We start from the raw sequence: 144,179 nt of genomic DNA on the forward strand, positions 1-144,179 counted from the left end.
AGCCTCGCTGACACTCAGTTTCCTCCTCTGTACAGTGGACATAGCAGTACTTCACCAGGCTGCTGTAAGGATTACACTAAGATGATGGTTCTGTGCTTGGCACAGACTCTGGGACATGGGGCATGGTCAGTAAATGGTAGGTGGTGTTCTGCTGTTTGGTGTGGAGCAGTATATTACAAATCTGGAGTGGATTTTGAAAGAAGTCTTATTGCCCCAACTGTGTTATTCTGTCAGTATTTTGATCAGATTGATTGGTTAAGTTGTGAACGTTTGTATTTTTTTCTCTTTTAACTTTTATAATGTGGGCTACTTTTGTTACCCTGAATTCTAAAGTAAACACACACACACACACTTTTAACTAAGTCAGTGAACATAGAAAGGATAACCCAGGGTGGGTGGGGAAAGACAACAAAGGGTGTTTTGGCTGTGGTGTTTCTGTAGTAATTTATCACAATTTATTTTGTTTAAGGAAAAATTAACAAGTTTTGGTATTTTGTAAGTTCTGGTAACTTGTTCAGTGAAACTTTTGCATAAGTATGTTTTTTTCCCTTCAAAATTTACCGTGTAATTTATGTGTGAAAAATTCTGATAATATGTGTATTTTTAACTTTAGGGAACAGCTTGTATGTATTTCAAGCGTTTTTACCTTAATAACTCAGTAATGGAGTATCACCCCCGGATAATAATGTGAGTATAAGCCTGTCTAATTTATTGATTTTCATTTAAGAAGACCTGCATACTATTTGTGTGCACGTGTGTGTGTAAAAATGACTTACTAATAAAGGGTCATTTAGATGTGCGTTGTGTTCTGAACTTAAAATCCCTCTTTGTACTCCTTGTATATTCATAATACTTCCCTCCCTATAATAGTCATGGCATCTGAACTTCAACTTGTCCAAATTCAAATTCTGTTTTTCTCAAACTAGCTTCCCTAATGTCTCTTTTCTGTCAGTGGCACGTTTCCTCTCCCAGTTGTTCTGAGAAGCATTTGTGGTACCTCCTCTCTCTCCCTCTACGTCCAGTCACTTTACAAGTCCTGTAGCTCCATATTCATTTCTGTTGAACAAAGGTCTCTTGTGTTTCTGCTCTCTGCTGAGCACTGTGCTTATCATTAAAGATAAAGATGAAGTTAGTGAGAGACTCATCAAAGAGCTTGCTGCTAATCACATTGTCCCTATTTAGTTTCTCTTTTTCATTCCCATTTCTACCAATCTAGGTCAGGCCCTCGTTACTTCCAGTCTTGATTTTTGTGGTGATTTTATTACTAGTTTCTCACTGTGAAATGTATGTAGTAGCCATGAGAGTTTCATAGGTCTGTTTCTGAGGTAATAATTCTCTATTCAAACGCCCTTGGAGACTTCCACTGGTGGCCTTCCACAAAGTGTTCCTTTAACCTAGCTTTCTTCCCGTGCTCGTAAGCTACATATGCATGTGCTGTTGTATTTTTCCTCTTCCATCTACATTTCATGATACAAAGTACTCTTATTCCTCAGTTATTTTGTTTTTCCATATATTTAGGTTGAACTATATGAAACTGCCATTAAGTCAATAGTGGTTGAATGTTGTAGCAATATTATATGGTTCAACCTAATTTTATAGTCTCCTAATGGATAAAAAGTCTGAACAGGAAACTCTTTTTTTAAAAAATAATTTTCCTGTGATGTTTAGCTTAATCACTTGTGAATATTAGGCAATTTTAGAAAGTACTTTTAGTAATAAAATATTTAGCTATTTCTCAAAGTAAATGCATATCCCTCTCCCCTCCCCTTATTTTCTCCTCTAGGCTTACTTGTGCATTTTTAGCCTGCAAAGTAGATGAATTCAATGTCTCTAGTCCACAGTTTGTTGGAAATCTGAGGGAGAGTCCTCTTGGACAGGAGAAGGCACTTGAACAGATTCTGGAATACGAACTACTTCTTATACAGCAGCTTAATTTCCACCTTATTGTCCACAATCCTTATAGGCCGTTTGAGGGCTTCCTCATTGATATAAAGGTAATCTTGTTGGTATAAAGTAAACTAGTAGAGTATACTCATTTGCTATTGTTCTTTAACCAAAAGAGTCAAGAATTTTATTCTAACCTGTCATCATCGTAATTGTTAGAACATGGGCTAAATTAAAATATTGTTTGGCTTGAACCTCGAGCGCAGTGGTTCTCCAGCTTCAGTGTGCGTCAGTCACCCGGAGGGCCTGTTAGCTCGGACTGTTGGGCTGCAGAGCTTCTGATCTAGCACATCTGTAAATACCGGTCCAGGGACTATAATGAGAGTCATTGTGAGTTTACAGCAATGCTTTTAAAGACTTAAGAGAACTCTTCTCACTTTGAAGTATACTATCATGGATCTGATTTTAAAAACCATAAAAAATTCTTAATTTTAAATAGAAGATTGCTAAGTGACTTGTGTTTTTTATGCATTGTGAACTTGAATCAATATGTAGGCATCAAAAATATAAGTAAATAAACATTAACAAAAGTGACTTAAGTTGTTTTGGTCCTGAAAGAGGATTTGGATAGTATGAGTAAAATCAAACAGAAGTCAGAAACTGGTTGATTTATCTCAATTGAGCAGCAAAATTTCGGTACCTTCTATATGCCAAATGTCATGCTTGAAGATTTAGCCAGGAACAGCCTCAACTTTCATAGGCCTTACAATCTGATGGGAAAGACAATCATCATATATTCAGGGCATTAAGTATTACAGAGGAGGAAACAGAGGGTACGTTAGAAGGAGATAGCAGGTTGAGAGGAAGAGAAGACAGTTCTAGGAAGGTGTCATTTAGAGTGAAATTCAGAGCAAGAGTAGGAATTAGTTAGTGGAAGAGCATCTGAGTCAGAGAGACTTCTTTGGCCAAAGGCTCAGATTCAAGATACCGTGGTGCACTAAAGAACCTAAACAGAGCTTAGAGATAGAGGGGGGAGCCTGCCACGGAGTGCTGCCTGAGTGGAAGTCAAAGTCTAGACTGTGGAGGTGATATTAAGGCCTTTGAATAGAGCGATGGGAAGCCAGTGAAGGGTTTATGTCTGGAAAGTGGCATAATTAGGTTTGTAGCTTAAAAAAATCATGTTGGTGAGCCCATGCATCAGTCTGCATCAGATGTTTATTGCACATCTGTATGTGTGAGGCATAACGTGGAGAATGGATGAGAATGAATGAAGGGATACCAGTTAAGATGCTGTTAAAGTAGTCTAGGCAAAAGATGGTGGCTGGTTTGACTCATGTAGTGGCAGTGGGTACAGAGGGTTTCCTGGACTTCAGAGATAGTAGGCAGAATCAGTAGAGCTTGAGCATTGATTGCATATAGAGAATGAAGACAGGAGAAACCCTCAGGTTTCTAGCTTGAACACATAGGTCGATGGTACACTTACTGATACAAGAAACGCTGGCACAGGAGAGATTTGTTTGTGGTGGAGGAGTGGGGAGTTGATGAATTTGTTTTGAGACATCATGAATTTCCCTTGCCTGCAAGACATCCAGGGTGGGTAGTCATCTGTGGGTGGAAGTCTGAGAACATGGCTAGGGTGGAGGGAGAGATTTGGGTGCCATTGCCTCAGGAAAATTTAAAGGACCATTTGGCCATGAGGTCAATTAAAAGAGTAGTTAGATACAGAAAGCTAGTAAGGAGATTGAAGAATCTCTAGAGAGGTAGGACTTTTTGGAGAAGTAAAAGAAAGTAGAATACTTTTAGAAAATGAGCACAGGCAACTCTCTAATCCTGCTCAGAATTCAGGCATAGTAGAAGTAGATGGGTAATGTTTGCTGGATTTGGTGCCAGAAAGGTCATTTGTGATTTTGGTGAAATTAGTCTCCTTGGAATGTGGAGGAAGAAAGCAGATTGGAGTCGGTTGAGGAACAATAAATAGAAGGATGAGAAAACGAATATATATAACTTGGATTCAGCAGCTTGTGTTTGAAGTGAAAAAAGATAGGATGATTGAGAAGATAGAGGAACTGCTGGAAATGAAGGGATGGTTTTTTGTTTTTGGCAGAAACTAATGCAGGGAGCTGGCAGTGGGAGAAAGCTTAAAGGAAAAAATGGAAAATAGGTAGCTCAGGTTTCTCTTTGGAGTGAAGTAGAAGGGGCAGGTGTGAGATTTGAAGCAAGATAGAAGAATTGGCCTTAGAATAAGAATAGCTCCTTTTAATGGGGAAAGAGGAAAGCATGGGTGATGGTAGTGTTGTGCCTGGGGATCTGGTGGTGGCAGGAAATAGAGTGTCTTTCTTTGTCAAGAGCAGAGATAATTTTTGGAGAGTGATGGAATTCCTGAGAATTATCAGACATTGAGACAGGTGGCAGTGTTTAACATAGTCACTGAAAAATGGGAGAACAAATATTCTGCGGAACATTATCATAGCTAGGCAGTGTTGAGAGCCCTGCTGAGGTCAGTGAACTTGAATTTTTAGTAATGTTACCAGACTTCTTGGTTGTATTGTTTTCTCTAGCAGCACCCAGAAATCTGGGTATAGTTGCAAAGCAGAAGGTTGGTTGAATTCACCCACTCTTGAAGTTTGGCAGAAATGTGTTAGTAGCATTTCAGGGCAGGGAGTTCAGGAGGGAAATGTGGACCAGTGGACACTGGTGAGTAGGACCAAGTAGAGGGATAAGAGACTAAAGGCTCCGAGGAGGAAGTCAAAGAACAGCTGTGAAGTAATTGAACAAATGTATTAGGAAAAGGAGCACTGTGGTCAGAGTGGAATGTCTGAATTTGTCATTTCAGAGGTCAGGCATTTTGGATAATGATAATGATAAAGTGTGACTGTACAGTTGATTCTGGATAGTTTTTTCAGAGTATACAAAAGATTTCTAACTGCACTGGGACTTGAATTTGGATATCTGAAGTAAATCAGGGTTTAGGATTTAGGGTTCATCTTAAAGGATAAGAAGAATTGTCAGAAAATGTGGGATCTTCTATATTTCTTGGGTGTATTCTAAAAATAATTCTGTAATCAAACCAAGATTCATTTCCACTTCTTCACAAAAGTAAACTTTAAATTTCAAATCAAAATGAGATGGTGCTTTGTTCCTAAATGTGGCCTTACATCTGAATCCGCTGGATTGCCTGGGAAGCGTTTACCTGGGAATATGTATTTCTTAGGTCGACTTCAGACCCGATCAAATCTCTGAGAGCCTCCTTTCTCTTTCCTCCTCAGGTGGAAAAGGACGAGGAGAGCAATTAACTTAATGGGAATAGTGCCAAGTAACTATACTGGGAACGTTAGATGTATTACCTTGACGCATATATTTCTTACTATGGGTTGTGTTCAAAAAAGTTTGAAAGCCACTGTGTAAAAGACAGATTCCTAAAACATGCAGAATTTAATGACTGCACTTTTGGTATGTTGTAATTCTGAGTACAAAACAATCTTACATGGAAAGATTGTTTGTTGTTGCTGGAGTGTAGAAAAGGAGTTACTTTTATAGCATCCTGTGTTAAGCACTTTCTGGTTATATAAATATTTTTGAACTGTTATTACTCCACTAAACCCTCAGAAGTGATAACATTTACAAACTTACTTTCTAGACTCGCTATCCCATGTTGGAGAATCCAGAGATGCTGAGGAAAACAGCTGATGACTTTCTTAACAGAGTTGCATTGACGGATGCTTACCTTTTGTACACACCTTCCCAGATTGCCCTGACTGCCGTTCTATCTAGTGCATCCAGAGCAGGAATTTCTATGGAAAGGTATTAATTTGTGTTTTAACTTGGATCAGAGTCCTAGTGTCGAGTTTTTCAGTAAGGTTCACTTTGTGGCTATAGTCCTTTATGTCTCCTCTGGTTGGGAGGGTTGGTCAGGGCAACTGAGGGAAGAAATGAAATCACCTTTTAAGGGAATCTTTAACAATTGAGTAAGATATCTTTGAGCTAAGAGGATGCTTTTATGACTAAAGTGGCAGTAAATTAGTTGCTCCTTGAAAGACTGATATAGCTATCAGTATATGGCAAATTTGGAAGTTTTATGAACTCGTAAGCAACATGAGTGCAGCAAATGTGTCCGCCTTGTTATATCTTTATTCTCCTCCTGGGGAGCATGTGTGGCGCATGGAATTCAGTAAATATTTGTGGAACAAATAATGCTTTAGGAAATGTCCAAATGAGCTGGAATTGAGCTGTAAATAGTAATAGCTGATAAATAAATGCACAGTGAGAACCAGGCTCTGAAAGAATTCACTTCATGTGAATTAAATTCACTTGATTCTTACAACAATATCTTGTGCACAGATTAGTTAAATATCCTCATAGTCATTTATAACTAACTCAAGCACAGGCTAGCAGCAAATTAGACTTTTTAAGACTTTACATTTAATTTCTCTATTACCTTTGAAGTTCTGCTTGATTTCATTCTTAGAAATAGCTGAGGAAGAAAGATGATAAAATTTTCTAAACTTAAACTCTTCTATATGTTTGTAATCCCTCATCCATAATTTCAGAATCTGTTGATAGGGTGGCAGCAAACAGGAACAGATGTAATTTAGTCTTTATTTGACTTAATGGGAATATTTATGTTTCCTTGCAAAAATATTGATATTACTGATTACAGGATACTGCCCCAGACATCACTGGAGTGTTTCATGTTTCATGGTATATGTACCAAATTACCTTTCTAAGACATGTACAATTCCAAATTTCAAAACAAATCCAAGAGAAGGGATTTGTGGGCTTGTATTTTGTTTAATTTATGGTATTCCTCTTCTCTACAATCACAGCTCACCAACTGTATATAAATATATACATTAATATCACAGTGATCTATACCTCCATTTATTTACTAAGCATTATTTACTGTACTACACTTTAGGTATATAAGAATGAACAAGCTATAAATCCTGGCTCTAGTTAGGAAAGATAGCCCTGCTAGTAATTGATATCAATGGAGTTTAGGTGTGGAGCCTCCATTCTCTAAGGGAAGAAAGCCTCTCTTCTACAATTCAAATAACCAAATGTTTGATTAATCTGGTTAAGTGTTGTATCTTATGTACAGTGTGTATACAAATTCTCCAGTGGTGAGATTTTTCTTAAGTAAATAGGGATGAAGCATCCTACGGTCCAAATTAGGGTTTATTTCATTTTAGAAGTTTAGTTATAATTTCAGATAGGTGAAATTGAAATTGTGGTACCTTGAGCTCACTGCAAATTAAATAATCTTTTGTAGCATTCCCAGGAACTGTAGACATTTGGGTGGGTTTTTTTCCTTTGGGGAAGTGCTTTTAAATCATTTTTAAGTTTTGATTTACTTTGCAGACTTTTGGAATACATGGAAATTACGTTTATTCCTGAAATAAAAAAGGGAAAGCCCTTGTACTGTTGTTACATTCTGGGTGATCCTTTGGATTACTCATAGGATGTTCTGTTGTTGTTAGTTCCAGGTTTTCTTCTTTTTCATTGGATTAAGAGCTTTCTTTCTCATCTTCTAGTTTGACTTCCTAGATATTCTTGCTTGCCTATGGATTTTTTTTAAAAAAATCAAAATATTAAATTTCTAATTCAGGATTGAGATTGAGAGTTGCTAACTTAAAAGTTTCGTGGAGGTAGAGAGTCTGGTCAGCTAACTTTTAGAATCAAATGTATCTATCACTCTTATGCTTAAGTGGAAAGAAAAAGAAGTATAAAGCAAAAAATGCCAAAAGTGTGAGGAATTTTAGGGAGAAAAGGGAAAGGAAAAAACTAATCGTTAATTTTGAATTATGGTTAACCAGAAATGCAGTAGTTGTTAAGGGAGTTATTGATTTCCATATCTAAAATAATTCCCACAATAGATAATCAAGATGTACTATCAAACTTCTCAGAACTTTTTAATGTGATTTAAATAACCTGGATAGTTTAAAGACATCCTTCTGTTTTTGTAACTATTTACAAGTACTTGTTGAAAGAGAAAAATTAACATTTTTTTGCATTCATGTTTGAAAGAAAGAGAATCTATTCACTTGGGCTTTTATTAATTACAGATCAAGTTCAGGTACATAAAACCTCAGAATAACTAAAAATTTAAATATAGAAATTATTTTTTTCATACTAGTATTACTGGTTCTGAGAAAAACAGGTAATTGGGCTTTATATCACATTTATGGAAAAGTATTAACACCTTTGATTTGGACTGGATGCAAGTAAGATGTAATAGATTTGTAAAGAATGGAGTGATATTCTTACTGGTTTGAATACCTGTTAGACCTAAGAACAACTATAGTTAACGGGGACTTGATATTAAGGGGAGAGAGAATCCTTTCCAGTGCCAGGTTCCAGCTCTCCTACTTCCTAGCTTTATGATGTAGGGCAGATTACAAGTTCATGACTTGTCTCTCCCTGTGACTCAGATTCCTCATCTGTAAAATGAGGTTAGACTCAATAGGGTTTATATATTATACACTTAATATTAAAAGTCTTGACTATTGGGGCTGGCCCCGTGGTCGAGTGGTTAAGTTCGCGCACTCTGCTGCAGGCGGCCCAGTGTTTCGTTGGTTCGAATCCTGGGGACGCGGACATGGCACAGCTCATCAAACCACGCTGAGGCAGCGTCCCACATACCACAACTAGAAGGACCCACAACGAAGAATATACAACTATGTACCGGAGGGGCTTTGGGGAGAAAAAGGAAAAAATAAAATCTTTAAAAAAAAAAAAAAAAAAGTCTTGACTATTACTGTTATTTTCATGCCATTTTCCCCCTGAAAGCTTTATGTTACAGAATTTAATTAACTTTTTTTCTTCTTCCCCCTGAGGAAGATTAGCCCTGAGCCAACATCTGTGCCAGTCTCCCTCTATTTTGTATGTGGGTCACCGCCACAGCATGGCTGACAAATGGTGTAGGTCCACACCCAGGATCCAAATTCGAGAACCCAGGCTGCTGACATGGAGTGCACTGAACCTTAACTGCTATGCCGTGGTACCGGCCCCATAAACATCTTTTAGTCTAAGTTGTAGTAAATTATTGAGACTATAAGAGTTAGAGATTATATTTTGTAGAGTTCAAAGTATTGTTATTTAATACTTTTAAAATAATTTAAAAAGTGACCTTGATAATGAAATGAACATGGAGGAAAATAACTTATGATGTCATGTTTTCTTAACATGCTGTGTGTGTGTTCAGTGAATTAAAACTCTCTTCCTTTTTTTCCAGTTATTTATCAGAAAGTCTGATGCTGAAAGAGAATAGAACTTGCTTGTCACAGTTACTAGATATAATGAAAAGTAAGTAAAACAAAACACTTTACAAAATATTTTATTACAAAGCTACTTTCTAAGTGAATATCATTTTGGTATTTAACTTGAGATAACATAGATTATTGTTTAGATTTACTTTCGTTAAATTATTATATCATGGAGACTTGGTGGAGAACACACACAAGGTACGTGGAAGGAAGTAGTTTTCACACAATGTATTAGGAAGGTGAACATACCATCAGAATCAGGAAAGTCAAAGAATCAAACTGGGACCCTTTTAAAGTATACACAAATGTATGCCAAGCACTGAAAAACATCCACAGGGAACTAAACTAAAGATAACACCTAAATTTGGAACTTCTGTTTTGTAAATAAATCAGCTTTAACTAGTTAATACATGTTATTTGCTAGTCATTTTGTTAACTTATATTACCAAAGCAGTGGTTCTCACCTGGGTGTGATTTTTTGCAAAGTCTGGAGAATTGTCAGCTGTCACAACTTGGCGGGGGAGGGGGTGGCTTCTGCTGGCATCTAGTGAATGGAGGTAAAAATGCTGCTAAACATCGTACAATTCATAGTTTAGCCCCTTGGTTGACTGAAAAATGGCTCCCCAAAAGATATCAGGAAACTAATAGCCCCTCACAACCAAGCTCAAACTGTCACTAGTGCCCATGTCAAGAAACCCTGCGTTAAGAGTTCAACAGACCCCCCCACTTAGTTGATTGGCTATATTTGCCAGCCCTCTCCATTCTTTTTTTTTTTTTTGAGGAAGATTGACCCTGAGCTAACATCTGTTGCCAATCCTCCTTTTATTATCTTGAGGAAGATTGTTGCTGAGCTAACATCTGTGCCCATCTTCCTCTGTTTTATGTGGCATGCTGCCACAGTGTGGCTTGACAAGCGATCCTAGGTCCACACCCAGGATCTGAACCCACAACCCTGGGCCACTGAAGCCCAGCACATGAACTTAAACACTACACCACCGGGCTGGCCCCAGGCCCTCTGCTTTCTTCGTTCTTGCCCATGTCACATTGAATCCTCATGGCTACTAGACTACCCTTGAGGGTTAAAAGTCAATTGTGCTTGTCCCCAAAACTGTTTTGCCAATTGTCCTTGTTAATTAAGTTTGTAGTTTAAGTCAATACTGAATAAACCAATAAAATATGAGATTGAAAATCTTGATCTTAGAAGATAATAGTAAATGGGTATACTTTCTGTATGTTTTATAGTTTAAAAGTTAAGATGCTTCAGGGCATATGGGTAAATTTCTGGATTCTCTGCATGAAATGGTCTTGAGGGCTTCCGTCTTTTTTTTTTTTTAAAGATTTTATTTTTCTTTTTCTCCCCAAAGCCCCCCCCCAATAGTTGTGTCTTTTTAGTTGTGGGTCCTTCTAGTTGTGGCATGTGGGATGCCGCCTCAGCATAGCTTGATGAGTGGTGCCATGTCCGTGCCCAGGATTCGAACCGGCAAAACCCTGGGCCACTGAAGCGGAGCACGAGAACTTAACCACTCGGCCATGGGGCAGCCCCAGAGGGCTTCCCTCTTTAGTTGAGAACGGTGGGTTTGTAATTGATGAATCATAAAACCGTATGTCTTCAGTTATACCACTAGAGGGTTCACTTCCAAAGCTAACAGTGATTCGGCCATAGATTTATGATCATGGAATTTAGTAAGTAGAAGGGGCCCTAAAGATAACCCACTATGCTCATTTTATAGGTGACAGTTTTATTACTGATTTCTTCTTAGTACCTTTATTTTAATATGAAGTAAGAACAGCCCTTGATAAAATACTCAGACCTTTACCAATATTAAGGTATCTTATTTAGGTTATCTTATGAGGTATCTTATTAAGGTTCCTTATTTTGGAACAAAAGATATCCTAAGGGTCTTGAGTCACAAGTATAAATTCAGTTGAAAACACTGCTTTATTTGCATTATGAAATAAGTCAGCAGCATAGTCACCCATTTGGAGCACGTGGCTGGCTAACAATAAGCCCTGGATCTCTTATCATTCTCCTAATAAACCTTGGGATTTATATTCTTGATTTCTTGTGGTTGAATAGCAGACCAGGTAGAGGATGTTTCTGCAGTTAGAAAGTCACTGCTGTATTAGTTTGCTTTTAGCCTAAAGAGGACATTTTTGTTTTCTTGGTGATGCTTCATTGTATAGGTTCTGCATTTTGTTAAAGCAAAGGATCATGGACACATTTTTACTAGGCATCTTCCCTTTATCATCTTATGTAATAATGGTTTCCTTTGTAAACGAGAAGTACACTTTTGGTCCACAATTTCTAAGGTGGAATGTTGTGAATATGGTTGGTGGTGGGGAACAAAGCATGTTCACTAAATCATGTAGAGATTTAAAAAAAGCCTTAAAACTGAGCAAAAAGTGACCATGGGAGGATTTGAAAAAAATAGTGACTAAATTGTAGGGCATGCTTATCTTTATGCTGTACATGACATGGGCTAAGCAGCATATAGCTATAATTACTTGGACTAGAAGTATGGTGTTCATTGGATTTTTATGCAAAACAATATAATTCTGATAATAATCATCACATCAATTCAAGACTGTTTTTTTCCCCCATAACAAGATGTTAAAATATTATTCAGCTTATGAGAACAAGGCTTTTTATTATCTAGTATCAATCCTTTTTTTAATCTCCATATAGGCATGAGAAACTTGGTAAAAAAATATGAACCACCCAGACCTGAAGAAGTTGCTATTCTAAAACAGAAGTTAGAGAGATGTCACTCTGCTGAGCTTGCGCTTAATGTAATTACGTAAGTAGATGTGACAGTGTTATTCAAAAATAGATGTAATTTTTATCCCATTTGGCTGGTCCTTAAAATAAATCATTTAATTGGTAAATGTTTGCATATCTGGTAAAAATGGACTTACCCATTAAATCAGGTTTTTTTATTGAGTGGATATTTCTTACAGGATTAAATGAGATAAATAGTTTGGTTTTCATAGTACAGGTCTGCTGGTGCTGTGACTAATGTGTTCTTTGGCTCACAGGCCCTGTCCTGTTACTCCTCATAGGATCCCATGGGGCAGAGTCTTCCTAGGGGATCTCTGAACCTCTTCTTGCCCTTTTAATCTTTGGGTTCTTTCTGGGTCTGATAGCTCCTCTAAGGAACAAGTATACTGTTCCAGGCTTTTTTCTTTTAGCTAGAGTACAGAAACTTGACATACTGTCTTTCAGTGGTAAACGTTATATTGAAGACAGAACTAGTAGGAAAATGTGCTGTTAAGAAATCCTCTTGCTGCCGTAAGGAGCACCCATAATGTCTCACTGATTTGTAGGCTTAATGTGGAAATCATCATATGCAGGCTCTTTATGCTTTGCAAATTGAAGGATCTGCTTACACCTAATCTTTTAAGTGTTTAAACATTTGGGGACCTAGGCAAGTAACAGGAATGGTAAAACTATTATTTTCTGTGGAATGCGTTCTGATTTAAAAGTTGTTCTACCTTATTTATTAAAATTTAGTGGGAGTGAGCTCTATCGTCTTACAGTTAAGGTGCCTTTTAGATGTTTTTGATCCCTATAATTGGTGAATATATGCTACTGGATAATGTCTGAGAAGCCAGAACAACATTCCAAGGCCTTCAGAGCAGGTACACATGACTCAAATTCTTTACCTATACAGTTACAGTAGGGGAATATCCAAGGACTTAAGTGTGCGAAGATGGGACTGTTGTATTCATAGCTGTAACTGCAAAGCATGGCGTAGCACAGAACTTAAAATTGGTGGATTTCACTCCTGGGTTTCAGTAGTAACCAACCGGAATGAAGGAGTAGTTACAGAGGAGTAAAGAAATACTGACTTTAATGAATAAAAGTATTAATAGCACTGATTATGTTCTTTTCACTTTGACTTTGAAATGGACTTAGACCAGGGCTTGGCCAACTATGGCCCATGAGCCAAATCTAGGCTACTACCTGTTTTTAGAAATAGTTTTATAGGAACATAGCCACGCCCATTAGTCTGCATATTATCTATGGTTATTTCACACTACAGCAGAAGAGTTGGGTAGTTGTGACAAACTGTATGGCCTATAAGGCCTAAAATATTTACTATCTGGCCCTTTAAAGAAAAAGTTCAGCAATCTCTAGATCAGACAATTGAACTATTAATCCTGCCCTTCAAGCTGGCTAATTGAATAGACCATAATCCAAAATTCCTAATTGCCACAGTTTGTATCTTACTCCAAGTTCCCATCTGTTTTGTACTGTGCCAACCAAATTCTACATGAGTACTTGAGGGTGCTTCTCAAACTGTCTGTAAGGGGCTGCTGTTTTTTTTAAATTCATTACAGACCTATACTTTTTCAAAACAATAAAAAAAAATTACTAGAAAAATGAAATTAAGACATAAAAGCTTGAATTTTATTATATTGAAGTCATAAAATTAATTATAAAATTGCTGTAAAGGTTTCTAAACACATACTCAATTTCTGTACTTCTCTGACTGCATCCTGGAAATGGTTCATAGACCACACTTTTATAAGCACTACTTTAGGATAAAATATTTGTTTTCCTTGGTCTTTGTAATTCTTTTATCTTGCTTTTTCATCACGAGTAATAACTATATTGTCATTATTAAAGTCAGTCAGTCAGGTAAACCAAAGTCCTCTTTGACCAAAACCCAAACCCCAGTTGTGATCTCAGAGGGAACTTAGTTTTGCTGTTTACCTCTGCCAGCCTTTTCTCTGCATATGAATGTGTGTGTGTGAACTGTTTTTTTCTTTTCATTAATGTTTTCATATTGTACATTTACTAGTATCATTCTTTAACTTTTGCCAGTCAAGGTGAAAAAATACTATTCCGTTGCTATTTTACTTTGCATTTCGTTACTCTGAGGCACTGATGTTTCTGTGTTGAACAGTCATTTGTATTCTTCTGTACTGCTTGCTTAGAATCCTTGCCCAATTTTCTGGTGTTATTTTCCTGATTTTAGTTCTTGATATATTTTTTTTTTTAAAGATTTTTTTATTTTTTCCTTTTTCTCCCCAAAGTCCCCCAGTACATAGTTGTATATTCTTCGTTGTGGGTCCTTCTAGTTGTAGCATGTGGGACGCCGCCCCAGCGTGGCCCGATGAGCAGTGCCATGTCCGCGCCCAGGACTCGAACCAACGAAACACTGGGCCGCCTGCAGTGGAGCGCACAGACCTAACCACTCGGCCACGGGGCCAGCCCCTTCATATATTTTATATACTCATCTTTTTATATATCATATAGCTATTTTCTTCTGTTTCTTTCTCTTTGTATATATAGAAAATTTGTCTTTTGCTTTATGCTTTTATATCTGAATACATTTTTCTTGCCCTAAATTAATCTGTATTTTATTTTCCTTTTCTTCAGCTGTTAAACTATTTAGAATTGTTTGTGAATGCTGAGGTAGAAATCTAATAGTATTTTTTTTCAAATAAATAACCTGTTGTACCAGCCATTTTTTAGTATTTCATAATTCCCTAGTTATTTTAAATATTCATTCTTTACAGATTAAATTCCTATATATACATAGTTGTTTTTTGCCTATTTGCTCTCATCATTGCTCTGTTTCTTTGCTAATGCCACACTTTTAATTACCATAGCTCTTATATATAGTGTGTTTTTTTTAATAAAATTTTTTTCCTTTTTCTCCCCAAAGACCCCCAGTACATAGTTGTATATTCTTCATTGTGGGTCCTTCTAGTTGTGGCATGTGGGATGCTGCCTCAGTGTGGTTTGATGAGCAGTGCCATGTCTGCGCCCAGGATTCGAACCAACGAAACACTGGGCCGCCTGCAGCGGAGCGTGCGAACTTAACCAGTCGGCCACGGGGCCAGCCCCTACATAGTGTGTTTTGATGATAATTGGGACAAGGTTCCCACACTGTTCTTTTTCAGGTTCTTTTTGCTGTCTTCACGTAACCTTTCCCAGGTCAAAGGATTTTAATTAGAATTGCATTAAATTTAAAGATTAACTCGAAAGATTATTCTTCTTTCCATTTATCCAGGCTTTGTTCTTCAGTAGATATATTTCATATAGTCTTGCTAGTTTATTTTGTAGTTTCTGTTGCCAGTATTAGATTCTTATTGATGGTTGCTCAATTATAGGAAGAAGAGGAAAGGCTATGAAGATGATGATTACATCTCAAAGAAATCCAAACATGAGGAGGTATGTTCTCTAAAGATAAATTCTAAGTTACTCTTGTTGTACGTTCTGGTGTGACCATACTCTGACGATTTTATTCCAGAATCGAAGCATTGTAGATAGAGAGGTGTGGGTTTTTAAAAGCCTTCATTTTTTTTTACATCCTCCTTTATGTACATTGTTCATTATTACGGGGATTTTTCTCCTTTCTGTCTCAGCCTGTTCTGAAGCAGTATGATAGTTAATTGATGAAGAATCCTTCCTCTGGTCATAGAAGGCAGCAGGAATATACATACATGCTAAATTTTTGCTCCATTTTTTACTCTCCACGGATTGTTCTACCCTTTCAAAAAAAACTGTACCTGGCAATCCGGATATAACTAAATAATCAGAGGCAGAGGGTCACAACTCTGCAGCCTTTATTTCTGTCATTGAAGTAATCTGGTAATATCAAGCCATATTACTATAAGATCAAGCTATTACAAATTCTCCTGGTTTATTTTCCGTCTGTGATCAACCAGCATAGTAAAAGAACATTTTCCTAAAGGGAGGCAAGGAGGTGAGCAGTATAGGTCATGTTTCCGTGTAATGTTGTCCTTAACTACATTTTCTTTCCTTCTTAGGAAGAATGGACCGACGATGACCTGGTAGATTCTCTCTAACCGTCTCAAATTGACTTGTCAATGCTAACTCATCAACAGCAGGGGGAAGCATATCTGGCTTTGTAAAATGAAATAATGTAAAAGCATCTAAATATATTAAATTTTTCTATTTATGTTATGTAAATATTTTTCCTTTCGGGGTAGCTTTTTGTGAAATAAAACGTTTCCAAAGAAGCCAGAATAGCACCTGGTTTGGATAATCTTGCGCCATTGTGACTAATATAAATTAGTTTTTCTGTATAGCCAAATTAAAGGTGTAATTTATCTATATTGTTGTTTATTGCCTATATTGTTTTAAAAAAATGGGATAAGCAAACCTATCCTTCTTTTAAAAATGCACCACAAAAAACAGCTTTAAACGCGGTTAGTAGTCAGCTTTAAATGTGCTGAGGAATGTTTTTTGCCCTCTGGAAATCTTTATAAATGGCTCCTCAACCTCCATCCTGATAAACCTAGCTATCTGCGTGTTACTACTGAACTAGAGTGTACTTCACCTGTTAGGTGGTACTGAAAGCTAGTCACCCACGGTAAGGAATCTTTGTTTTCCTCAGTGAGTTATCTAGCGTTTCCAAAGGGGTTTTTAACAAAAAGAAGAAATCAAATTATCAAATGTACAGTCTTGAGTAGTTGTCTAGATAAAAATCTTAAGTTGCAATAGGTAAGTAGGTAGTAGCAAATTGTATATTCAGTTTTATAATTAACTTGTTCATTCACCTAAGTGAATCCAGATATAAAAATAGAAAAGCACAAATGATGGCACCGGATTTCTTGGGTTTATAGCATTTGTTCAGTTATTTAACTGTGATCTTATTATTCAGTTTCGAAGTTGGAACCAAACTATGGATGTCTGTCAAATTTTTTCTGGCAAACTGTGTTGAAGAAATTCTGAGAAACTCAACTGCTCTGAATCTAACTAAGTTTTATGGATACACACCTCTCCTCACTATCAGTGCATCCCAGGCTGTCCTTTCCAGAAGAGAGTAGGTACCATTTTAATTATATCTTAGTATTTGACGGCAACATTTGCTATAGGCATATTCTCTCTAATAATTCTTTACAGTTTACGTTTGAGTTTTTTGGTTTATTTTGAGTCTGCTCATTGTGGAACGAGAGGAATAAAATTCTTGGAGTGCAGGTTTACGGAAGCAGACTAGACGAAGCCGAAGCCGACAGTCCTCCTCCAGTGCGGTCCAGGTTAGGGAGCCATGCTGTTAGGCTCTAGACAGAACTGCAGGCTGTTCACAGTTGAGCTGCTTTCTCTTTTAGGTCAATAAACTTTGGCATCAGAGCAAGGTCCATATTTATCTTTGAAAATTTTCTTACCCAGCCCCATTAAAAAGCATTTTAGTTTTATTTCATCATTGACCAGCTAGTTACTACAAGGCCTACAAAGGTAAATGACAAGTTACCTATTCCAGCTTAAGAGACAGATACGCCATTAAAATAGACCAAGTAGGGTGTCTTTAGGTTTGTGTTGTTTTAAAAACGAAAGGCAGAAGAGGGAGCAGCATTTCAGATTGAGGAATGGCAGATAGGTCAGTACGGCTGAAGACTGAATGAAGTGTGATTACTGGGAGAGAACCAAATGGCCTCACTCTAGAAGTTGGACCTTTTTGCATATTATTGAAATGTTTTCAAAGATGTGACAGTCTATATCCCTGCTGGTCTATCCTGTAACGCAAGACCAAGTGGGATACCACTGTGGTAGTCTAGCTGAAAAGCAGGAGAGATGGAAGAGAGGAAAGGAGTGTGATTCAGAGACAAGAAGGGAAGAAATGGAAGTGAGCTGACATCAAGGAAAAGGAGCACAGGGTGTGGTGAGTGTTTTGCTGTCACTGTTCAGCTGTGACTGCAGCTGCATCAGAGCTAGCTGCCTTCACAGAAATCACAGCCTTTTACAGCTTACAATTATACTATGCAGATAGCTTTTAAACCCTCGACTAGGTAACATTTTGTTTTTTCCTATATTTTGAACGGCAGAGGGATAGAATAAACTGTTGCTCTTGGAATCCAGACCTTTAGAAAATTTTTCTTTACTGTGGAAATAGTTTTCCCATTACCTCCTTTAGCTCCTGTCTTGCTCACTTTGACTACGGATGATATTCTGCCACGTTTTTTGTGTGCCTTCTCTCCCCTTATGAGAAGGAAGGAATTGTTGCTTAACAAATATATAATGAATACATTAATGGAATCCTTCAAAAGAGACAGTTGGCCAAAAAAAAAAAAAAAAATCTGAAGTTTCAGCCTCTCCCTGGGCCTTGCTCTGTCTGGTTCTAAATTTGAACTGCCCCTAAAAGGGGAAGAAAATACTGAACTTAAATGCTTAGCTGTATTTAGACAAAAGTAATCAGTTATTCAAGATATCCCTTGGTTTTATTTTAACTTAACCCTTGTGAATACTTCACAAAAATACACATATAGAAGCAAATAAAACTATACAGTCAAACTAAATATCCAGCAGATAAACAAGTAGTCAGAAGTTCAAAGATGGATAGCTGTTAAGTGACTGGTTTGCAAAATCAACTTGGAATTAATGAATGAATACTTTCAACAAAAGCATTGTAGGGTATTTTTTAACACAAAGAAATTGGTAATCTAGAAAATGGCTGAATGGGTAACATGCATTGATCAATACAATGACCAATAATATTTATTGAATTCAAACTATTTACTGTTGTAAACATTTAACAAAAGCATTATGAGATCTAAATACAGTCTTTGACAATTCCAACAAAATAAGTGTATGTTTAAAAAATAAAGCTGATGAGCAATAGATCCATTCTATATATTTTCTTTCAACAGTTCCAGCAAGAAATAGCACACAGTATTTTAAAAAAGTATACAGCAAAGATTGTTCCTATTATAATGGCAAACTCTGGAAACTGTAAATACAAATGAAGTCATTGAACAGTCAAATGGTCATATTCCTAATCAGGAAGAAGTTACAGTAAGAACAGTCTGGAATCCAGTTATACTCAATTGTCAACAGAGAATGCTTTTTCTTGTCAGTTGATTTCATAGTTCTTTTTCCAAGAGACAGCAAAACTTTGGCAATTGGATGTATTGAAAATATATTTTCAAAGTTCAAGATACAGTCATAGCATTTTGTGTGAAAGGTGATCTGTACACCAAGGCTCAGAGGTTGGTAAAGATTGATTCCATTTGTGGAAAAAGTGCAAATATCCTGCACAGATAGCTTACAAAGCTGCTGGCAGTTATTCACCAGCAGAATCTTGAGTTCTGTTTGCATAGCTCACACATCACTGGAATGTGGAAAGGTGTGCTATTTTTTGGCAAGAGCAAAGGAGACATTATACTGATGTGAATTGCCATGTTGAATCCATGCAGAACACTTGGGCAAAGGCTGCTACCTGACATCATTGGTTTTTGTATACTGGTTTTGTTTTTGTTGAAGCAGTTCTGTTATAGCCAGAAGCTTTTTCAATACATGCTAGATAAGGAAAAACAGTATGAAAATAATTAGTTAAGTAAATGAAAGCTCAGTCAGAAATTTCAAGGATGGGAACTTGTATTTGATAAATGCCCCGTCTACTCAAAGGAATTCATAAAATAACATTACCATTCTACTCAAAGCATAAAATTATGAAAGTTCCTATTCAGCCCTTGACTGAATATCTTTGGTCATAATAGAATTTTTGTACCCTGAAGTGAATAGAAATTCACTTGTTTGGCGTTCTCAGATCTACTTATGCTAGAACAATCCAGGATGGAACATCTTGCCAGAAGACAGATTTATCATTATAAATGACACATCTTAGGCCCTATAAGATCACAAAAGCGCAATTAACTTGCAGCCAAGTGAATGCTTTAAAGAATCAGGGAAGAAATGTGACTACCTTGGGCCTAAAATTAAACCAAACAGCTCCTTTACCTTTCTTTAAAAGTCTTATTTGGGCCAAATTCTCCGATAAGAATTTTATTTTTAGTTTAATATTTAAAGCAAGTCATATAATAAACCCAGCCTCAGTGTAGCAAGAAGACATTATACATGCCTTGAGCACATTAAGTAGGCCCATGGTGCATATTTGCTTAAGTTTTCTAAAGTGATCGAAACCTTAATGAGCCAGACAATCTAAACTTGATTTTAGTATCTCCTGTTGAAAAGAACTCAGAATTGCCAAACTCAATGCTTTAATCTCTTCTACAAGGTTCCCTGCCAAATGGTTGGCCAGTGTAGTGACAGTAGTCAGGAAGAGCTTATTAAAAATGTCAAGTTCCAAGGCCACACTCCAGAATCTCTGGATCTGGAGCTTGAAATATTTTTATTAAAATTCCTGAATAATTCTCATGTGTTTGACAGCTTGCAAATCATCTGGCCACAGACTCACTGTGTCGGGGAGAGAGAGAGAAACAGAAAGAAAAAACCACATCACTACTGACTTATCATTAGCTCATCTGCCATCTTCACACATGCCACTAGAGTGTATGAGCACCACCATTTCTTAGCAAAACATTAACATTAATTTAGTCTCAACACCAAGATTTGACATTTTGCGGTATCAAAAATACATATCTTAGTCTGTGCCTGTTATCCCTGTTTGTCACAATCTTTTTGGATTATGATTCAGATTCTTAAAAATTTAATGTAACTGATAAAATAAAAATGACTATAATTCAGCTATTTATTATTTCTCAGAGTCTTATGCTGACATTCTGCTTAAGTGCTAATGAAACACTGTTAACGAAGGCTGTCGAAAACCTACCTGCTGTGCACCACGCTCATTACTGAGCGTTCGCAGTTCATCTGAATGGGCCACGCAAATCTCATGCAGTGCTGCTAAATCACGGGACAGGTCAGTTCTAGAATGCTCTGTAGTGTCGGGAAGTTCGGGCACATTCTTTAAGGGAATCAAAAAACTGCATTTAGAAATACAAATCTTTATAGTCTCTTCTGAAAATATCCTAATTAGTTATAGTAGATAGACTTTTTAACATATAATATTCTCTTAAACGTCTCTTGAAATTCTAAGGACACACTGAAATGTAATATGCAGTGCTAATTCTGATAAAACATAGATTTTGTGACCTCAGCATTCACATCAAAACCAGGTTCCATTTTCTTCCATAGCATGTGCATTCCATTGTGCAGTATTACTGCTATTCCAAATAAATGGGTTTCCTAAACTTGATAAAGAGTGTTTTTTTTTCTAGATCTGGAACATATGGCAAATAAACAATGTAAGCATTAACTGCTAATCTGGATTAAATGTAACCTAAATTTAAAATTCCTCCACTCCTTCAGACTGAATTTCATTATTAACCTACTATAGTTTGTCCAAATGGACCAGCATGTACAAGTAAGAGCCACTTTATGAAAGTGTGATGAGACTCTGTCAGGGCTGTAATTATCTGTGGACTGTGCCCAAACACCTGCTAACGTGTGGAAATGATCGGTATTCAATATGATATCTTCACATAGGTTTCATAAAGTAACGTAGTCACTGTAATAAGTTGATATACTTTATTAGCACCCAGTGATGTTATTTAGAGCATTAACATGTGCTCAGATCACCAGTAGTTTTGAATAAATCTATTCCTCTCCCTAGTGGTGCCAATACCTTCCTAAAAACTGCACATTCCTAAAAATTGGAAAAGACATAGTTTTCTATGGTATAAAGAAATATGATTCATTCTTAATTCATTAATTGCTGCAGTTATTCACTTATTCATTCCGAGAATGAAGGAGCACAGAGATGGAAGACACTACAGTATTTGCCTTCAGACAGCTCACAGTCTAGTAGAGAAGACACAGATTATAGCAACACAGAGTTCTATAGCCAGCATACACCTAGCTAAATTCACAGATGTATGCTCCCTTTCTGGTCTCTATATATATGAACCAAACTACTAATTTATTTATTTAGTTTTATATCAATTCAATATCTGAAAATCTATAACAATCAAGAAAACTTAACTTTACTAAGAAATCCAGTCTTAGAAATTATTTAAAAATTGCCTATTTTAAATTTTATAATCACTATTTTATTTATAAGGCATAGGTAATCCCACTCAACGAAGTATGTTATTCCTAGAAAAGCCATAAGAACACTCGTTCTCCAACCCATTTACTTATTTAACCTGGTCAGAACTGTAGATCATCCATCTTGTTTGACATTCCAGAAAGTAGCAGCAAAGTAAAAGTAGCTAAAGTGGCAAAAGAATGTCACAGCTGTGAGATGAACAGCTGAGAGGATAATGAAAGATGAGATAGAAACTAAAAACTGACACAAGTCCAAAAGCCACAATAGTGTATGCTTGGTGCCAACTATTTAGCATAAGAGTAAATGGTTATAATAATTTGTTTAGGAAGGTAGACAAAAATATGTAGCTTTTTCTTTTTTTTTTTAAATTCTAGATAGAAAATCTTTCTAAAGGTTGTTGCTTAAATGAGCTTACTCAGTTATACTAAATATAGTTCTCAAAGTACTTGAAAGATTATATACATACCCCAAGTTCATCTAAAAACATGATCATACGATGTTTGTTACTTTTGATGAATGGATTGACACCTTCCATATAGGGCTCCTAAAAATGTAAAAATGAAAAGTTTACTATATACATCAAGAACAAACATTATTGTCTGATCCTTAAAAAACCATACATGTAGCAAGAATTCTTACAAATCTAATTATGTCTGTCAACAGCAAAACATGTTTACAAGAATTAATCATACAATAACAGTATTTTCCTTCTAATATAAACAAGCAGCTCTACTAAGGAATTGGAGTAATTTTAATGAAAAAATAAATTCTGGATGAAAACAAATCAAAACACATAGCCTAGCAGACACAAATTGCTATATGTAATTCATTCAAAAATTATTACTGGGAAACTTATTTGCCACGCACCAAGACAAACATGAGGCCAACCCAGAGGTGAGAATCTCACAGAGAAGATAGGAAACTGAAATCCAGTGTGATGAGGACTGCAATACGAAAATACATCCCTCATAACCTGCCTCAGGATTCAGGTAAATTCAAAAGTTAAGCCATACATATAAACTGCTCTTCATATGAAAATCTTAACCCTGTTTAAAAATATGCTGTGTTGTAATACAGTAAAGGGTCAGTATTAACACAAGCTCTCTCAAAATCAGTGAGAAACTGAGTAAGATGAGATAAAGACCTAAATAGTCAATGCCAACAAAATACACGTGAAAAGTCGTTCAGTCTCTCCAAGAGGAATGAAATAACGAACTAGAAAGTAATATTACGCCTTTCAGATCAGCAAAAATTAAAAAGAATAATATTCATTGAGTTTTCGCAAGGCTGTAGGGAGCAAAAAGTCTTAGTAATTTTACTCCAAAGTTAAAGGAAATAAATGGATGAGTTTGATATTTGTTACAGCAATATTTATAACAGTGACAAACTGGAAGCCATCTAAATATCCAACAGAGGACTACTTAACATCTACATGATGGCATACTACATAGTCATTCAGAATAATAAAATAGTTATATATTTCCAGGTACGGCAAGAAGTTTGTCACATGTTGACAAAAGCAGGTGTGTGATAGTATGATCCCTACCAGGATATTAAGAGTCATCATCCTTAGGTAGTGGGATCACATACAGGTGTTTAAAAACTAGTCCAAGTTTTAATATTTACAGTGAATAGTTTATTGTGAAATAAATATTAAAATGGTTGGGGTGCATTTAAAAATACGCTCATTGATTTTCTGTATTTAAAAGTGGTAGAATTTGAGTATACTGGAAATTGAAAAAATACTTTTCCATAATACCTACAATGGTGGTTTAAAAAATTCCATTATTAAAATGTAAAATCTAAACATTTTAAAAATGTGAACATACCAACAAAAACCTAAATTCTCTTTATGAAACATCCACTGTTAAAAATTTACTTAAGCTATGTTTTACGGCTTTATCATGTCGATGTTTCATTCCTTGTGACATTTTAAAGTATCAAAATGTTTTTACCTTAGCTCCAAATTCCACAAGATTTGCTAAGTTCTGCACAGATTTAGCCACTAATATCAGAGTTCTTGCAGCAATAGGAGACGGGGAATCTGTAAGAGAATTGGGCACAGCTAATGACACCAACTCCAAAGATACTTCCAAGTAAGCCATGATAAATTTAGCACTTTAATATTCTTTACTGTTAAAAGTACTAACATTCTTCTATTCAGAACTCATAATGTTTTTTGGAAAATGTATAATTCAAAAGAACTTGAGTTAAAGGGGTAAAAATTGAATATACTTATCAGTGCTTCTAGGTTTGTGAAAAGGGTTCTATAAGACTCAGCAATTCCCAACCGGTTGATAATATTTCAAAATACCTCAAAGCTTTATCTTTATTGCTAAAAAGACTGTTACACTGCACACACTTCGAGACAATGCACAAAGATAATTTCAACCCACTCAGGTTAGCAATTTGCAATCTGAGCAACCTTCACTGACTACAAATACTTCATTTAAAGCTCAACAACAAAGATAAAGTTTGAGACCTCTGCTTTATTTTGAGAAGAAAAACAATTTAATAAACTTTTAAAATATTTTAAAGATTAGTCAGGAAACATTTCCCTATAAAATACAGATACTAGAACATAAATGAAGAGTATTTATGGCTATTAAATATAAGCGCTGAAACTTAAGATAATTATTTAACAGTAAAAATCTGTGGGTAGTCTGCCTGACTGACTGGTTTAGATTTTACTTTGTATCTTAAGCTGGTAAACTATAAATAGTATTGCCTAGTGGTTCGGAGGCCAACATTTAGATAAATAAATCTCTCCAGAAGAATTCTAAAACCTAGCCCCATAGATTTAACTGTCTTAGCAGCAATAGAAGATAATTACAGAGATGTGATGGCTATAAAGGGAAAACTTAAGTATTCCAAAATATTTATTTATACAACTTTGAGCTTCAAATTAAGAAAAAGTGGTTCAGGTTCCGCTTTAACATTCTGTTACTGATGGCTCATTATTACATTCATAGTCACAAATATCACTCTTACCTTTCTTTGAAAAAAGCCTACAACACTGGAAAGTCATTCCATAATGGACATACATGGGTGATAAGTAAAACCACATCTGGTTTATTGGAGTTTAAAATGGCCAATTAACACAACTGGTGACAAGAAATCTCTAATCTCTAAAGAGGCAATTTTCATAAGTATTCACAGAGCATTACTGCAACTGTAGCTATAATTTTAATTTGATCTTAAAATTCAACTAGCAGGGGCAGTGACAGGGTCTAGAGAGGGCTTAAAGCTCTTCTTCCCAACCTGCAAAAGCCAAGTTGCAAACTGGAAAAAGTCATCATAAAAGAGTTTGAGAACAGTAGGAATGGAAAAAAGTAACGTGTGCCTAATCATGCCATCTTAGACTTCAGGTATCAGATGGAAAGAGGGTAAGAAACAAAATGGAAAGAAAAGGTAAAGTAGCAAAAAGAAGAAAGAAGAAAAAGGTGCTTTGGAATGTTTTATGCCAAGTCTTAGAATTGGATAATAAAAAAAAAGGAAAAATGAGTAACCTTACTAAAATAGTATGAAACTTCATTCTAATTTTTTAAATTTCAAAATATATCAAAAGCTGATTACCTGAGATGATATTAAACATCCGTGGATTCAGGATGGCAGGACAGATAAGTCGAAGAAAAACAAAACCACTGAATGGGAGGGAAATTTTTCTTTAGAAAACTACTACATAAGTGTTACATTAAAATAATAAATATAAACAAAATTTTTATACTCGTAGAACCATGAACTTTAAACTAAGGTAGGGAAGCCCAAATATGGCTTCAAGAAAATAATAAGCTAAAGTATCATACTTTAAGAACATACTTATTTGCATTAAAATATATTATTCATTTCCCAAAGGTGGAATTTTAGCTTTACCTTGGCAGGATTTAAGTTATATCTGTATAGTTTACTGTCTTGTCTATTATTTATTTATTCTAAGCTAGTAGCGCCTTTTCTGCTTACTTTGAGGATGTAGTGTGCTTAGGAACACTAAGAAGTTCTGAAATTCTAGAGGACTACAGATAAAGCTTCCTACAGACGCACAGTCCCCTAAGGTCTGAGACTTCCCTGCTCTCACTTCTCTTTCTTTCTTTAAACAGAACACCCAGTAAAGGCAGTTATAAATCAATTATATTAATTTTGTTGATGACTCATATAAAAATAAGAATCCACTGTACTAGGGAAAAAGTGACTTCTTGATAAATGAAAACATATACAACAGAAAGCTGAAAGCTTTCATGGCAATAAAGAAAAAGACGCTAGGCTTTCTAAAGTTAGAAAAAGTTTTCAAATTATAAAGTGATAATAGCAAAAAACAAAAATCAGTATAAAAACACATGGCTTAACAACGTTGTCATATATGATAAATACCTGCTAATGTTACCCAGGGAACAATTATAATGTAAAACTGTGAGCTTCTATGGCAATTCCTAGTCTGCCTCCTTAAGTTACTGGTAGAGAGTATGTGTCATCATGTACATTATTCTCTAATTTCTTTTTAAGAGGAATCCATACTAATAATTGACCTCTCACTTGCTCCTTGTAAAGATGAGCATTATTCCCAAAATAGTTGATCAAATTCTTTCTAGAGATTAAACTAATCGTGCAGTCTCTGTTGTCTGCTAGAGTGGATGACCCAACTTCTCAGCGTTTACCTTCCAACATGACAGTGTGCTAACTTTTGGACTCTTAGAAAATGAATATGTTATTTCTCCAACAGCATTTATTGCAATTATAATATACAACAATTATTCAGTCTAAATTTCAATCTTTTAAATTAATTTATGAAGAATCTTGCTTGAAAACATTTAGATGCTTAAATAGACCTTTGAATCTGAAATAGAACCTGGCAATGTTCAAACATACAAGAATTTCGGTGTGCACATCTACTTTTTGAGAGTTTTGAGAGGTCTTTTTAAATTTAAGAGGGATACTAGGTACCTACACATATATTTAAAAGCTCTAGGGACAAAAATCATCAACTTGGGCATAGCTACCCAGTAAAACACTGTAGTATCAAACAATCCACATAGCAGAATTTCCTGCTGTATTTGCTTAACAATTATACTTGTTTGAAACCTACAGTTTATAGAATAGTTTTAATTTACATTACACTGATAACTGTGATAAAACATTATATGCTTGTAATTTTCTATTCCTCTCAATCACTACTAAAGCCAAGAAATACAGAATCTACAATTCTTAAATGTTTGTCATATCATTACTAACCAAGAGAGATTTTACCTTTAAAAAGAGTAGAAGCTTTTTTACAAAATTTAGGTTGGAGGCAGGATTAACATGTTTTCAAAACTAATTTTATGATATTCGTGTCTTTATTGGTTGCCTAATTTTTTTCCATGGGATATAACATGACTGGCAGTATATATCCTACATAATAAATTATTTTATTATTAACTGCCATATTCTCTGGTGTTTTTGCACTAAATTTCCAATTGTCTTGAAGGAGTTGGGGTGTGTTTAACAAAAGCCTGTAGTACTGGTAAGGATATTAGATTGGGTCCTAGAAGGTTTGCCTTTCGTTCTGCCTTAGCCACCAACTTTCTAGACAACCTTAAGCAAACTATTTAACCTCTACGGATTTGCTTCCTCCTCGGAAAAATCAGTTAAAATAATAATAATGAAGTCCCCTTATATAAGCTACAAAATTCTGTGACTTGCCAAAGCTATTCCTCCTAATTATTGCACAATGCGCACACTGAAACAGCTTCAGAACCAGAGGCTCTGCTTGGAGATTAGCCCAGAGGGACAGACTATATTAGAAACTGATTAATCAATATGTAAACGGTTCAATTATTGCTCTTCTTTCTTAGCACCAAATCAATCTCTCTTTCCCTCTTCTTCTCTTCTTGTATGTATGTATATAGCATGTAGGTGTGTATCAAGAGTACTATATCAAGTTACCTACAGATTTTATTGCTTATATAACTTTTAACTTCACTCTGTAAGATAAAAAATCCCAAATAGTAAATAGACTGTAAATGAATGTTCAGGTTTTTAGGAAATGCATAGTGCCTTCCAAACAACAAACATAGTAAGTGAAAGTTTAGGAGCCATCTGAACCCAGAAAATATTCAACAGGGCTCTGACATAAAAATAAAAGAGAAAGGTCTTGAATTAGTACTGTTAGTCTCAAATTTTCACATATTTCTACCCCCTTGACTGTCAGTACATGCTGTATACAATGATGTAACAAATGAACTGATGAGCCTTACCTAACAACTCTTGTTCTCATGGTAGTATTTGTAGGCCACTTGTGCTGAACAGATTTCTGTAAACACCCATAAATATATCTCAGTGTCCTGCCAAAATAACACAATCATCTCAATCGAGAAAGAAGGGACACTACTGATCTCAGTGCAGCCAAAAGCTTAATTCACCAAATACACAACATTTTAATGCAACTGGCCTTTTCCCCCCAAAAAGTACTTTGCTAAAAGTAATGAGAGACACATTTAGCAAGGGATAAGGAAAACTTAAATAAATTTTCATCAGCAATTCATTTAGCCAATCCTTCACATTAAACAATCTTACCATTTTGAGACTGCTTAGAGACAGATTTTGACTTAACAACTTCTATGTGAATAAGTGAGTTTACGAACTCTGGGAGCCACTAAGCAGATATTGAGTACTTATCCGGTGGACATTTTAAGGAAGACAGTCAAGTAGAGACTGGACAGATACATGTTTTATATGATCTCCTCAAATCTGGACTGTGAGCCTCTATTCATTCCCCAAGTTACTATGTAAAGCAGACACTGGCCTGTATTAAAAAACATGATTTGTTTTATTTTAACGTAACTATTTCACTATGGTTTCTTCAAATCATTCTCCTTAAACACAATTCATCTTATAAAGATTAACTTTTTCAGAATATTACATCGGACAGTGAAAAAGCTTACACGTTTTAGAAATACAGATTTTTCAAAATGCAGATATACAATTTCTTGTCAAATTAAAATTTCACCACTTACGGTGGAAGTATTTCTGAAGCCATGAATATTTTCTCCACAAGCTCTGAAAGTATGTTCAATAGGTGTGCTAAATTAGTGTTCACATCTTCATTTTTTTCTAACTTTGATGGACTTAACTAAGAGAAGGAATAAATCAATATAAATGCACCTTGGCAATGATAAATGCAAATGCAAGGTAATCAAACAGTTCTAGTTTTTAAGGTTTTCTATTTTTCATTCTGCATTAGTCTTTCTAGGGGGTGGGTGTAAATGGGAATTTTTAAGTAGTTTGCTCTATGGAACTCCTCCTAATGGGTTTGTTACCATCAATTCTCAAGTACTCAACTGAAGAGCAAGAAGTGACTATTCAACAATTTTCAGTTGCTTTGGGATTAATACCAGTACGTAAAGTTCTATTCATTTACCACACTTTACCATAGATTTTTACAGGCACACAAAATTGGATTAGACTTTATTTTAGATATAGTATTCTCAACTAGAAGACAAAAAAAATTCACAAATATACCTGGAGTATTTAAATGTGAAGAAAGATCACCATATTATTATAATAAAAGCTATGTTAATTCTATTTATTTCAGGGAAAAAACTGATATTGAAAAGCTTTTCTGAATAAGATTTATTTAATGACTAATAAAATACCAAATGCCTTAAGCAGAATCATGAACCTTTCTCAAAACTTTTCCAGCAATCCTTAAAATCTGAGCGTTCTGATCTAGAATCAGTGGAGGAGATTTATCCGGGAAGTCTCAGTTCCCCAGCCTGGATCCCACGTCCAGAGACTCTGCAGACCTGCTGCTCTGCTGGGTCCTTTACAGGTCCGTCCACTATGGGGCCACCTCAGGTTTTCAACACTAAATCATCGATTTCTACCCTTTAATTAGTAAAAATTGACAACTCGGTGCAGAATTAACATTTAACAGCTCCCCCAGTGTACATTATCAAAAGCAATTCCTTATTTTATTAATTTTGTATCAGATCTAAAAAATATATTTAGTATCTTCCTTCTGTAGTTGCTCTACCTTCCAAATAAAATGCGACAGCAGCCATATAAATGAGATTCCATTCTTTATCTTAATGGTTTATTATGAATTTATACTAAAGCCTTAATAATGAATCCTAAGAGGATGTTTTTATTTGCTTTTGAGGGGATTATCTCATATCCCTGCCCCTGCTCCCCACCAAAAACCTTCAAGGACAAACCTAGAAGTTATTATGAAATGCCACATAGAACTTACCTAGGTTATACAACAGAAGTCTCTAGCAAAAACTTCAATTTATGTTATGCACACCTTCTGAAAGTAGCATATACTTTTTATCATTAGTACAGTAGGAGAAATAAAATACCTTCATGAATTTCTGGTGCAATTTGAAGTTTTTAATCCCCAAATAAAGTACATCTTTTTTAAAAAGTCTGTTTTGCATAACATTTTTCTAAAGGTATTACAAAAGATATAACTGCTCTGACGAATAATTTTAGAAAGCTAATATATTTTCCTTAAAATGTAATTAGCTATAAAGTATTACCTATTAAAATGTGCTCTTCGCTGAAATACTTAAAAACATTCAATTCTTACCTCACAAGACTGCTTGCTTTCCATTATCTTTAAGATAGAGTCTTTCAAAGCATGATGAACAAACTGTGTAGCAGTGGCTTTCATATACTGCTCCATCAAGGTGCTTGCGAGCGTTGTGGCTCGAAATAGGGTAGTGGCTTCATCTACATAAATATTAAAAGATTATTTTTAAAGGACTGTACTAATGTGAACCAAACTGGAAATTAAATGAATTCATTTTTTCCTTAACAATTACAGCCATTTAAGTATGCTTATTTGCATGCAGCAGTGAAGTACTGATTATAATGACATCTATATTTCTGCAGACTTAACTCTTCAAAAGACTTTATTACTTCATTAGATCATCATCATGATTAGAGATTAACACTGTCATGTTCATATGAAAAAACAAAGGCTTCGAATGGTTATATGATTTAAGGCCTAAAACTAGGACCAGAATCCAGCTTTGCTCTCCGCTGAGCCCATGCTTTGAAAAATCTGAATTGATTTCCAAATAAGAATATAACATAAAATCCCAGTATAAATTATTAGCCTAAAATATGGCTAATTAATGACTGTTTAATAAAATCCTAAGAAATACAAATATTATCAGAAAAGACAATTTCAGTGTAAAATATGCACCATGACTTTATCTTTCCTGACAAATCTATATATTTTTACATTTTCTATGTTTAGGAGTAAATAGTTCTAGATTTTACAGTTTATTTGGGGAACAGAAGCAAGCCCTGTAACTAAGTCGAAGTCCTGGAAATGGGTTATTCTGATATATTTGTAAGCCCTTAAAAAGCACTATATGTGCCCAGCCATCCTGCCTGAGAACTACCTATTATAGAAGCTGGAAATAACACGCAGCTGACACCAACTTTTATGCAACGAATTAGTAATGAGAACATGCTAAGTATACAAACTATTCTTAACAATCAAGCACTGTGAGCCATTGCTCTGGACATAGAAGTCACTTTCTTATGGCTTCTAAACTAATTTGCCACGACAAAAACCTGTATCGGAAGTTCTAACCCCCCCCCCCATATTAGCCAGCATAAAAATCAAAACTGACATTCCAACTGTAATTTTTAATGAAGGAAAAACAGAATAACTTATTGTGCAAAATTATTTAACTATTTAATATAGTCTAAGAAAGAGTCCATATGTACTTGATATATAAAACCTAATTGTTAACCCAGTTTTTAAAAGTATCACACTAACACATCCATACTATACCTTCCATGCTTATTTCTCTGTCATTTAGTGTACATAACAACAATGATTCAAGCTTTTCATGAAGAAAAATCCTCAGTAGGATGCTAGCCAGTAGTGTTCGGTCCTGTCCACATACGTGTGATAAAGCATAGACTACATGAAGCTCCTTTTGCAGCATAAGCTAAAAATGACATCAAGACAGATTATTGAAAGTACACAGCATTTGGCATTCTCAGTGAGACTGACAGGAAATATGTTCTTATATTTAGGAATATATTCTATGGAATAAATTTATTAAAAATAGAATGAGTTTGTAGCCTATGTATTTATAATCTCTTAAGACCAACATCATACTACCACAAAGCTTTTCAACCTCTGCCTGTCAGTGAGCCACTAGGCGATGAAATTACTATATTTAACTTAGTGGATCTTTTATTAAATATTAAATATTTCTGTTAGTGCCATCAAAACTAATTAGACGGGAAAATAACTTAATACCTCTTTAAATTCACTGTATTCTTCTTCTGGCATGATTTTTTCCATAGAATACCGTGCTCGGACACGCAGGGATCCTGGTTCAATACCTTTTAATGGTATATGGGAGCTGAGCAAAAACCATTCATCTGTGGCATGCCCTTTCTGCAACCGGCTCAACTGGCAGCGCATAAATACTTTGATAGAAAAACATCAAATGATTACTGTCTAAAAAGACGACAGTATAATTAGTCACAAGCAAATTTTCCTGATGTTCTGTCTTCTCTATAGTGTTAAATGCTTTTTATTAAAGGAGTTTTCAGTGATATCACAAATTCAATACTTAATGCTTTGCTTCATTAATTCACTGAATGCCTACTATGTGCCACACTCTGTGACAGACAGGGATATGAAATACAGATGTGATTAGGACATGGTCTTTGACTTGCATGATGGTCACGGTCTAGGCAAGAAATCAATTATTCAGTGTGATAAGTGCTGTTAAGAGTGGTTAACGCTACTGGAGAACAGAGAAATAATATGTAATTCAGCCTTTGGAGGTTAAAAATCCATTCCAGGGGCTGGCACAGCGGTTAAGTTCGGATATTTCACTTAGGCGGCCTGGGTTTGCCAGTTGGGATCCTGGGTGTGGACCTATGCACCGCTTATCAAGCGGTGCTGTGGCAGGCGTCCCACATATAAAGTAGAGGAAGATGGGCACAGATGTTAGCTCAGGGCCAATCTTCCTCAGCAAAAAGAGGAGGATTGGCGGCAGGTGTTAGCTCAGGGCTAATCTTCCTCCAAAAAAAAAAAAATCCATTCCAAACAGGTAACCCTTAAGCTGACTTGTAACAGGTTCTGGAAGTATAGCTAAGTAGAAAAGAAGGGGGCGGAGGGGAGAGCAGTCCAAATAGAAGGGATTGTGGATGCTTTTAAAATCCATGGATAATTTAAGAGCCATAAGACAGCTGGTACAGCTGAAGAGAAGGATATACAAAAGATGACACAGTGAGAGCAAGTGGGGGTGGAGTGGATGAGGAAAGGGCCTTTCTTCTGTGTCATTACTAGGGGGTTTGGATTTTATCTTAAAAGTAATGGGGAACCACTAAAAAATGTTAAGCACTTAAACAGTACAGAAATTACAGAATAAACATAGAGGAAAACTTAGGCTTTGATCTGTCCGTTAGCACTGTTACCACTTCCTCCCCTGAGCCTGACTTTTAAGACGGTATTAACCTACTTCACTCTGATATGAGCCACTGGATCCCACCACCACCTGTTTCAGTGAGAGGCTGGGAAGAGATGCGCCGCTGAGAACGAGAACTGGGAGGGTCTGACTACCAGAAAAGAATAACTAGTGTACTGTGGTTTAAAGACTTTTTTTTTTAATTGAGTGCTTTTTTTCACTTACAAGCAAAATATAGGAAAGTAGGAAAAACGTAAAAGGGAGAAAGGAGATATAGGGGAAGCACCACGAAAAGATGACCACTGCTGCTGTTTTCTTCAGCCCGTTCACTGAGGAGCAGAGGGTGAACAGACATGTAATTTCATCTTAAGGTCCTGAGCTAAAGTTTGTACCATTTAGCAATTCTGGCCTTTTTTTCTTTCTTAGACATTTCTTTCACAACAATCGATACTTTTAGAGGTACAAAAAGAAACTCTCAAATTATACTACTTGCACTTCTATGTATTTTTTAATTTTCATTTTAGACTACATTTCATTATGAATTTAAAAACTATATAAAACATGCTTTTTTACTTTAGAAAGAAATTTCTGTATTAACTTACAGATATCAGGATCTTTGCTTTTCTTTGTTTTATTACTAAGAGTTATTTCAAATCTGTTGATGTCAGGAGGAAGATCACTAAAGGAGCAAGGAGAAAAGGCATTAACAACGTCCTGGCATCCAGCTGTCTCATTCCTTTACTTCTAGTATCAAATAAGCCCCTATTTCTGCTGCTAAACACCTGGAATAGGCTGGATTTAAAACTAGACTCAAAACACTTTTTATTATTTGCTATACAAGAATACAGACAAGCAAAATTATACTTTCCCTACCATCTTTAACCTCCTCGAGTAAATCCTGGAAACATTTTCGTTATGTGTGTTAGTAAATGTTTTTGGACTTTCTAGTAATACTAATTCATGTTAATAACTAGGTGAAAAACCAAGGACATAGCACTTTACTAATAAAAGTGAATAAATACAATAGAGAAAAAAATGTATGTACTATTAAAATGCCTGAACTTGGTACCTTGTTCTGACATTTTAGATACAGAGACCAAAAAAGTGGAAAGAGAATGCAATATGGTAAAGAAAAACGATTTCGTGTAATGATAAAAGCAGACTTACTCGAAGACAAACTCTTCCGACCACACAGGGTTTTGTCCTTCCCGCGCATGAGTTTTGGCTACCTGGACACTATTCAGGTAGATGTTACAATATGGATTAGTAAAGTGTTTTACTGGGAGTTTGTGGGCTTCTTCAATATGTAACACAAGACTGCTGACCTGAAGGAAACACAAAAATAGTTACCCCAGAGTTCAAGAATTATGCATTAGGTTTCAGAGGCAATTACCATAAAATAAAAACCCAAAATAGTGACTTATTTTTCCTTTTTGGCAAAAATATGACCTTCAATTATATTTTCCCTTTTATGTGACATATAAAATACAACATTCACATACTTAATTCTTCCTACTTAAAAAAATGCAATTTTGGGGCTGGCCCCGTGGCCGAGTGGTTAGGTTTGCGCGCTCCGCTGCAGGCGGCCCAGTGTTTCGTTGGTTCAAATCCTGGGCACGGACTTGGCACTGCTCATCAAACCACGCTGAGGCAGCGACCCACATGCCACAACTAGAAGGACCCACAACGAAGAACATACAACTATGTACCAGGGGGCTTTGGGGAGAAAAAGGAAAAAATAAAATCTTAAAAAAAAAAATGCAATTTTGTTTTACAACTTATTCCTCCAATTATATTCTCACAGAAATAATGAAATACGCTTTTTCTATTATAAAACAATGGTTCAGAGGAAGTGAAGCTGAGAAGAGGATTTACTTATTAATATAAGTAAACAACTATCATCCACCCAAATCAAAATCCGGTATGTTACATAATGCTCATCTGGAAGATTTTATTTCTATAAAAAGTTTCACAGCTAGAAAATATTTTTAAAACACCCATTCTACATTCTCATTTTACGGAAAAGGATACAGATCCAAAGAAGTTATCTGTCAGTTTTGACGCCAAAACTAAGACCATGTACCTTCTAGCATCAGGGCTTCTTTCCCCCTTGCCACCCCTGCTAGTGGGCTGTGAACAAGTCAGCCTCTCTGAGCCTTGCATTCCTCAAATATAAAATTAGGATAAAGTCTCCACTGCAAATTGTTGTAAAGATTAGAAATAATATGTGTAAAGCACACAGCAAAATACCTGACACATAGAAAGGGCTCGAGATGTTAGCTATGGTTATATCATTTTATACCTACAAAGGATAACTTCATGGCTACAGTTTCACACAAGACACAATTTGTAAAAATTCAATCTGATTTCCCACAGCTTAAAAAATTGTAAACTGTTTTGAGAACACATAATGATTATGTGCATAATTAAATGTCCCTGGGGAAAGGATCAGACTTTCAGCTGCAGGGAATATAATTTGTAGTCACCTAAATATTAACAATTTATCTACTTCCAACAGAACAATATATTAAATTCTCTAAGCTGACTGGAAATTCCCATAAATAAAGCAAGAATCACTCTGGTAAATAAATATTGTACTAAACTTTCCTTAAAACTCCAAGAATGCTGGGGCCAGCCCCATGGCATAGTGGTTAAGTTCAGTGCACTCCACTTTGGCTGCCCAGGCTTGTGGGTCCAGATCCCAGGCAGGGACCTGCACCACTCGTCAGCCATTGTGAGGCAGGGACCCACATACAAAACAGAGGAAGACTGGCACAGATGTTAGCTCAGGGCTAATCTTCCTCAAGCAAAAAAAGAGGAAGACTGACAACAGATGTTGGCTCAGGGCGAATCCTCCACAAAAAAACCCTCCAAGAATGTTAAAATTCCCTTTTTCCAATTACCTGGAGAGAACTATAAAGAAAAAAAGCAAAGAAATAGAGGGTGTAAAGTCGACTTTACATACCTAGAAAGAGAGACTGTCTAGCTTAACTCTCCATAAATCAACATGTAGGACATGTTAAGGTTTTAAATAAGATAGGAGATGACCTCAGAGTTACGCAACAGGTTTCAAAAGCAGTTACTATAAAATGAAAAACCAAAAAGTTTATTGGAATTAGTACACTCTGAAGTCAAATGATCTTTTTACTAAGTACCTTTAGGTTCCACTTTTTTGAAATAGGCCAAAATAATTTTTTGAAGAAAAAAAAAAGTGCCCAACAGAATAGTTTCTATTGTTATTGGTTCGGTATTGTTATTTTAAGCGGAAGAAAAAAAACAATCATTGGTATATATTCAAAAGATGGCATTATGGACTAAATACCCCAGCAGGTATATAAAGAACATTCTCTTTCATAAAGAAATAACCATTTCTCCTGCTATTGAAGAAGTGGAAGCAAGGCTATAAAATGCCTGAAAAGATTAACCTCTCAAGAACTCTACAGTGTTTGAAATGTTGCCTAAAATCGTTCCCACAGAAATAAAAATACAGCAAAGTGATAAAGCAAAATGTGACAATAACAAATCAAAAAAAATTAAGTTTCACCTGACGCAGGCGTTTATTAGATGTCCCTGGACTACTTTTCCGTAAATTGCAAAATGCCTGTAGACCTTTCATCCAATCCTACAAAAAAAATAACACCATTTCAAAGAAATATACTATGCGATAGTCCATTCAGTTTCCAATCATCAATGTTTTTTAAATTCAATAGTTCTTTCCTTCCCTTGACTGCCACTTCTATAGAGTATGCTGCACGTTGATATATCTGTGCCACAATAAAGTAAAACAATGCCCAAAACAATTATAATAATTCTGTAACAAATTGTATTTCTGTTGAAACTCTAAATTAATGTTAAGTACACCAATGAGTGGCCATTAATTAGCCAAAAAGTAAAATTTCTGTACAGTTAAGCTGTCACGCTCGGTACTCTAAGGCAGAATTTAACTTGATGCATTTTGTCAAAGGACGGCTGACTGCAAAACCAACTGATAATGTGATGATTGATTTCATTCTAATCCTCACCTCAGATCATCATATAGGCAGAAATGTAGAAAGGGATCTGGGCTATTTGTAAGCCTTTCAAATATAATATTAGATTTAAAAAAATATTTCAGCCTAATATTTAAATTAAATTGCAGCTGTATTTCAAAATGTTTAACTATCTAGTGCTCTGGAGAAAGGAGAGAATAGTTTTAGGTTTATCAAAAATAAATCTAAATATTTCACTTTGGCTTATGTGTTTCTAGAAAATTCTGTACTACTGCTGTACTCTATCATGTCTTTAGTTTGTTGGCTATTTCAATGAATCTGAACTCTGTCAGTGTTTAGAAAACATCTTTATAATAGAGCAAATTAAGACCAAAGCAATTACTATGAGCTTTTGGAAATAGAAGAGAGTAACCAGAGATCCCACAGGCCATCAAAGTAACAAAAACTAGAAATACCAGTGGTATTTTTGGACTTTAAGTAGTATATGGAAATGGAGAATATGGAAAGAGTATATAAAAATACAATTAAAAAATGTTCTATTTATACAGCTAAGTGAGGCATGCAAAACATACTGAAATGTCATCAAGGTATGTAACATACCTTTATTTAGAAAGAGGGAACATGGTAAAATAGCTGGAAGATATCATACTGAAGTTTAAATTTCTTCTGAATTTATAACATTTTACAAAAATGTCTGTTACTGAAATGTTTTCAGCCCTACTTTTTGCATCTAAAAATTAGGGATACATACCCACAGAACAAAGTTTTATGTGTGTTATATGTTAATAATGAGTATTTGAGATATTCTGCAAACATTTAAAACTTGACATTCAATTATGAGCCATCAAACATAGTGGCTCATTCATCAAGTTTATTCTAGAGTCTAAGATATTTTCCTAATTTATGAGTCAGGGGCCCAAATCAGGATCTAGTTTTAAAAGCATCTGCGTCATATCCAGGGTTGGCAAATTATCTTCTATTTCAACAAACTCGCATTCTTTGACCTCTTAACCACCTTCAGGTTCCTTCCATATAGTACAGACAGAAGAAACACTGCCCTATTTCTACAATACCACTAAACACTAAATACCAGAAGCATGATGGGTCAAAGAAATCAAAATATTTTTAAAAGGAGATTTTTAAAAACATTATTTCTTCACAGCGTTACTTACAATTTAATAAAAGTTTTAAGAAGAACATTGTACATGATAAATGGCCACTGCTGAAAGTAGACATTTTCTCTAAACTTAAGAGAAAAACAGAAATTCCTAAAATATTTTCCCTTTTGATGACTGAACTTCTGTTTTTAGACATGGAGTTCAACCAGCGAAGAGTAACAACGCTTGTTAGCAAAACTAACTGGCTTACCTTTTGATTGCACTGAGAATGTCTCTTACCCTCCTGCAGAGAGGAGTCTAAATGAGCATTCTCAGTTGGACTCAACACCATAGAGGATTTAAAGGTCAATTTAAAACGGAGTTTTCATTCCTAATGACCCTTCACTGCGTTTTTCTGCATTTCTTTCAAAAAATTTTTTTACACATACAAGTTCTCATTCCTTAAAATAAAAAGATGATTAGATTTCAGGTATCCTTTTTATTGCTTTGTCTTAAATGCAACAGTTTTCTATTCTAGTTAAACACAAAACATGGCTAAATAAAGGTTATCAAGGTTTACAGTAGTTGAAGAAACAATTAACTTACCTCTGCTTGTTCAGGGGTTTCTCCTGCAAAGTAAAAGATGTAATGTTCTTCACTGAAGTGCTGAACGACTATCTGAAAACAGTTTGGCCTTTAAAATACAAACAAAAAAGTTATTAGGAAGCTTAACGAATGATATTAAAACACTAATACCAACTTTTTAAAAAATCACAATATATAATTCTATAATTTATATAAAATTAACATTAATTCTCAGAGAAATAATAGTCCATTGTACCAGTCCATTACTAGAAAGAAAATATCAGCTGAAAACATTTTTGTCTGCACTATTTGAAACGTTATCAACCTTTCAAAGTTAAAAAGGTTTTTAAGTACCGTGTAAATTAATTTTAAAAGACATTAGAAATAGACAAGTTACAAAGAAATTGAAGGAGAAATGCTAGAAGGGCACACAGCCAATCTAAACACTTTTTTTTTTTTTTGAGGAAGATTAGCCTTGAGCTAGCTACTGCCAACCCTCCTCTTTTTGCTGAGGAAGACTGGCCCTGAGCTAACATCCATGCCCATCTTCCTCTACTTTATATGTGGGACGCCTGCCACAGCATGGCTTGACAAGCGGTGCCACGTCTGCACCTGGGATCCGAACCGGCAAAGCCCAGGCCGCTGAAGTGGAACGTGTGCACTTAACCGCTGTGCCACTGGGCTGGCCACTAAACACTTTTTAAAGCAAATAAAATGTTCTGAGCTCATTGCCTCAAGATGATACATAACATACATTCATACGCACTGGAAACAAACTAGACATGTTCTTAGACCAAAAATGTTCTTAGTGCTTATCTCTCAGTAGACTGTGGGTGATTTTAATTTTCTTCTTTATAATTTTGTGTATTTTCAAATTTTTTACAACTGACCATTTTTCCTCATCTGTTAAAATGGAAACAACATCTACTCATACATATGCTTATTCTGAGGATTAAATGACCTACCAGGGGTATATAGTAAATATCAGTTTTTGCCCTCCTATAGTATGCGCTGTACTATAATTCATTTGACACGTAAGTACAATATTAGATAGCAGGGTTTTTTTTGAAGATTTGATGGTGCTGTCTTTCCTCCTAGACTTGAAAATGCTTATAAAATGTTTAATAAGGGCCTTCATGTATTTGAAACTCAATAAATGTTTCTATTTCTTACTTTAACCAAAGATTATATCTTATACTTTAGTGTTAGAAGGCCATAGCAGAACACCCAGAGTATAAGCTTAACATTTATTAAAGATAAAAAAAAAACCTTTTCACGCTTTACAAATGCCATAAAATAATGGAAAATGTAAACTGAAAACTGATTCTGAAAGTGGCTTATATCAGACTAACCCTCCTGGCTGGATAAAATATAAACGAAACAAAACAAAAAACAACTGTTTGAAGTCACTGGATAACAACCAAAGCAGCTAAGACTTGAGGGGCCAAGATGATAGTGAAGTGAGCCTGAAATTCCCCATGGCTTTTCCTTTCAAGGCATTTGCCAAGTCCTAAACTGCGCAGGGCAGGAAGTTGAGAAGCTGAGAAGCGAAGGCAGAAAGCAGCATCTAAGAGGCTGCAAAGATAACCAGCACATTCAGCAGTTTCATCGTGCTAGGAAAGACAAATGAGTTCAGGGCCTTTAAAAGAGAAAGCTTGCAGTTGAGACCCCTGAAGGGCTATGCCTTCAGAATAAGGGCCAAGCAGAAACAGAACAGCCTTGACCAACACCTGAGCCACAGGGGATCAAGATGAAGCACCCCTACTCTAACTTATCTGGCAGAAGAACAACCCTTTCTGGAGGGAATAACATTACCCACAGCTTCCACAGGTTTTTATACACAGCGCCCACCATTCAGTAAACTTAAGCAGACGTTAACAGGAATCAAGATCAAATGACTGAAAAGCCAAAAGGAAAAAACAGACAAAGGAGAAAGACCTACATATAGTCCAGATATTGAGTTGAGATACAACTTGCAAATTACTGCAATAAAAATGTTTAAGGAAACAGATAACAAAATAGAGAATTTTCCCACAAAACTACATCTATAAAAGCAGAATCAAATGGAAATTTTAAATTGAAAACTGTAATAAATAAAATTAAGACCTCAACAAATGCATTTAACTGCAGAAGAGTAGATCAGTGAACTGAAGGACAAACCAAAAGAAAATATCTAGCCTGAGGCACAGGGAGGAACAAATTATGAAAAACATAGAAAACTAAATAATAGACACATGGGACACGGTAAAAGGTATAACATGCAACATGAATCCTAGAAGATGGAAGAGAATACGGCAAAAGAACTGTTTAAAGGGACATCAACCAAGAATTTTTCAAAATTGACAAAAGACATCATGTCCCAGATTGAAGCAGCTCTACAAATATTACGATAATTTTTTTTTAATTTCACAGTTGGAACATTATGGTTTAACTGCTGAAAATCTAAGATAAGGAAAAAAATCTCAAAACTTCCAGAGAAAGATGAAATATAGTATACCTTGAAGAGAAAGAAAGATACATTATCTCTAAAAGAGAAACAATCAGAATGACAAAATGTTGGAAGGCAGAAAACAATCTTTAAAATGCTGAAAGAAAAACTGCCAGCCTAAAATTTAATATCCAGCAAAAACATCCTTCATAAGTGAAGACACAACAATAAATCCTGCCAAAGTGAAAGATTCAGCCTATGAAAAGACAGAGGCGTAGAAATCCCACATAAATGTTCACTACAATGACAAGTCTGTATCACTGAAATGGCTTTCAATTTGTGCTTCTCAAATGGTTAACACTTAAAGCAGTATTAAAAGCAAGAAGTTTAATGTAAAGAAATTGAGTGCTTAGAGATCTCTTACATATACTGAAAATAATCTGAAAGAATTGTACAGCTGTGCAACCAAAGCGGTGCAGGAAAAGAGGCAAATGAGCAGTGCTATCCAGCATTCCTGCCCCACGGGCTAAGCACGCCGCCAGCACCCCACTGTAGAAGGCTGCTGGTAACTTCCACATGAGACTTCATCCACACGCCAAAGTCAGTCAGTGTGTTGGGTTGTAGGCTTACAACAAAGCAAGAAATGCTCAATGCCTTATATATACTTGATAACACAACAAAGAAGATAACAGCATTCATCCAGTTTCCCCTTTTGTGCTCTGATATTTTGCATTCTATGACACATAATTTGACATCGACCTATTTTCTACCAGTTCTATTATCTGGTAGTGATGTCTTTTCACTTCCTTAAAATATACTTTGCCGATGCTGTTTTCCTTGGCATTCAGTCTTTCTCAGTGCTTCCCAACTATTTCACAGTAAGGCACACAAAAATATAGGTGATGGTAAACGGGCAGACTTTGGGAAAAACTCAGTTTTTTAAAATAAAAGACTTGTGCTTGCTTCCCATGGACATAACTTTTTCATATCAGGTTTACACTGGGTATTATTAAATACAATTCATGACCAAGACTTTTAAAATGCCTTCAAATTCCTGAAAGTCACCTTCAACAAGAAACTCTACATAAGAAGCAAGCTGTGATCTTGTAGTAAATGGTCAATGTGCATTTACTGTTTTCTCACTACCTGACAAACTCCTTTCTTGATATTAACCAGAAGAGGAATAATTCAGTCTCTTTAAATTGTACTTCAAAGATCTGATCTTTAACTCTAGCAGTTCTTTTCTTTAATTGGCAAGTGTAATGTTCACCTCTCTTTTGACAGTGCAAACAGGTTTTCAATCCAGTTGCACCTGTTCATATACAGTATGTCAAAATAATGGTAAAAGCTTTTCCCTAAACTTACACAGATCCTGCTTTATTACTCTTAATAATTCTTTCAGATTCATCTTATTCAAGTTATAATAAGTATTACTAGTGAATCATTTTTAACCTCACTTTTCCAAAGTTGAATTTCTGCTTTGAATCCATAAACTGTCAGAACACATTAATATCTTTTTGTGTTGTACTTGTAATTTTAAGGAAGTTCACTCATTCTTCAATAAATCTGCAAAGTGAGAATCATTCACCAAAAAGTTTTTTCTTGTAGATAACGAACTTTAACAAAACTCTTCTTTTGGACAGCTTATGTACTTGGGTATCAAACAGCAGGTGGCGTTCTGATCCCATTTCCTCCCATAAAACCGGAAACACATGCAGCTGAAATAGCTTGCATTTTATTAGTCTCCATTTTATAATATTATTTAATGTAGAATTCAGGTCTAGACAAACTGTCTCATACTATTTGAAAGTGGTATCTCTTCTATCTCTTTTGATTTTTTGGCCTCAAACATAGAGTGGACAATTTCCATGCAGACCGGTAGAACAAGCAATTCTGCAACTTTATGTGAAACATTCTGGCTTTAGCTTTAGCTGTTAACTGCACGTTCTCCCAACAAGCTTTCCAAGTGTAACTGATACTGTAGGAACAGATCTATGAGAAGAGGGCTGGGGGAGAGGGGGAAGAAACTGTTTTATTTGCAGCTTTACAGTTCTTTAGTGGTATGGTGCCAGCACAATGTGCTTGACACCAATGATTTACTCAATAACTTTTATGCAAATAAAATATTTTTGCTGAGGAAGAGAAGAATTACTGGATTTAGCTATCTAAATTCAATACATTTCTTATTAAGCCGCCTAGTTAATAGGTTGAATTTTTTAAATTACTGCTACTGTTTTTATCTTCTGAATTTAATGACTTTCTAGCTTTAATCATTAAATTATCCTTTCTGGTGGAAAAAGTAAATATCTGTACATTGAAGCTGCTCCGAAAGAAGAAACAATGAAAGAAATAACTAAGTTAATTATATTTACTTCAAGAACTCTCATATATTTTACAATAATGAAAACAATTTTAACTTTTCTTAATTAAAAAATGTAAAAAGCAAAATGAAACAGTTTTACATATGAACACAAAAAGTAACTTCATTGATGATCAACAAAAAACTGTGAATAAAGTAATATTCAGAGGAACTGGGTGATTTAAGAAGAAAGTCAGAGGGAAGTACTGAGGTATGGCCACTATAGGGAGCTTTCTGTCTACAAGTGTTATGTACCAATTCTTTTGCCATAATAATGAATTAGAACAGTTAACAGAAGCAATCATATAATTTCAAGTTGTATAATATTTGAAATGTGAAACATTTGTTTTAATATTTTTATTCTGATAACACTTTACAACAACCAATATCTCAAGAGACACCTATCACACATTTATGGCACACTGGTTCGGAAGCTGCTCTATCTAAATGAATTCAGACCCATCCTCTAAGACTCAGCTAAAGAACCACCTATTTCATATTACTTATCTCAATAAGCTTATCCCCAAAATCTCTTCCCTCTTGCAACTGCTCATAGCACTAATAAATTACATTTGGCAGTGAATAGTGTGGTTGTCTCCCCAGCATCCATGTCACCCACCCCCAGAGTATAGAAGCCTCACTATTTGGCTGGGATCATCTCCAGCAGCAGGGCTGGGCACCCAGTGGCCTCACTTTATGAAAATAATCTCATTCCTTTGCTACTTCAGGTAAGTCAAGACCAGAGACTCATTCAGAGGTGGCTCTATAGCATATTCTCAGGATTTTCAATAGTGACTGGGGGAATGCTTACTTCTCCTTTCTCTGAAACTGTATGCCACCGTGCTACCATGAAGGAAACTGGTTTGTGAGTACGAATCCAGCACACACAAAGGAAGGCAGAACAGAAAGAGGAAAAGGAGCTAGATATCTGATCCAACCACGCCTGCAGGCCAAGATTCCCATATTGTGGGAAATATGGAAATATGGTGGGAAAAAAAGTCTTAAGAAATCCTATCTTAGCCAAACTTTTTTTGCTTGTTTTTTTAAATAGCTGCTTTTATGAGATATTAAAGTGCTCAAAAAAAAAAAAAAGAGTATCAAGGTCAAATGAATTCACAAAATACTTTGTATTATACTCCCCTCTTAGTGATTCACAATGCAAACCACTGGATGAGACTCCAAAAAGCCCTCCTGTAAGGAAAACTATTTGTTCAGTTCAGCATTTCCCAAACCTATTTGATCATTTAAAAAAAACTAATTATCTATTAAAATTACAAATGACACTAATGTGATCTCCTAAACACAGTTTGGAAAAAAGAAATGACAGGGCTGTATGCTCTACAGGTATTTCTCTTGAAGTTTTCCCAACTTAAATAGGATAAAACTAGATTTGCCTGGTAGAAAGCCACCCTGCAGCAGAAAAACCAGTTGTTAAAAACATTTGTTTTAATTGCTTTGTGTTTTGTAAATCATAACTATACGTAATAAAGTGGTAAGTATACCTAAAAAGACTCTAAAGTGCCTTACTGATAAAACCAATGGTGAAAGGTAAAGAAAGGCCATTCTTCCTGAGCAAAAAACTAGATGCAATTAAGAGCGGGATTTGCCTTGTGAGATTCAGGATTTAGCTTATACATTTCTATTTATTTATTTTTCAAAAAACTATGAAATTAATGTAAGAAAAAATGTTTTCATTTCAATTCCGAAATATTCTCCTCTTTCCTACTGAAATAATTGTTTTTATATTATGATTGTTTCTGAATTTCAAATTTCTTAGGAACATGCCTATCAAGTTAATAGTACAACTGAGTGTACCCAATACTGTCAGGTACAGGGCAGGGAAGAAACATGCTACACACAGATCAAGTCTTACTACTGGAAATGTCATCCCAAAGACTTCTATGTAATACAGTGTAGTAGAATTTTATGCATAGGTTAGTCTAAAATCAAATCTGACATTTTCAGATGATTTTAGGGCTGTCAAAATTAGTTTGCTATGCTTTGAAATGATCACTATTTAGTATTAAAAGAATTCAAAAAAAATAGGAAAACAATTTCTTACCTGCCAAAGAGACTATCATGAACAACATAGACAGAACATACACTAAGATCTATTAATCCTTTTGGTTTTGTAGCTCGTTTTTCACTTTCAAAATAAATAAGTTGGGCATCACTGCCCTCTAAGATAAAATATAAATTTTTCCACCGTTTTCCTTTGCCTGTTAAAAACAAAATTGTTTTCCCTTAGCCAGATAATGAACTGTGAAGTAACATATATTAAAATCATAAAAATTATCATTGCTGAAAATAAATATTTTAACTTTTATTCCAAAGTTTAAATAACACACCACTCCTTACAAAATGAGAATATGCCTGATTTATCTGCAGAAAAATGACTTTTGTTACACTGCTTGTTTTAATGAATCACAGAGTAAATGACAAGGGCACCTTAACTACATCTTCGGAGATTTCATTATGATTAATCTTTAAAATTCTTGCTTAAGAGTAATTCTTTTCCAATCATAAGAAAAAAAACTCTTCCACTAACCACATGCCCCCTCCAATCCCTTAACATTTCTTAACGTCACATTGAGGCAAATCTATAAAATAGAAACATCAATACCGTGAATGTGCCAAGTGCCATAAGCAGTAACTTAAAAAAAAAAAAGTATAAGGCAGAGAGGGGGTCAAGACTTACTGGGAAGTATGTAGCTTATCTCCTAAACCTCTGCGTGGAAATAGACACTTAACACACCCGGGCTCTAGACTGTAAAGGATGCCTACACAAAAGCTCTAAACAAGGGTCAGCTACTAATAATTCACATCAAAACAGCTTACTAAATACATACCTCAATGACAAGCTTTGTATCCAATATTTACAACGCACCTAGGAAATGTTAATGGTAAAATACTGAAACTCATCTTCAGTCTTAAAAGTTTACACTTACCCTTTTTTAGAAGATAACCTTTTTTAACAATATTTTTATAAAAGGCATCCTTTGTTTTACGACGAATTGTATTATAGATTTCCTTGCCATCCACTGTATCATTGAGTACTTGTTCTTGATCCTGAATTTTAAAAATATTAAAATTATTTCATGAATTCTTGATGGAAATGAAGTAAAATCTAGTGAACTACCAATTAAAAACCAGATGGTATGTCTATCTAGACATTAAAAAAATGCTTTTAATACTAAAAAATCTAAAACCGTGCAACACATATATTAAGAGATCTTTTGCTTCCCAGAGAAATTCTCAAAAAGGTTCCCTTACCATTTCTCAAGAACATGGGCAACTAATCAGCTGTTTTCAAAAATACAGTCAGTTTTGTTGTGTTTACAGCAAATAACATTGTTTTGAAAACATGAATTTGTCCCAACATAACTGATAAATGAGGGAGCCAATTTAAGCAGAAAGGAAATTCACATTTGCTTACGCCCAATTACATCCACGAGAAAGACTAGGTGAATGCAGAAAACCGCACCCAGCTCAAGTGAGATGCGTGGGAACACACACACACACACTCGACTACCCACGAGCCCCTTCAGTTCTCCATGTGGTATGTGCCATACCCCGCTATCCACAGCTGGTGTTACAACTCTGACTGATTTCAGATAATCCACCTTCCACCACTTCATAATATTCACAATCCTTCTGATGGCCTCTTTCACAGGTAAACTTCAAGTCTTTTTCAAGGTAAAGTGCCATATTTATTGCAGTATTTAAATACTTCTTAACCATTTAGCATGTATAAAAACTACGCTACATTTTTATTAGGTTCTTGTCTTTACGTGTCACTGATGAAGTTTTTAGTGTTGTGCCCCTAACCCCACTTTTCTGAAACCCTGTGGTTTTTATTGCATGATTTTATGCAACATCTTGACTTTTAGGAAGGAATGTGTCTTAACTGCTAAATCCCCACAAATAACAAAAGGAATTATGACATCAGGAAGAACATAAAGAGAAGAGCGCCTTTAGAATGACCTTTCCAAAATAAAGCAATCTTCAGTATTGCCATCGGGCTCCAACGGACTCAGTTTTAGTTTTTCAGTTTCTTTTCTGAGCAGTTCTTATTATTCGCGAGGATTAATATTTTATCACTTTGTTTCTTTAGAGATTTCACAGGGCTAGCTGATCCTTTTATAAAATCTACGATATGGGATTTTCGTGAATCTTATTTTTCCTATATCCTGAAACACTCTGCTGCTTTATCATCCTAGGAAGCATTTCATCATCACTCAACAATTATTCCCAAGTACGCTAAAGCACAGCAGTTGGCAAACCATGGCACACGTGCCAAATCCAGCCCACTGCCTGTTTTTGGATATAAAGTTTTACTGGAACATAGCCACGCTCATTCCTTTACATATTGTCTGTGGTTGCTTTCACCTACAAAGGCAGGGTTTAGTAGTTGCGACAGAGACTGAATGGCCCACAAAACCTAAAATATCTATTATCTAGCTCTTTACAGAAAAGTTTGCTAACCCTCAGCCTAGAGGACGATGCAGCAGTGAAATAAAGTATCTCTACTGCACCACCCTTTGCCTTTTTTACCGTGTTGCCAACTATCAGCATTTTTCAAAAAAGTATGAAACACCATCTTTGTTGTCTTTTTACTAGCTTCCATTGAAGACAGCTGAAAATTCAGAACTCTGAATTTTCTGCTCATAATAGCAAAGAGAAAAACTGACACAGGAAGATGTTTGACAAGCATGAAAAGAATCAGAAGATGAAGGCAAAGAAACAGCAGCGCTCTAAGCTCCACTGTGATGATAAAAGTGATTTCGATAAGCAAAATCTCAGATGATAATTCTTCGAAGATCCTTGATAAATTTTCTCAAACTCAAGAATTGCTGAGTGAATGATATATTTCTAGAGGAAAAAAACGAAATATGGTATTCTCATCTAGTTAGTAATTCAGTAGGAAGGACATCATGCAATATTTTGTGACAAGAATCTAGATTATCTTGTTTTGCTAAAAGGAAAGAGGGTTCTTTAAATTTTATGTATGTTTATGCACCAAGATTTACTTAATATGATTTCTAAGTGGACAAAAGGAACTTTGTATCCAAAGGTTACTGAGAGGAAACATATAATGTAGAAATAAAAAAACTCACCATATTGATCATTCTAATTGATGTTTATCAATCTAAACATAAATGAATTTTATACTTACGGACCAAAGAAGACTATACTTTCCAACACAATTATGAACCATCAAAATTTTCAAAACTATTGCATTTGATAATGCAAGTAGGAGAACAACAAGAAAGAATCATAAACTAGAACCCAGTAGAGATATATTTAAAATCTGGAATCAGTATTGCATTTTGACAGTGAAAGTGTGAGAAGAAGAATCAGAGTAAATTATATATTCTAGTAATAATAGTAAATAATAGTAAAAATAAAAATAGTAAAAGAAAGAACTTACTAGAGATTGATCTGAAATCTGGTATTAGGATTTACAAAATGGCCATGTTCCAGGTCCATGCAAGCCAGTGGATGACCGACCAGTTAGTTGCATTCAAAAGACACTGCCCATTTCAGGTATGTAGTAACTCTTCATAACCAAGGCAATATGGAACAAAAATTTGGGTTTGCTACCTTGAAATTCTTATTACATTTTCTAACAAAGTTGTTTTTGGACTATCTCTTTATTCCTACTTCTACAAATTATTCTTAAAATGACTTAAGAATATAAAAATTTAAAAAGGACACATTGGGCCCAGATGATACTGATGACTACCTTCCTGGTTACATAGATTTGTACTTAGTCTTTATTTCAATAGTGATACTATTTAGTATTAGCAGTAAAATGAGGCCTATTTGTAGACTGTTATTTAAAACATAATACTACACTAATATTTGGACTTAAATATCTGATTTCAAGATAATCTATATAGGTCTCTTCTACCTTATATTAAGGTAGGGGCTGATGTACTGATCTACAACTCCTAAAGGATTCCAATGTATTACAAGACACTATGAGCAAGGGCACAGGTCACCCTCCAAGTTCTAGAAAATCACTGCATGATAGGAGGGAAGGCTTGTTGATCTATCCTTTACACAGTTTTGGAGAAGGGATTCTTATATACTCCTCCTCAAGGGAAGTAGATAATCTGATGGTGAGAGTCTGACAGCCACGGAAGCAAGCTTTTGCAGAGAAGTTAGGTATGCAGGCTCCTGAAGCCAGACTTCGGTTGCAAATTCTGCCTGTCACTTCACTGCTAGGAAAACTCCAGATTAACTCAATAAATGTTTGTTGAGTGCAAGGCACTGTTCTAGTTCCTGAGATACTTCAGTGAACAAATCAAAGATCCTTACTGTCAAGGAACTTATATTCTAATGAGGGAAAGAGATAACACACATAACAAGTAAGTAAACCGTATTGTACGTTAACAGATGGTAAGTGCTTTAAAAGTAGGGCAAGTAACAGTATTAAAGATAAGGTGCATGGGTAAGTCACATTGTGAAACTAATTTTTGAGCAAAACTTGAAAGAAGAGAGTGAGGCAAGTGGCTATTTGCGGGAAAATCATTTTGAGCAGAATGAACAGCTAGAGCAAAGATCCTGATGCTGGAAAGATCCTGGCATATTTTTAAAAATATGCAAAGAAGCCAGTATGAGTGGAGACAAGTGAGAGAGAAGGATGGCATAAAGAAATGAGTTCAGAGGACCAATGCGATGCCCTTCTAGGGGCCTTGTGCCACTATAAGGACTTTGGTTTTTACTCTGAATGAAATGAAGAACATCTGCAAGCACTAAACAGAGGAGTGACGTGATCTGACTCACATTTTAAACGGATCCCTCTGACTGTTATGCGGTATTAAGGGGGCAAAGGTAGAAACAGGGAGATGAAGTCAGATTCTGGTGATGGTCATATTCTAGATCCATTTTGAAGGCAGAGTCTGCAAGACGTTTCAGACAGTTTGGATATAGAGTAGAGGAGAGAAAGAGAAGAGTCAAGGCTGACTTGATGCCTTAAGTAGTTTATTTAACTTCTCTGGTCTCCGCTTCCCTATCTGTAAAATGGGCATAATGACAGTATCAACCTCATCAAATTGATGAAAATTTTAATTAATTAATGCATATAAGAAACAGTACCTGAAACATAGTGCTCAAAAAATGTTGGCTATTTTTATTGTGGGTGCACTGTCTCAAAAGGCTCCTCCTTCTCTTCTAATATCTGTCTTAAGCAGTGTTAGCTCCACAAAGTAAGCAGAGCTAGCTGGGACTCTGCTCCTTCTGTTCCAGCACCTCACCCCGAGTCGAGGTATGCATGGTCACCTCAGGGGAAGTGAACTATTTCTGCTAGCTAATCAGTTTTTCAATTAACAGAAGGAGGTTACCAGCCTTTGTGTTCTTTACTAGGTAGAATCCTGCTGGGAAGGATAGGTAAGCGTTACGATTCCCAAACTTCTACTGTAACCTACTTTTACTCCAGCCCCAAAATAATAGACTTCACAAAGCATTTAATGGTTTTTATGTAATAATCAAGTTGCTTTGTAATCAGCATCAGTTATTTCTGAAGTATTCAACGCATTATAGGCACTTCTGCAAATGACAACAATTTGAGGTTTGTTCAGTTATGACACAGTAACACGAGTGGGCCACGCTGTATATTGGAAGTAATTCTATTTTTTTTTCTTTTAAGATTGGCACCTGAGCTAATAACTGTTGCCAATCTTTCTTTTTCTCCTGCTTTTTCTCCCCAAATCCCCCCAGTACATAGTTGTATATTTTAGTTGTGGGTCCTTCTATTTGTGGCATGTAGGATACCACCTCAACGTGGCCTGACTAGCGGTGCCGTGTCCGCACCCAGGATCCAAACCAGCAAAACCCTGAGCCGCCGAAGCAGAGTGCGTGAACTTAACCACTCGGCCACAGGGCCAGCCCCGGAAGTGTTCTTGAAACCTTAAAACTTAAGTACAAAAGTTTACTAGACGTCATATGCTATTTACTTTTTAAATAACAAAAAATTAAATTAGAAAATTCTAAGCACAAATTCAGGATGGGAAAAATGTATGGCTTAATTGTAGACAAAATAAAATTTGTGGACTTATGAAACAAATTAAAACTATCATTAATTCAAACAGCCAATGTGAATCAGACTTCAAGGTATACAAGGGGACTGAGTGGCAGGATCTGCCGTCCAGAGATAAAGGCACCTCTGAGTCCTAAGAAAAAGACCCCGAGCAGTGGTTTCTAAGAAAGCACCTACCACACCATGCGGTTAGGGGAAAAAAAAGGGTCAGTTTTATATATACAGTAATCAGAATAGTGAACAGCCAAGGTCTGCCAGAACTGTCAACAAAAGTGGTACATCAAGGCTGCCTAGTTTATTAGGAAGGTGTCAAGCAGGACATGAAACTTGAAATGGATCTTAAATTAGCGGTATTTAGATAGAGAGGAAGAGACTGACACGGAGATAACAGCAAGCACAATGGGATTAGGCCACACTAGTGATAATACAGAGAGGTTGAAATGCTTTCCTAGTGGAAAGCAGACAACCATTCATTCAATTAATACTGACTGAATACCTAACGCCAGGCACTATTCTAGGCAGTGGGAATATAACACAAAACCCCTCTTTCACGGCCCTCACATTTGACCAGAAAAGCATGAGGAAATGAAGCAAGATAGATTAAAATATGATCAGATGATGATTCTTTAGTTTATATTAGGCATCAGAATAATGATCCCCACACACACCGCCCCCACAGCTGTAATGACTGAGTAGTAGGCACAACCACCTGTAACTAACTTGTTAGGAGGAGGAAAACTTGAGAAGCCAGAGATGCTATAAATTGCTACCCAAGTTTAGGTGGGTAACCCAAAACCCCTCAGTCCTTCTTTACGTCCCTGGAATGTCACTACCTCCATTTTCCACCTAGGAAAACTCTTAATCACTCTTTTCAAGTATCTTTTTCTAAGCCCTGCTATAACCTTCCCCAGCACACTTCAGAAAGTATGAGAAGAAAGAAACAGGCTAATCAATCACCTCATGCACTAAGCAACTAAATTCAACACCCATCATTCAAGACCCACCTTTCCTCCTATGTTCTAGATTTTAGTCATTCTTGCCTTCTCTAGGACTTTGTTCATCAAGTACTGCCAACACCGCATCCCTCACCCACTACTGTCACCCTCCTCTTTACTACTGGCTTTTCCCAGAGTCTACAGACACGCTCAAAACTCTCTCAACATTAAACTATAGGCAAATAAAAAGTTTAAACCCCTCTTGGCCCAACATCATCTTCTAGCTACCATTTTTTCCCTTTTCTTTACTCCCCAAGCTCACCTAGATAAGCCTGACTGTGATTTATCCTTGCTGTCTCCACTTTTGCCTCAAACTCACTCCTTGACCCAGTACAACTTGGCTTCTGCCCCCACCACTGCATGTATTCTCAAAAAGCCACCAAGAACTTCCTAATTATCCAGACCCAACATAAATAAAAAATAAGCAATCTCTTACAATTCATTTCCTGAAATAATCTGAATAATCTGCAGTTTTAAATTTTACCCGATTTTAAATACATGAATGTGTGCAGAAACATACCACGAAAAATGCATTTAAAATAAAATTTAATTATTGCAGAAGGAAAAACAACACTAACCTGCAATGGTACAGCTTCCTTAAGATAATACCCTTCAACAATTTGTTCTTTTCGATAGTGATCTATGATGTCCCCAATGCTGTTAAAATAAAAATTACCAACATTGACATAATTTATCTCATTAAAAATTGCAAATCTTGAAAATACATGCAAACCCTGTTAGAAAGAATTATCTATTTACAAGTTTTTTCCAAAGCATATAACCCAAATATACAAAAACAAGAATGTTTCCAATATTCATTTACAGGTCAGAATACCTGAGTCAGAGATTCCAATTTTCCATAGACATAGTCAAAAAGTCACTGTAAGTGACGAAAGGATTAAAAGTTCACTTTTTTTACAAGAGTATTTCTGAGAGACTGAGAAAGAAGAACTTAAAGAGAAATGGCATTTATTAACAAGTGGTGAGTTCAAGTAAACTTAAAAATTTTTATCATCAAAATGTCTACATATTCTGCTTTTATAATAATCAGATGGAGTTCAGTCATAAAACATAAAAACAGCAGGCAAAAGCAAAAGCAAATTAAAAAAAAACCAGATAGACAGATCAGGAGCTAATCTTACATGCAGGATTACTGCTATAGCAGGAAAGGCTTATTGATGATTTTGGTAAAAAGTGCTAAAAATATTTTTAATATTTGGGAAACATTATAAATAAAACAAAACTGAAAATAAAATGACTATATAATGTATTTTAACACAAATTTTTGCATGACATAATGAGTTTTTTTAACATAAAAGTGTTTCTCTATAATCAGTAGGCCATTTTATTGTCTTGAATATTTAAACCCTAGAATTTTAAACTTTAATACACTGAAGGAATGGATATTTTAGGGACAGCTCAGAAACATTTCTCAATACAGATCTTATTTAACCTAAACCACTTGATTTTTCCATGTTCTTCCTATTGATATAATAATTAGAATATATAGAGATAGATAATTGAATATAGATGTCACTTGTTTTTTTCACAGCTCTTCCTACTTGATAGAATAATCAGAACAGATATATATCTTTTATCTTTGGAGATATATGCGTATATATACATATATGTGTGTGTGTATATGTATACACGTATATATATGCACACACCTCTCTCTCTCTCGAAAGATAAAGTATCTTTGCTATACCAGAAAATTAATTTAAACCAAATATAAATAATGTTAAAAAGCAAAATAAAGACTTGAAAAGATAATTAAAAAATGAATATGAATGAAGAGAAACTAAATACCAGAGGCAGCATTTAACACAAGGAGGAGATAGATGGTGGTTGAGACAAGTAAAAAGGTATTATCGTAAAAGGACAAGGAAGATTGCAAGTTTTTAAAGGAAAAATGTAATACCACACATAAATCTAAAAATGTAAAAAGAAAAATGAAAATCAGAAAAGAATATATTTGAAGATAGCTAGATACCACCACAGAGATAACGATGTGTTTCAAAGCAAAAAGCATCAAATCTATGAAAAAACAGTAAATATTGAAGGTTTCTGGCTCAGTAACTGCAAAATGCAATCAATCGTGTGGTAGCGCCTCAATGTAATTCTTGTCCATGAGCTGAAAGAACAGTATACTGTTGTGGAGTGCACTTCAGATTGCCCAGGAGAAAACTTGAAAGTGTGTGGCAACCAATCAGATATATTTTTACCAAGGAGCTGGACTTTTAAGGTTTTTAAAAAATTACTCTTTAATTTATAGTCTACCCAGACACACCTACAGGAACGGTCAAGGAAGACACAACAGACCAAAATTTCCTACACATTCCATAAACGTTCTAGCCATGAAATCAGAGACCTATGTTTCAGAAAACTAAACTAAGTCCACTATAGATTTGTTTGTAAAATAAATGTGAGTTTCCAGAGATACTGTGTCCTATACTTTCATTTCAGTAATTTACTTAATAAATAAAACCAAGTCTTTCCCTTCTTGAACCCTAGATAAATGTTAGTAATCTTCAAGGTCTGACCAAAATCCTCCCTCTCCCTTTTCACCGCCATCTGAACAACACTCTTCCCACCGATTCTCCTATGTGTATTTGGTACATCCCTAAATTTATGACAGCCAGCCAACCATCTTTCCTAACAGACCTGAACACTCCTAATGTAGGAACAGTATCTTTTTCTTCAATGTATAGGTGCAGGATCAGTATAATAAATTTCACAAAGTAGATTAGTCAATAAACGTTTGATGAATTATACCCACTGTTAAACGCCTCTCCTACTTTTCTAAACTTTTGAACATAGGAAGTTTAAAGTTATGTCTCAACAAAGCAGTTTCTAAATGAAACAGAAATAACTGCTACCACTCTAATGAAGACTAACGTAGGGCTAATGGGGAGATGCGACAGCGGAGTATGGCTCTGTTACTTAGATTTCTTGGATAATCCAACTTAATACTAACATATCTACACAATAAATGATAATCATAAAGGTGTATCTTCCTGGGAATTACTTCATTACTGACACTAATGCTGAAATGGAACATATACTTCCAAAACAATTATAAAAACTGCCACTATCCAGGCATCAGATTCACATAATTCTGGCTTTCCTTAAAAACATTTTTTTTAGTATTAAAACTAGAAACAACAATACTCCTGAATTTTATAAGATAAACATACCCATAGGGAATAAAAAGTCAAAAAGTCAAAGATTTGGGGGAACGAACATGAACACTAAATTAACATGCTTAAATTTTTTTAAAGTCAGACTAATAATTTTGCAATAATTTGGAAAGAAATATACATCAAATACTTCTTCCTATTTCATTCTGGTCTTCATCAACAAAAAAGACTACCTTTTTATGTTTTACAGACTGCCTCCATTATGTAGGAAGAACTTTCATCTTTGCAGAATGTGTATCATACGGAAGTTTAAGTCAATAAAACAAACTTTCCCCACCACTTAACGGAGATACATTCTGAGAAATGCATCATGGGGCAATTTCGTCGTTGTGTGAACATCATACAGGGCACTTAGACAACCCTAGATGGTATAGCCTACTACCCACCTAGGCCATATATGGTACTAACCTTATGGAACCACCATCATATATGCGGTCCATCATAGACTGAAAACATCATTATGTGGTATATGACTGCTAATTATTTTATCTTTTAAACAAAGTCTCCCGGTAGACATTTATCAATTCAATTAAGAATATGATGTTTTCAATTTATAGTTTTATATATTCCAAGTCCCTGGAAAACTAAACAATGGGAAAAATTAATTTACCTTGACAAAGAGCTCAAATTGCAGCTAGCTAGATTTTCAGTGAGGATGCTTAGACCAGACTGTAATGCACAAAGTACTCAAGCAGCTTATATATGACGTGTGCAAAAGGATCCAACTGTCTATAGACTCATATCTTCCATCTCACGTCTTATAAGTGTCCACTGAACTTCTGGCAAGCAGTTAGAACTTGGTTTTGGTTTTCTGTCTTCCAGATTAACCAGCTGCTGGATCTCTATACACCCAAAGGTCAAGCTGGAACTGAGAGAACTTCTAAATGGGATGGAGAATGCTGCTGTGGTATTAGGGGATTAAATGAGGCAAACGCCAGCATTTTCATTTATGCAAGCTTCCAAAAGAGGAAAACAATGCTAGCCTAGAGTTATCCGGTACAGGAAAACCTTTACATTCAGAAATAAAACGAAAGATTACTTTCTATTATACAGAAAGAAATAGCTGACATTATATCATATCGTTTTTCTAATTAACTTATCTTCCTAAATCAAGTGGCTCAAGTCCATTCTGGGTTTTGGTACAAGCAAAGAGTTTACTCAGAATTTTAAAGGTGAGTAGTAGGAACCAATAATTACAAATAAGAAATATCAACTTGAGAACAACCCAATTAAATGGTGACATTTGTAGTAAGTGTCAGGTTACTCCAAGAACCTTTTCTTGCTATTAAAATGTCTCACTGATAAAAGAATGTAATGTATTTTCTTTTTCTTAGATTAGATGTTTTGCTGCCCTTGAAGATAATATATGGATTTAGCGAATAGCTTGTGCATAATCAAAAAAAATTAACATAAATTATTTTGGAAGGAAAAGTTACAAGTTATCAATTTATATTCATGTTTGACATTATCAAAGAATTCTTGGACATGACTACTACTAAATTACATTAGAAGTATTTTATATAATTTTGGATCTGATATACTAATAGATCAAGATTTCAACTACTTTTGCCAAAAGTAAAAGATAAAAATTTCTCACAACTTACCTGTTATAATATCGGCCTCCCATCATAAACTGATTGTTTGGTGTTGGACATATTTTAAATCGCTGAATATTTTCATTGGTCCGAAAATAAAGTGAATAGTCACCAGGAGTATTATCTGAGGGCCTCACAAGAAAACTGCAGACTTGGCCAACTGTAAAAATTAAGCTGTTAGTTTTATTCCCTAATTATCAAATAAAAAAGAAAAAGTGTTAAGTAGTATAATTACAAAGTACATTCAAAAGTCATAAACATAGGTAAATTTTCACCAGGAACTCGTGTTACAATAAAGACAATTTTAAGACAGGGTTTTTTTCTTTTGTGTTTTCTGGTTTATGAGCCACAACCACCTATGATGTTGCTTGTCTTTATTATATATAATATTGGGCAGACGTTTGTAGCAGTGACTTCTGGTTAATAATGTCTATACCTGTCATAACTTGGAAAGAATAATCTAACCACAGGTTAGATTACTCTAACCACAGCCATGGGATACTGGCTCAGACTGCTATATTCTGTTTGCAAATCCCCTTAATAGGAAGAGTCTAAAAAAGTTAAAGTGAATTTTGCTTAGAAATACTCTGTACTTAATGCTTCTGATTACACAGTAAAAAGTAGTAACTGTAATAAAATAGTACCAAAAACTTACAAAGGTAGAGTGAAAACAACTGAAATATTTGTGTATCTTATCAAAATCAGTACGCATGCACTATACTTCATTCAATAGGTATGATCCTGAAAAGTCACGTAGAAGCAAATTATCATATATTAAATATTTTCATATTGATTTTAGAGAAGTCTTTTTGCTATCTTCAATTGGCAGTGACTCTTAACACTAAGATACTTTGCCTTTTCTCTGTTTAAGTCCTAATGACATAGAAAAGATCAGAACTTGATTGCTTTTAGGAAAGTACAATGAACACGTTGAGTATTAGATGTAATTTTTATGTAAATTACTAATAGTTCCAATCATCTAGCCAAGGCACTTAGTACCAAGTAATTTCATGTTCAGTACAAAGAGTAGGAATTACTGTAAAATGGTGCATGCAAGTACCTATGTGTACTTCTCAGGGAAGAAAATCACCAGATTCTTCAAAGTGCACATGACCCAAAGAAAATAAAAACTAATGTAAGGAAATTAAGTTTAGTTCCTTTTCAGCTTTACTTGCCTAAAACCAGAGTGAGTGCCTCAAGTATTTGGTGGTGCAAGTTCGAAAATATAAACTTACATTCAAAATTCAGCAAATCTACTAAAATACATATTTTAGTCCCACTTTGAAAGCCGATAGCATGTCATTTTGGTTGAGCATTTGGTCACTATTATTACCATATAGCATTCTCATGTTCTTTAATTTATGTTTAACCTACTCAACCTACATCTTCACAATAAAACTGAACATTTTTAAAACTACCTCAAATCTTTCAAAAGAGCAAAGTATTAATTACATTAAAATGCAATGCCTTGGGGCTTAAGACAGTATCTGAGATACCATCTTTAATAAGCAGTAGTTTATTCACCATATACAGAAACTATTGAACTCCGGTTCTTTTTAAAGAACTAAGACTTCTAAATTACAAATTACGGCTTAAACTTGTCTCAGACCCTCATAAGGCATGGTTTACTGAAGAGATATTTGGCAGTTAAGTTAATTCAGTCTTAAATATTTAGTTAGGATACATGATGACAGGATGGTTTTTCTTTTAAATAATAAACCCATCATACAAAAATCAGGTTTTACTTTGCATATACTATAACCACAAAGTTCTGGGAAATGTCAAAATTAATATATTTTAAATACGGTCCAACTTTATAATTCCACAAGTGCACAAAGATAAATGCAAGAACATCTGCTGCAGCTGAACAGCAAAAAAATGAAAACATTCCTCTATAGGAGGATAACAAATTATGGTATTTATACAAGGGAAAGCTTAGGTCATTAAGAATAATGAAAATTCATATATGCAGATATGGAATGATCTCCCAAAATATATCCTAACATGAAAAAGGTGTGTTGCATGTTCCTGGGAGTGCATGTGTGCAGAAGTGAGGAAGTGAGATACACACACAGAAAACTTCTAGAAACAGAGAAAAAACTCTCATCTAGTGAAGAGGACAGGGGTCTGGGGCAGAAACAAAACACACTTCGATGAATTTTACACTTATGTTTTCTACTAAAAATATGAAAAAACAAAAAAACACCAGTGTCTCTGCACTGGACAAGAAATTACAATACGCATAAATATCAAATGAACGCTAAAGGGAAAATATATGATAAATGATTGGTTCTTTTATTGTTCTTTTTAAATAAAGACATTAGAAAAGGCAAGTAAATATACAAGTACCTGTCATTAGTAAATTATAAGCTTCTTGTTTGGAAATTTTCCCATGGAACCATCTTAAAAAGAGAACAAATTAAATATGTAAATCAAAAGTATTTTTTGCTGTTATAGGATCAAAACTAAACAACCAACAAAATATAAGTTTAATTCAAGCTGACATAATGAGATAAATGTAATGCAACTGATCAAATTATCTCATTCCTTTTACATTTGTTACAACACTTTCTCAACGTATAATTTCAACAAAATATAGAAAAATTAACGACTATCTAGTATGAACTATAATTTCCATATTAATTACCAGTACAAAAACAGCAATGATTTTAATTCTGATAATGACATACTGTTATATACCCACATCATAGCTAGCATTCTCTTTTCTTTTTATTGAGAGGGAAGAGTGGTACAAGTACAGCCCACTATAGAACTGCCCAGAAAAAATATAGTGAATTAATTTTTCTCATATTTCTCTCAAAGTAAATTTTCCTATAATATGTGATAAGTTCTCTCTTCAAATAAAATCAACATGGCTGATACATACTTTACTGAAAGTCAGAAAATATGATTGAATGATGAGAAAGAGTAGAAACCAACATCAAGAACTGAAAGAAAAGAATGACTTAGTATTCCTATCTCTACTTGAGCTTATGGCCTAGCAAATGAGATTGCTGAAGTACTTCATATTCTGTATACTTAAAATAAGCCTTTATAAATTATTATAAATGCCATTACAGTCAAGATCCACTGCATATAATAATGATTTAAATTTTACCCTAAAATAAAATGACATAGCTGATTTAAAAATTAATTACTAGTAATTAAATTACATAAAACCTCCTTTCATTGACCTAAAGGACTATTATCTATCTTGCTGATTGACACATGTTAATGCCAAGCTGACAACCCCAGATCACCTCTCTACCACTTTGCCATCTATTTTTAGGGTCTACAATTACTTTATTTTATTTTTTTGGTGAGGAAGATTGGCCCTGAGCTAACATATGTTGGCAATCTTCCTCTTTTTGCTTGAAGAATATTGTCCCTGAGCTAACATCTGTGCCAGTCTTACTCTACTTTGTATGTGGGATACTGCCACAGCATGGCTTGATGAGCAGTGTGCTAGGTCCACACCTGAGATCTGAACCCGTGAACCCCGGGCCACTGAAGCTGAGTATGTGAACTTAACCGTCATGCCACCGGGCCAGCCCCTACAACTATTTTTAATAGTGGCTTAAAGAACAAGTTGGAAAGTAAAAATACTACAAGACTAAACCTACAAGTGCTCTAAAGCCCAATGTTCCAAGTTTAAAGGCTGTTCACATGGTTTTAAATCATCCACAATACCACTGGTCAAAGTATAAAATATAACTGTTTTACCTTTTCAAATGAATGAAATCTTAAACTTTTAAATTCTCTCCTTAACTCTATTCTAACCATTAACTCCCTAATTCAGATTTCCTGGGGCTCCCAATGCAAATTACGAATAATATAAAGCAAGTATACAGTAACTGGAGCAATACAGGCTGCCTTAAAAGGTGGTGAGGTTCCATGTTGCATTTTAATAGTCTAAATTACGACCATTTACTATAAATGCTACAACAGGATTTCTGTATTCTGGGGGAGAGTTGATTAGATGACTTAGAAGGCCAATTGTGTATTTTTACAGCTAGAATAAAAGAAAAAAGGGGAATTCAAAGGGGGTGGCAACAAATGGGGTTTAGAGAACAAACTGACAATATCGTTTCTGAAAGGATTAGATCTGAGTTTTCTCATTCAGACATTTATTACCTATGTGTAAAATGTATATATTTCAAGCACAGGGTTTCCACCAATGATAGAAATGAGTCTCTTCTCTTAGGAAGTCCCCATTCTAATAAGAAAAAGGGACACAAATATTGTATAAATATAAAAGCAATGTAGAAAATATGATAAAATGCAGTGATAAGTATACACTGAGGGCATTTCTGGAATAACAGACAAGGGCACGAATTCGGTAGAGTGTGTCAGGGAAAACATAAAGGAAGATTTCTTGGAAAGAATGATAAATGAGTTAAGCCTTTAAGTAAGAATAGGAATTAACGAAACACAATGGAGGGGAATTCTGGCCTAGGAAGTAGCTTGAGCAAAGGAGAAAAACAGTACTATTGCAGCATGTGAAGATCTGCAAACTGGCGAGTAGAGTATAAAACTAGAAATGACAAGAGATAGGACCAAGGGAAGACACAAGAGCTAGATGAGATGATCTTTCTAGGCTCTGCTAAGATAAAGATGGCAGAGAACCACTGAAGAATTTTAAATGAAAAAGTGATAGTTAGATAATGCATTTTAGGTAGATGATTCTGGCTACTGGAGAAAAGGATTTGAGGAGACTAAGGCATCAAGGGAGACCAACATGGAGCTTACTGCTACACCCAGCCCTGGTGAGAGATGAAAAGGGCCTGAACTAGAATACAGTTGCTTAAGATTGAGAAGTAGCCATACATTCGAGAAACATTTTAGAAGATAAAATGATCAGGACTTGGTACCCGTGTCATGGAAATAGGGAGCCAGAAAGAAACACAACTGAAGTTACACTGACTGTTTAGCCTCAAAGGGTACTTGTGGATGTCACAGACGACACTTTACTGCCAGTTTCCATCTTAGGAAATGAGAGGGAGCTGACAAATACAGAAAAGAAACCAACGATGCAAATTTAGCTTATGCTAAATACCAAATGAGTAGAAAATTATAAGTTCAGAAAATGGAACGATCACAATGATATTAAAGATTTCACAGTGAAAGTGGGATTTATACTTTACACTATGAGAAAAGTGGATGTAGCTTCAAATATTTACTGGTACATTTTCTTCTTTTCTTTTTAAATCTATGGTATTATTTTAAATAGGGAGAAAAATACAAATTTCTAGCTTCTCTGGAAAAATCAAGATTTCACAAACACTAGACTCCCATTCTTGCACACATCAGTTGGACAGGGCAGTCACTTTCCTGGAGGCAATTACTTTCTAGTTTTCAACTTCCTGCAGTCTTCCCTAATACAAAGAGTTAATGTTAGCTGCCATTTAATCCCCACGCTTGCAGGGTTGTTTTCTTACAGTAAGGAAATAGTTCCATGTACCTCGGTCTCTATCCAAGAAGGAAAATAAGAAAGATCAAGATTATTGTAATTTGAGAAAAATAGGAACAGACACACCTGACTCACTTCACTTGCTTACATTATCTGTATGCCTCCGCCAAGCATTAAGCAGAATTTGTAACTCCCGACACAGGTAGTGGGGAGACTTCAAACTAACACAGTTAACAAGGTACAGTCTCACTCACGGAGCCTATTTTGCAGCTACATAGAACAACAAGGAAAATGAACTCAGAAAATAACTCATACGTTCCACTTAAGGAAGGGTGGGAAACTAAATAAGGTGACAGAAAGTGGAGTACTCAGTTTATGGTTCTATGTTCTAATGGTTAGAACAAAGAATAAGAAAACACTTGAGAGGTAAGACAAATTCCATCCATAAATGCTGACAGGATGGTAAGGGAAAAATGTGCGACTGAAAAGATATTAGAAGATGAACAGTCTATTAAAATACTATGAGTACAACAGAATTGGGATTAAGAGTTAAGGTCTTTAAAAGAAAACTTATATACAAATAAATGTCACAAGGGATAAGGACAACAAAACAGATCTTCAAGAACCATAATAAAATGAGAGCAAGGCTGAAATATCAGATGGAGTGATTTCCCATAAGAAGTTATTGGGTACAGCTAATAACTTCTGGAGTCTAAGAGAAGAATGTGGCAAGCAGTAAGTGTTGTAACACCTGGTCTTTGAATGAGCTCTCATAAGATACTTAAAATCAGCCTGAAAAGATTATGAAAACAAAGTACTTGCAGAATCTTATTAATATGACAACTATGATCTTAGGGAAAAGTTCTCTGACTAAAAAAACCAAAAAACTGAACCATAAAATATATAAAAGATGTGGTGATGTAAACAAGAAAGATGATGAATAAATCAACAAGGAAGTAGAGAAAAATGCGAGGAATTGTGCATTCATAATGTTATTAATGTAATGTTTATCAGAAAGTCTTCAGTTTCGTGATATAAGAGTTGTATATATAGGTATGAGCCTCCTTCATTGTTTAAAAGAAAGACTTTATCACTAGGTCCTTAAGAAAATATTTAGATAGCAACTCCTGAGCCAAATAAAAAAAAAATTTAAGTCAGCCCCAAAAGTATCAATTTTCTTTGAAATATTGTTTGGCCAAAGTTTTCCAATTAGTAGGTTTACAATATATATATTTTTGCTTTTAATAATTAACACAAACTCACATTTTGCCTTCATGAGGATCTTCTTCCCGGCCCTAAAGGGGAAGACATTAAGACAATATTTTATATAATTAACTATTGATCTTTATTAAAGTTAATCAAAAACATCTTCTACCATGTTTCCACCCTGCCCTTCATATTTATTTATGAGTATACAAGAAAAGGTGTTTCTGTTCAAGAAATGTCTTTCCAAACCCTCTCCCTTACTACTCTTCTCCCCTTGTTGCGATTACTCTCATTCAGGCCCTTTGCCTCCCTTTTCTTAAACGATTACAGTAGCCCAGCTAGGACAGCCCTCTGCGGCCCATCCCACCCCACCACTCCAATCTGGGTATCTTCATGGGTCTCAAGTGCAACTTTGCCCTGCATTAAGAAACATCAAACCAAACAAAAACAAATTTTAAAAACCTAACAGTACTTCTCTACTGTCTAGAAACTCTTCAGTTTAAAATCAAAATCCTTTACCATACGACTCAGGTCTAAGTTTACTGACTCATACAACCAATTCTCTTTGGCTATCTATACCATGGTCACACAAAACTTCCTACTTCCTAATCTACATTCTCCCACCACTGTAGCTTGTTCTTTTTGACTCAAAATGTCCTTTCCACTCACTGCTTCTGACCTATTAGTTAAAACCTAAACCATGTAGGCAGGATTTCCCTCAAATAACTACCTCCTCAGGGAGACTGAGTTCCTAAAAGGTAAATACAAACTTTATTTTGAATAGAAAAAGGCATCATCCTTCTTTCATCATCTTTTAAACTATACCTTACTCTATTCAATATTTCTATCGTTTAAGACACACTAGTGTTATTCATTCCATTACAGAGGCTGTAAGCATCTTAAGATCTTAGCCATTCTTTGTTAACACCCACCACCACCACAACCACTAGCACAATGCTGGGCATATAATTTTCACTGAACATCTGTTGAACTACAGTCCTAGTACCCAGCACAGTACCTGGCACCAAGTTTTCATTGAATAATGAAGGAAAAAATAGAAAAATTGTCTAACTACGCATGGATTTACTTCTCTCAACTTGGTCCTTACTCACCAAATACCTAACCAAACTAAAATCAAACATTCACTGAATGCCTACTATATTACAAAGCAGTATGCTAAAAAAATTACATAAAAACAAAACGCATTATCCTGACACAAAAGGAGTTAATCTCTATAAAAGAGGTTTACACAATAAATTCATTTCATACAATGTAATGGAATGTAGAATTAACAAGGTGCTATAGAAACACAAGAGGAAACAACCTAGCCTAAGACAGACAGAAAACCTCTGTGAAAGAAGGGGCGACCATCTGAGCTGAACCAACAAAGATAAATCACATTTTACAAGGTAGTCCAGCAGGACAGGAGTGTCAAGGAAGAGGAAGAAGTATAGGCACGAGACATTCATTCATTCAACAAACATTTACTGAATGTCTATGAATGTCAGACACTATTCTAGGCAACAGTGACACGTCCTTGAATCAGAGACAAAGATCCTCACAGAGCTAACAGCTAGAGTTATGACATAAAAGTATAAATGTGCTCAGAGAGCAGTAAGTAGAATTTCAGAGTGGGAAATTCCTTAAATCCAACCACCATCCAGATGCCTGAAATCTAGACAATCTCAAAATGGCTTTTCAAGCTACAGGGAATCACTAGGTGCCAATGAAGATCATTATGAAAAATTATTCTAAATATTGAGGTAAAAACTGTTTGTAACTCTAACTTGGAACCATTCCACTACTAATACAAAGGATGACTGTATTTATTTCCAGCAGCCACATCACTTTGTTCGCTCATTCTGAGCTGTTAACTTGTGCTCTTTTTTCTTTTTTTTTCCTTTTATTGATGTTAGGTCATGTCTCCTTATCTTAAATTGGGATATTTTTTTTCTGCACTCATTGGATAACTTTTGGTTTTCCTTACTAAAGTCTGCCTTGTTAAATTTGACACAGAATTCCAAGAGCTCAAGAAAAGTTCAACTTATACCATAATTCCTTTAAATACTTAGAATAATGGGGGGAGGGGTTTACAGCAGGGAGAAGAAAATTCAACATAAAAGTTTTAACTAAGAAATTTTGTAGTACAACCAACACAGATAAGTCAGATTCTTCAGTTTGAATACTTCTTGCTTATATGGAATAAATCTCTCTCCTACTATACAATACAGAATACTAATCCAGGAATTAGGAGTTCTAACCCCAGCTCTTGCACTAAGTAACTATGTGACTATAAGTATGCAATGTATCATACCATTTCCTCAACTCCACCCACTTTTCTTCAGTGTGTTTTACTTCTATATATCAAGATCTGGCTGCCAGAATAGGCAGACAAGAGAATTAACAGCAGAGAAAACTATTCTCCACTGCCATCTTCCTGGAGCAATCATCAGAGCACAGGTGTCAGCATATTGGCAGGTTCGTGGCATATTAAAGACAATAGCTCTGAGGATTGTAAAAAATACAGAACCATTCCATCCTGCTGAACAAATCTGAAAGGGAAGGGTGAATTCCAAGATTGTAATATAATGTTCAATAATGTTTCAGTGATGCTGAATATTGTCTCTGCGATGCAAATGTTGCTTAAAGGCTGACCCGCTATCTAAAAACGCCATAATTTATACTGTGTGATAAGATGACTGATAACGTAATATGTGATGACAATGAAAACAAGGGGAATACTCAAAACGTAAAACCATGTGATAATATACGTGTAATATAACTAACTTTTCCCAATGTTACTAGAAAATTTGGGAGACAAGGAATTTGAAACAAATATGTGCAACCATTTGAGATTCCATGATCAGTTCAACATAACATCATTTATGAGGAAGAGTAAGAAAACAAAAAGGGATACAGATAAGCACAGATGCTAATACATTTAAAAATAATTTTTTTTTTCTGCTGAATGGGATTAATCAGCCCTGAGCTAACATCTGTGGCCAATCTTCCTCTACTTTCTATGCGGGTTGCCGGCACAGCATGGCTGACGAATGGTTAGGTCTGCACCTGGGATCCAAACCTGTGAACCCAGGCTGCCAAAGCATTCAAACTTAACCACTACACCACGGGGCTAGTCCTGCTAATACTTTTTTTTTTTTTGAGGAAGATTAGCCATGAGCTAACATCTGCTGCCAATCCTCTGCTTTTTGCTGAGGAAGATTGGCCCTGAGCTAACATCTGTGCCCATCTTCCTCCACTGTACATGTGGGACGCCTGCCACAGCATGGCTTGACCAGCAGTTCATAGGTCCACACTTGGGATCCAAACTGGTGAACGCTGGGCTGCCACATTACAGCGTGCAAACTTAACCACTGCACCACCAGGGTGGCTTCCCTGCTAATACATTTTTAATTCTTAGAAACTCATGAAATCTGAAAATTGGCAGCTACAAATTAAAACAGGCTAGTTTGGTTATGCTCTTTACAAATAAATAGTATTTACTAACAGTAAATGCATTTTGGTGAAAATTCTTTATACTTATGAACTGAGGTTTTTCATAAAAGAAATATATTCATAGCTAATTTCTCTGATTACGGACAAGTTCCAAAATTTTACACAATATTTAGAATTCTGAGAGTGAGAAGAAAGAAAAAAACTTACCACCTCTTCCACTAGGTCTTCAACAATAAGGCCTTGTTCATCTGTTCTTAGATTTGTAACCCACATCCATCCATCTTCTAATTCGTTATGAACAATGAACATATCTCCTTTTAAGAAACTGAAAATAGCAATTATGAAGTTACTAAAATTAAATAAAAATTTTAAACACAGAAATTTAAGTAATCATGTACCACACAGATAATATGATACTGTAAAATGCAAAGGATTAAAGTCAAATATCCTAGATTTTTGTCTTGTTTCTGGCATTATCTACATGTAAAATTTTGAAGACACTTAAAAATCTGAATCTTAATTTCCTTATATGCAAAATAGGCTTAATAATGATACCTGCACTATCTATATCACTGTATTATTGTTAGATTCAAATTGGGATTTTCGTAAACAGTAATTGTACATGTATTACAGGTTTTGGGGTATAACTCCAAGAAAACTGAACTTAAAAATTTCAGTTTCAGTGTTATTACTCTCTCAGCTGTGGGTTAGATATAAAATTGTAAACATAAAATAAGTATAATTAATTCATTATGCATATACAAGATACAGTTACTTTAGAAAAAGTTTATTTTAAATAAGCACAATTAGCCTTCTCAGGCAGATGCTTATGAGAATTAACATTTTTTCTCATTAGAGTTTATTTAATTTACTCCGACATCCACGATTCAACACATAACATTCTTTCTCTGAAAGCGGCAACAGGAATATATTATGAGAACACATGCATGCTTTTCTGTTATCAGTTTCTTAGTAGAGGGATGCACACACGACCTAGTTTCTTTTTATTGGAATGCAGATGTTTTCAACCTCCACATAATCACAGGAGAAATAAGCTGTTGATAATAAGTTGTTGATGTATGTCACCAATATGAAACCATCAGCAATTCCTTGAACTTTTCCTTTCAGGTTTGAAGAAACGCCTCAAGCTTTCAAGAATGACTGACTGCTACTGTTGACCCTACATCTATATCCATATCTATTATATTTTTTTATCAATTTTCCTTTCAGTCTTAATATTCACAGACCAACGTTTTATTAAGTAAACCTCTTCTCATACCTTTGAAAACTTTGTTTTTCTCCAAAATATCTCAAGTCTCACTGTTTCTTGGACAAGTTCAAGAATAGAAAACTTGTACCCAACACTTTAGCTGCACTCTATTTGAACAAACACAGAATACTGCATTCTATCTTTATTCTACAACCCTTGATAAGAATGACCAATATTTCACTAGCTGAATGGCAAGAGACTTACCACTTAACCAAATAAATTATTCCTTTCTAGAACCAACTACCTAAATAAGTAAAGAAAACAATCATGAATGAGTAAAAAGGGAGTACGTATGGACAATAAGTAAAAAAGAAGTGGGAAATGTTTCATTTCAAATAAATTTCATTTCTTGATCAAAAGCAGTTGTAAGAGGTTTTTTTTTTAATTTCGACTTCTGTTATGCTGTTATTATCTTCTGTGCACATTTCTGTTGCTCTACTACTAATTTTTTAGGGCATAAAAAACAAAAAAATTCAAAATAAAAAGCTTACTAGAACAAACAACATAATCATAAGATTCATTCTGTATTATTTTGCATTTTTCCCAAAAAGAAGTTAAAGTGCTTTATTAAATCTCATTAACGTTCAGATGTTTTTACCTGAAAGAAAAAACTTCACAGGTATATACAAATTTCAAAAAGACTAATAACTTCAAACACATTTATATCATCAAATCAAAATTTATACATTTTAATTCTTGTTTAAATTTTCATCTTAAATTTATCTTAAAACTAGATCAGTAGTTCTCAGTTTTGGGGGTGTCTCTCAGGACCCCTTTATACTCTTAAAAACTGATATCCTAGGGGGCTGGCCCCGTGGCCGAGTGGTTAAGTTCGCGCGCTCCACTGCAGGCGGCCCAGTGTTTCGTTAGTTCGAATCCTGGGCGCGGACATGGCACTGCTCATCAAACTGCGCTGAGGCAGCGTCCCACATGCCACAACTAGAAGGACCCACAACGAAGAATACACAACTATGTACCGGGGGGCTTTGGGGAGAAAAAGGAAAAAATAAAATCTTTAAAAAAAAAAACAAAAAACTGATATCCTAAAAGGCCTTTATTTATATGGATTACATTTATTTATATTTACCATATTAGAATTTAAAATATAAATGTTTTTAAATATTTACTAATCCCTTTAAAAATAATTATATACCCCATTACATAATAACAAAGAATATGAAAATAATTAAAATTGTTACAAGTTCAGTGAGAATATTGTCGTACATTTTTGCAAATCTCAGTGTCTGGCTTAACTAAAAACTGCTGGATTCTCCTATCTGTATCTGCATTCAATGTGTTGCTATTTTTTTTGCTTAAAAGCAAATGAAGAAAATCTGACTTCACACAAATATGCAGTTGTGAAAAAGATATGAGTATTTTAACAGCCTTTCAGATAGAGATATTCTATGATATTACACCAAAAACTCAGCAAGTAGTACTTTCTTGAAGGTTAGTTGTAACGTAGAATCTAAAGCTATGTATCAATGAATTTTCTGCACACATTCCAGTAAGATCTACTGGTCTATCTTGCACTTTGACTGGATCCTTTACCCGTGCATAATTTTGTAACATTATGCATTAATCACTAAAAACAAATTATATATAAATCAAACTATATAAAAATAAAAACAAAATATTATCATGTTCTATAGTTCTATACCATTAATAACACTTAAAATTATTCACCCGTGATGTAAAATAGAAGTTTAATCATCATTTGAGTACCATTTACCGTTAGGACATAAATATCACGTAGCAAGAAAAATTTAAAAAGAGTATAGAATATAGCAGAACTCTCCTTACTTTGTTAGAGATAGCCTAATAAAAGCTAAGATATTTCTCCTATCATCTTCACTGTGGCCACTCATCCAAATCCAGCGTGGACTGACAAGCCAACACAGAAGTACAGGAACAATGGACTCAACATGAAAAGCACTTTTGCCTTGCTGCCTGCTATTTCCTCAACTCCAAAACCCTCTTAGTCCAAAAGCAATAAATTTTCAAAGTCTTTCACATGCCTGTCTCAAATGCCTATAAATGAAAATATATTATAAAATACCTTATTTCATCAGTGTCTGGTACTTTTGTGTAAGGGAGAATGGCTCGAACACGTCTTCTATCTTCTACTGGCTAGAAACCATAAAAAATTGATTTACTAAATATAAATAACCTTTTTATGTCAAAATAAAATCAGGTATGTCCACACAAAGTTAAAGCCAATAAAAATCCAAATTATAAACTCCACAGGATCATTCAAACTATTTTTTAGTGAGACTCTAAACATCCGAAGCCTAGAAATGTTTGTCTTTTTATACAAATTCTTTTAACAGTAGTACCCAATATATTTTTTCCAAGTAATGTGAGTTATCATTTAATCTTAAATAAACTACACAGAACATACAAATTAACCTTTCTCTGATGATGTAGAAGGCTTTTCAGAACCTTGCAGCAGCTTCAGCAGTAGCACTATGATATCAGTAATTACTCCTCATTCATTCAACAATATGTTTTAGGCTATCACCATACAGTATTATATAAAATAACTTAAATACAAAATAAAAATTACTTTTTATTGTTTTTTAAAGAAGTGGTCAGTTTTGCTCTGACACTACAATCAGAATTAAAATTTAATACAACATATACCTCTTGAATTATACCAGAATAAACATCACAGGAAATTGAACAAGAGCTAACCCCATCAGTAGAGCGAAACAATGAAGTTTTGAAAGATATTTTATTCAAGTTTTACTTACCTCTGGTGGTGCAACTGGATAAAGCAATTTTTCTCCTTTAAGCAAACAGGAAACATGACTGTAATAACCTATTAGGTCTGACAGTGAAGAAAAACGTCTTCCACCAATGTAGTAATCTCCACACATAGCAATAATCCTATTGGTACAGGAAAAAAAAATACAGCATTAACAAACACCTTTAGAGTCAGTTTTGAAGACCAATTTCCATAGGCATTATAAACCATAATTTTCATACTCTTTTCCTTTAACTGCATCCCTGTATTAAAATACCACTTATTAATACCATCAGCATTTGTAAGTTACTTGAGATTTCTTTTAAAAATACATATGTATGCATTTGATATGAATACATATCTGACTTATAAACTTCAATTACATAATTCATTAAAATGTTCGTAGGCTCGGATATCTCTTCCCACTTTCCATATTTAAGACTAAATACTATTTTAACAAATTTTCTCTGGCCAAAAGTACCTTACAGATCTCTTGAAATATTTACAGAGTGTAATAATAATTTCACATTCTACATGTGGTATAATAGCATTCTTAAAGCTTATTTTCAAATCTAAAGATCAAAAATATACAAACATTTTTATCAGTTAATGTTATAGACACTAGATGATTTTTTTCAATGTCTCTCATAAAAATGAAATTGAATACAATATACGTAAATATACGTGCACACGCAGACTTTGATACCTGTACTTGAAAATCTGCATGCCTGTTTAATTGAAGTGACTGTTTGCAAAGAGTTTCAGAAGAGTAAAATAAAATGAATTAAAGACACACAGCTTGACTCTTAAATACTGTTTCTTGTATTTTGTTACTCCCTAGTCTAAAAGTATACATTTCCTTTATTTCTATTTTACCATTCAAAGTCTCTTTGCAATTCTTTATACTTTAAAAGTGATGATTATATGTGGGATTAGCACAGTGACACTAGTAATAATATTGTTTTTAAACCAAAATGTAAACATTCAGTAATATCTACTCTAAAACTTAAATCGTTTAATTGAAAACAAATTTCCTTCTCCATTATGTAAATGTCACTGAGTCATTCACCTCTATTAAAGCAGGTATACCTATGACTATTACAGCAAAATAGCTATATTATATAGCCTCATAATAGGAATAAAGACTTACCTAAAATGGTTGACAACATTTGTCTGGCTAAGAAATGAAAGAACAAAGGACCCTGGCCTCCGATCACTCTCTCTTATAAGGTAGCTTCCAGACTTCCCTGCCTGCCTGAGGCGTTCTTCTGCGATAGTTCTATCAAGTTTTCCATGATACCACCTAAGGGAAAAAATTAACAGATTAGAATCAAAACGGCAATCATAAAATTACTATTGGTAGAAAAATATACTGCTAGAGGTTAAAATACCTACATGTAACTTAAACATTTACATTTTACTCTGAACCAGTTCCGCCAATTTTAACTCAATTATTTTTAACTTTTCAGTGTGTTAACAAAATTTAATTTACTCAGTTTCAAATTTGTTCTATAACCTCAGGCCTAATCACCTCACATATGAACATGTTCCATTTCTGCCCATCTCTCTACCTCCAGCATCATCTATCTGTTCAAATACGAACACTTCTTACAATCAAATCCTTACTTAGAAAAATAAGAGTAAGATGGACAAATTCAAACGAATGATTAATTTACTGCCTCTCTGTATACGAAGGAACCAAGACTTGACATAACATGGCACATGGTACATGTGAGAAAATACAACTTTATTCCATGTAGCGTTTGTGCCCTGGAACCAGGAAAGAGAAGGACACTGTCTAAAGGCTACTATTCTAATTTCCTCTTTCAACATGAAGCAGATTATTTTCTTTGCTTTTAGGATGATCTACTCCATAACCACACATTTGAACTTGACTCCTCAAATTTACTTAACAAACACATGGGAAATAAATAATACCTTTGTCCCTTTAACTTTCCTGCTCTCAACTTAACTATATTCTACCCACCATGCTACCCCATGATCTGCTTCAATGAGTGGCTATAATGAGCATAACCCATGCTACCAAACTACGTCTATAAAAGTCTCATGGATTGATATAAACAGAAGCATACTTAAAAACAGATTGGAATTTAAATTTGCAAAGTAATTGTTATGAAATTTTTTTACACTTTTAATATGTTAGTCATCCAAACTTATCCTTTGGTACTTGTAGTCTATCTTGAAACATTCAGAAAACAATAAACTTTCATCTTACACTGACATTTAGTATCCAACCTTAACTCAATAGTCTCAACTATTATACTACTATGACTATTTTCCTAAGCCTGCTGTAATGAAAGCTTACTATTCTTGACTCCTTAATTAAAAAAAAAAAAAAAAAACTTAAAACTTCTCAAAAGAATTATTTTCAGCTTTCTTCTAAAAACCAACCCACTTCTTTGGAAGTCTGTCCTTAAAACTGAAATCAGATAATGAGAAACTTAGTCGTGGAGCTTCATTATAACTTAATAGGAAAAACATAATTGAAAACTGTAATTCCTCTAAAATTCTACTCTCAGTTCAACCACTATCTTTGAGGCTACTGACCAGTAAATTTAGCTTCCAAGAGGAAAAGTTTAGACTAATAATCATTAAAAGTCCCTTGAAGAGCTAAAATTTAATGATACATGATCAGGACAAAATTTTGAAATTCCAGGCTAAAAGCTTATTTAGTTGTGAAAGTATATGAGACACCCTTAGAACATGAAACTGGCACATTCTTTATTACCTGGGACAGCAGTGGAGCTATCCCACAAAGCAGACTTACACACTGAACAAAGACAAAATTAAGAACAATTTTAAGCAAAGTCCCTAATTGTCTGTACTTGTTATTTGTTTAATTTCTATTGTGTCTTATGCAAAATGTCAGGATTAAAAGATTTTATTTAATCTTCTTCATCTTGTGAACTCACCATGAGATGACACATGAAGGTGCCTGAAGCATTACACAATTACTAATAATAAGTACCCACCTAAAGACCTTTACTGATACGTTAAAGATATATTTGCGACTTTTATTTTTTACATCTATGTACTTTCTGTAAGATCCTGGCATTAAAATAGGTACTCAGTTCAAGACAGACACATTAACTTAAATAAACCACTTTGTTTCTTCAGTATTAGCTCATTCCCTTTATGGCAAAGCTCATAAGCTTCAAAGACAAAGAGCAAAATATGTCAATTCTTGCTTATGACTATAAACTGAAATTAAATTATCCAACAATAGGCTTATAAGCACACATGCTGTTGAGGCTGATCCTCAAAAAGTGTTAAAACATTTCCTTGTTATAAGTCTCTGGCTGTTCTAGGAAAAAAATTGAATGGTATTCATCAAAACTCAGTGGCCAAGTGGTTAACTTCGCGCTCCGCTGCAGGCGGCCCAGTGTTTCGTTGGTTCGAATCCTGGGCACGGACATGGCACTGCTCATCAAACCACGCTGAGGCAGCGTCCCGCAAGCCACAACTAGAAGGACCCACAACGAAGAATATACAACTATGTACTGGGGGGGGTTTGGGAAGAAAAAGGAAACAAATAAAATCTTTAAAAAAAAAACAAAAAAACTCAGTTTCTTGAATTATCTTTATTGTTTAACTTCAAATTATCAAGGTGAATCATAGTAACAAGAATATTTTAAATGAGCCTGCACAGATATTTTAAAGTTACTACTGAGGCATAAAAAGCACTTAAATTAAACTGTTACCATATGCAATCTTTACCCCATTTAAAAACTTGGAAATCAAAAAAATCAGTATCATACTAGATAAAAGTAATCATTTTATTAAAATTGCATATAGCATCATGATATGCAACTATAACAAATATTTTATAAATAAATCATAAACCCAATGATTTTATTCAAATACTTCACCGATCTTTAGAACCTAAGCAAAGCTCTATATCCATTGAGCACTAGTCCTTGGGTTTACTCTCAAACCATCTCTCTCAACCCCTTTTTAACCTATGATCTTTTTGATGAACATAAAAAATTTCACCTCACAGGAGATTCAGAGTCCCTAAGGTGGCAATTTCTCATAGAGGATCATTATCTATTCTGTTTAACCCCAGCAGCCAAGAAAATGCTGCCTACCTTGATTTTCTGAAATTTGTAACATAATTCATTTTTATACAAAAAATCACGTGGCATATGCCTTGTCAAAACATACCCCCAGACCAAAGATATGACACTCTCCTAGAAAAGACACTTCCTTAGTAGATATTTGTCTAAAAGTTTCAGTTTAACAAAAATGCTAAACTTTCTGACTGTACAAATAGGTTACAGTAGCATCATTACAAGGACATGAAAGAAAACATATTCAATCATCTCCTCTATTCTCTTAAGACGTTACAGTCAAAGCCTTATTGTATCTCTTTAAGGGCAGTTTTGCTGGTGATTGTTTTCAAATAAGTAAATAAAACAAGAAACGCAACTGGAAATCTAGAATACTTCAAAGGAACACAGAATAACCAAAGTGTCATATTAGGGGTATGAGGATATTCTGAGTGTAACATGAAATTACCAAATATCTATGGGCTCTATCAACTAAGGTAAACTTTTTACTCTGTTTATATTTGTGGCAATTATAACTCACAGACTGTACCTGGCACATAGTAATATTAATTTGAAAAGTATTTGTTGAATGAAAGAATTGTTGAATCACAAAACATAATGTTGGAAAAGACTTTAGAAGGCTAGTTCAACTTCCTTGCTAATATAAAAAAAAAAAAGTCTTCAATGTCCACACTAAGCAAGTTCTGATCTTTGAAGACTGCTATGTCTGAAAAGAACATGAAAACAATTTAGGGTGACAGAGCTCAAAGAAGGATGGCTACACTGACACCTCCTAAACTTACTAAAAAGAGACTAAGCTGACTTACCAGAAACCTCCATAACTATAGTCAAGTTGCTACATTTGGACCTCATTACCATCACTTGTAAAATAAGTAAATAATCTCCATCTCAAACTCAGAATAAATATTTATCCTAAACTCCTTCAAAAAATATATAAAAATGAAAACGTACTACACAGGCTACATAGTATAACGGTTAAGAGGAAAGACCTTGGAGCCACAGCTTGTGTTTGATCCTAGCTCTGCTACCTGGCTGTACAAATGTGGGCAAATTACTTAATTTCTGAGCCTCAGTTTCCTCATCTATAAAAGGCATATAATAACAGTACCTACCTCATAGATGGGTGCCTTGATATTATTATTAAATGAATAATATTAAACTATATACATATAAATTATATAGATACATATAAAAGACAATAGGACTGATTAATACAACTTCATCAATGAAAATCTCAAATTTCATGACTTGCATAATGGATAACTAATTTGTGGTGACTCAAGCCTCAATTATCTTCCTATTTTCCAGTCTTGATTATCTTTCATCAAGTTTTGGGAAGCAAGAGAAACCAATCTGTTTCTGCGAAAGCACTGATTTTAAGAGGAAATTTCTTTTCCCAAAACTCCTTTTTTACACATTACAGATCATACATAATGATTGGGGCTAGAGGCACCATGCTATGCATAAACTAGAAAGTCTTCCATTTCTCTTGGCAACTCTAGAACGAATAGACCCACTCTTTCCCCAATGTGGATATCTTCTTTGGAGAGATAGCAAGACAGGATGCATGAGATATTGTGACTTAAATTTGCCTAACATAACACTTTAATAATAAAATATCTAATATTCTCCTATTTAAAAGTAAAACATCTCTTTTTCTCTCATTTAAGGAAGATGGGGGAAAAGGCAGGATATTTAAGAAGTAAATACATTTTTCTCACCTAGTTTTGCAATTTTTGTTGAGAAATCTTACAAGCAGATATGGAGTCCCTTGATTTCATTTTCTTAGAAACTACACAGTTTATCTAAAATATCATTCCAAGATGAAACTACATATCAAATAAGTCAATGAAAGAGACAAGTTGGACAAGCTACAGGAGTCATTTTTATTTTTAAGTCTGGAATGACATGAATGTTTTCTATAAACATATGCTGTATATTGCTGGAGCACTTTTGAGGAGCCGTGCAGGGGCCTTCGTACTTTTTGGTCTGTCTCTCCTGATCAGGAAGAATAATACAGAACTCCAGGCGATAAGAAAATAACCTGGTGTGAACATAGGCAGACACTTCATTCAAACTACATGATTATTTAAAACTAACTTGACAATTCTAAATGGAAACTGCCTACTACAGCAGAAAAACATTAAAATAGTGCTATCCTCAACAGACTTCCTTCTTCTGAAAAGGAAACTAAATTGAAGTTCCCAGCAGATCACTTTTACTTTCCACTATGCTCTTCCTCTTAGTGATGCCAGTGAAGGTGCCAAAGTCCTTACAGAGAAACACATATGCAGAAATCCAATTGCCAAGAAATCTCTTTTGTCACCTGAATCACTTACGACTCTGTGCCTGATCATACCACAAACTTCTAAAGTTCTTCTTTAACTCTCAATGATTTGGATTTCCCTACAATGCTGTCCTTTCTGAAATTAAATTGGTTACTTCAGGCTGATAAGACATAGACCTATAAATTTGCTAAAACTACTATACATTTCCTAAAGCCCCCATATTTCCTTTTAACAAACATGTTTCTACAGTCATACCGTCTGAGCTGATGGTTAAGAAAAAGAAGTTTACTCTGTAAAGTGAAGGGAAAAGTAAAGACAATATACCTTATACTAAGTGATTTTACTCAGTCTTTTCTTTCTTATCACTACGCAGAGATTAAAACTTGGTCACTAGTAAACTCACTTGAACAAACACTAAACTAAGCATTATAGGTGTAATACCCATACCCCTTAGACCAACTACATCACTGAAACTTGAGAAGAACACTCATGTGTATATGTTAGAGATCTTGAGTTCATTTGTGTGTTCAGGCAAATATCAGTATGTGTGTGTGTTTGTGTAAATATTTAGTTATAAATCTCAGATCAAATTAGTACATAGCAAGAGCAGAAATTCTATCTCCTTTTGCCACAGGGAACATAATTACAGAGTCTGTAGTTCTGTGGAAGTAAAGAAACAGCATCATCACATATTCTATCCACCTAAAAATTCAATCCACTGAAAGACTAATATACAAAAGGTGGGACCCAATACAATGCTTATAACAATGCTTATAGTGAATTGCTATCCACCAAGACAGTCTCATTCTCACTACCCTTAACACCCATCACACTAGAAAACAGATAATGATGGGTAGAAAAGGCCATACCTTCTCCAAAAATGTTAGGCATTAATCAAACATGTTAAAAAGAAAAACAAAAAAAAAACAAGAAAAAGCACAATACCTACTAGTAGGAGGCTAACATCAATTCCTACCTAACATCTTCAATTACTTATATCTCTGTAATTTCACTCCTCAAAAACTACCAATTCTCACAATTGAGTTTTTCTAAGAACTTCATCAATTGCAGTGTTACACCTGCAACTAAGTGATGAAACCAGGGCAAGAAAATGACTTGCAGCCATCTGGTCCAAAGCACTGCTGCAACAGGTGTAAGCTACCCGGAAGCAATCCTTTACTTAAAAACAAACATTTTTTTTTTTAAATTTCACAATGCTCAATGTAAAATTTGGAGAGTATGGTGATTCAGCGGCTACCTATTGAAACCAAAACATTTCTTAAGCTGTATTTTAAGATGGACCTTTAAAACACTGACTCTGAAGGCTAAAAGCAAACTTTACTCTAACACTGCCTTTTATTTAGCCCATCTCCGACGACTACATGCCGAGCATCGTGCTACATGGTAGAAAAACAAGTTAGCACCACAGAACACCACAACGGACGTTAACGATCTAGTGGAGAATAGAGACAGACAGGCAGTTGCAGTCTGCTGCAGTAAGTACTGGCACGTGCGGGCACACAGAAAAACATCAGTCATTGGGTTTTAGTGCACACTTCTTGAAAAAACTGATGGCCACATGGAAACCTAAAAGTAGCAAGTGATTCAGAGAAAGCAAGGGACTGGGAAGGTGAGAAAGATGTCACAGGCAGAGGGAACAGCACAGGCAAAAAAAGTTTATATATACATATAGGAACATGAGAATACTTTAAACTTCCAAAAATTACTTTACAAATCTAATTCTTATCAGATGAAATGGAAAGAATATAAGCTTCTGAATTAGGCTAGACTTATAACCTTACTTGCTGAATCAGTTCCTCAAACAGAAATATATCTCAAAAAACATTTTAAAAGTTCAAAATATTCTCAGATCTATCCTCTCATCTGGTCCCAGCATGGGAGTGGGGGTGGGGATGCATATTACACCACAGCCCTCAAAGTTCTCCACTATGCGCCCGCTACGAGTCCCCTACATCCTAACCAAATTACATTTATTCCTCAACAAATATTTTTTAAGCACCTATAGGTTTTAGGCCTGTTTTAGACATTGGTTTTCTCCCTCTGTGCCTTCTTGAGTTATTTCCTCCTATATAACATTTTTTTAAAATGAGGGTGAAAAGATTATGCGATTTAGCCAAAGGTCATCCTACAATTAAGCTGTTTCCTATGGGTTTTTTCCGTCAGAATTTTCTATTTCTCTATTTGTTCTTACTTAGGGAAATAACAGGACCTCCTCAGCTCAGACTATAACCTCTATGAAGACAATTCCCAAATCCTTCTCTCTAAACCTGGCTTTCCTCCTAAGTTCAGGCCTAAGTTCAGCTGCTAAGAATCTTCACCTTAAGGTGAATATGTCTAAATCTAAAAAATCAGCAACTACCCCTACAAACATAAACACACACACACTCCTCTACCTCTTTACTCCTCTACTGTTAATGGCACCAGCATCCTTCCTAGTGTTCAAACCCAAAACTTCAAAAACTACTCTGATTCCTTCCTCTCTCGCTATAAAACCATCAACTTGTATACTGCATCTCCAACATCACTGGAGTTGTATTATACAAGTTATTCTCCAGTTTTCCATTCCCTCATCGATTACTCTAGTTCAGGCCCTCTTTTCCTCTCAGCCTGTTTTAACCCTTCCCACAACTGTGGAAAGATTCATCTTCCTAAACCATAAGCTTAATCATCTCACTCTAATAACTCCAAAGTCTACAAATGGCTACCCATTACCAAACGAAGTACAAACTAGTCAACCTGGCATTCAAAGGCCACTACAAAAGGCTCCACCTACCTATCAGGGTGAGGGCTGCAGAATTTAGAGAAGAGAAAGATGAAAGAGAAAAAGAGGGTTAGGTTTTGAAGTATGTTTGTGATTGTCAAATTTAACTGTCTGTCTACTGATGATCTGGAAATCAGAATAAGCTATTCATTGACTTTTGAAAAGCTGGTTATTTTTTCCACAACTGTTTTTTACATTTCTTCAAGTGCATTAGGAAACCAAGAGGCCCTCGGTAAGACAACCATAGTAACCGTTCAAAGAAAGAATTGTTCCCCAGGTACCATGGCCAAAACAATGATACCTTAGAGGGCATTGTTAAAGGCACGAGAGCTAAGGCACAGGTGATAATTATTACTCATAGTATGTGCTCTAAATTTATACGCTTCTAGCTTCTTTTCAAATAAACAGATCTGCTCTCAAGGCATTCTAGCACAAAGAAATTTAACATTAATAGTTCTCTGAAATTTATTCACAAAAATTTCAGTTTAAAATATATTACTTTGATAGATTTGAACATGTCTTAATTTTTTTCTAAATTTTAATACAATTACAAATAAATTGAATTACAAATAAATTTTCTAAGAAGCCACAGAAAATTTTGATTAAAATTTTGAACTTTCTGTAACAGAAATCAAAGCATCAGCCTGCATATTCCTTTTTAAAATTAGGTTTATTTTTACCCGTAGTGTGCTCTATTCTATATCAACATTGTTTCTTAAGCAAAACAATAACCACAATTGCTAGGAAGTATTTAATTTGCTTAATTAATATAGAAAAACAAAGGAAAAGAAGACTGTTATTCTCAAGCTACTTCCTGTTTATTAGCATATAAAATATAATAACACCAACAGTTGTTGTTCAACCCTCTCCCATATCAGGTATTCTAACAAAAGATATCAAACAGTACTCTAAACCTACTCGAGACTGAGATGTTCTGTAAAAACCCCAGAAGACAGTGTGCTTCTTTAAAAACACAAGATTTTTTAAAAGGAAGTATTTGCCTGTTAGCCATCAATAAGAGCTGCAACATAATTCTGTACTTATTTATGAACACAATGAATATGAAAATCAGAATATATCCATTTTAATATAAAACCCCTTACATTTTAACTAATTTGGAAACCTTATTTTGCCTAAATCCAAATATAATGTCCTCAAAAACAGGTATAATATTCAAGATTTTGTTTAGGATCTCCAAATCGAAAAGGGGAGTGCCACTTATATAAACTAGATCACATATCTGTCATACTCATCTAGTGTCACGATATAGAGTATTTACCAATGTAATCATTCCTAACTCTCCAGTCGGCCTTAATGCAGACCTGCATTTCCAACAGCTGCTGGACCTTTCAATCTGGAGGTCTCAACAGACAACTCAAACCCAACACATTAAAACAGTGACCTAATCATCATTCTTCCCACATCCCTCTCCTAACCTCTTCTTTCTCTCCTGCTTCTCATCTTTACTTATGTCATACATCAGTCCATTTACCCAAGCTATTAGGTAAAACAATACAGTGCTGTTTTTTTAAGGTCAAAAAAGCAATTACAGATGGTTCCACCTGGTGGAAACCTCTCATCAGTACCTATGACTTACTCTATGCTGTTTCCCTCCTATCCAACCAGTCACGAAGTCTTGACAATTCCAAATTCTCAATGCCCTTTTAGCTATCTAATTTTTCCCTTTCCCACTGTCAATGTCCTTCCTCATCACGTCCTGTAGCAGTTCCTGCAATAGGTCTTCCAGCTTCGCTGCTCCTCCATTTCCTTATACATCTGTAATAACACCTCCAGAAACAGCTACACCTGAATCACAACTCAGACACTGAAATGGTCCCACTGCTTATAGAATAAAACCCAAACTACTGGCACAGCATTCAGTAATTTTTATGACTTTTCCAGTCCCCACAGCACTACTTGTCACTTCCTAAACATATTAAGCACACACTACTTTCAAGACTCCATCCATTTGATCGTGCCATTCCTTTCATTTGAAATGCCCTATCGCCAGCCCTTTGCCTATGGAAATCCACACCATCCTTCAATGCCTAGTTCAAGTGCCATCTCCTTGATCCATTGGTCATAATTAATCTGCTTCTACCATGCTCCCAGCTTATTTTTTATACTTTTTTTTTTTTACACTTTATCTCATCTGTAATATAGTGAGTCATTTTCACATCTATTTTCTCCATTTAGTTGAAAGGTACTTGAGGATATTGGGGACACTTACACCATCTTCACAATCCTCTAGTCTAGCACCTGGCACAATGCTTTCAACATAGTAGGCATTGACAGGTGGGAAGCTGAGAAAAACAAATTTGTCAAAAATGCCTGCCTACGCTGAAATTCTAAAGTCATAATCCCTTACTGGAATCCACTTATCTAGCCAAACTGGAGAATGCCTTGCATTCTCCCATTCAAGCTATTTCCTCAACCTGCATTGTCCTCCCACCCCCATTCTAGAGATTCTTTTATCACTCTTCCCTCCAAGGAACACCCATGCCTCAGGCAGAGCCAAAATTCCACCTCCTCCAAGGAATCATCTCAAGACCACTCTTGCCCAAAGTGATGTTTTAAATCTAAAAACCACCTAGCATATAGCGCCTTGTGATTACATCCATTTTCTCAGTAGAAAGACTGAAGCAGACCTGTTGGTTCCCTCACCTGGACCCCCAACCTCCCCTACTCAAACTCTCATCATATTTGCAATCTATACAACGTGCTGATACTCAAAGATGCTGATTTGGGAGTTGCCTGTTCATCATTCATCCCATATACACTCATACCTCCTTCTCTGGGACCTCTTTCTCCCCCAATTCCAAAAACATGGCTTCTGAGGAAGCTTTCATTTTCTTTGAAGAACCTGACCCAGTCAAAATTGATCATTCCATGAGGAGCACCTGAACTAAGCAGAGTCAAAGTTTCTTTTCAAGTATTTTTTGCACCCTGGAACTGAGAAAGAGTCAGTCTTTCTCTGATGGCAAAAGCTATAGGATGCCAAGTCAAAGAAAGGGTTTTTGTTTATTTATTTATTTGCTAGGTTTTCCACTACTTGGAAGAGCCAGTGTATAACAACAAAGTGAAGCTAATGGGGCCAAACAGATAAAGAGATGGAAATGGAGATTTATGGTATCATTAAAATCCCTGGTTCCAGTTACCTCTGAGATCCCAGTTACAAGCCTACCCTTCCCTTAGGTTAGTTGTTCATTTCACCCTTTTATTACCTCTAGACCAGCTTTTTGGACTCTAGGTCCTTTCACATGTTTAAAAAACTACTGGACCCCCAAAGGAAGTTGTTTGTGTTGGTTATATCTATCAATATTAACAGTTTTAGAAATTAAAACATTTAAAATATGTTTACTATTAATTTTAAATTAACAAATAATGGAGTTATTGTTAATATAGAAAATATATTCTTGTGTAAAATAACTATATTTTCCAAAACACATTTAGTGAGAAGAGAGCATTTTTATAGAGTTCTTTAACAGCTAACTTAACAGAAGATAGGTGGATTCTCATATCTGTTTCTGCATTCAATCATTTGCTGCATATTGTTTTGGTTCATAGTATATGAAAACTGTTATTTAACCTTAATACTTAAAAGGTAGATGTCCACAACTAGAAGGACCACAACTACAATATACAACTATGTGCTGGGGGGATTTTGGGAGAAAAAGCAGGAAAAAAAGTAAAAACAAAAGGGAGATGAAATGTAGAATCCGACCATGCCTATAAACATTCTAAACTCTGATCTATTAAAATCCATTGGTCAATCATTTATTCATGCATATTTTGTAGTACCATGCCATAGTCATTTAGCAATATTGGTTCACTGAGCTATGAAGATCTTCTAAGTGTTAACACATTTTGTTTTATAATATCAAGACATCACATCCTTTACGTTACCACTATGCAGTAAAGTAGGCCTAGGTTGTCCAAACTCTGCACATTCGACTCTTGCCCAGCTCCTGGGAGACAACTCTGAGCCCTTAAAATATCCTACCAAATAAGAGTGTCTTTATTTACTGAGAACCTTGGGCCTTGCCAGATTGTTTACGCTAACAACATGATTTATGGGGGGGGGGGGGGGGGTGCCCTTGGTCCAGATAACGTGCGTTTGATCTCTAGAGTCAAACTGATGGAGTAACTAAGGTCAGCCACACGGGGGCTCCAGGTCTACATGACCAACTCCCAATAAAAATTCTAGACACTAAAGCTTACGTGAGCTTTCCTGATGGGTAATACTTCATACATATTGTCACACATTGCTGCTGGGAGAACCAAGGACTGTCTAGATGACTCCACTGGGAGAGGACAACTAGAAGCTTGTGTCTAGTCTTTCCTGGACTCTGCCCTATGCACTTTCTTCCGTTGCTGATTTTAATCTGTATCCTTTTGCTATAATAAACTGTTACCGTGAATTTAACAGCTTTGCTGAGTTCTGTTAGTCTTTCTAGAAAATCACTGAACCTCAGGGTGGTTGTAAGGACCTCCAACAACAACCATCAATATCACTAGAAAAGTCATTAAGAAGCTCTCAAAGTCACAGCTGCAGACACAAGGCTTCCAAAATTCTATTTTTTACTTGAAAGCTCAAATTTTGCTTGAAACACCAAATACTGTCAGTTATCTTCCTTAAAGTGACAGATCTCACTTTGTTCTTTTTCAAGAAAATATCTGTCATATACTCAAGACTGACTAATCATAGTTTGTCTGTCAGTCATTCTTTATAGTAAAAATAGTGTGCATTAAAAGTGGCAGCTAGTTCAGCTCTCTAATCAAATAATCACACAACTGCTTTTCCTCAAGACAATGTACTTAAGGATGTAGTATTATGTGTATTTTCCATTTCGCCACACAGAATATTAAAAAGACATACACTGGGATTGTAACAATAAAATTAACAATTTTTACTGCTCCATCAAAGACATTCTTAATTGAAACTGGCTTCTTTTTTCTCTGCAAGTGATAACTACAATAACTACTAGTACAGCTGGGTGCCACGGCATCAATTTATACTAAAGTACCAGAAGTTTTACCTCCTATTGCTTTGCACCATCATTGCAAACGTCAACAAAGCAAAATGGCAAATAATAGCTTAGTATTATGAAAACCATTTTGACTTTACAGACCTCCTGAAAGGGTCTCAAGGAACCTCAGGATTTGGAACCAATATCCTAGTCAAAGCAGACAAGAGTCTATCAACCCCCTGGAAGCAATCCAACCTCTTAGCTGAAGAGTCTCAGCTAAGCCTGTCAACTTTCATATGGAAGACAAGGCCATCACCAATATCTTAACGAAAATGTTAATTCTTTCCTCTCTATTTCTTGATGCCAAGCCCAGACAGCCTCCATTAGTTATGAATTTTTGGTTGTCACCATTTTTAAATAAAACCTACTCTGTTATAAAGGACCTAATTTCCCAATACTTTATTAATTCAAACATTATTTTATTTTACTGATATGTTTCAGATTTTTTTAACTTCCTAGCTTTGGCGTCTTTCTTCTGCTTACTAATATTTTGATGACCATCCCATTCGTTTTAGATTACTAATTTTTCTTTAGCTGAATCACTGGCTTAGGGAATTCCTTAAAATTCTTTGAAAATTCCTTAGTTTCTACTTGATAGTTTGCTATGTTCCTTACTTTTAACATATTTTCAGCAATTTTTTAGGATTGCCTTACTTATGGATCACAAATTTATGCACAAAGCAATGAACTTCACAGCAGCCAATTATCACCTAATTGATCTTCAAAATCAATAAGCTCCTTGACATTACTTGCCATAGCCAATAACATTAAGTCTTTCCTCTAGCAAAAACATTACATATATCTGCTTCCGCTGCTTCCTCTCTAAAGCCATCCCTGCAGATCAGATCACCCAAACAGCAACACAATTTCAATCACCATGTACACAGAAAAGGACCATATCACACATAAAAATTTAATATACACTGGGATGCATATCAAAAAACATATTCAATAAACAGTCCTGCAACAATCAGTTAGATGTTTGGAAAGTAATCAGCTCAGATTCCCAAGCAATAACAAAATAAATGCCAGAGAAATTAAACAACTTTTTAAAAAATCAAACTATAAAATCTATAAGTTTATACATAAGCTTTGATATATGCCAATCTACACTTAAAAGCGAAAAAAGAAAAAATTACACAAAGACTGAGATTTGACAGCACAAAAACTATGTCAAAGTAAAAGTAAGCAAAATATTAAATGCACACACGTGCTCATACAACACACACAAGAAGGGTCACTGTAGCTGTTTACAACATCATAAGATTAGGTAGAACAATTATTTAACAATTGGAGATCTGAGTAAATAAACTTTGTACATCCAATAGAAAACTATGTAGCTACTTAAAAGAATACGGTAATTCAAACATACATAAGTAGACAAATGTAAAGACTTGAAGGTACTTAAGGTACCTTTACACAAAAATCTCCTCAATGAGTCCTATTCCCGCCACCCTGTTTAAAATTGCACCCTCCCTCCTGGCACTACCAATGACCCCCTTTATCCTGTCCAATTTTTTCCTCTCTTTTTGTCATAGCACTTATTACCTATAGCATTTTGTACAACTTATTTATTTATTAATGTTTATTGTCTTTCTCTTTCCAGCAAAACGTAACCACCAAAGGAGCAGATATCTTCATGTGTTTATTCATTTATCCGAAGCATCTAGAACAGTGCCTGGTATAACTGGGTTCTGAAAAATTTAGCTGTTACATAAATAAATATACAAAAGAGTGGTAAATAGTTGACCTTAGAAAGTATAACTGGAGAACTGAGAGCGAGTGGTAGAAGGGGATTTTTTTAATCACAGAATAACTTTTTATACCATTTTATACACATTGCCTTTTTTTCCTATGTGCAAATATATATAGCCTATTGGAAAACTTAATAATCTTAACACACAACAATCATATATATGTTACACATATATATGCATGAACAAACATACACATACATAATAGCAACAGTTACTACTAAGAAACAGATTAGGGAGGTATGAAGTAGTGGAGACATTTTCTCATATTGTTCATTTTTGGTTTTGTTTTTTCCACAGGAGGTATTCATGTAATACTTGTAACATTACTTGCAGAAGATTGATCCTCCCACCAAGAATAACTAGCAAAAGCAAATAAAATACGAGAAAAAGAAGAAGTTTCTCTATCTCAAGTCATCCAAGAGTTCCTGAGATAATCAGAACATGAGGAGACAAAACTTCAGTGAAAGTAGAGTGCCATTCAGCAGCCACTTTGCCACTTTTTCCCTCAGAGTATTTGCCAATTGTGGTCACAAAGCAAGAGTCTGAGGATCCATGCAAAAGACCCAGGCGTTCTGCGTGGGTCCTATTAGGAGGAAATGAATCCAGGAGAGCTTCTGGTAGTCTCACAAAGCTGCTCAAACACATATTAAGAGACTTGAAGGGCCAGGATTCCGGTCACAAAGGAGACCGAACTGAACCACAGGCTGAACTAGTTACCCTCTAGAGACATTTACTGAATTCTGGAGCTGGAGGGATAAGAAGTCCAGCAAAGACTCTGTAGAGCAAAATGGAATGTTGGAAAACTTTCTAACTAAAGTGATTTCACTGCACTCTATCCACTTAGCAGAGGAAAGGGTAGGTCATCCTCTGCAGCAAATTATCATTCAGATTGTCTACAAATTGTCAAACACAATGTCTGGCATTTAGTTAAAAATTAACAGCATGCCAAGAGACAGGATCCAATAAAAGAAAACAAACAAGCAAAAAAATAAAACAAAGATATAATAATAAACTTAAGAAAAAATTCAAAAGTTAGTCCTTGGAGAGACTAATAAAATCAACAGATTCTAGTAAGACTGATCAAAAGAAGAAAAATGTCACAAATTATCAATTTTAGACCCACAGGTGAATAAACTTAAAATTAATAGAGACTTTAACAATTCACAGAACTATAGAAAAAGATAAAATAGATATAAAAATGGACTTTAACCATAAAATTGGAATGATTAAAAAGTAATCAAATTTACAAAATTAAGAGCTACATATATGAGATTGACAGTGGATCAAGCACATTTTTAAAAAGCTAATGAATGAGCAACACTCATAGAAAATATTTTTACTACAGCACAAAAAGAAAACAGGGACAGAATATACAAAAGAAAGCATAAAAGATGAATGGGACATAATAAAGAAAAAGTGGTTAACATATGTGCAGAGTCTCACAGGAGGAGAGAAAGACAATGGAACAAAAGCATAATCTTAAGAGAAAATGGTCAAGAATTTCCCAAACCCAATGAAAGATATCAACCCAAAGATTCAAGAAACTTGGTATACCCCATGCAAGATAAAAAAAGAAAGCCACATCTAGGCACACCATAGTAAAGATACTAAAAACCAGACAAGACTAAATTTTAAGAGGAGTCAGAACAAAAAGATGCTAACTTCAAAGAAATAACAAAAAAATCTTTGCTGACTTTGCAATAGAAATACTGGAAGACTGAGAGAATGGAATATCATCACATTTCTGAAAGAAAATAACTTCAAACCTAGACTTTTATGCCCAGCAACAATATCCTTTAAAAACAAAAAGAAGTATGTTTTCAGATAAACAGAAAGTAAAGGACATTAGATGTTTACCAAAAGAAATATTAAAAGAAGTTCTATAGGCAAAAAGAAAAAAGGTTCCCACGGAAATGCAGTATAAAGTAAAAAGGGTAAATATACATGGGTAAATCTAAATAAACAGTGACTGTGTAAAGCAATAGTATCTAGTGAGTATTAAAGCACATGCACAATGAAAATTCAAGATAACAATGTAAAAAGCAGAAGTGTAAGTAGAGTTCAAGTGTTCTAGGTTCTTAGCATTGTTAAGGAAGTGGTAAAAGTATTTTTGATAGACTGCAATAAGTCAACGATAAGTGTTGTAATTTCTAGGGCAACCACTAAAACATCAAGATTGCCAGAACGGATAAAAAATAAAACACTTATAAGAGATACATCTTAAATAAAAGAACACAGAAAGGTTGAAAGTAAAAGGCTGGAGGGCAGGCCCGGTGGCACAGCAGTTAAGTGTGTGCATGTTCTGCTGCAGTGGCCCGGGGTTCGCCAGTTCGGATCCCAGTGCAGACATGGCAGTGCTTGGCAAGCCATGTTATGGTAGGCATGACATATAAGTAGAGAAAGACGGGCAAGGATGTTAGCTCAGGGCCAGTCTTCCTCAGCAACAAAAGAGGAGGACTGACAGCAGATGTTAGCTCAGGGCTAATCTTCCTCAAAAAAAAAAAGAAAGTAAAAGGATGGAAAAACTTATACCATGCTAACACTAATCAAAAGAAAAATGATGTTAGAAAAATTAGATTTTAAGACAAGAAGTATTATTAGAGATAATATGGGGCATTTCATCATAATAAAGGGACCAATTTACCAGGAATTTATGCTAAGCTAACAGTGCACATACCCAGTAATGTGGCATCAAAATATAAACCATAGTCAGTTGGGAAACTTTAACATAATTCTCTTAACAGAATAAGCTAAGAAAAGAAAAAAAAATCAGTAAACATAAAAAGATTCATAAATATAATGTAATGATCTATATAGAAACTGCATCCAATAACAAAAGAATATATATTCCTGTCAAGTGAACATGGAATATTTATCAAAACTGCCATATGCTGAATCAAAAAGGAAGCCTCATTTCAAAGGACTGAAATCATTTCAGAGTATGTTCTCTGGCCTTAATGAAATGAATCAAGAAATCACCAAAAAACACCACCAACAACAAAACTCAACAAAAAACCTACTTAAAAATATTTGGAAATTACACAATATACTTCCTAACTCTTGAGTCAAAGGAGAAATCACAATGGAAAATAGAAAGTACTTAAATGAATGATAATAAAGCAAGGACATATAAAAAATTGTGACGTGCAGTTGAAGCTATAGAGTAAAATCTGTTACCTTAAATGCTTATATCAAAAAAGAAGAATGACAGGGCCAGCTCCAGTGGACTAGTGGTTAAGGTCAGTGCCCTCTGCTTCAGCAGCCTGGGTTCAGTTCCCAGGTGTAGACCTACACCAATGTGTTTTAGTAGCCATGCTGTGGCAGCAGCTCACATGGAAGAAAAAAAGAGGAAGACTGGCAACAGATCTTAGCTCAGGGCAAATTTTCCTCAGCAAAAAAAAAAAAGAAAAGAATGACAATAATTATTTAAGTATCTATCTCAAGAAATTAGTGAAAGAACAAAAAGTTAAACCTGAAAAAGGCAAAAAGAAAGTAGAAAATAATAGAATTAATAAAAGCAAAAGCGTAACATAAAACTGCAGAAAAAAACATAAGTTGGCTTTTGGAAAGATTAATAAAATTGATGATTCTAGCAAGACTAATCAAAACAGGAAAAAAGTCACAAATTGTCAATTTCAGTAACAAAAAGGGGGAAATCTTATTGGTCCTACAGAACAATTAGTCATGCTATCATTTATCAAGACTTATTGCAAAGACAGACAAGTTAACCAAAGGAATACAACTGAGATGCAAGAGACTCACACACAGACTGCCATTGACTTACGACAATGATAAACCCGAAAGAGAGAGTCTTTTCATTAATGTTGCTGGGTCAACTGGATATCCACAGCAGAAAAAGGCGACCCCTTCCTTGCTCCATACCCAAAAGTCAATTCCATACATATCTTACATCTCTAAGTAAAAGCTCAAAACCTATAAAGCTTCTAGAAAAAACATAGGCAAATATTTTCATGCCCTTAGAGCAGGAAAAGATTTGTTAAACATGACCCAAAAAAGCACCAATCATAAAGGGAAAAATTGATATATTAAAATTAAGACCTTCTCTTCATTAAAGACAGCATTAAGAGACTGAAAAGACAAGAACTGGTATCTCTAAGACATCCAACAAAGAACTCATAGACAGAAAAAACAACTAGACATCAATAAGAAAAAAGCCAACAGAAAAATGGCAAAGACTTTAACAAATAATTATGGAAGAGGTTATTTATCCAAGTAAGTCAATAAATATGAAAAGATACACACCTTCATTATTCATCACATCGGGAAAATACAAATTAAAACCACAAGGGCTATCCACCCTTGTAGTTACATATATAACATCTACCAAGCTTATTGTATGAACATCCTATGACCTGGCAATTCTAATCCTAGGTATGCAACTAACATAACGGCACATATATGTTGATCAAAAAACATTACAAGAAAATTCACAGTATACTATTTGTAACAGACAGAACTGGACACAACCTAAGTGCCACATCTAGCAATAGCAGAAAGGGCCAGGCCCTAGCCCTGTCTCACCTGTTCTGCCTCCCTATGACTAACAACTCATGATCACTGAGGTCAGAGCAACGATGGGACTGCATCGTTCTGCCTCTTTGGCACGTGTATTTTTATACCTCTCAGGATTTTGTCACCATTTTTCACTTTCTCTACTCATTAAGTAGTTATGCAAACTTTAATCATATCCATCATTTTTAATCTTTTTCAATAATAAAAAATCTGAATACTTTAGTCTCTCTTCATACAAAAAGCTCTTCTATCCCCAATTATTGTAGGCATTAGTCTAAAACTCATACAGTTTTAACTTCCCTAGAATAAAGCAATTAGAAATGTAGGTGTTATCTCAAAAACAACGGCATATGATTTTATGCCAACATTTTCCATCATGTTTCTATTACATTTCTGTCATTAATAAGCAGGATAAGCTTCCCTGCTAGGGATACTTCCTCTTATCTCTGTAAATCTTAATAAGTAACACTAAAATGTGTATTTATTCTTGCCTTATTGTCATCTTGTCCTGGCCACATATTATAGTGTATGCAAAGAAAAAGATTACATGAAAACCTAAGTTCTTAGCACTGCTGCCTCTAAAGTTAACAAGCTATTGACTTTTTTCTTGATTCAGTTACTATTTCAATATTTATAGAGATTTCTGTGACAATTCACATCAATGTCACCTGCCCCTAGAAAGTGTAGGAATCAAAAGTCCACCTTCTTCTATAAGAATCATATGTAAATTTTGTATATAAGTGCTCTGCTAAAGCTTTTTGATAATTATAAAACATCAACATCACTATGAATAAGAAATGGAGAAAAGTCACTGTGTTTCACAAAAGGAAAACTGAATCATGAGGAAATTAAATAAATTTTCCAATACAGTGATTCAGTAAAAGCATTAAAAACAGAAACGCAGGTTTTCCAAAGCCTAAACTATGGGTTCCTTCCTCTATACTACTAACCCTGTCAGCACCAGGTGGATAGAAACCTAGCTACTTGCTATTACCACGTTTCTCAAAGTTCATCAAGCATACAATTAAGTTGAGGAAAAGCCGAGTTAACAAAAAAGTTTGTTTAGTACATTAAAGAGCCAGGAATCTTGTATTATGTGCATTCTAGATTTCTAAGAACACGGACTGTCAAAAAAGTCACAGAATACCAATCCTATAACTGAACAATGCAGTGCACAATTTACAAAATGCTATGAATCACTTAAGAAACAGTGGACACCTGCTGACTGGCTAATAATTCCTTCTTTTTGTTCAAAATTGCTTTCTTCTAATGATAAAATCTCTACCTTAATTCTTTAGATTTTGACTAAATATATTAACATATGTTGAAAAATAAAGCATAACTTGCTTTTGAATATGCCGGAGTAAAAATAAGAAATCCAAGCTAAATGATTGTTTAAAAAGACACCTAGGGGGCTGGCCCCATGGCCCAGTGGTTAAGTTCGCGCGCACTGCTTCAGCAGCCCAGGGTTTCACCAGTTTGAATCCTGGGCATGAGCATGGCACTGCTCAACAAGCCATGCTGAGGCGGCATCCCACATGCCATAACTAGAAGGACCTACAACTAAAAATACACAACTATGTACCAGCGGGCTTTGGGAAGAAAAATGAAAAATAAAATCTTAAAAAAAAAAAAGACACCTAAATATTTACTATTAGGAGTAAAAATATTTTCATTCAAATTACTTCTCTATGCTATTTTGAAAAAGCTGCTCCCCTTACTCTGCCATCCCCTCTGGCTACCATTCTCCTGAAGGATTTAGCCTCCAAATTCCCACACCCCAAATTCTTTTTAACCTCTTTAAAACTTTTAACTTAAAATTCCTTTAAGCCACTTCCAGGTTCCAGTTAGGTGTATAAGGAACTTAGAAGTTGCTACTCTGTCTTAACAAGTAAAAAGCTGAAGAAACTGAAAAATCAACAATTCTTCTTAGATCCATGAGAGAAGTGAGGTCACAGGGCAAACTGCTGCCCCCAAAACTGAGAGAGAGACAGGCAGATGAAGAGAATCATAACTTATCTGAGCAGAAACCTCCCTAGGAACCAGCACCAGAGTAGGGAAACCTGAACTGTAATTGATGAATTATTGGAGGCTCAGTGTAGACAACTCTGAGAGTTAACAACTCCAGGGTGACCCAGTCACAGAGTGGACCCCCAACGCTTTTGTGAGTTTTATTTTCAGGAGTTCTACGAGGTCCTTGGAGTGAACATCTGAGAAAAATCACCTCATGCTTCTAACAGGGGGAAGGAAAGAAACCATTCTGAAATAAACCAGAAATAAACCATTCTGTTCGTAACAAGACCTGTCCCCAGGGGAAATTAATTTACCAGAGCCTAACCTGCTAGGGTTTCATCAAGAGTCCAATCCACCTGAGGGAAAGGAAATGCCCAACTCCAGCCAGCTCTAGCCTTCCATGTAGGCGAAGGGAAATACTCAACACCAGGCCTCTACAGACATCCTCTCCCACCTAAGGGGGTAGAGAAAACAACAGATGCACTTAAGTTCACAGTCCAGGGGCAGAGGCCCGCCAAAAGACCAAGTCCTAATGATAGCACTATAGAACACTTCCTTCCCTTACACCTTAGCATGACATTACTAAAGGCCTACCTAGTGCAGTTACTTCTACCCAGTACAACGTGTCCACTTTTCAAAAAAAAAAAATTACAAGGCATACCAAAAGGCAAAAAAAAAACAAATTGGAGAGATAGAACTAGAATCAGAACCAGAGTTAGAGATGGCAGGAATGTTGGAGTTATCAGACCAGGAATCTTTTAATGGAAAAAGAAGACAACATGAAAGAACAGAAGGATAATGTAAGTAGAGAAATGCAAATTCTAAAAAAGAATCAAAAAGAAATTTTATGAGATCAAAAATTCTGTAACAGAAATGAAGACTGCTTTTTATGGGCTCATTAGCAGACTGGAAACAACTGAGGAAAGAATCTCTGAACTTGAAGATATGACAGTAGAAAACTGAAAAGCAAAGAGAGAAAAGAGACTGAAAAAGAACAGAATATCCAAGAACTGCAGGACAACTACAAAGGATATATATGTAACGGGAAGGAATGCCAGGAGGGGAAGAAAAATATTTAAGCAATAATGACTGAGAATATCCCCAAATTAACGTCAGACAACAAACCACCGATCCAGGAAACTCAGAGAACACCAAGCAAAATAAATGCCAAAACAACTACACCTAGGCACATCCTATTCAAACTTCAGAACATCAAAGATAAAGTCTAAAAGAAGCCACAAGGGAAAAAACATCTTACCCATACAGGAGCAACAATAAAAATTAAATCCAACTTCGCCCCAGAAACCATGCAAGCAATAAGAGAGTGGACTGAAATATTTGGAATGTTGAGAGATGTCACCAACCTAGAACTCTGTACCCTGCAGAATTATCCTTCAAAAGTGCAGGAAAAATACTTTCTCAGACGGAGAAATTGAGGGAATTTGTTGGCAGTACACATGCTGTGCAAAAAATGTTAAAAGAAGTTTTTCAAAGAAGAAAAATTATATAGGTCAAAAACTCAGATCTACATAAAGAAAGGAAGAGCACCAAAGAATAAATAAGTGAAAGTAAAGTTTTATTTTTTTTATCCTTAATTGATCTAACAGTTAAAAATGAACCAAATAAGGACCAGCCCGGTGGCACAGCGGTTAGGTTCCCACATTCCGCTTCGGCAACCCGGGGTTCACCAGTTCAGATCCCGGGTGCAGACATGGCACCGCTTGGCAAGCCGTGCTGTGGTAGGCATCCCACATATAAAGTGGAGGAAGATGGGCACGGATGTTAGCTCAGGGCCAGTCTTCATCAGCAAAAAGAGGAGGATTAGTAGCAGATGTTAGCTCAGGGTTAATCTACCTTCAAAAAAAGAAAATTAACCAAATAATAATAGCAACAATATATTTGATTATATATATATCATATACATATGCTCATATATAAGTGAAATGAATGACAGTAATGATACAAGGGATGGGAGGGAGAAATTAGGAATATTTCATTATAAAATAAACGCACTACCTAGGAAGCAATATAGTATTATTTGAAAGTGGACTTAGATATAAATGTATATTGTAAATTCTAGGGCAAAAACTAAGAAAAAGTAAAACAAGAAGTATAACTGATATGCTCAGAAAAGAGAGAATATGGAATTATATAAAATGCTCCATTAAAACCACAAAAGGCAGAAAAAGTGTGTTCGACAAAAATAAGAGCAAAGAACAAGGGCAACAAATAGAAGACATTAATATGATATTAATCCAATTATATCAATAATCATTTTAAAGGGCAATGGTCTAAAATAGCAGAGTGGCACAGCAGAAGTGTGCTGGGCCCATAAAGGGCTATGGTCTAATGTAACAATTAAAAGGCAAAATTGTCAGAATGGATCAAAAAACAAGACCCAACTATATGTTGTCTACAAGAAATCAACTTTAAATATAAAGACACATAAAGATTAAAAGTAAAAAGATAGAGATCTTAAAAGTTCTCATCACAAGAAAAAAAATTTTTTTAACTGTGAAAAATAAAAGTAAAGAGACAGAGAAAGATGTATCATGCTAACACCAATCAAAAAGATAAAGCTGGAGTAGCTATATTAATTTCAGACAGAGCAGACTTCAAAGCAAGGAAAGTTATCAGGGATAAAGAGGGTCATTACATGATGATATAGAGGTCAATACTCCAGGAAGACGTAACCGTCCTTAGTGTGCATATGTCTAACGACAGAGGTCAGAATATGTGTGGCAAAAACTGATAGAAATGCAAGATGAAATATATGAATTCACAATTATAGTTGGAGACTTTAACAATCTTCTCTCACAAATGGACAGACCCAGCAGGCAGAAAATCAGCAAGGACACAGCTGAACTCAACAGCACCATCAATCATCCAGATATAATTGACATCTGTAGACTAGTTCATGCAACAACAGGACATAACACATTCTCTTAAAAGCTCACATGGAACATTCACCAGGACAGACCACATTATGAGCCATAAAAAACACCTTAACAAATTTGAGACAGACATCATACAATGTCTGGTCTCGGACAACAATGGAATTAAAATAGACATCAATAACAGAAAGATAGCTTGAAAATCCCAAACTACTAGGAAACTAAACAACAAACTTCTAAATGACACATGCAGCAAAGAAATCTCAAGAGAAATTTAAAAATATTTTGAACTAAATGAAAATGAAAACATAACATTAAAATCTGTGAGATGTAGCAAAAATAGTCCTTAGTGAGAAATTCATAGTACTGAACACATAAATTAGAAAAAAAGATCTAAAATCAATAATTTAAGTATCTACCTTAGGAAACTAGAAAAAGAAGAGCAAATTAAACCCAAAGTAAGCAGAAGAAAAGAAATAAAAACTAGAGCAAAGCTCAGTATTTTGAAATTAAAATTGAAATTGAAAACAGGAAATCAATAGAGAAAAAAAAATCAATGAAACCAAAGGTGGCCTTTGAAAAGATCAATAAACTCAATAAGCCTCTAGCTAGGCTAAGACGAAAAAGAAGACACAAATTACTAATATCAGAAATTAAAGGGGCCGGCCCCATAGCCAAGTGGTTAAGTTCGTGTGCTCCACTTCAGCGGCCCGGGGTTGACTGGTTCAGATCCTGGGTGTAGACCTAGTACCGCTCATCAGGCCACGCTGTGGCAGCACCCCACATAGAAGACCTAGGATGACCTACAACGCAGATATACCACTAGGTACTGGGGTTTTAGGGAGAAAAAAAAAGAGGAAGATTGGCAACAGATGTTAGCTCAGGGTCAGTTTTCCTCACCAAAACAAAGCATACGCTACGAACAACTCTATGCCCACAAATTTGATAACCTAGATGAAACAGACCAACTCCTTGAATAAAACAATTTGTCAAAACTCACACAAGAAAAAACTGATGATCTGAGTGGCCTATGTCTATTAAAGAAATTGAATCAATAAGTAATAACCTTCCAAAATAGAAAGCACCAGGCCCAGATGGGTTCACTGTGAATTCCACCAAACACTTTAGGAAGAAATTATACCAATTCTCCACAATCTCTTCCAGAAGACAGAAGTAGAAGGAATACTTCCTAACTGATTCTATAAGGTCAGCAATATCCTAACACCAAAACCAGACAAAGAAATTATAAAAGAAAACTGCAGACCAGTATCTCTCATCAACATAGATGCAAAATCCTCAACAAAATATTAGCAAATCAAATCCAACAATGTACAAAAATAATTATACACCATGACCAAGTGAGATTCCCAGGTATGCAAGGCTGGTTCAATATCTGAAAATCAATTATTGTAATTCATCACATCAACAAGTTAAGGAAATATCTCACGATCGTAAAACAGATGCAGAAAAAACATTTGACAAAAATTCAACACTCATTAAATAAGACAGGGCCAGCCCCGGTGGCCTGGTGGTTAAGTTCAGCACACTCCACTTCAGCAGCCAGCCCGGGTTCGGTTCCTGGGCATGGACCTATAACACTCATCTATCAGTGGCCATGCTGTGGCAGCAGCTCCCATACAAAAAGAGGAAGATTGGCAGCTGATGTTAGCTCAAGGTGAACCCTCCTCAGCAGGAAAAAAAGATAAGACAAAACCTCTCAAATCTAGAAACACAAGGGAACTTCCTTAACTTCAGAAAAATCTTACAACTTTAAAGAACTTGACGAAAAACCTACAACTGACATTACACTTAACAGTGAGAAACTTGAAGTTTCCCCACTAAGATTGGGAACAAGGCAAGAATGTCCTCTCTCACCAGTCCTTTTCATCATCACACTAGAAGTTTTAACTAACATGTTAGACAAGAAAAAGAAATAAAAGACAAAAAACTTGGGAAGGAAAAAATAAACCTGTTTTTCTTTGCAGATGACAAGATTGTCTACATACAAAATCTAAAAGCATCAATAAAAAAACTCCTGGAACTAATAACAGATTATAGCAAGGCTGCAGGATACAAGGTTAACATACAAAAGCCAATAGCTTTCCTATATACCAGCTATGAACTAGTGGCATGTGAAATTTAAAACACATTACCATTTTTATCAGCATCCCAAAAACTTAAAGACTCAGGTATAAATCTAACAAAACATGTACAAGAGCTATATGAGGAAAACTATAAAACTCTGGTGAACAAAATCAAAGAAGAACTAAATAAAATGAGAAATATTACACGACTGTGGATAACAGGACTCAATACTGTCAAGATGTCATTTCTCCCCAACTTAATCTACATCCAGATCTGGGGTGCGGACCTACATCACGTGTCAGCCACGCTGTGGTAGTGACCTACATATAAACTGGAGGAAGACTGGCACAGATTTTAGCTCAGGGCTAATCTTTCTCATGCAAAAAAAGAGGAAGATTGGCAACAGATGTTAGCTCAGGGCTACTCTTCCTCAGAAAAAAAGAAATTGAATTGGAAAAATGCACCACTCCTTTAAGCCTACCTACAAGCATTCACTATTTTACTCAAACAGCATTGCTGTTAATTATCCATCACTTTTAACCACATTTAACCAAAATCCAATGCCTTTTCTGATAAGCATCCTCCTAGCCCTAATTATTTTGAAAAGGTCACTGTAAAAACATGTGAAACAAAAGGGTAAGGTGCCAGGCAGAATTAACTCGCTGGCTGCCAAGAGACTTCATAAAGAATCAATAACCAAGGTGACTTCTCCAGGGTCTGTAACTCAAATTCAAGTCAGTCAAGTTGAAGGTGTGACTGGACTGAAGACCGCTGGTCCACTCTAACAAAGCTTACAAGTGGCTAATAAAGAAACCGCAACAATGCTTCTATTAACGACAAAAAATAAATGCCTGCATACATCTCTTCCTAGCTTACTCTCCCCCTGCAGGCCTGTTAAGTGGGAAGCCAAACTATAAATAGAAGGTTGTGTGATGAAGAATGCCAACTAATAAATTTCAAAGGAATGATAAATAGGAAAAAAAAAATGACCATTTTACAATACCATTACAACAGAGTAATCAATTCAGGTAAAAATCAATAAATACTTAAACCACTGGGTACTTATTGCTTATTACCTTTTGTTAATGGCAAAATCTGGTGGAATCCACCTAAACCAAGTTCAAACTTATGTATGTCATCAATAGGACAACTGACATCATATGACCCTGGTTGCGATGTACCAAAAACTCATGACCTGCGGAGTATTTCTGCCAAGAATGGTTAACCTAAATCTAATGAAGGCGAAACAATCAGACAAATACAAACTGAGATACATACTACAAAACAACTGTCCTGCACTCTTCAAAAATGTCAGTATCCTAAAAGAAAAAAGGAAGTTAAGGGAACAGTTCTAGATTACAGGAAACTAGACACATAACAATTAAATGCAATTCATTAAAAAAATAAACAGATATAAAGGACATTATAGGAGCAACTGAGGATGTGTGAATATGAATTATATTACTGTTAAATTCATTCTATTTGGCTATGTAGGCTATTGTCCTTATTCCCAGGAAATACATGATGAAGTATTGAAGGGGGAAGGGACAGAATCTCTGTAAGTAACTCACGAACAGTTCAGTAAAAGTAATAGATACATACACATAAAGACAAAAGGATAAACAAAGTGTGGCAAAAGGTAAAGGATATATGGTTTCTCAGTACCCTATTCTTACAACTTTTCTGCAGATTTTTCAACATAAAAACTTGAGAAAGGTTGCTTATTGAGCTTGAAATCTGGACCAAAGGACATAGGTAATTTATATATTTAATGAAAACAATTATGTAATAAAAAAAATAACTGCACCGGATAAAAAAGCCCACTCCCTGGAGCTTAGATGATCACTGCCAAGCCCCGCCGAAGTCTCCATCTTCTGTGAGTCCACTATGCCCAGGTCACTGCTACAATCCCCATTATCTGAATACGTCAATACTACCAACCAGGTTACTGTCAGGTCTTTCTAACTAGAAAGCATTTAATTTCATTGTTATTGTTAATTTAATTGAGATATTGTGGTTTAATGCTCTGAGGAAACACTTGTTTCCGAGTCTGTTTAATGAGAGCTCTGTTGCCACTGTTTGAGAAGAAACCTTTATTTTTGTCATTATACATCACCTTCAGTAACGTCTCAGCTATGTTTACAAGAATGAATGAGAGGTTGCCACACAATCAAGGTAGGGAGAAGGGCACCCCAGACAGAAGAAATAGTAAATGACAGAAAATAGCATGGAAAGTTTAAGGAATAAACAGCATTAAGTACGCTTTAATTTTTTGGTCTCAACTTGCAGGTCTCAAGCCACTGGGTCAAGAAATCAATTTAATAACTCACAGTCAGCATTCTTTTTAATGATGTGAAATAGAAAAGAACAAAACTGTAAATAGAGTGCATCACAGTAGCCAGGGTAAGTACTGTTTCATGAAACTTTTGTTTCTGTTATATATAGCTGTTTATATATGTCTGCTGGGTCACAGATGTAAAATCTACTTCTTTTGGTGAGTCATGGTCAAAATGAGATTTGAAAGCCACTACTCTAGACAATGCAGACTTGTGGAAAGGTTTCAAGAAAGAGTATGATAAGATTTGTCTTTACAAAATCATGCTGGCAGTAATATCAAGCAGTTTTTCAAACTGCTGGGAGTCTCAAATTCAATTTAGTGCCTCTCCACCAGTATTTTTTTAAGTAGACTAGAACAGAGGTAAAAAGAAAATAGTATGCGTCACCAGTAATAATCTTTAAAAAGGGTATGTTTCATGCAATTTTAGTTTCATTTTTTTGTATTTACAGATACATAAAGTGTGTCACAATGCACAATGAATTTCTTAATTTTTACTTACATAAAATAAAAAAATTTTGAAAGCCATTGACAAAGAGAGGTAGTAATTGTCAGGGAAAGAGATCAGTGACAGAGAGAAAATTAACAGACCACTCCAACAGGAGGAAAGAGAAAACAAGAGTTTGAAGCCATAGGGGGAGATTAAAAAAAAAGATTCTAGGGCAATTTAGGAGATAGAAAAGAACAATCCTAATAAATGATTAGATTGGAGTCGGGGGAGGAGAAAAAGACAGATTGACTGAAAACTTTAAGAAAAAAACTGTTTTGAAAAGTTAAGTAGCAGAGGATCACATTCTATGGATTCCACATACTTACACTACAATGCACCAGCTCCTTTCTGTGGCATTTAAAGCATACCACCATATGGCTGCTAGCTATTATATTTCAACTGTTCTTTTGTTGTACTCACTCAGAGGCTCTGTGCACGAGGCAAAGAAGACCATTTCCATAAAAATTAACACTAATTTATTAAAAGACACTGTTTCTCCACAGCAGTCTAAGACTTTGTAGGATTTCTGACACTACTTTAGTGTTTAATGTTCTTTTATCACATTACATAGAACAGGTCCCTAAAAAAAGTGTCAAAATAAAAAAATATTAGGTATTTTTTATTCACTTCTATAGTTATTTCAAAAATGAATTCACGATGAAAACATTCTGAGGATGATATTCAGGAATTCTAGTATTAATTACAGGATGTAGTCTCCTGTCAGTGTGAGATGTACATTCCTTTCTTCTGAATTCCACGAAAAATTAAATTTATGCAATGACTAAAAGCAAACATCAAACCACAAAGTTAACTCATCTTTAATTGCCAGCAATGCCAAATGTAGAGAAATTCTTAGAGGGTTCCAAGGAAGTACTGAAAACTAATTTAAGTTTTATTTCTCTTATCACCAGCCATAAGCAGTGCTGTGTCTGATAAGTAAATAAGTGCAGCAGCAATTCCACTCTAGATACCTGGATTAGTTTTCTTTCCTTTTTTTTTTTTTTTTTTGAGGAAGATTAGCCCTGAGCTAACTACTGCCAGTCCTCCTCTTTTTGCTGAGGAAGCCTGGCCCTAAGCTAACATCCGTGCCCATCTTTCTCTACTTTCTATGTGGGACGCCTACCACAGCATGGCACGCCAAGCAGTGCCATGTCCACACCCGAGATCCGAACCGGCGAACCCCGGGCCGCTGAGTAGCAGAGCGTGTGAACTTAACCACTGCGCCACCAGGCCAGCGCCTGCATTAGTTTTCTTAGTCAAGTAGGAACTAAAAGGCAGTCAAATATCCCTAAGTCCTCATATAGTCACCATTTAACCCAGTGATTAGGAATTTCCCCTAAATCCATGCTCAGGCAGCTACACTAAAATTCACTTGATGGGGGTCAACAACCAAGCTTACTACACAGATATGATGAGCAACGTTACAGTCACTTAAGTGAGATAATGTGCGGAATTTCCACACATTCATTGCTCAATAAATAAGTAAAGAAGCTAGCAATGATTAGTTTAAAAAAAAAGACTATTCTCTTGATAGGAGACAAAAACTTGTGAAAGAAAAAAAGACCTATTACCCCTTCCCATTCAAATTTAAGGAAGTATTTGCAGTCATGCGCAGCACAACAATGTTTGGTCAACAATAGACCATGTATACAAACAAAGATGGTGACCTACGATTACTACCATGTAGCCTAGGTGTGTAGTAGGCTACACCATCCAGGTTTGTGTAATTACACTCTGTGATGTTCATACAATGACAAAATTGCCTCACGATGCATTTCTCAGAATATACCCCCGTCATTAAGCGAGACATGACTGTATTTATTTAAATATCCCTTAGTGAATACGTTAACAAGAGGTATCAAAGCTCCTTTCTCTGCTACCTAAGATAATCTTCCAAAATGCATGTATATACAGTTGGCCCTCTGTATCTGTGGATGGGGAACCTGTGGATATGGAGGGCCTGACTAAGAGATTTGAGCATCTGCAGATTTTGCTATCCTGGGGAGGGAGGGGTCCTGGAACCAATACCCTTGGATACCAAAAGATGACTGTTTATGTATCTAAACATATTCAAATATCTATAAACACATATTGAACTACTTAAACACTATGCAAAATGCCTGAAGAGGGTTATTAAGCTATTGATTATTCCTCCTCAAAAAAGTTCTTTCTCCTATTGAAACAGTTTTTCTGAAGTGGTAAGGAAAAAAAACAGAACAAGAGAAAGTGTACCACAGTGGTTAAAAGTATAGAACCGAGGAGTCAAAAGCTTGGGTTTAAATAATTTGGTAGTTTTGTGACCTAGCAAAGTTACCTAAATTCTCCTTATCTCAGTTTCCTCATATGTAAAAACATTAGCTATAATTATATTTGGATGGATGGGAATATATACATATTTTCTTTCATATGTAAATAATATGCAAAAAATTCAACAGTAGCTATATTTGGTAGTGTAAGAGCAATTTTTTTGTTTGTATTTTCCAACAGTCTCCAAATTTTCTACAGTCAACATCTATTAACCATACTTAAAAGAAAAAGTAGTTTTGAAAAATTATATAGGGGCCAGCCTGGTGGCACAGAGGTTAAGTTCACATGTTCCCCTTCGGCAGCCTGGGGTTTGCCAGTTTGGATCCCAGGTGCAGACCTACGCACCACTTCTCAGGCCATGCTGTGGCAGGCGTCCCACATATAAAGTAGAGGAAGATGGGCATAGATGTTAGCTCAGGACCAGTCTTCCTCAGCAAAAAGAGAAGGATTGGCAGCAGATGTTAGCTCAGGGCTAATCTTCCTCAAAAATAAATAAATAAAAATTTAAAAACTAAAAGAAAAAAATTATATAGAAAACAAAACACCCAACAAAAACATCACTCATCATACCAAGAACCAACAAAATCACTACTTGAATGAGACAAAGACAATCAACAGACACCAACACTGATATGACACTAGATATTGGAGTTATCCAACAAAGATTTCAAAGCAGCCATCATAAAAGTTCATCATCAATCAATTACAAATTCTCTTGAAACAGACAAAAAAATACAAATCCAAGCCAAGAAAAAGAAATTAGAAAAAATCAAATGGAAATTATAGAACTGAAAACTGCAATAAGAAAAACTTATTGGATGAGCTCAATAATAGGCACTACACAGGACAGAATCAGTGAACTTGAGGACAGAGCAATAGAATTTACCCAGTCTGAACAAAAGAGAGAAAAATTACTGAAAAGAAACTAACAAAGTCTCAAAGATCCATGGGACAATAACAGAAGATCTAAGTCCCTACCACTGGAGTCCCATAAAGAGAAGAGAAAGATGGCGGAGTTGAAAGAGTATTCAAGAAAATAATGGCTGAAAACTTCCAAATTCAGAGAAAGACATGAACCCATAGATTCAAGTAAGCAGACCACAGAAAGGTAAACCCACCAGAAACCATACCTTGACATATCATCACTAAGCGTCTGAAAACAATGACAAAGGAAAAATCTTGAAAGCAACCGCAAACAAATGATGAATTATGTATAGGGGAACACCAATTCGAACAACAGTACGTTTCTCATCTGAAACCACAAAGTTCAGAAAAAAGTGACAAAAAATTTTTCAAGTGCTGAAAGAAAAGAATTGCCAACCATGAATTCTATATCTGACAAAATTATCTTTCAGAAATGAGGGGGAATAAAGACATAAATAGGAAAAGGAAAACTAAAAGAATTTGTCACTAGTAGATATATCCTTCAAGAATGGCTAAGAAAGTTCTTCAAATGATAAGAAGGAATCCTGGAACATCAGGAAAGAAGAAAGAACAATGGGAAAAGCAGAAATATGAATAAAAACAATAGACTCAGTACACTACTCTTCTACTCAAGAGGTTTCAAAATCATAGTTAATGGATGAAATAAAAATTATACAGGCAAAAAAAATAGGTAAGTTAGAGTTCATCAAAATTAAAAACCTCTGACACAGAGTTAAAAGGCAATCCATGGAATGGGAGAAATATTTGCAAACCATTTATCTGAAAAGGGAGAGATACCCAGAATATACAAAGAACTCCTAAAACTCAACAAAAGAACAAACAACCTGATTAAAAATGGGCAAAGGACTTGAACAGACATTTCTCCAAAGAAGATAAACAAATGACCAATAAACACATGAAAAGATGCTCAATATCACTATTTATTAGGGAAATACAAGTCAAACAACAATGAAATACCATTTCACACCCATTAGGATAGCTATTATCAAAACAAAACAGAAAACAACAAGTGGTGGTAAGGATGTGGAGCAATTGGAACCCTTGTGCACTGCTAATGGAAATGTCAAATGGTATAGCCATTACAGAAAATAGCATGGCAATCCCTCAAAAACTTAAACACAGAATTACCATGTGGTCCAGCAATTTCAATTCCCAGTGTATTTCCAAAATGAAAGCAGTGACTTGAACAGACATTTGTACATCATGTTCAAGCAGCATTATTCACAATAGCCAAAAGGTGGAAGCAACACAAGTATCCATTGCTGGATAAGTGGATAAACAAAACGTGGGATAAGGCTAGAACAGCACTTAGCCTTAAAAAGAAAACTCCAATAAATGCTACAACACAGATGAGCCTTGAAGACACTATGCTAAGGTGAAATAAGTCAGTCACAAAAGGACAAATTATACAATTCCACTTATATGAGGTACCTGCAGTATCAAATTCATCGAAACAGAAAGTAAAATGATGGTTGCCATGGGCTAGCAGAGAGGGGAATGGGGAGTTAGTGTTTAATGGGTGCATAGTTTCAGTTGAAGAAGACAGAAAAGTTCTGGAAACAGATGGTGGTAATGTGCAACAACAATGTGAATGTACTTTACATCACAGAGCTGTACACTGAAAAATGGTTAAAATGGTAAAATTTTATGTCATGAATATTTTACCCCAATAAAAAAATATTAATACCATCTGATGAGGTTACTCAATGTATGCAGAAGAAATATTCAAGACAATGATATTTACAAAGTGGGAGGGTAAAAGCATCTAAATGGAAGAACAGTTTCCACACTTCGTTCAAACTGATAAAATGTTTAGACCAACAGACTGCAGCAAATTACATATGTATACTTTAATATCCAAGACAATCACTAAGAAAATTCTACAAAGTGATAAATTCAAAAAACATTACGAATAAATCACGATAAAATCCTAACAAATGTTCAATAACCCATAGGAAGGGAAGAAAAGAGAAACAGAAATGAGAAACAGAGAGGACAAACAGAAAACAAAAAGTAAAATGCCAGACTTAAGTACTAACTTATCAATAATTACTGTAAATGTAAATAGTTAAAACATAGTAGTCCTCCCTATCTAAGGGTTTCGCGTTCGGTGATGTCAGGAACCCCTGGTCAATCTCAGCCCAAAAATATTAAATGGAAACTTCCAGAAATAAACTCATAAGTTTTCAATTGCATGCCACTCTGAGTAGTGTGATGAAATCTTGTATCCTCTGCTCCATCCCACTCGAGACATGAAGCATCCCTTTGTCCAGCAAATCCACACAGTATACACTACACACCCGTTAGTCACTTAGTAGCCATCTTGATTATCAGATCAACTGTCAGAGTACCACAGTGCTTATGGTCAACCAACTATCAACATCATCTGCTCCTGACATCCAACCACTGCCATTGTCATGGCTTGATCCTCCTTCTTCTGAGGTATCAAGCTTAACAGTAGCCTAACACTACGTCATTCACCTACGTCATCACTTAGGCACTGTTATCATCTCACATCATCACAAGAAGAGTGAGTACAGTACAATAACATATTTTGAGAGTGAGAGACCACATTCACAAAACTTTTATTACAGCATATTGTTACAACTGGTCTATTTTTGTTGTTAATCTCTCACTGTGCCTAACTTATAAAACAAACTTTACCATAGGTACAGATATATAGGAAAAAACATAGTATATATAGGGTTTGGTACTATCTGCAGTTTCAGGCAAGCACTGGGGGTTTTGGAACATATCTCTTGTGATAAGAGGGGACTACTGTACACCAAATAAAGGCAGAGATTGGCAGTGTGGACTTAAAAAAAAATGACCCAACTATAGGCTGTCTACAATTAACTTACTTAAAATAAGGCGTGTGAAAAGCAAAGTATGGAAAAAGATGCATGTAAACAAAAGAAAAGCAAGAGTGGCTATATTAATATTAGATAGACTTTAAAGCAAAGACAATTGCTAGAGACAAAAGGACATTATATAATGATAAAAATGTCAATCCACCAGGAATATGTGGCAGTCCTAAATATGTACACACCAAACAACAGAGCTTCAAAATGCATCACACAAAAACTGATAGAGCTGAAAGGAGAAATAGACAAATTCATGATTAGAGTTGGGTACTTCAAGACTCCCCTCTCCAAAACTCACAGAAATATTAAACAGAAAATCAGCAAAGATTTAAAAGTTCTAAACAACACAATCAACCAAGAGAATCTGACATATATAGAACACTCCACCAAAAAAAGGACAAACGCACATTTTTTTCAAGTGTCCATGGAACATTCACCAAAACAGACCATATCCTGGTCCATAAAACAAACCTGAAAAATTTTTAAGTACTGAAATCATAACAGTATGTTCTCTGACCAATAATGGATTCTAACTAGAAATCAGTCACAGAAAGACAACTGGTAAATCTCAAAACACCTGGAAATTAAACAACATACTTCTAAATAATCCATGGGTTAGTAAAAATTAAAAAAAGAAACATGGAATTGAATGAAAATGAAAAGACACGTCAAAAGATGTGGGATATAGCTACAGCAGTGCTAAGAGGAAGAGGTACAGCATTAAATGCTTACATTAGGAAACAGGAATGGTCTCAAGTCAATAATCTAAAATTCCTACCTCAAGAAACTAGGAAAATAGGAGCAAAATAAACCCAAAGCAATCAGAAGAAGGGGTACAATAAAAATAAGGGCAAAAATCAATCAAAGTGAAAACAAGAAAATCATAGAGGAAAATCAACAACACATAAAGCTAATTCTTTGAAAAAGTTAATAAAACTGGTAAGTCTTTAGCAAGACTAAGAAAACAAAAAGAAGATACAATCTACCAATATCAAGAATAATATCCTACAGCCATTAAAAGGATAATTAGGAACAATACAAAAAAGTTTATGCTCATAAATAAGACAAATTAAAAGAAATTAATTAATTCCTCAAAACTACATGCTACCAAAATAAACTAATAAACATAATCCAATAACCATTAAAAAAATGAATGCAGGGGCCAGCCCAGTGGCACAGCGGTTAAGTGCACGTGTTCTGCTTCAGCGGCCTGGGGTTCGCCAGTTCAGATCCTGGGTGCAGACATGACACTGCTTGGCAAGCTATGCTGTGGTAGGCGTCCCACATATAAAGTATAGGAAGATGCGCATGGATGTTAGCTCAGGGCCAGTCTTCCTCAGCAAAAAGAGGAGGATTGGCAATAGATGTTAGCTCAGGGCTAATCTTCCAAAAAAAAAAAAAAATGAATTCATAATTTAAAATCTCCAAAAAAGGAAATCCCAATCTGAGATGTTTTAACAAAAGAATTCTACCAAATATTTAAAGAGGAATTAATACCAATATGTCACAAACCCTTTCAAAGAACGGAAGAGGAGGGAACATGTCCTACCTCATACCATGAGGCCAGTACTACCCAAATACTGAAATGAAACAAAAATGTCACAGGAAAGCTACAGACCAATATCTCTCATGAACTTAGACACAAAAATCCTGAAAATATCAACAACCCAAATTCAGCAATGTTTGTAATGCATTATACACCATAACCAAGTGGGATTTATTCCAGGTATGCAAGGCTGGTTCAACATTTAAAAAAATCAGTATAATCTACCATATCACAAGCTAAAGAAAAAAATCATACAATCATATAAACGAACCCAGAAAAAGCATTTGACAAAATCCAGCAACCATTCATAACAAAAACTCTGAGTAAACTAGGAGGAGAGGTGATCCACCTCGACTTGATAAAGAGTATCTATCCTACCCCAACAAAAAAAGCCTCTAGTTACTATCATGCTTAATGCTAAATGCTTTCAACCTAAGACAAGGAACAAAAAGCAAGAATGTCTGCTCTCACTATCCTCATTCAATATAGTACTAGCCACTGTAACAAGACAAGAAAAAGAAATAAAAGGATACAGATTGCAAATAAAGAAGTAAAAACTGTCCCTATTTGCACTTGACATGATTATCTATGTAGAAAATCCCAAGGAATCTGTAAGAACCTCTTAGAACTGAAAGTTTAGCAAGGTTGCAGGACACAAGACCAACATACAAAAATGAATCACATTTCTATCTACTAACAATGAACATGTGAAAACTGAAATTGAAAACATAATAACATTTACAAAATTGCTCCAAAGAAGGGAAACTTAAGTATAAATTTAACAAGTATACAGAACTGATACTCTTAAAATTACAAAATGCTAATTAAAGAAATCAAAGAAGACCTAAATAAATGAAGGTACATACTATGTCAACATAGTTAAGATGTCAATTCTCCCCAAACTGATCTACAGACTTAATGCAATTCCTATGAAAATCTCAGAAAAGTTTTTGTAGACATGGACAAGCTTGTTCTAAAATTTGTACGACACAAGCCTCAAAATAGCTAAAACCATATTGAAAAGTGAAACGAATCACTCTACCCAATATTAAGGATTACTACATACCTACAGTAATCAAGAGTATGACATTAGCAGATAGAGACATAGAGATCAATGGAACACAACAGAAAACTCAGGAGTAAACCCATACATATGTGCCCAACTGATTTACGACAAAAGCACAAAACCAATTCAATGGAAGAAGGATATTTGCCTTTCCAACAAATGGCACTGAAGCAATTAAATATCCACAGGAAAAATCTGAACCTCAACTTGAACTTCATATCTTTTATTAAAATGAAATTTTAAAAATGGATCATGGACTTAACTCTAAAACATAAAATTATTAAACTTTTAGGGAAAATTAGGAGAAAATCTCTGAGACCTAGGCTAGGCAAAGAGTTCTTAGACTTGCCTTCAAAAGCACAGCCTACAAAAGGAAACATCAATAAATTAAGTCCCGTCAAAATTAAAAACTTTTGCTCTGCAAAAGCAGACCATTAAAAGGAGAAAAAGACAAGCTACAAAATGGGAGAAAATATTTGCAAACCACATATTAGACAAAGGACCAACAGAATACTTAAAGAGCTCTCAAAATCCAGCAATAAAAAGACCCAAACAATCCTATAGGAAAATGGGCAAACGAGATGAACAGACACTTCACCAAAGAGGATATACAGAGAGCAAATTAGCACATATCAACGTCAACAGCCATTAGGGAAATGCAAATTAAAACCACAGTGAGATATCACTAGATATCTATGAGAATAGCTAAAATAAAAATGACATCAAATGCTGGTTAGGACACAGAGAATCAAGATCACTCATACATTGCTGGAGAGAATGTAAAAGGATACAACCACTTTAGAAAACAGATTGGCAGCTTCTTGTAAGACTGAACATGCAACTACCTTATAATTCAGCAATTGCACTCTTTGGCATTATCTGACAGAAATAAAATCACATGTTCACACAAAAATATAAACACAAATGTTCACAGCAGTTTTTCTTATAATAGACAAAACTGGAAACAAACCAAACGTTTCCTAATGAGTCTTCTCTAATGGGTGTTTTCTAACAGTTGAACAAACTGTAGTACATCCATACCATGGAATACTACTCAGCAATGAAAATGAACAAAATATTATACATGCACCAACTTGGATGAATCTTGAGGGAATTGTGTTGACTGACAAATGCTAATTCCAAAAGGTACATACTATATGATTTCATTTACATAAGCTTTTTGAAATAACCAAATGAAGAGAGATTAGTGCTTGCCAGGGGTTACAAATGGAAGGAGGAGAGAAAGGAGGTGAGTTTTGTTATAAAAAGGGCAGCACAAGGGATCCTGGTGGTGATGAAACTGTTCTTTATCTTTACTATGGCGATGATTACACAAATCTACACATGATAAAAATATATAGAACTAAATGCTTCACACACACACACACAAGTGTATGTACAACGGGTGAAATATATCAATGTCAATTTCCTGGTTGTGATACCAGATGTTGCCACTGAGGAAAATTCAATGAAGGACACATCTCTATATTATTTCTTACAACTGAATGTGAATCTACAATAACCTCAAAATAAGTTTAACTTAAAAATCTGAGAGACGAATCAATATTTAGGTAGACAGACATGGATGCAAGAGAGAGAGAGAGAGATGGTTCTATTATATAAGCATCTTAACTGTGAACCCAGTCTAATGGATTACACCTACAAAGAAGGCTTAAAAGAGTCAGGGGGGGGGGGGCTGGCCCCGTGGCCGAGTGGTTAAGTTCGTGCGCTTCGCTGCAGGCGGCCCAGTGTTTCGTTGGTTGGAATCCTGGGCGTGGACACGGCACTGCTCATCAAACCACACTGAGGCAGCGTCCCACAAGCCGCAACTAGAGGGACCCACGACGAAGAATATACAACTATGTACCGGGGGGCTTTGGGAAGAAAAAGGAAAAGAATAAAAAAATCTGAAAAAAAAAAAAGAGTCGAGGGGGATCTCTAGGTCTTTCCCTTAGCTTGAGACAGATATATAAAAGGAATTTTAAAAGCTATATTGAACATCACAACAATGAATACAGAGTGAATACAGAAAATTTGCTGGAGTAATGTCTCACCCATAGGATTTTCCATGGCTACCATCCATGGTCATATGTAGGATCTTTTCACACTATAATAACCAGACATGCATTTAAACATGTTTTCCATCTTTCAACACAGGTAGAGAGCCAAAAGAGGAGATAGAAGACACTAACTCACAAAGAAAGAAGGTAAAGCACAAAGTTGTTCTTTCCTACAATGAACGACAGGAAATAAAAGAATGAGGATCCTGTTTCTCAAGTAGTAGATGTGTATTTAATCTGCTCCAAAATCATCCAAAGCCATTTTTAAAGACTCAGGGTTACCCAGTATATCAGTCACCTCAGGCTACTATAACAAAATATCACAGACTGGATGGCTCAAACAGCAGAAATTATTTCCTCACAGTTCTGGAGGCCGAGTCCAAAATTAAGGTACTAGCAGAGCTGGTTTCTAGTGAGGCCTCTCCTCTTGGCTTGCAGATGGCCACAAACTCACACAGCCTCTTCTCTGCGCACATGTACTCCTGGTGCCTCTTTCTCTTCTTATAAGACCAGTCCTATTGGATTATGGTCACCCTTATGACCTCATTTAACCTTAATTACCTCCTTAAAGGTCCTATCTCCATAAACAGCCACATCAGGGGTTAAAGCTTCAAATTATGAATCTAGGGGGCACAATTCAGTCCTAACACCCAGTGACTGGCCAGCCCTGAAGCATACTAAGTTTTGTATGGGTACATGGACATACATGTGTATTATATGTATTAGAAGAGGGCAAGACAAAGGAAAAAGTAAAGTATTTGCATTAGAATTCCAGTTCTATCATTCAGTCTTCTTAACAATAAAAGTGTGAATAGCTATTCTCACTGTATAGTTGTGAGACTTAAATGAGATAATCTATGTAAAGTGCCCAGAATATGGTAAATGTTCAGTCAATACTGGGCATCTGCCTTTCCATCCCCTCCACCCCAAAATTAATTATAAATATTACTCAAATCTAAACCTAACTGAAAAATTATGGGGACTGGATTCTGTCTCAGTTCTCCCACTATCTAGCTATGTGACCCTAAGCAACCACTCTACCTAAGTCTTCTTCTGCGCCTGGGCACTGAGAGTTTCCTCTATCACTAAAATACTATGTATCTTTACATATCACTCTTACTAATATAATATCAAACACCAATGCTACAAAAGTTAGTCAAACTTTCTAGAAAACTTCAGTGAAAGAGGATTACAGTACGAAATTTCAATCATTCTTTCATACACTTTCATTCTTCCAACTTTTCCATAAGTATCCTCTAATTTGAAAAATGTATCCATATAATGTGTCTCCAATTTAATCATCTTATTTTTCTATCACTAATGCCTCATCTTCCACTAATTGTATATTCTTTTATATTTCTTTTTGTCCCCCATAACGTTCATTGTTTTATTCATGTAATCATTGAAACACCTAAAATTATACCCCAAATCCTGCTGAGATAATGATTAGACATATGAAGAAGTTATCAGTAAATTATATCTGATAACAACTACTTTTAACTTAGCCCACAACTGAAATGTACTGCAGGTAATTTCAAGATAACACACCTACCATATATATATATGCATATTCCAATAATTACCCATAACCAACATCTACACTCAGTATCTTTGGTTTAAAATTAATATAATGGTGGTCAGAAGCAAAATATTGTAGGGATATCTGAATCATTTAATAAAAGACAATCTACCACATTGAGCCTAAGGGAAGGACTCTTCAGTACTTGCCCTTTCTCCCACCTCCTCCCTCACCACTAGTCTTCCAGTATTATCTGATACTACATGTAAATACACGCAGTCCGGCTGTACTTTGGTGCCCCCAAGAAATCTCACCTCCCAGCAGTGATGCCTTTGTACAGTCCCTTCCCATATTAAATCTGGAGCGGGTCATGTGATTAGCACTGGCCAGCAGAACATTAACATGAAGAACACACAGTCTTGCTAAGTGTTGGCACAGTGAGGCTTGTCCTCTGGGATAGCTCCCTCGCTAAACCCAGCCACCCATGCTGTGAAGAAGCTCAAGCTAATGAAGTAGAGAGACTACAGGAGTGGGTAGAGAGGGGGAGGAGGGGAGATAGAGGGAGGGACAGGGAAGGGGGGGTGGGGAGAGGGAGAGATGCCTAGCTATCCACCAGCTGTTCTAGCCATCCCAGCTGATGCGCCACACTTATGAGCTAAGAAGTCACCTGGAACATTTTGGCCAAGAAATGACACATGGAGCAGTCCCCATCAGGTCCTGCCCAAGTTTCAGAATCAAGAGCAAATAAACGTTTTAGCAATTAAGTTTTGGAGTAAAGCAATACATAACTAAAACAACACATGTAAACCAATTAGAACATTCCTGTTAGGTAGTAAGCAACCAAGAAATGTCAGCAGTAATAATTGTTATTGTTAATAATCATTATAAGCACCCCCCTCCAAGGTACCATTGTTTTGGGTCTTCGAGCTGCTCTTAAAGGCATTCTCTCACTCTCCTAATGGCCAGTAAAGAGACAGGAGCAAAGCAAGGCCTACTCTGCATCTTCTCTTTCTTCTTCCTAATTTAAGGCTGTCCTTTTTCTTTTTGTCTCTGTCAATAATGTTTGCCTGGTTTCCCCAGAGTGGCTAATGAATGATCCAGACCAAGTCTAGCCTTTAGCTGGGGCTCTGTCTTTTCAGTAACTACAGGCGCCCCCTTCAACCTCCCTCCAGACCACAGGTAAATAATTAAGAGTTCAGTAGGACAGACTCCACTAAGGGTCAAAAGTTTATACTCATTTAACTCATAACTCTTTCTCTTCTGATAGAAACATTAGGCAAAGGGCATAGGACCCAATAACTTCTCGTTCAGAAAATAAATGAAGCAGCAGGGAAAACATACCTGCTACTTTTCCTCAAAGACTTTATTGATCCTAACTATATAAACTTCTTATTCTTTTAACCTTCATGACCCTTTGCACATACTTCACTCATGATATTTATCTTAAGCTAGGCTGAATCATACTAATTGGTTTACTTGATTTCCTACTAGATCTAAAATTCCCCCAGAAGAAAATACTCAAATAAGTGTAACAGTTAAAATTATACAAACTTTTCCAGGCTTAACGAATCTGATGAAAATGCTCACTAATAAACATGAGACTAATGATTCACCATGCACACAAAAAAACAATGTACGAAATACTAACAGCATTAATATATTTGCACTGGTCTATCTACATATTGTCACTTGACTCTCTTGTGACCAACACACCGCACTAGCTGGATACAAGGTTGAAGTCTGTGACCAGGGAACCCTAGTGTAACAAACCACTGTGGATTCAATCCTGTGACCCCAACCTCCCTAATACCATCCTATCAAGAACTAAGGTGAACAGTCACTAGTAATCAAATATTAATTTAGGCCAAAAACGTTTCTTCAATACTTTTATGACAGATTTGACATTATTCAACCAAGTCACTAAGGCTTTTTCCTCCTTTCATTTAAAAATAGGAATCTATAGAAAGTACTTGAATTTCATCTCTAAACCTGCTTAATTTGCTGGAAGACTTTATGAAGTAAAAGTAAAATTTTTAATACAATTAATCATGGTAGGCAGGCCTTTGGAGCTCAAAACACTCTTTAAAATAGATATTAGTAAGGGAGTGCCTATACCAATAGAATTAGTAGGCTATTTAATCACAATAAAATTATATTATTGTTATTTGGGGAGATTATTTACTTATTGAACACCTACTATGTGTCAGGCACTGTGCTGAATATGTTCAGGGTTTTCATTAAACTTTAAAAACGACCATATGAGGGAGGTACCATTATTATCCCCATTTTACAGATGGGGAAACTGACCTTTCCAAGATCACACAGCTAGTAAGTGGCAGAGTCAGGATTCCAACCCAAATCTTGTCTAACTTCAGAATTTGCACGCTTAACCACTACACTGTATTGCCTCCAGTGACTGGGTTGATATCTAAGATAAAGAAAAGAGGGAAATTTGTACTTCTCAGTGGCAAATTTAAAAAACACACCAGAAACGGAGGATACTTTTTAGAACATGAACAATTCTCATGTACATAGTCATACAGATATTATTTTTATTCCCAAATACAGATGAGGTAATGATGAAAATCTTACACAATGGACTTCTCACAAACACAATTTTTCCTATGTACCCACTCATGTTTATTATTAAAAATTTAATGGCAATGCTCTGTATTTTCCGCTCAATTTTGCTGTGAACCTAAAATTGCTCTACAAAATAAATTCTACTTAAAAATACTTAGAACTACAATACACTAAATATGCCTAACTCAATCCAGGGATGAACTGGAATAAGACAGCATTCTTTCAGTATGAAAAGCTGCACTTTGTTTACTATAAGGACAGTGCTGAAAAGGTAGTGGGCACTTAAAATTCAAACCTGACTGAATTTTTCAAAATGGCTTGAAAGTGTGCAAACAGTGCTGAAAATTCGAATGTTTAACACTCTCAGAACACCTTCAGAAAAGTCTGCAATACATAGACTTAACATAGTAAGTTGGAGTAAAATTACACAAAAAAATTGAACTCATGTTGAATATAAAAGGAATACAACACTCCTATACCATGGCTGACATAAATACGACTAGCTTTCATTTTCCACCTTAAATATCAGAAGATGCAGCCTTAAGTCAAAAATGGATTATTACAGAATCTTTTCCTAAGTCTTTTTATGAGTCCTTTCTAAATCCTCCAAAACAGCTTATCCAAAAAAAAAACCTTTCAATTGTCCGGAGTGACTGTCAACATATGAACCAAATCTTTTTTCCTCTGATACTCATTAAAGGTTGTCGAAATTCTAAAGGTCAATGAAGACAGAGGTGAGGGATCTGTAAAACAAGTTTTGCCTATTACCACTTCCCACCATCATTTCCCTCTCCTCAAGGTCCACCTTTATAAACGCATACCTAAGTTCACTTAGGAAGAGAAGAAGTAAGGGGGAGGTGTTAACTTCATACAGAAAAGTCATTTGCTCTATATATTGTGCAGTAGACTGTCAAATTTTCAAATAAAATATTGTATTGGCCACCAACAAAAAGTGTTGAAGGGAAGCACACTATTATGTTTTACTTCAATATTCTACTTACAAAGTCGCAGCTATAAAAAGAATTACACTAATATTAATAAATGGGAATTCTATGGCACAAGTTAGAGATTGCTGGAGCATGGGCCCTTAATCACACCTGTAATTCGCGGAACTCCTTTCCTTTCTCACTGACCCACAGTTTCGTCAGTCATCCAGACTTTTCTGCATCTCTATGCTTTCAATAGGCAGAAGTTGGGATTTGCAGTGCAACAAAAACAAAGCATTCTGACCAACGCATGTTTCAAATGCTATCAGTACAATACTCATTCAAATATTCAAAGCTTCCCACTAATCGTCTAGCTTCAACAGGGAACACACACACGTTGATACAGACTCTGCCTGCCTCGGGAGCTGCAAGCTCAGCTGAATCCCAGACCGCCACCTCAATTTGGAAGGGGCAGAACCATATCCGGTTCTCACTGGAGACACATTTTCCCATGCTTCCCATCTTAAAAACTTTACGTCTTCCCAGAGGAGCAATAAATATACAAAGACGCCAGGGAGTATGCCTGTAGGGAAGATGAGAGATCATCTTAAATCCCTACGCAGGGAACCTGAAGCTTCAAAACTTTTCAGAACAAATCACAGCTGAAAGAAGAAGGTATGTTCCCCGACTCCTTTCCAGGAGCTAGCTTCCCCAGTCCCAGAACAGCGGTCTTGACTTACTGGTTAGTTGGAGGAGCGGTCAGCGGGATGGCCACCTCTTCCTCCTCGTATTCTGGTCCATCCAGAGAATCACCTTCGTCCACTGTTCCCAGGCCCGCGCCCAAAGGAGGCAGCAGGGGAGGGGGCGGCAGAGGAGGGAATCCGCCGCCCGCCCCGAAGGTCTCGGCAGGCAACGAAGTGGTCCCCTTGGTGAGAGCCATCTCCCCGCCAGGGCCGGCGGCGGCGGCACCAGCCACGCCAGCAGCAGCACCTCCCCCTGACAGTCCGGCTCCCCCCAGTGTCCCCGCCACAGACCCGGTCCCTAAGAACCCTGACCCCACAGCGGCTCCGCCACCCAGAGTCCCGGCCACTCCGGGCTCCGCCAGCCCAGGATAGGGGGCGGCTGCCACAGGCAGAGCCGCGGGGATCTTCACCCGACACACTGCCGGATAGGCGCTGGAGCCTGCGGCCGCGCCGCCGCCTGCTGCCCCGGCGGTCACCGGGCCGCCCTCCTCACTGCCGCCCTCGGCCGCCATCATGTTGAAGCCCGCTCTCCTCTGCCCTACCCTGCCCGCCCGGGAGCCCCGGGGGCCACCAGGCCCGGGCTCCGAGCCGCCCCACCCAGGCGCGTCCCCTCTTCAGCTCCCCGGGCGGAGGAAACAACAACAAAAGGAGAGAGCCCGCCGCCGCGCCCCCTCCTCGGGCCACAGCCCAGGCTCCGGAGCTGCCCGGGTTACGGGAAGCGAAGTGGGCAAAAAACCCAACGCCGGCACAAACGCCGCCCAAACCTTCACCTTACACACCCACACTCACGCACACACACATGCACAGAAGCGAAAAACTTCCTGGCTGCCCTAAAGAGGAAGGGAAGCACAGGGGAAGCGGCTGGGGCGGCTGCCGCTCCCTCAGCCACCGCCGCCGCCGCCACCGCTTCTTCACCACCCCAGTTCCGGCCACCCCCACCGCAGCCACCGCCGGTGCCGCTGCTGGGGCTGGGGCCACTGCAGCCGCTTCATCCTCCACCGGGCTGGGGATGGGAGGGGTGGGTAGAAAAGAGGAAGGGGGGCGGGGTAGTGGGGAAATGGACTGAACTGCTCCTAACCTGGAGCTCTCAGTGAAATCGACAAGAGAGAAAGGAAGGCGGGGCACAGGAGGAGGAGCGGAGGGAAGGAAGGGCGGGGGAGGAGAGCGACGGCGCTTCTGCGCAGGCGCGTTCCCGGCGTGGGGGTGGGGGGGCCGGGCCTGGAGAGAGGAAAAGGAAGAGTCGGGAGGGAAGGAAGCGGCGGGCACGCGCGGGGCGCGGACGCGCTCCCCGTCCCGCTCCGGTGCGAGCGCGTGGCTGCGGGGCGGCTTCTCCCGTCGGTGTTGCCGGCGGCGCGCGCCTGTCTGCCTGGGCTTTGTTTGATGGGCCGGTGGGGCGGAGGAGGGGAGGAGTGAGTACCTGAGCACGCGGCCCCCCTGCGCGCTGAAGACTAGGCGAGGCGGGAGGGGCAGGGAGGCGGTGGGAGGAAGGATGGGGAAAGGGAAAGGAAGATGCCTCGGAGCCACTGCCTCGCTTCCGGGCCGGTGGAAAAAACACCCTTAGCCGGCGGCGCACAAACCAGACAGCCGAGGCCCCGGGGGAGGGTGGGTATTGCTTCGAAGGTCGAGGCAGTGATATTTATGTTTTCATTTTCGTTGCATAATTTAAATCACTATACGACTAGTACAAACTGAAAACTAAAATGCAATAAAAAATTAGGTTCTGAAATTCAAGACAAGAAAACGAAATGGCTAAAGAGGTCCATGTGGGAAGGGCTAAGAATTTTGGTGGAGATAGTGGTTGTGAAGCAAGACCGTACACGTTTTATTTTCTCCACCGACCATCCATCTCTCTCCCTGTCTCACACACACACATTTACCTGTGCCAGTGCAAGTCTGTTGAGTACTAACGAGGTGTGGAGAGGAGCGATGCAACAGAAAACACTCATCAACGCACTTTGTCCTCGTTTGTGTGCAAAAGACAGCAGGGCATGCTCCACGATGCACATGCGAACGTACGGAGCACCTTCAACAACGCAAATGTCAAGAAGGCCCCAAGTGCCAGTTATAATTATGTATAGTTTCAAAAATTAGCAGTAAACTGAAGTCTCACCCTTAATATGGCCAAAGGTTGGTTGGTTTTGTTTTGTCTTCTATAATAAACTATTCTGTGCGTTCATGTAGGTGGAGGAATCATTCCCATTGTTTGAAATTACAGTACTAGTAATTTGCCCTTTTGGATTCATATATATTTTTCTTATCGTTTAAATTCTCCCAGGAGGAATCCCACATTAAATACCATTAAATATTGATCTTTGAGATCAATATTTTCTCTGCTAAAGATGATCAAATCAATATAGGACCACATGGGGGTTGGGAAAGGGTTGTAATAGGGGCCCAGGAGAAAAGGAATCGACCACTGAAAGGGGGCAAGGTGCACACAAGACGTTTTCCTTTCCTTTAGAAGTTTGCATGAGTCTATTTGCCAAATCCATGACAAACTTGATTAAACAGTAATCTTGAGGACTCCTTCATGGTGCTGTTATGCATTGTACCACTTGGGAGAGTAAGATGGACTAGTCACAAGAGTAGTCTCTGACCGGTATTATCCTAGGAACTGGCAAAAATACAAATTTGGGAACCCCAGCCCAGACCTTCTGAATCAGAAACTGTGCAGCAATCTATGTTTTAATGAGCCCTCCAAGTTTACACATTTAAGTTTAAGAACCACTATGCTAGAGTATAATATGCTAATCAAGAAGGAGGTGTGCAGTGGTCCTGAATGAAAGAAAGAAGAGTAGATGAGAAAGCCGGCTCAATGTCATTCATTAGGCAGATGGATAAGAGATGTTGGTATTGGATTGCTAAACTCTGTGCTATTCTAGAAAGGAGGTTAGGAAATGAGAAAGTGCATAATGAAGTAAAGTCGTAATCCTTAAGACAATAATGAAGTACTGCTTCTTACAGTCACCTCGCTGAAATCAGTTTTTCTTTTAAACTTAGACTCTCAGAGTTAGACCATCAAAGTACCTGTTCCACTCACTGCCAGCAAATTTTCATGTAGCCTGTGCTTGAGAGCCTACGGTATGTTAGCATCCCAGTCCTCCAACACTCCCACCCCAGTTACCACCATCAGCCTCTGACTATAGGACATTATTCTGGCAGGTTACCCCAGCTCTTGGTTATCACTGATCTTCCCTAAGTGCCCACACACCACCTGTATGCTGCGTGAGATTCCAGGTCAGGCTCACCACTCTAATTTGCAGAATTATCTCCTTCCCCTTTGTTGAAAATTCTATAGCACTTAAAGGCCAATATTTAACGCAGTCCAACACCAATTATATACTGTTTTCTGTATATACTGAGTTATACTATTTTCTAGTTACTTTTAGGTGTGTGTATCCAGAAAACTATACTGCAGGTAGAACCTGTGGTTTATCCTACTGCCTAGCCTGGCCAAATGCTTTAACAGATCTCCATGCTTTTTTTTTTTTTTTTTTTTTTCTCCCCAAAGCCCCCCGGTACATAGTTGTGTATTCTTCGTTGTGGGTTCTTCTAGTTGTGGCATGTGGGACGCTGCCTCAGCGTGGTTTGATGAGCAGTGCCATGTCTGCGCCCAAGATTCGAACCAACGAAACACTGGGCCACCTGCAGCGGAGCGGGCGAACTTAACCACTCGGCCACGGGGCCAGCCCCCAGATCTCCATGCTTTTAACAAACCCTGGATTAGGTCAGTTCACATCCTTGGACATCAGTTGCTCAACTAGTAGGAAAGACATACTATGTCTATTAGTTTATCAACCTAATAGTGATATCTTACCTTATATTCAGTCTTAGAGTGGTGCTGTCCTGTTCATCCAAAGAAATTACCACATATTTTAGATGAGTTATTTTCAAATATTTTGTATACTCCTTTTATTGGACAGATCTAGGCTTTGATCTTTACTATTCCTTGTGTATTTCCTTCATCTCAAATCCATCTTCTATCTTCAGTGACTTTATTTTTTCCAAAAGGGTTAAATGTTTCTACTTTCTTTATTTTTGTGTTTCCTTTTTTCTTTTTCTACTCACCTTGATCTTCTGCCCTGCTCTCATTTAGAGTCTCATGTTCTCTTTTTTTCTGCTAATTTCTCCCTCAATTTCTGCTTCTAGGTCTTCCTGTTCTTTTCTTCCAAGCCCTTGAATTTTCTGGCATAAATATATTCCTTAAAGTTTCATGAGTCAAAAACCAAGAACTATTTTTAAAACAAAAACTATGAAAAATCTATTTGGAGAGAGACATTGCAGCACAGAATTGGTGTTAGGTGTGGTGTTACGTAACATCAGTTAACAAAGGGAAGTAAACAGTCTGTTAATTAAATTCACAGATAATACTAAACAGGGAGGTACTGAAAAACAGAACAATATACAAAAGAAAAGAGGAAAATTCAAAGTAGCTTTTACTTTTAGTAAAACAACCTATAATTTTAGGAAAGTTACTCCAGATATTGAATTAAATATAGTATTTAATGAAGAATAAACAATCGAAAATGCTGGACAAAGACTTGTGAGTGAGAAGAATATGAATGTTTAATTAAAAAATGAATTTGGCTCATTCTGATTTTATTGGCCACTCAAATATGCGTGTAATACATTCTGAAATATTTTGCAGTGTTGATACCCCAGTAAGTGAAAAGGTAATTCTGAGTTAATACAATTTTAGAGAGCCTCAAGGGGTTCAGAGCAAATATATTAGGAGTTACTGAGAGGAAGACTAGATAAGAAGTGATGAAAAGCTTACAGCTGTGTTTGAAGAATGCCAAATTGTGTTTCAAGCCCCACTAGATGCTCAGCCATACAAGTAGGCTTCCAGATTTATCTAAATAGCATCAGAAGATTTCAATGACCCAAAAATTTTGAAAGGAAGCCTTTACTCCTAACCTCTAATAGCCCTACTGCATTTGCTGACCTCATCTCAAAATCCTCAAGAGCACAAATTTCCTCATTAGGGACATATTTTGAGAAAGTAATGTTGAGCAGTTACAGGTTAAAGGAGATTATTTTGATGATAAAATAAATAGCTCTGCAGAGATTACAGTATGTGGTATAATAACTAAATGAGATTTATGAAAAGTATAAACACCTTGGAGAAATTAAAGGATATTATCATCTCTGAGGCTATGAAACTTCAAAGGAAATTATCAGGAGCCCTCTTGAAACATTTAAACTTATATATGGTTAAAAGAGCCTAGAGCAGTTGGCTCTAAATACCCCTTTTCTTGAAAGAAGGGGAGAAAAATGTCTCTACTTTTTATTTAGTTTGTCCTTATTCATCTGTCTTTATTTGCTGATTTTTCATTATTCTTTATCAGAAATTTCCCCTCCATTATGTCTAGTGTGTTTTTCTTTGCCTATTATTTTCCTCTGACCAGGAACATTTATATATTTCCTTTCTGTGCCTTGGTTCCTTTCCATGACAGTGCTCCATGGTAAAAATGAAAGAAAAAAGGAAGTGGAATGGTTTCAGGGGAAAGAAAATAGGGGAGTCCATATTTCCCTCATAATTACACTCCCGTTCTTTGTGTATGTCAGCAACAATTTAAAGGCCACCTGAAGCACGGTCATGGAATCCAGCTAACCTTTGACCTCTTCACCTTAGGAGTCCTGCAAAATCTCTAATTCAGGCTGTGTTCTTTGGTCTACCTGGGAGTTTCCTGGTAACTACCTTTCTAAGGTATTTCTAACTATACTTATTTCTCAATTCGCATGTTCTTTTGCAGAACTTTTCAACTTCACCTGTTATCTTAACACAACTTTTTCATTTTTTAACTTTCTACTCATTCTTTATCTAATCATTAAAATAACAATGAAATATAACATGTAGCTCAGCAGTAATTTCCAGATTTCTGGACTTTACAGACTAGTAAAGCTTCCACAAAAATTGAGAAACTATTGAATTGTTACGAGTTTGCCAACTTTAAATTTTGTGAAGTGAGAAATATTTTGTTGTTATTAACTATCATTTTCAACCACTCTATTTCATGAAAGAAAAGGACGCTTCAAGGCAGAAAGAGAGAGGAAGAAGGAAGAGGAGGAGGGGGAGGAGGAGGGAGAGAGAGGAAGGAAGGGAGAAAAAAGACAAGAAAAGAGAAGGAAAGAATTCCAGAAAAAAAGAAGTCTTTTGAGTTACATAAATTTAGCTTCATGAAATGTGCATCGTATAGTACGTCTTTCTTTGTCACTTTTTCATGAATTTATTAAAAGTTGGCATTGGTTTGCAGACCAGGTAGCTTAGTTTGGGTTTCCCCAGAAGCAGATTCTGAAACTAGGACTTGACTATGAAGTTGTTTATTTGGGAGGTGATCCCAGGAAATTTCAGTAGGCGAGTAGGGATGGGAAGGAAGCCATTCAGGATGTCTTAATGAGCAGGATACTGCTAAGAGCAATGGGGCTCACTGCCACTGCACAGCTCTGGGAGACAACACAGCCCCAGCCCGAGGGTTGTCACACCTGAAGGACAAAGAAACTGTGGTTTGTATTCATCAGTTCCCATTTGTCGTTGGTTGAGGGCTGCTCCTGGAAGCATCTCCTCTCCAACGGCTCCAGATTGCCTTGTGTGCAGGCTGAGGGTCTCCCCTGGCTAGAGAAAGCCCTCAGGTAGAGAGTTACTGATATTTGCAGAGAGGCCTTTGCATGCCCAGAACAGGTGAGTGCTAAGGAGGTATGGGCTTCACACTGACACCACCTTCTACACCAGGGTTTGAGAACGTGATGAAGAACTTAGTTCAATTAATTATAGGTACTTTGGAATGTTATTTTTGTTATGCTTGACTATTTTAATATTTAATTTATCCTACTCTATGACCTACTAAGGCTATTTAGCACGAATGGCTAAGTTATTCAGCATTAATCATAATGTCACTGGGATGAGAACTCATCATTTCCCAGCAATGCAAATATCCCTGGAGCAATGCTGACCAGAGGGAGTGATTTTCTAAGACTATCTATGTATTGCTGGATTCCAAACATATGTCCTGTCTTCTTTTTTTAACATGTATTTTGAGCTAGATAATATAATAGGAGCAACGGTGATTATGCATTGGACATAAAATAGCTTATTGATAGCCAAATGGGAAAGATTCAAGAAAAACTATCATGAATATTACAACAGCGTTTTTGAAGAAATAATTTGATAGCATGTTTATTTTATTAAAAGTGGTCCAAAATTCATGTCTTGTATTCATAGAAAATTTTAAATTTGTCAACATGCTTTCTTGTGCAGTGTCTCTTTCACAAGTCTGGAAAAGTATGACAATGTTATTATCCTTAATTGACAGATATGTAAGCTGTTGAGTTCAAAAGTGTGGTCAGTTCACCGCAGGTGATGAAAGTTTATTATAAAGATTCCTGTGGAAGTCAGGTAGGACAAGAAAACTGTCCCACAGTAAAATGTCTAGTCTCATAGGGAACTATAATGTCTTGTGTTGTTCAGGATCCAGAAGCAGCTCTAGGGAACTAACAGGCATGCTTGTGGTCATGTCTGAAGAATGGGGACTGTGTTATTATCTCTTTCAGGGGCGACACCATCCCCATGACTCAAGTGCTGTCACTACTTCGTTCTGTTTCTCCGCCTAACATAGCCACCGCTGGTTCGGACTCCACCCTCAGTACCAACCACCCCGCTCCACCTCATGATTCCTGCTTACCTGTGGCTTCCAGTACTTCTTTGCTCCCACTTATAAATCTTTATTAAGTACCAGGGAAACAATGGGGAGCCAAAATAGACATGGTCTTTGCTCTCATGGAGCATACAGTTTAGAGAGAGAGGTAGACATTTAATCAACTAGCCACGTAAATAAGTCCAGCATTTAACACTAAGATAAATTGTATTAGGAAGAGAAAAACTAAACTGACTTGAAATCTTTATGGTTTTTATAGTCACTTGACGAAGTCTTTGGTGAGTGTTCACAGAGTGTTACAGTGTAATGATGCAGACAGTAAACCAGTCCCAAACCTGGGATGCTGGGGCAGACAGACTGTTTGAATCCCTCCTCTGCCACTCTGTGGCAGAGCTCTATAACTCTGGCCAAGTTACTTAACCTCTCTGAGTCTCAATTTTCACATCTGTTATATGTGTGGATAGCAATACCTGTTGGCGTAGGTTGGGTTCCCCCAGAAGCAGACCCCGAGACTAGAACTGGGTTGTAAATTATTTGGGAGCTGATCCCAGGAAGCCTCATTGCACAGGGGAAGTGAGACAGGGACGGAAAGGAAGCCAATGAAGGGTGTGTCATCAGATAGGTAGTCACTGTGGGCAAGGGATGAGGGCTTGATTCCATTGGGGAACTATGGGAAACCATGTTAAACATGTCTTAGAGGAGTGAGGAAGCTCGAGGTACTTATCCTCCAACTCCCTTCTATCTTTGGTGAAGAATCCTCTTTGATTCCTTAACTCCCTGTGCTTCCGAGATGTCCCATGTTCACAGGCAAGAGAAAGCTCCCAGACAGTCACCAGGTAGACTGCATGGACAGGCGCTAGAATGGTGACCAGGGAATATGAGGGGCTGCTGACAGCTTCTACACCTACCTTTAGGAGGTTTTCATGAGGATTTAATATAACGAGATAATGGAACAAAGTAGGAGCTCAATGAATTGTATCTATTGTAGTGGATAAAAATCTTGTTGAGAGGATGAGATTTGCACTTTTGAAATGGTGACATAATACTACACTACAATGTAAAATTCAATGTATAATTGTTTACATGAGGTAAAGTGTTAGATTACCGCAATGGCAGTTGAGAAGAATCAGATGGTTTGTGTCCTGAAGCAAAAGGGCAAAGTTTTCCTTGAGCTTCTATTAACTTTCACTAATTCTTTTAATGAAAAAAAAAAAAAAGAAGTGAAAGAAGAGGAACTAGACGTCCCAGGTAAGGAGATAAGAAAAGGTGAGATGACATGAGGAGCAAATTCTGTGGTAGAGAAGGAAGAAGCAAGCCATACTAGAGCAGAGAGTTCATAATCAGAAAGGAAGATGAAGAGGAAGTTGTAAGTTAGGGCAAAGTTATGGAAGTTTTTTAAAGCTAGGCAGAGGCGTTTGAATTTTGTTTTGAGGCAAATAGGCAGCTGCTGAAGATTGTTGAATAAGGAAGACTATCGTGGAAACAAAAATCTGAGGATGAACAACGAGACTTAGGGCTTGAAAAGGATATTGGAGTTCAGCTAATATTAGTCCTACTCAACACAAAAGGCCTTTCTAGAAAGTCTGTGACTTGGTGAAAATGTGAAATTTTCAGTGATTCGATGTTCTTAAGATGTGGCATTAGCTGTAAGTGTTAGAAAATAGTTCCCTTTATTGAGCAGAAATGTGCTCCTGGTGACTTCCTCAAATTGGTCCTAGTTCATGTTTCTAAATTTATATTAAACATAGAGCCTTTAAAATACTCGAAGATAACTAATAAGTCCTGTAAGATGTCTCTTCCTCACATAAAAAAATTCAGTTGCTTTTGTGATATTTCAAATGGCCAGATATTGACCCCTCACCATCTTGCTCCTAATCTGGACACACTCCCATTGTCACTATCACTTGATCATGGTACCCTACATGGCAGGTAAAGATATATTTTGACTAATCTAGTATGGAATATAAATTTTATATCCCTTATTCTAAGCTTCTATTAATACAGCTTAAGATGGCATGTATCCTCATCTTAACTGTTCAGCAGCATCTAAAAGTTGGTCCCTTCCTCCTTCTTGAAACATTTTCTTTACCTGGCTTCCAAAACATCACTCTCTCTTAAGTCACTGGCCTCAACCCCTTTGCAGATGGTTTCCCTCTTAAGTTCTAAATGTTGGGAGTACCCTTGGTTTTCTTCACCATCCACTGTTCTTCCTAAATAATTTAATCAAAATCCATGACTTTAAATATCATAGATAAGCAGATGACTCCCAAATTAATACCTCCAACCCCAACCTCCCGTCTTAGCCCAAACTGTCCCATGGCATCTCCATTTGAATATCTCATGTCCAAAATAGAACTCTTGAATTTACCACACATAAAAACCCCTCCCACAGAATCCCCATGTAGTAAATGGTATCACCACTCCCCTAGTGGCCGAAAACTTAGATAACATTGATTCCCCTCTTTCTCTGGTATTCCACGTTTAATTCATAGTACATTCTGTAGCTCTGTCTTCAAAATGCATCCTATATTTGATTGCATTTCACTCTTAATTGCTAGCACTCCAAGCTAAGCCATCATCAGCTCTTGCTTCGACTTCTACAATAGACTATTCTAGCAGTCTTCCTGCTTCCACTTTTACTCCTCTTGTTTATTCTACAGACATTAGCTAGAATGACCTTTTTAAAATGTAAATCAAATGACCTCACATCCCTTTTTAAAATCCTCCCATCACACATAATAAAAGGCAAACTTCTTCCCGCCCTCTGTAAGGCCATACATGACACGGCCTCTGCCTCTCTCATAAATCTCAGCCCCTCCCACACACTTCTATCCCTCTGCTATAATCCTATCACACTGAGTGTCTTGTTGTTTCCTGAATATATCAAGAATTGTACTGTCTCCGAGCCTTTAGATTTACCATACTCTCTGCATGAAATACTCTTCAACAGAGCTGCGCATGCCTTCCTTCCTTCCTTCACTGAAGTCTGCTCAAATGTCATATCCTCATAAAGTTCTTCACCAGCTGCTCTAACCACAAAGAGCCTCCACTTAACACTGTTCGATTTTTCTTCTTTCTTTTCAGTGCCTGAAGTTATGGCATATTTTTATTTGTTTACTTGTTTATTCTCTACCTCCACAAATAGATTCTAAGATTCATGAGTGCAGGACTTCTGCCTATATTATTAACTGCTATATTCCATTTGCCTAGGACAGTGTCTGCCACATAGTAAGTGCTCAGTAAATCTCTGTGGAAGGAAAGAAGAAGAGAAAAAAATGAAAGAAAAAGGAGGGAAAGAAGAAATTGGAATTCTTGGCAGGTCACATCCTGCTGTTGAAAAACATTGTTTACAGCAATTACTATTGAAACATTTTCCCTGTGAATGTTCATCAAGTCAAGTTTCCCCGGTGCTGTATTTGTGCAACTCATAGTATTTAATCTAGTGCATTATTTTAGTTTGAATTTAATATTTCAGGCTTAAGGATTTTTTTCTAATTCCACATTGTGTAATACAGTATATTGACTATTTCTTCCACCTTTTTGGTATCTGTGATGGTTAGTTTTATGTGTCAATTTGGCTAGGCTCTGCTACCTGGTTATTTAATTAAATACTATCTAGATATTACTTTGAAGGTATTTTGAAAATGTGGGTAACAGTTCACTATAAGTAAAGGAGATTACCTTCAATAACGTGAGTGGGCCTCATCCAATTAGTTGAAGGCCCTAAGAGCAAGAACTGAGAGTTCCCACAGAAGAAGAAATTCTGCCTCAAGACTGCAGCGTCAACTCCTACAAAGTTTCCAGCTTGCTGGCCTGCCCTGCAGATTTCAAACTTGCCCACTCCACAATTGTGTAAGTGAGTTCATTAAATAAAATCTCTCCGTCTCTCTCTTAGATATATATAGAGAGATACGTATAGATATATAGACAGAGAGATCTCTTTAGAGAGAGAGATATAGATTATAGGTAGATAGATTACTATCTCCATGTATCTATCACCTCTTGGTTCTGTTTTGCTGGAGAACCCTGACTAAACAGTGTCTAATTATGTGAAAAGCAAATCATGTATAGTATACTCAAATCCAAATCAATAATACAATGAAGAACAAGTACAAAGCCACCAATCTCTGTGTGGACAAAAATCCATTATTAGATACTGTTTAGTTGTATTTGTTCAACAAGCAATAAATCCTCTTACCCTTCCTTTATCTTATTTTCATCTGTATTATAAGTGATTTTGAAAAATACCTTGCTAGTTCAAAAAGAATGCCTGCAGCATTTTTCCACCTATCAATTTAACAACCTTATCCAAGGACAAAAGAAAAGAAAAGAAAAGAAAGCTTGGTATGTCTTGTTCTGAATTGCTTCATGGTGAACATAGCTAATCATTGTTTCCCATTCTACACTCAAAATAATTGGTTAATAATCTTTTCTAAAGTTTTGTTAGGCACTGGTGTATTTGTTATGCATTTCTGGAAACTTTTTTTATTATTTTTTATTTATTTATTTATTTTTTTAATACTTTTTTAAAAAATTTTTTTCCTTTTTCTCCCCAAACCGCCCCTGGAACATAGTTGTATATCCTTAGTTGTGGGTCCTTCTAGTTGTGGCATGTGGTATGCTGCCTCAGCGTGGCTTGATGAGCAGTGCCATGTCCACGCCCAGGATTCGAACTGATGAAACACTGGGCCACCTGCAGCGGAGCGCGCAAACTAAACCACTCGGCCATGGGGCCAGCCCCTCTGGAAACTTTTTTTAATAGAGAAAAGAGGTAATATTTTAAAATTCAACCCTGTGTTATTGTCATCTCGTTTCATTTAAGCCTCTCAATGACATTACGGACTAGATATTACTATTCCCATTGAGTAAATAAGAAAACCAAAGCCCTCAAGTTTAAACTACTTGCCAAAGTCACGCTATACCGTAGCACTTTTGTAATCAGAATATGTATCCAACATCCATCTTCTGGTTTCTCTTATAATCATTACAACTCATCTAACTTATCAGGGAATCCCTCATCACATCTGTAAGTTCTTTCAGCAGACTGGGATGTAGTTTTTATGAAGCTGATTGTTAGAGCCCCTTTAAAACAACCATGATCCCATTCTGTATTCTCTAACTTCTCTTGGATGGCAGTTCCTTCTTAGGACAATCTCCAATCAAGCAATACTCAGAGTACATTGGGGGAAAGAATTGAAGGGAGTTTGTAACTGATTGGATGGGAGGAGGAAAGAAGACAGGTTTTTGTTTTGTTTTTTAATGACTCCAATATATTTAACCTAAGAATATAGGACTGGTAGATTGTATTCCTCACAAATTGCTCCCTGCTTATCTGTAAGAGGATTATATGTCCCCATCCGTTGCCACGTGGCTAGCAGTGCCTCCCGGTCAATGGAGTGTACTTTCCTGCCTCAATGTCAAATTTGGCCATGTGATTTGCTTTGGTCAATGATATGTAAACAAAAGTGACATAGGCCATTGGATTTTTCTGCCAACAATCTTTTTCTTTCTCATTGCCATAAGAATAGGATGTTCTACACAGAAACTATTCCTTCAGTAGGGTCCCAGGAAAAGATCGATGGAGCAAAACCACAGGCAAACTTGTCGGCCAACATGTAATGTGAGCAAGGAATAAGCCATGTTATTTTAAGTAACAGATTTCTGGGACCATTTGTAACTGAAGCAAAGTTGACTAATAAAGGCAATGGGTCTGTAACAAATAGAATGAAATGTAATGAAAAGTAGTGGTGATTTAGAATTATGCTAATAGATTGGAGAATGCTGAAAGTTTATATAACCTAAAATCTAAATTATAAATAAGCTTTTGCTACCATTTGGAAATAACCAAAAATATCTTCCATAAGATTATGAAGAGTATTGCTGAATGAAAAGGCTTTAAAATCTGAGTTATCTAGATACCTGTCTACACAGCCATAGCTAGGTCAAAATGCATTGATTTAGCTGCAGTGTTTGAGTAATCATGATAGGTAGCATAGATAATTACGTTTTTGTTTGGAATAGAGATTCTTTGTTCTTTTGGACTGAGATATAGAAGTCGATTTTATATTTTCAGTTTTGCCATTTCTCCGTAGGCTTTGTTTATTAATAAATCCTAAAGTTGATGAGGATTTCTGAATTTGTATTTTGCTATTTGATATAAATTTATGTCTTAGCTAATAAAGAGGATATCCATTAAATTTCCATACTTTTGGGGATTCTTGACCAGCTAGAAAAGCATGTCAAGGATTTTTTTGTTTGAAAAATCAAAACAAATACAGTAGGTTGAAAAATATAGTGCCATATTATTTTCCCAGTCAGCTAAAAATTTATCAATTAAGCACACAGCCTGGCTTGTTCAAAATTGTGCTTTCATCAGGTAAAATAATCAGTCTTTTAAGACTAGGCATTAACCAAAGCATGAGATGATTTTGGCCTGAAGTTTCTTAAATGCATTATGTATTGATGTTCTTATTTCCTGAGCTTTCTGGCTGAGGTCATGGGGCAATATGCCGCTTATATAATCTTCGTTCTTAGATGGTATAAGTATGTTTCCTTTTTAAACCATTCTACTAAACCAGTCATCATAACATCCCAGGACTAAATTCACCTAACTAAATAATTATTGGAAGATTGTGAACTTCTTTTTTTTTTTTTTTTGAGGAAGATCAGCCCTGAGCTAACATCTGCTGCCAATCCTCTTCTTTTTTCTGAGGAAGACCAGCCCTGAGCTAACATCCATGCCCATCTTCCTCTACTTTATATGTGGGACACCTGCCACAGCATGGCTTGCTGAGCAGTGCCATGTCCACACCCGGGATCCAAACTGGCAAATCCTGGGCCGCCGAAGCAGAATGTGTGAACTTAACTGCTGCGCCACTGGGCTGGCCCAAGATTATGTACTTCTACTTATTATTTTCTTTTCTATATTTTGCAACTATAAAGGCTGCATATTATATTGTTAATCTGATGTGAATAAGAGTTCTAAGATGTATTAAATGAAGAAAAATCTGTGATTCATTTTCATCTAAAATAATTTGCTATCCCTTATAGTGATTATTTTTATTTTTAAATTGATTTGAAATTTTCTTTTTTGATAAGTCGATAAAGTATTAACATTTTCTTTCTTTTTATGTAGACTAGGTAAATATGTTTTCTTTAACTGAGACTATCTATTGTTCCATGTTATAATAATAGTATTTATTTCTAAAACTTATACTAGTTATTTTCTATAGTAGCAAATATTTTATAATTTATATTTTTGATAATTTTTTGACATAGCACTTATTTGGCCAATGTAATTAAAGTAAAATGTTAGGAAAAGATAAAGATCAGGCAATGCTATGACAAGATTTAAGGATTCTGCAAGGAAAGGACACAGTAATTATGGCAGATCCTGTTAGTTGTTTATCTATAAATGTCCTCCCACCTCCTTACCTCCTGGCTGAATCTTGATTTTGTTCAGGGTGGCAATGTGTCCAGCCTGAGCAATGAATACTAACTGCTCCAAGTCAATTTTTAACAGTCCTGGTCCCTTTGGCAGACACTTAACTTCCCAGCCACCCTTGCAACTAAACATGGCCCATTGATCCAGTTGGGTTCCTTCATGGCTTCTGGATTTGTGTCATAGTGTAAAAGACCTTCTCCATTATAAGACTGTGTTTAGGAATTCTCCCAAGTTATCTTCTGGTACTTTTGTGGTTTCAATTTTTATGTTGTTTAAATCTTTAATTCACCTGAAGTTTATTTTGGTATAAGAAATGAAGTAGTCATCTGCCTTTTTTTCCTCTCTCTAAATATAACATCTGTCTTTCATGGACTTAGTTATTGTCTTTACTTTGTTTTTTCTACCATTACACACTTGCCCTGCTTTAAAATAGCCTTTGAGGGGCTGGCCCCATGGCCGAGTGGTTAAGTTCCCGTGCTCCGCTGCAGGCGGCCCAGTGTTTTTTTGGTTCGAATCCTGGGCGCGGACATGGCACTGCTCATCAAGCCACGCTGAGGCAGCGTCCCACATGCCACAACTAGAAGGACCCACAACGAAGAATATACAACTATGTACCCGGGGGCTTTGGGGAGAAAAAGGAAAAAATAAAATCTTTAAAAAAAAAAATAGTCTTTGACTGTCAGAGTGAAATATTATTTTTTCTCTCTCTTTTTTTTGTGAGGAAGGTTGTTGCTGAGCTAACACCTGTGCCCATTTTCCTCTATTTTATATGTGGCACACCACCACAGTGTGACTTGATGAAGAGTGTGTAGCTCTGTGCCCAGGATCCGAACCTGTGAACCCTGGGCCACTGAAGCAGAGTGTGCAAACTTAACCACTACACCACCAGTCCAGTCCCTGAAGTATCATTAAAGGAGGAAGTAACATTAGGACTCTCATATTTTAATTATCTGTGGTATTCAGGGCAAGCTTCTATTATATTCAAAAGTTTGGATAATGGGAGATCAAGAAAAACCTGCTTGAAATCCTCTTCTTCCACCTCATACAAACATCCACTCTAGAATGAAAACACCAAGAAGGAAAAGAGAAACCTCTATAAATATAGTGAAATATGATGATTTATCCAAAATTGTGTGGAAAATCCTTTTGAGTGTCAAAGAGATTTCCGGCACCACACTTTTCAAAAGTTGAACAGAGGCCTTTTGTAGTCAAACACTGTATTTTTACCAAAGGAAGAATCACTTCCTGCTTTCTGCAGTGGAGATAAGCTTCATGTATCTTTCTCCTCTGAATGGATCCTGATTCTCTTTACAGATAGAAACAGAATAACCATTTACAGTTATGATCTAGGTTAGGAACAAAGATTTACAGGAAGATCTCCTTCAAAATAATATCCATCCTTATTAATAGACAAGAAAAGGTAATTTTTTATAGAACTGGCAAAACATGAATACTTTTGAAGCTGGGTGATAATGGTACTTGGAAGTTTACCATCCTATTCATTCTATTTTATATATGTTTGAAAAGTTCCATAATGAAAAGGGTGATATTTTAAACTTCTGTTAGTCATTTATACCTTACTTTGTATAAAGATCCTTAGAACAATGGGGGAGGAGGTTCCAGCAAGAGATGAGGGCTTACCTCAGAGAGGTGCGTTCATATCAACCAATCACTGGGAATAAAAAGTTATCATTTCCCAAGTATTTGGAAATACCTTTGTCCAACCAAAAGGAAGGAAAAACTTGAAAGGAGAATTGTACAAAATGGTTCTGAAGCTATCCACCAAGCATTCTTTGTTCTTTTTTTTTTTTTTTTGAGGAAGATTAGCCCTGAGCTAACATCTGCCACCCATCCTCCTCTTTTTACTGGAGAAGACTGGCCCTGAGCTAACATCCATGCCCATCTTCCTCTATTTTATGTGGGACACCTGTCACAGCATGGCTTGACAAGGAGTGCATAGGTCCACACCCAGGATCCGAACCAGTGAACCCTCGGCCGACAAAGTGGAACGTGTGAACTTAACCGCTGAGCCACTGGGCTGGTCCTACCAAACATTCTTGAAAACTCATTTTTTTTCCATTACACTGAAGTTGCATTACAGCACTCCACTCATGTAGCTGACTAGTTGTTATGAGTCAGTCACACCTCACCTTTTAGGACATTATGTCAGAGTTTTGTAGCTATTACTTCTTTTCTGAACAAAGGGTCTTTCTGTTTACTATAGTTTTAAACTGTTAAGGCAAATTTAGAATCTAAAATAAAAACAATATTGCAGTTAGATTAGTAAGAACCAAAATAAATAAATTAAATTAACAAAAATATATGTATATATGTGTGTCTGTATACATATATATATGTATATATGAGACCTCTGATTTCCATTTCAGTGCTAAGATTCAAATATTCTTTGATTTAAAATGAACTAAGACTTAAATAGCTTGATGTTCATTAAAGCCACATTTGTACTGAATTCTCACTCAAATTTTTCTAATCATACAACTTCATTTTTAACAGGATTCACTTCTGCAAAAATGTTAATTAAAACAACAAGAGGAAAGGGTTGGTGAATGTGGTGTGGTTTGTTCCCAAGCCAGATCCCTCTTGTGGGTGATTCAAGCCAAAAGTTAAATCACGTTTATTCTGATCTCCATCTCCAAAAAAATAAAGGCGACAATGGGATGGAAGGGACCAAGAAAAATCAAGAATCAAAATTGTTTTCAAGTACATCACAGAGATGTATAAGAGAGGAACTGGAATAAGACTGACTTTTTTATATAATAAAGAAGTGGCAACAGAAGGAAGGAAGAGATAGGAGAAAAAAAACAATACGAAACTGAAGAGGGGAGTTATGTTTTGTTATTGTTTGTTTTATTTTGGTAGGCAGAAAGGAACTTTGAGTAAAACAAGATGTGCAAAGAAGGTTTTCATGAAGTTTTGAAGAGTGATTGGAATATGCATAATTTGCTTTTAGAGTCATATATGTATTAATTTTGGATGTATTTCCAAGGCGACATGGATCTGAAGTTGAAACAAAGTACGCCCAGTTTTATTCAAGTTTGGGTTCAATAAAATGACCTTCATTTATGTTGGCCTAAAGCATGTGTGTTAATGATGATCCTTAAGGTCACTATTATATGCATGTTGTGTTAATTTCATTATCAATGACTCAAATATTAGTTAATGTTAAATGAAAAGACTGGGAGGAGACATTATATGTGGAAAGGCCTCATTGCTCATTCATTTTTCCACTAAATTCAGGATACAGTGTAATAAAAAGATCACAAGCATTGGTTTTACATAGAACAGCTTGTGTTCCAGATCTACCGCATACAAGTTGGGTAATTTTAGGCAAATCAAACTTAATGAACTTCTGTTTCTATATATGTAATTTCAATGACTATATTTTTCAGTTCTAGAAGTTCTCTTTGGTATTTTTTCAAAAGTGCCTGGTACTCTTGGAGAAAGTCATTTCATTTCTAATTTTTTAAAATATCTTGAATCATTTGAAACATGATTGACTATGCTATGATCAATATCTAATAATTCTACTTTCTAAAGTTCTTGGGGTCTAAGCATGCTGTTTTTTGTGTTTATTGACTTTAACTCATGATGGATTATTTCCTCATGTGTTTTGTAATTTAGATGGGTGGTGCATTTTAATCAGAGCTTTATTTGTGGGAATCCTGTATGGAATGTCCTTCTAGAGTGGTTTGTACTTCCACATCTAGGCAAGATGGAGTAACAAGGACTGTATTTACTTTTATGCCTGAAACACTTAAAAATCCAGGCAAAATATACGAAACAACAGTTTTTAAAGACAACAAACATTAAGCAACAAAGACAATGATCCCAAAGAGACAAGAAACAAATGAGATGAGCTCCATGATTAAAAGGGTTTCAACATACTTCAATTAAAAAAAGAGGGTTTCCAGGGAAAGTATGCACAGGAGGAGCCTGGCAGATTTTCTGAGGTGAGGAGATAGAACTGGGAATGTGGAAAGGCCAAGGAGGTTAGGGTCTACAAGTCAGAATATCAAGGAGGAGAGAATTACAGAGAGAGAGAGAGTTCCCGAGATCTGTAGAGGGTCTCCTCAAGTCTAATTAAAAGGCAGATATTGACAGATTAGATGAAAACCCAAGTCCTAACTATGCACTATCTGCAAGAAATCTGCTTTAAATAATAAGATACAGTTTAAAGGTAAAAGGATAGAAAAAGATAGACCATGCCAACACTACTCAAAGGAAAGTTGGGGTGGCTATATCAATAACAGACAAGATAGATTCCAAAGCAAAGAATACTACAAGGATAAAGAGAATCTTTTCAGAGACTGATTTGGTCTTTGCTTCTGTAAGTCTCCCCGTGAGTATTATCAGCTTTGATATTAATGGACAGACAGGGAGAGGAGAGTAGGCCTTAGACAAATCAGAGGCAAGGAGTTGGCACTGAGGCTGGGAATTTCTTGGCTTAAAGGTTTCCAGGCCCTACAGAGAGTATAAATTCTAAAATCAAATCTGAATGCTGTTCTGAGGCAAATTCTAAGAGGAAACTTTGTTTTCTGACCCAGAATGCAATGAGATGACAAGCTATTGTGTCTCCCAGTGTCGCTGTGTTACTTTTTTTCTACTTCATCCTTTCATTGGATCCCAATGAGCCCATCTTTTTGCAGAAGGTCTCAGTTCTAATGCCCCACCTTGCCTGATCCAAGGCTTACCTCCTCATATATCTACACTTAGAGTGAATGAGAATGACTCCCGTGCCTGCCCCAAGACAACCCACCATCACTTCACACTTTTAGCTCTAGTTTTTAGTTTTCTCTTCATGTTTAACCTCTGAGGATTTCCTTTACTTTCTTGCAAACTCAGCTATCCATTTACAAAGATATTTGTTATATTTTATCAAGCATTGTTTTGTGTGTTTTTTGGAGGTTTTTCAGATATAGATTGCCATATTGCTGGTCATGGAAGTCTGTCTTCCTCTAAGTGAAATGAGAGTAATAGTATCTACTGTAGGATGAGGCTAAAGACTTGAAGATAACATTCATAAAGTGCTCAGCACAGTGCCGGGAGCACAATCAGTGCTCAGTACAGAGCATTATTGTGAGGTGAGTGACTACAGTGTCAAAGCCATGATGCTCTGGAGGTTACAAAATCCTGGGAAGAATGTACACTGGAGAAGACAAAAACAGGTTGGACATAGAGGTCTTGCTATTTTTGTAGACTTTCTATAGGAATTTATCAAGACATTTTTTCAAAAACTTCCTGTTTTTGTATTAGTGATAGTAATTTGTTTCTTTATGTGAGTACTCTTCTGTTTTTGTGAGGAAAAATTGTATACAAAATGGTTTAATTATCTGAGAATGACTACTGTGTAAAGGGACTATTTATTGGATAGAAGACTAATCTAATTCTGAAAGAAGGAAAAATTCATCTGTATCTTTGTGAAAATTAGTATTAAAGATACTGAGAGCCAGCCCTGATGGCCTAGTGGATGAAGTTCCACACATTCTGCTTTAGCAGCATGAGTTCCATTCCCAGGCATGGAACCACTCCACTCATCTGTCAGTAGCCATGCTGTGGCAGTGGCTCACACTGAAGAACTAGAAGGACTTACAACTACAATATACAACTATGTGCTGGGGCTTTGGGGAGAGGAAAAAAAAACAGAGAAAGGGGAAGATTAGCAACAGATATTAGTACAGGGCAGATCTTTCCCAGCAAAAAAAAAAAAAAAAAAGATACTGAGACAGATATAGTTTTTGCCCTAAAGGAGCTGGGGATCTGGTGGAAATATGAAATGCATACATACTTGCAAAAAAGCAACAGATTATATTACCAGAAAATATGGGCTTTAAAAAAAATAGTTATAGATAATAAATACTACAGGAAGGTCGGAAGAGAGAAAGCATTTTGGGTTGAAATAGTCAGGAAAGACTACAGCAAATTTGAGGATGATTAGGTAGAATTGGGTAGGGGAAGAAGGTAGCCAGAAGATAGGAAAAAAAGGTAAGCATGGGCATGGAAGCAGTAGAATGAAGAACTCAGAAGGCTAGCCTTTAGAAGGGAGACAATTTGTAAAAAGGAGCAGTGAAAAGGAAGAAAGAGCACACTGAGGAAGGTCCTGAATGTCAAGAACTTATATTTTCAACATCGAAGAGCAAATGAAGATTGAGACGGAGTGACACAGTGAAAGAGGCTCTATAGGATAATTGTCACTCCCAGATGTTATATGAAATATTCTTTATATATGTATCTTCCTTCTTGCTCTAGAACATATGCTTCCTGAGGGCAGGGGCTTTCGGCTGTCTTGTTCAGTGCTGTAGTCTTAGCATTTAGACCAGTGCCTAACAGAGGTGTCAAAGAATGAATGAGTGAATGAATCAATAATTCATCTGGCAGCAGTACACAGAATGAACTAGACGTAAGGATTGTTTAGAGGGAAGACAACTAGGTGGGGGGCTTTCAACACAAAACAGGCACAGTAAGAATGGAAATTGAGGGAAACATTGTAAAACGACCACACTGGATGCTGAGGTCCTTGAAGCAGGAGTCATGACTTAACTCACTGTGCCAGTTTGGGAGCCTGGCATGGTGCCTAAAGGCAGCAGACCCTCGGTAAATGTTTTCTTAATGAAGGAGGGGAATGATATGACCTAGTGACTCTATTTGTGATGGGGATAAGGTGGGGAAAGGCATGGAAGATGACTTTCAAGTTTCTAATTTTAGTGACTGGGAGGATGGTGATGCCATGAATAGAAATAGACAAATTAGGAAAGAACAGTAGTTTCAGGGAAGAAAGTGCTGCATTTTATTTTAGAAATGTTGAAAACAATTTAAGCTCTATGCTATATGTAAATGCCTGCAGTCATTAAACAAATTCAATGACAGCTTATATTTCACAGGTAGATTAGCTACAAAGTAATTTTTTATATCTTGTTGCAAATGATTTCTAGAGTTATTCTTTTTGTAAAATATTAGAAAAATTCAATAACATCCTTGCATAGGTTATTTCTCTTAAAATTAACTATTTTAGGATAAAAAGCAAAAATATTGGCAATCCAAATGGGTTTCTATTTTTAAATTGTGTACTGCACTTTAGCATGATAATGTTAAATTTATATAGTTTTATAATATATTTATGTGTTATCTCCGTATAATTTTTAACATTGAGTTATCACAATTTCTCCTCCTCCTTTAAATATATCTATCACATTTCTTTCTAATCTTCACATCACAATAAAGTGGATTTTTAAATTCATCAAATATGCTTCTTATGCTGGGAATTTATATACGACTAATATGAACCTGTGGTAAGCAGGATTCTACGACGACCCCCAAATCCCCACTCCTCGGTATACAGACCGCAGAGAATCCCCTCCCCCTGAGATGGAGTGGGGCCTATGAATATGATGGAACAGTCGCTTCCTAGATTAGTTTATATATGACTCCATTTAAGCAGACTGAAGGGACAGATTTTCCTTCTGGCCTTAAAGGCTTGCCATTTTGAGGAAAAGACCACGTGGCAGGGAATGGTAGGCAGCATCTAGAAGCTGAGAAAAGCCCTCAGCTGATAGCCAGCAAGAAAACAGGGAACTCAGGCCTGCAGTGGCAAGCAAATGAATTTTGCCAACAACCAGTGAGCCAGGAAGAGGACCCCAGAGCTTCAGATGCCGTTGTAGCTCCAGTCGACACCTTGGTTTCAGCCTGAAGAGAGCCTGAGTTGAGGACTCAGTTAACTTGTATCTGGACTCCTGACCCAAATTTATTATGACCTAATAAATTTGTGCTGTCTTCAAGCTGCTAAATTTGTGATAATTTGTTATGCAGCCATAGAAAACTAACACGGCACCTATAACTTTATTATAATCCACTGGGCTTATTTATCTTACATATTAAATGTTTGTATCATATTCTTTTTTTTAGTTTTTAGACACCAATGACTCTAGTTTGTACATTTCTTTGTCCTTAATTACTGAAATCTTAAACTTTAATGGCCTCTGCCATGGATTAGTAGCTAAATTGCTTCTGGATTATTATCATTTTAATTTTTTAGGACAGTTTAGAAGACTAATTATTACTGACAAACCATAACCTTCTTCTCAATCTTTGTTAATCGTATAATTCAATTGATATTATTTTTAGTCATGTTTATTGTTTGTTTGTTTTTTTGAGGAAGATTAACCCTGAGCTAACTGCTGCCAATCCTCTTTTTTTTGCCGAGGAAGACTGGCCCTAAGCTAACATCCGTGCCCATCTTCCTCTACTTCATATGTGGGACGCCTGCCACAGCATGGCTTACGAAGCAGTGCCGTGTCTGCACCTGGGATCCGAACCGGCAAACCCCGGGCCGCCGAAGCGGAATGCGCGAATTTAAGCACTGCGCCACTGGGCCGACCCCTAGTCAGGTTTAAAATACAAATTGATGTTCAGATTTTAGTTAATTACACATAGTCATCTGCGGCACTACAAACAAAGAAATAAACCACGTGTAGGTGGAATATCCATAGGTAATTAGCAAGCTTTTTGATTTCAAATAAATAGTTAGTGCTCATATAATTTTATCTGAAGTTTTAGCAATAGGCTTATCAATCTTTCAAGTGTTAACTTTTAGTCAGTCAACGTACTCAGGTACATAGGGACATGTCAGTGAAGCGCTATTCCGCTGAGGTGTTGGGATGATGAGGTGGATGGTGCATTAGTTCTGCTTCTTAATAAGATATACTGACGTGTAACGTGCACAGCAATGTACAAATCGTAGCTCAGTTGATTTTCACTCCCAAGTAATCAGCAACCAGAACAATAAGAGAATCTCAGAAACCCGTTTCCACTTCCTAACTCCCTTGCCCAACAGAAACCTCTGATCTGACGTCCAACACTACAGCTTCGCTTTGCCTGTTTTGAACTCGCATCAGTGGACTCACACAGCATCTTCTCTTTTGTACCTGGATTCCTTCACTCAGCACTATGTGTATGTGTTTGTGAGATTCATTTGTGTTGTTGTGGTTGTAGTCCGTTCGTTTTTATTGCCATATAGTAGTATTTCATGGTATGAATACACAATAATTTGTTCCGCTGTAGATGGACAGTTGCCTTGTTTCCAGTTTCTGGCTGTTACAAATAGTCCTGCTATAAACATTTTTACCCATGTCTTTGTTGAACACATGTATACGTTTCTGTTGGGTTTATGCCTAGGGGTGAAATTCCTTGAACATGTGATATGCGTATATCCAGCTTTAGTAGATGCTGCCAAACAGTTTCTAAAGTGGTTGTTCTAATTTACACTCGCAGAGGCATATATGTGGTCCGCTTGTTCTACCTCTTCACCAGCACTTGATATTGTCGCTTTGTAATTTTAATAATGTTGGTGATATAAAGTGGTGTCTCTTTATGTTTTTAATTTGATTAGCCTGACAAATAAGATGCTCACCTTCATATTTTATTGGCTATTTGGATATACTCTTTTGTAAAGAGTTCTATGAAGTCTTTTGTTCATTTATCTATTGGATTATTATCATTTTCTTTTTTATTTGTGTGAATTCTTTTTTTCTTTTTTTGAGGAAGATTGGCCCTGAGCTAACATCTGTGCCCATCTTCCTCTACTTTATATGTGGGACACCTGACACAGCATGGCTTGATAAGTGGTGCAAAGGGGATCTGAACTGGTGAACCTTGGGCTGCCGAAGTGATGCGGACCTTAACCACTGCGCCACCAAGCCAGCCCCTGTATGAGTTCTTCATGTTAAATCATTCTGGACATGAGTTATTTGTTAAATATATCAAAATAAAATATAGTTTTCCACCCTATAGCTTGGCTTTTTACTTTCTTAATGGTGTCTTTTGATAAATACAAATTTTTTTTTAAAGATTTTATTTTTTTCCTTTTTCTCCCCAAAGCCCCCAGTACATAGTTGTATATTCTTCGTGGTGGGTCCTTCTAGTTGTGGCTTGTGGGACACTGCCTCAGCATGGTCTGATGAGCAGTGCCGGGTCTGCGCCCAGGATTCGAACCAACGAAACACTGGGCTGCCTGCAGCGGAGTGCACGAACTTAACCACTCAGGCACAGGGCCAGCCCCGACAAATACAAATTTTAAACTTTAAGCTAAGCCAATGTTTTCTTTTCCTTTTAGTTTATCATCTTTTGTGTCCCATTTGAGAAACATTTGCCTACTTCAAAGACATGAAGATATTCTTCCATATCTTCTTCCAGAAGATTTATAATTTACCTTTTACATTTAGTTCTAAAATGCATCTTTTATTTATTTTTATTGCACAAGCACTTGGAAAGAATTTGTATTCTGATGTTGTTGGATGCAGTGTTCTATTTTTGCTGGCTAATTCAAGTTTGCTAATTGTGTTGTTTAAATTTTCTATACCCATAGTGATATTTTGTCTGCTCTTTTTATTGACTCTTGAGAGAGGTTTAAGTGTCTTGTAAAGCTTGTTGGTTTGTA

General features: G+C 36.2%; 2 protein-coding genes across 3 annotated transcripts in view; one reads left to right on the forward strand and one right to left on the reverse strand.

The window, feature by feature from the left end:
• The window catches only part of CCNH (cyclin H), a 19,836-nt gene extending 3,602 nt beyond the window's left edge, over positions 1-16,234 (forward strand). For both annotated transcript variants that reach the window (XM_014857050.3, XM_070517828.1), the window contains exons 3-9: positions 614-687; positions 1,784-1,994; positions 5,522-5,685; positions 9,116-9,186; positions 11,833-11,944; positions 15,270-15,330; positions 15,930-16,234. In XM_014857050.3, coding sequence (XP_014712536.1) covers positions 614-687; positions 1,784-1,994; positions 5,522-5,685; positions 9,116-9,186; positions 11,833-11,944; positions 15,270-15,330; positions 15,930-15,968 — 732 coding nt within the window. In that variant the 3' untranslated portion in view covers positions 15,969-16,234. The remainder of the gene's footprint in view (positions 1-613; positions 688-1,783; positions 1,995-5,521; positions 5,686-9,115; positions 9,187-11,832; positions 11,945-15,269; positions 15,331-15,929) is intronic.
• Positions 16,235-18,319: 2,085 nt separating this feature from the next.
• RASA1 (RAS p21 protein activator 1) lies at positions 18,320-119,291 on the reverse strand. Its single transcript, XM_014857049.3, has 25 exons — positions 118,628-119,291; positions 72,924-73,076; positions 71,781-71,916; positions 71,087-71,157; positions 67,965-68,082; positions 64,359-64,390; positions 60,035-60,087; positions 57,695-57,845; positions 53,469-53,547; positions 46,800-46,920; positions 45,914-46,070; positions 39,086-39,173; positions 36,938-37,015; positions 34,561-34,718; positions 33,996-34,072; positions 32,232-32,404; positions 31,755-31,914; positions 30,534-30,676; positions 28,960-29,075; positions 28,201-28,287; positions 25,547-25,614; positions 23,926-24,014; positions 22,437-22,514; positions 20,693-20,827; positions 18,320-19,419 (listed from the first exon to the last, which is right to left on the reverse strand). The coding sequence occupies exons 1-25, from the start codon at positions 119,143-119,145 to the stop codon at positions 19,336-19,338; spliced, it is 3,123 nt and encodes a 1,040-aa protein (XP_014712535.1). The 5' UTR covers positions 119,146-119,291; the 3' UTR covers positions 18,320-19,335.
• Between the last annotated feature and the right edge of the window lie 24,888 nt (positions 119,292-144,179).

The sequence above is a fragment of the Equus asinus genome, chromosome 9 (assembly GCF_041296235.1).
Source record: "Equus asinus isolate D_3611 breed Donkey chromosome 9, EquAss-T2T_v2, whole genome shotgun sequence".
Taxonomy (NCBI): Eukaryota; Metazoa; Chordata; class Mammalia; order Perissodactyla; family Equidae; genus Equus; species Equus asinus.

What these genes read in the sequence shown, in the direction of transcription:
- RASA1 (XM_014857049.3), bottom strand. Translation starts at nt 119,145, where the DNA reads ATGATGGCGGCCGAGGGCGGCAGTGAGGAGGGCGGCCCGGTGACCGCC. An exon ending in AATGTTGTCAACCATTTTAG is followed by an intron (nt 71,917 to 72,923) that starts GTAAGTCTTTAT and finishes CTGTACCAATAG; the next exon opens with GATTATTGCTATGTGTGGAG. An exon ending in AAGCAAAGATCCTGATATCT is followed by an intron (nt 32,405 to 33,995) that starts GTAAGTTAATAC and finishes TTTCTATCAAAG; the next exon opens with TATTTATGCGCTGCCAGTTG.